The sequence below is a fragment of the Malurus melanocephalus genome, unplaced genomic scaffold (genome assembly GCF_030028575.1).
Source record: "Malurus melanocephalus ecotype Western Australia unplaced genomic scaffold, MMel_1.1 scaffold_2, whole genome shotgun sequence".
In the NCBI taxonomy this organism is placed as follows: Eukaryota; Metazoa; Chordata; class Aves; order Passeriformes; family Maluridae; genus Malurus; species Malurus melanocephalus.
Window position 1 is genome coordinate 8,167,702 of NW_026623234.1, and position 114,606 is coordinate 8,282,307.

The window sequence follows — 114,606 nt, forward strand, 5'->3', positions numbered from 1 at the left end:
AGGAAAACTGGCAAGCCTACCTCCAATCCCCTTGTCCAGATACCACTGAGCCTTCTTGCGATCACAAGTGCACAGGGGTTGTCCATCTGGTGCATGCAGGAAGCAATTGTCATACAGTGGAGATTTTCTATGAAACAAGGGCAATATTACAGCAATTACAATAGCATGCAAAAAACCCTATAATTTTCTGTAGTCCTGTGTGCCACACTGCAGYTCATGCAGCCTCCTCCAAATCACAGGAGTACCCCTAAACATRCACTTGAAGCAGCACATCTGAAAACTTATCCAGGGTTCATCAACTGACTCTAAGGTATTCTTCCYTCTCTTGCTGTCAATGGAATTGTAACTCTGAATCCAAATTTTCAAGAGATGTACTCAATTATAGTATTTTTTAAAAAAATTACATTAGAAAACAAAAGAATTGAAGTCACAAAGGACAAGGAGCTAACAGTAAGCTCAAAGAGAGTGTCATCTAACAGGCAAGACAATTTCAAGGATCATCTGTCTAAGCCCGGATTTTTATGTTTTATTACAAAAAACTTTTCTAAAACTTAGTGTGAATAGAAAATACTTTATTCATCCAAGAGAAATGGTCCAAAAATGCTCTTGCAGCACTGGGAACTCAAACACAGGAGTTTAGAAGAACAACAAAGCTGAGMTGATGCCCTCAAACACAGGCCCCAGCCTTTGGCAGTGATAAGAAGTCCTGCTTGAGGAATCTCTCTGGTGGTTTGTGGCAGTGTGTCGAAGGGCTCTGCTTTGCAGAAAACGTTTCCTTACTCTGCCAACCTCATTCAGACAAAATTGAAGCAGAGCAGGCTGGGCTCAAAGAGGATTTGGGAAGAACTAGCCAGACATACCATGATACACTGCAGAAAAGTTTCCTTTCTTCTATACAGCAAGACTGTACAAATTAATACTCATCCGATCTCTAACTTCTAAAATGGTTAATTCACAGGCTATGTAATCTGACAAAATTATTTCTTCTGAGGTCCATGACAGGAAAAAAGCCCAACAAAAGCTACAAAAGGTCTCCTTCCACTGAGCATCAACAGTTTAACACAGTCACCATGACAATTTCAGTACTTCCCAACTCTACATGAATAAACATTAAAAATAAACAGACTTAAAYAGAAAGAACGAAAAAATACTTTTGAAACCACATCTAGTGTTATTACAGACCTGAGCCACATTGCTGTAAATACTGTAAAAAATAGTGAGTCTACAGATCTCTCATGATGTCAAGCACAGTTAAAAACAAAAAAAAAATAGACGTCTCCGCATATTTGTTTATCTTGGAATGTAATTTTGTTTAAATTTTAATCCTCCCATGAGATGCAGTCCTCCTGTTTTGTATTACACAGCCTCCCAAAAAAAAAATATATATATATATATATATATATACATGAGGGACTTGCTCTGTAAAAGACAACACTATAAATGAAATCAGTACTGTTAGCTACATTAAAATTTCTCCATTGCCAATCCAGTAAACTTAGAAAGGAGAAGACAAATTCAAAAATGTCTGAATTTCTTTCCCAATGATTATTACATCTAATTTCAGTTATGTCCAGTGATTAATTTCATTAGATTGCATCCCAAGAAAACCAAACATACCAGTACCCCATACCCTCCACTGTATTAAGCTTAAAGCAACATCTCCGACTTGTTTTAAATTTTCAAACACCTGAACTCTCACTAGCAAAAGCCCATAAGAATTTAGGATCTGCTCCAAAAAAACTGCCTGCAAGGATGGTGATGCTGAATCCAGCAACATCTGCCTCTGSAAGGCCAAAGCAGCACTATTGTCTCCTCTCTCCCCCTAGCCACAYGGAAGTGCTTTGCTTCTGCCACAGACTGTTCTGTCCTGTGCCCTCTGGCAYGTCACATAGCATGTCTTACCCCGGGTAACCTTAACTTTCAGCTCTGCTTCAGTACCCTGCCGAGTCTGTAGTCACAGTGACATGAAAAAGCAAAGGACATACAACAGTGCATGAAGCAGATCCTGATGAAAGGACAAGCTCTGTGCAGTTGCCACCTTTCCCTGGAGGAGACAGGGCACAGCTGTTTGAGCAGCAGAATCATAGAATATGCTGAGTTGGAAGGGATCCACCAGGATCATCCAGTGCAACTCCTGGCCCTGCTCAGGAAACCCCGAGAATGACACCTGGACAGCCAGCTGCCTCCTGCTGGGACTCTGCTCTCTGGCTAATGCTTCCACAGGGGAAAGGAGGGCTAAAGCTGAAGACAACACCTCAACTTACTCATGATCTAAGTACAGATCTAAGTGCTGSCCCCTCTTTCAATACCACTCAGAGGAAAAGGAGGAAAACAGAACCAGCATCTGACCCCCATGACTGTTAGGTTCTGTGTTCCCTTTCCTAGCTCATATGATCCACTTTGTTTAAGGACTAGACCATGAGGAAACACCCTAAGTTTTCCTTGTGCAATGCAAAGAATAAGATGTGCTCATATACTCACCGTGCAGAATATCCCATACCCAGAGGCTTTCGCTTCTGCCTCCGTGGATCTCTCATTTGCTGATTGCCAGAGGGCTGGCCATTCACCCAAGACTTCCGATTCTTTGTTTTCTGAGGGGAACGTCCCTCTCCACTCTTCTCCTCTCCTGTGCTGCCAACACTCTTTTTTCCTCTAAATGGGATATCCACCAAGCCTTGGCATTTACCCCGTGCTTTTTCCCAAACAGTGACAGAGTTTTCACCTTCAGATGTATTAGGGAGGCTGGTAAATCCCAGGAGATGGAAGAACAGAGCCACTGAGACCTGGGCATCCCTAGCAGCATAGAGAACCTGCAGAAAAGCACAGACATCGAGATACTAACAAACAGCAAGTAATCCCAAACAGCATCAGTTTTTAGTACTCTTTAGTACTTGGTACAGTAAAGCCAGAAACTGGACTCATTTCATTTTGTATTTCTCAYGAAGTTTTGCCTGTTGAGAGGCAGTTTCATAACATCACCACACCGCATTACCCTGGGGTATTGCCCAGGAGCTGCAAGGGACTGAAAAAATTCAGGTCAGACATCCTCCTACCCCATCAATCCCTCCCTCATAGAAAATTCCCTTTTGAAATAGCGGCTACGAGTATTCAGCATGGTTTTTTGTCCTGTCGCTCCCTCTACCGGTCATTGCTACCGCAGACATGAGCAGCTTGACAGGGCAGTCAGGGAAAACACAATGCTCTAAAGAAAGTGAACGAAATTTCCAATGTCTCTCTAATGTTGCACTGACTGATAGAGACTGAAGAAAATAATAAAAAGATGAGGTTTTGGAAACACTTCTTCAAGGGATCTGGCCTTATAGATCTTTCAGGACTAAAGGAAAACAAGGGTCAAGAATCCAGGGAGAACAGCAGAAAATTAAAAGGAGGGATATGCAGTCAGTGAGTCTGAAATTAACTTAASGCCATGTCACACATAAAGTTTTGAGGTACGATTTGGATAGGCTCAGATCTCCCTGTTGTAAAGCCTCTTTTTCTACTAAGGTTACTTTTCCTCCCAAAACAGTAAGCTGAAGTGGAGGACACACCTGATCTTGTGTCAGTTCTTCTGCCTCCCAGTTGCTGCAACGCACATGAGGAGACTTGTCAAGCGGGAAGTTCAGGACTTTTTCAGCTAAAGACTTAAGGCTAAGGCAGTTGTGAAGTAGATCCTTCCTTCAGTTCAACAAAGAAAGTGAAACAAACATATTAAAAATAAAACTATACACTCATGCAAATTCAGATGGCCTTGTACAGCCTGAACCTGCCAGAACACAACGCACATGATGCATGACTCAAACAGCACACAGCTGCCTGTCAGCTTTACAGGCCCTTTTCCTCCCCTCTGCTAAAATGTCCTTTCTAGATTCAGTAATTACTTTTTKTCTGCAATATGTAAAGCAGGCAAAACTGGGAGTTAGTAACATTTAAGGCTGAAGTGTTTGGCTCTGAACTAAAGAGGTCCATCATAAAGTGATGGACCACCTGTCCCAGGGATTCATGAGAAGCCCAAGAACCACGAATGACTTGGAGGAACCCTGGCCACTAGAGACAACTCCATCCTCAGTGCTAAAAGGACACCAACAGGTCAGCAAACCCACAGCCAGATCACGAACACCACACCCAGGCACACATACAACTGTACGAGAAGAGTATCTGCAAGTAAAACATCTTGTTTTAGGAAGAGTGAAGAATAAGAAAATGGCATCATAACTAACCTTTCCATAGAAGCATTATTATTAGAAAATTCGTTTATTTAGTTTTGYTTATTTTAGAAAATTTATTTTAGAACTGGTTTATTTAGTAACTTTTCAAGAAATCTTTAAATCTCACAGTTCACTTACATGCCCTGGGCACATTTAACCCGTACTTCTAGGCAGTGCATTCTAACATCTGCTGACACAGTGATCACTCTCACTGCATTACATCACTGTGCCTGGACTCCTTAAAAGCTGAATCAGGATACACAGAAAAGTCTACAAAGGTATTAGCCTGTGAGAGAAGACTAGCAGACAATTAGCAAATTAAATCCTCATGAAGATTTCATTTCCATTAGGACCACAGAATAGGAACTTGACATGTTCTTGGGCTGCAGCTATCAATGCCCATTCTCTAAAGCCACCCTGAGAATTCCAGACATACCAGCCTGATATCATTCAGCTTATGTAAATCACCTAAGAAATATTTCCAACTCAAATGATGCCTCAAACAGCTACCTCTGTCTTCAGGCACTTACCGCTGTCTCATGGCTAAATACCGGAGATCCATGCTCCCTTTGACTGGAAGATCATAATCATGAAGTAATTTGCAAGCATCTTCCCAGCATCCTACTCCAACTTTCAACACAGCACTATCCGCCATGATGTCCAACAGGGCCTTTGGAAGAGTCTGGCCGCTGGCAACAAGCCTGGGCAACCGAACAAGAAAGCAGAGGCCACTGGAAGAAGCCATCTGTAGCAGGGATACAGGACTTGCTTTTCCATTCACACATACCTGTAATTCAGTAAAAATTGAAAGTTCAGGTTACAGAATGATTAGTAATACTGGAGCTGAAGCAAATTGCAAAAAAAAAAAAAAAAAAAACCACTGAAGGCAGGCAGTACTTAACAGTTTATAGTCTACTATTGTTACATTTCTCTAAAAATTCACTGCAAGTTATTTGGTCTTTTTCACAGCATTATTGTCCCCAGGCTACTTCTTGCCACATTCCCATATGAGAATCTTTCCCCTTTTCACCTTTCCCCTTCACATCTGAGCTGGTGAAAGAAACTGGACACATTTTTTAATCTACATCAGTACAAAGCCACCCACTATATAAATGTTTATGGCAAATATATTGTTTAGCTGTGGTTTGCACTAATGACTGCAGGGTAAATAAATTTCCAGTCAAAACAAAGACAAATCCAGGCTTGTCACACATGCAAATGTACAAGCAGAAGAGGAACTTCGTTTTCTGGTTGCCCCAGTGAGTTTTATCTATGTATCAGCTACATCACCTTTAAAGAGACACTACACAAAACTCATAAAGCTATACTTAGCCATACCACTGTCAGTATATTTAGTAAAGTCGATTTATCACAGGAACTCAGTAAACAAATATATCTGGAGAATTAAAAACTTAACACGCTTAAACATAAGCACAATCAAAATTAGCAGCTACTTCACTGCTGTCAGGACAGACAATCAGTTTCAACAGTCAGTCCTGTGGTACCTACTTAAGCAAAGGAACTACTCCACCTTCAATGATTTCCCAAAAAAATTTGCAATCCAATGGAAGGAGAGGCGATTCTTTATCACTCACCCACTCACAATCAATTCCAAGCACCGGCCACTTCTCCAGCTCCTTCTTCAGCAACGGTTCGACATGATCCCACTCCTCCTGCTCTGAAATTATCACTATGTCTGCACCAAGGGCCCTCTCTACCCAGGAAAAGCTAGAAGATCTGAAGAAGGAAAGCACCTTCTTATCTTCTGCCCTAATGAGTTTCTCATCTTCTGATTTTACAGCTGCTTCCTCTTGCTGACTGCTACAGCATGTTTTCCCTTTCCGACGCTGGCTTGCTTTCCACAAAACCAGCCCCCCCAAAGCAACACCCAGTAGGGTCGCCAAAGTAATCGTCACAGCCGTTTGCTTGGCCATTTTTATTGCCCTTTCTCCTCCTTCACCTTACCCTCTCAAAACAGCATTGTAGTATTTCAACATGGCCTGCAGAAAAAAAATGAGAGGCAGAAATTAATGACAACTAAATGAAATGTGTTTAGAGATATTAAACACACACAACGGTATCATAACAAGATTCTAGCGACAATTTGTGAATCTGATGGAAAAAAAGGACAGGACTGGGTCCCACTTTGATAGACTGGGGGCCTGGGGACAGACGGATTGGGCAAAAGAGGAGAATGAATACCGCTGTTGATCACACCACTAAAAACCTTAAAAGAAATTGTCAAGAAAATGAATCCACAAACGCCGGACGTTTMTGTCCAAAAAGAAAACAGAGGAGTCCTTTAACCTCATTCGAATGAAGGGAGAGAGTCCACTCGGGCACACGCCTGCGGGGTTTTCTCTAAAAGTTTCAGAGGGCGCAACCTCCTTTTATCCTAAACTCCCGGCTGCATGCTGTCCTCTTCCAACATTAGCTGAGGCAMAAGGAAGGTACAGCCTTTCCCAATCACCTACCATATATGCTTCCCCTGCCCCGAACCTGTCATTTTACCCCAAAGTTCTTAAGTTCAGGTTTGTGCAGACCCACTTGTCTTGTTTCAAGAGCAAGGCTGTCTCGGCTCTGTAGTGAACTTGCAACCCCAAAGCTCAGAGACATTACGACCCATTTCAAAGACTTTAACACCTATACTTAAACCCACAAAACTATCTGTAAAGAYATTAGCACACATCTTTCACATCAGAATCCATTAATTTATACAGGTGCAACTGGGTGCTTCCACAAACTCTGCTATTCCAAAAATAAACTAGTCACGGCTATTGTCAACATCTTTTAGTTCAGTTTGGAATTAAATCAACCTAAACAAGAGCAAAATGAAATTGCTGCAGAATAACCATGTCTGTTCACATATTAGTAAATAATAGCATTTGACCATTACATTAACATACATACTAGGGTCAAATGGCTCTTCAGACATTGAAAAGTCCTAAAGCACCATCATCTGTTTTYACCATAGCTGTCTCTCTACCATACAAAAGCTAATTACACCTTCAGTAAACTGCAATCAATCCTACCCCTGCGTCCCCAGTCCGCCACGTTGTTTCTAAAAGGCTGCCCTTGCGCACGCGGTCCCAGAAGCAAGCAGGGGTGTCGATGCTCCTCCAGCCCTGCACAGCCGCTGCCCGCACCCCGAGCACGGCCCGGGCACCTGCCCGAGCGCCCGCGACTCAACAGGTCCTTCACTGGCACCCCGTAAACGGAGCGCGAACACCCAATGCACCGCGGCCCGCAGCCATGGCCTCTCCCTCGGTCCAACAGCCACCACCCCGCCGGGAACTGGGGGTGGATGTGATCCCAGACAGCCCCTCGTGCGGATCCCCCGCTGGGGCAGGACAAACCCCCATGAGACACCCCGGCCCCGCTTCAGCCCCGGCGGCAGCGATCCGCCAAGGCCCGGGGGCGGGCCCTGGGCCCCAGCCGAGCGCTCCTCCGGGCCGCCGCCAGCCCCGGTGGGATGGGGGGCAGGCGGCAGCGTCCGCAGCTCTCCTCGCACCCAGGCGAAGGCGCTGCCCGCTTTAAGCTCGGCCGGGGTTATTTATCCCGGGAAGAGGCCCGGAGGCCGGGAGTGATCATACGGGAGGCCGCGGGCGCACCGGACCGCGCACCGGCGTAGCTGCAGCCGCGGCCGCCGCCTCTCCGGGATGCGCGCAGCAGCCTCTCCCCCGCGCCCGGCCCCGCCGCCCGCCCGCRGCCCCGCCGGGCACCCACCGGCCCGTTCGCTGCCTGCGTCCCGCGGAACGACTGCGTCCGGCTGCAGGAACCCCCCGCGGGGCAGTTGCCACACGCACCGGGAGCTTTAGAGTGGCGGACGCTTCCTCTGTGCCGGCTGTGCGAGTGGGCTCTGGGCGCCGCCATGTTGTACGGCAGCKGGTGGCGAGGTGGCTGTGTGCCTGGGCAGGCGTTGGCATGCCTTCAACCGGGGCATGATATACTGGCAAAAATACTGAAAAGCCAGCTCCTTTTAAAGGAGATTTTTGGACTGAAAAGTTGTCTGCGAATAGGGTGGGCTTGAGGAGTGAACTGCAGCGGGGTCGGGGAAGTCCCCCACCCGCGGAGCACCAGGGAGCCCCTGGGGCAAGAGGGACCAGAGAGAATAGGAAGTAAAGAACAAAGGCAGCCAGGAAAATAAATAGCAAATCGCAGCCACCTCCGAAGTGGCAAACGGAAAGAAAACAAAGAGGGGAAAAATCAAATTGAGACTATTAAGGAATTAACAGAGGAATAACCATGACAAGTAACTGATCCCCTTCTGTGGGGAGAAATAGGAAGGTTGCAAGTATAACACCACGAAACCTGGACAATGGGTATACAAGCAGGGTTATGATCGTCAAGGCTTGAAGCCATCGTTGTCAAAAAGCAAACAAGTTTCCAGCCCAAATTCTATTGCAAATGAAAGGATCTGATCACCCAATTTTTTTTCAAATTCATTTGCAATTCCCAATATCTCCCCGTTTTTGTGCTGTTAGAATTCCAGCTAGTTGCATCTGTTTGAAGTAGAGACTGAACCCACGGGAAATGCTGCATTAAATCGATTTAACAATTTGACAGCATCAAATTTTGTTTTGTTTTATCTTTGCCACTTGTAATCATCAGGGTAGGAGGATCTCCCTGGCAGAGACTTGGCATTTAGCAGACACATATTCCAAAGAGTACAACAAAGCAGCTAATGGCTGGCATCAGGGAAAATCTCTATAGAAGCAGTATTTTTTTCTGTCTGTAGGTGAATGCTCATCTTTATTTCCCCCCTTCTTTTTTCCTTAATTTAGGAATGGGGTACAGACCTAYTGATGGCACACAAGGAACACAGGTGATTTTCCAAACACTTTCCTGAGCAAACAAGGCCCCTTTCATATCAGAAATAAGATGACAAGGCCATTGAAGGTTAAGCTTAGCTTGTTCTAAGGACCTGATCTATGCCAGCATGGTGTGACCATATTAGGTCTCACTGCTGGTAGGGTAGTGTCAGAGAATTTTGTTTTTCATTGACTTACATCTGTATTTTAAATGTACAAAAGCTTTATACCTCACAGTTACAGCTTGTGTGTAATGTGTTTCTGCAAAGCCTCTCAATCTTACACCACACTGATTTTTATCCATTTTTATATTAATTCATTGGAGGTTATGAAGCATTGCAATCTCACTGCAGTAACTCACACATCTTGTCTCTCATTCATTCTTCTCAGAAGATCTGCATCCCCCTTTTCAGTCACAGCCTGGCCAGTTTCTCCATCCATCCCCTATGGGTGCATCTCTGATGCACCAGACACGGCCAAGCAGCTGAATTGCAGGTCACCAAGCAGGACCCAGTGCTACTATGAAGTTTCTCACATGACTTGTGCTCAGAAGAAAAGTGCATGTTCAGGAAAGAAAGCTGGASGGGTCTGGCAGTGCCTGAGTTCCCACAGTCAGATGGACATGTTCTGCCTGTTTCTCTCCCTCTCTCTTCTCTTCACACATATCCCCCAAGGTGTAGTGCTTTATTCTGTATGGTCACTGTAATTTAGCATAAACCTGGATTGCCACTTGGATGGGTGGTCCCAMATTTCCTGTTGTAGATGGGATTGACTGCTCACTCCCTGCTCCCTTGCTCCAGCACCCAAATTTCTGTAATGACAGACTCAGAGAATCACGGAAMTGGTCTATCTGTAAACTAGTTCAAGGGAAAGAGGTAACACCTGGGAACATGGCAGACTTACTTCAAGGTCCAAGTGACTGGAAAGAGAGCCAAGAAGATGATATAGCTGGCTTCCAGCATCCAGCTGCCCTGTTGTAGGGTAGTCAAGCATTCTTGACAGAACTCTGTCAGAGCTCAAGATAAGCACAGAATACTGTCCAAATCTGCAAAGATAGTTTGTAGGTGGACGCTTCGTGATGAACTGACATCCATCCAGAAATCTGAAATGGCAGATTTTATTTTAATAAATCRTTTATTTTAGTTTCTAAAGTAACAGAAGTGTAAATGTACAATGAGAAAAATGTAATAAAATACCCTAATATTTATTGCACAGTGAAAATCTCACAGAGAAGATGCTACACTTTCTCCAAGTAACAGGATTGTATCCCGGGTTGCATTTAAAGCCTTTATTTTTCATGGCATCATTGACATTACAGAGTTCTGTAACCCACAAGCCTCTTTAACAGCTTGTCTTATACCTACATAGCCATTTTATACAAGTATAAAGATTAAATTGAAAATAAATGAAAGCAACTAATGCATGAGTGCACTCTAGCAAAAACACAAACAAAAAAAACACCCCAAGTTCCCAAAGCCTGATAGGGACATTGCTGAAAATGAGAAAATAACCAAGTGAGTAAATATCAACTGCTGGCTTAGCCTTATAAGAAATCTGTTATAGGAGGTAACTGGAAACGTTTACATGGTAAACAGCAACATTTACTTTTCTGTGTCTGTAGCCTGATCTGAGGTCACTGCAGAGGTCACTGGCAAAAGACTAATTTTTAGCCTGATTTCCTAAGGAAAGAAAGCTTATGCAATTACTTTGTTAGTGTCTCTGCCTCTGGGTCCCATTACTTCCCCCATGTTTCTTGCCAAAAAAAGCATGTTTAAACCATTGCTAAATTCCATCTAAATTTGTACAAAGGTAACTTAAGTGAAATGCAARGCCAAATGGATGAAACAGGTCCTTATAAAGCTGTCACTGATAAAATGGTAAGCATGTGCAGATACTGCTTAATATACATATGAGAATCCACACAGCGGTAGCACATCAGGACAAATCCATAGGAAACCAGGCTTCACTTGTTCTGCTGATCACAGAAAAAAAGAGTTATTTTTATAATGACATTAGCTCATCCTTTAGAAGGGAGAAGACTAGGGTAAATGACTCAGTGTTCAAAGGAAAATCAATGATTGTGGAATATCAAAGGAGAGAGGCTCCAGTGAAGACTTAAATTGCTGGTAGCAGACAATGAGCAGAGAGCTGCATGTAGTCCCCACTAGCTCATTAATAACACTCTCTTTGGGGCCCCATCCCAAGCTACAGAAAAAAAGCCAAACTCGCATTTCAACTCCTAATGTGATTTATCTTCCTTCKTTCGATGAACCCCATGACTACATATGCAAACAAGCCATTTTGAGGAGGGATTGTTTTAACAAGGTTGATACCAGGAAGGCAGTAGGGTTTCTTTCTTCAAGAAGTCAGAATGAGATCAGTTTCAATCAACTGTGAAGCCACATCCTAAAGGTGGAGTTYTACACTGCAACAAGGTGAATAGAAGTTTTAGCTTCTGTTGAAAAGGCAATTCTACTTSCCCCTTCCATCTGTCGGCAGTCTTCCCCGGCCTCAATTCTGCAAACACYGGTGCCTGTTTTATTCAAGGAATTAAGAGAGCAGAAAGCTAGCACAGCAAAAAATTGGGTTTTCTTCTGGTTTAACTCCTTGTACTAACTCATCAAACAGCCAGATCTCAGTGAAACTATATCSTAAGCCAAAAGATGAGTCAGTAGTAGCTCACTGCAAGGATCTGACAGTTTGCAGGTTTTGCAAAGAATCAGAAAAAACCTCTCTCAGAGGTGTAAGATGCCAGATAATCCCATGAGGATAAGTTGTATTAACATTGATCATCGTCAATGTATTTCTTCCTTAACTGCCAACCCTTTTCATTSCTTTTGTAGAAACAGAGATGAATTTCATAATTCCATTTCTTGAAGAGCTGCTTATCTTAGCCCAGTGGTTCAGTCCAGAAGACACACTGAGTCAGCCTCACAGTTTATGGCTGCTAAGAATGTGACATCTGCCATCTCCAAAATTCATCTCCCAGCTGGGCACTCCAGATTACCTTGTGCTGATTTTGGCAGTCATTGGGACACTTCCATGAGCCAAATAAACACATGGCAGACAAACAGGTCCAATAAGTAGCAGCATCAGCACAAAGACAGAACACAGAGTCACAAAAAATTAAAGCCACCTTTCAGTGGCCACAAGTCATCAGACTGGCTTAGCTGCATGTTAAACCTACATCTTTAGCTGAACAGTGAGCCCCAAGGGGAGACATTTGAGAAACCTTGTTTTTCTTACCTTTCTGGTCCATGAAAGTAAGCAAAAGGAGTAAAGCCCAGAAGCTACCAAATTTTCACCAGAGGAAATAAATTACACAAGCARTATTATTTTGTAAAAATTACAAGGCTAAAATATTATATAGTCTTCTTCATTTGCCCTTACTTTCTTTCTGTTTCCCCTCAAAATTAAAAAATATTGGTATAAATCAACAAATGAATAAAAGCCCTGACTCAGCTCCACTTTCCTAATTATGCATTCACACTCTCTGACTCACTCCACAGACATCCAACCATCAATGTCCAAACTTCTCAGTTTCCACTCTGGATTAACCAAAAACAGATCAAAGGCTCAACAGAACCCCCCAAAAAAGTATTTAAAGCTCATCCTTTCTGACCTGACACAATCAACCATGCTTTATTTAAATCCTTTTTACCTATTTAAACCTTTCTTCCTAGTGTTTAACAGACTCTCAGAGAGCTGTATCCTTGGTCTTCTCCTGTTATCCTCCTACATTATCTCTGAGTTATCTCATCTGAAATACAAATAAATTARTATCTCTCTGCAGATGACATACGGGTCTTCTCCTTTCCCCAGAGCTATCTCCCTCTATCCAAACTCAAAACGTAGTTGTCTTCTCTCTTCTATGAATGACTAGCAGGAAATTAGCTCAGCAGAGCTAAAACTCTTCCCTGAATGCCCTCTTATCATCTTCTTTGTGAGTATCTGTGGATAGCATCACCAGTTTACCTGCCACTCAAGCTTGTTTGTCAGCTGTCAGATCTGACTGAAATTTCTTTGCAGATCTTAGCACCCAGGGTATCTATTTCTATGTGGCAGCTCCAAGACAAAGTCCTTTGATCCATGTTTGCAGCCAAGATCCTCGTTCTCTTGCTGATATACACAGACTGCCCTAATACCTCTCCCTCCAGCATTAACCAACACAGCAGCCACTGACCACTGTAAATGCCACAGTCTGACAGCAGAGTAAAGCTGACTGTAGCCTCCTATTTAGGATCAAATATACCACAGCCATCAAGTGGAAACAACTAAAGCAATTCAATTGATCCTCTCAAATCAAATTTGCTCAGAAAAAAATGAAGGGATAACTTTGTACCAATAGACAGCAAACCCAGATCAGCTATTGTCAGTCCTTCCAGAGGCAGAACAAAAACTCTATAGCCTGGACAGAAGTTAATGTGAGAGCAATGTGACACCATGGCCATACCTGATCCAGATCAATTTAGTACTGCTGAGAGGCTGTACTGTTGGAATTAGCAACTCTGAAACTGCAACCCAAGGTTGTTTACATAGATCATTACTGTAACCACATCACTTCTCTATTTGAAGGAGTCTCCCAATTCCCTCTTCTGTATTGCATCAAATATTACCTTCATTTCCAAGRGCATCTACAGCAAGTTGCCACCCTGTTCATTATCTCCCATTTCCTTTCCAGTTGACTCCTCCGCTCCATTGCCTACTTGTTGAAATTCCAATCAAAACATTTTTGTGCTTTATTCCATGCAGCTTTTGAGACATGGAGACTTTAAACATCCTACAGAATTAGGCAAGTGTACAGGCAGACTCTTGCTTCCTCTGCCCTCTGAGTCTGGCCAGGCTCAGTCCAGTGTGGTCTGTGACAATGAGTCTTGGTATAGCATTCCATGTACCAACAGGTCCAACAGAACAACAACCTGATGAAGTTTGATCTGTTTGACTAAACTACTGTCAGTACCTCAGTTCCATTCCTAGCTGCAGAATGTTCCTGTTAAAGCAGACAAAGATGCTTCACTGATGCTACTTCAGCATGATTCAGGACAAYAGTGTATGTGCTTTAGAGACATAAMAGCACTCTGGCATTATTAACACAGCAACCCATTATTTTCCAGCAAAGATATTACCAGTATAGGCTATGATAACTTCCTTAGGTGCTATATTCAAAATTAATTCAAAGAAAGGAATTAGAGAGTGAAAAGACTGCTTACCGGTACATTTTTCTAACCTAYATGGTCATGTCATTGAGCAAAACAGATTGGCAGTCTGCTATTATTTTTCTTTTAAATTCTGACAGCGTATCTTCCTTCTGACTACTTACAAATGTGATTAAAAAAAACCCAAACAAAACCAAACAAAAACAAACAAGGAAAAAAACTCAATTAAATCTTCCCTGAAAATCCTGGCACTGGGGGCTTAAGAAATAGTTTTATTTCTATGCAGGACCATATAAGTACACAGCTTTTCTAAACACTGGATCCAGAATGTAGAAAAAAAGCACTAGAGATTTTAGTATATCGCAAGTTTATTTCAGTACAGAAACCAAAGGTGCTCAAAGACATTCAACATGAACTATCTTGTGAATACTTTAAGAGAGRGGAAAAAACGGACCACATGTTGGGAATTCAGAAGTGAGCAGTAGTTTCTGACGTAATTGTAATGGTGCAGAATTACATGGCATGCAAGCAACAGAGCTATAAAATATGATTTTATAGCAGTGTCTGAAGTTTACCTGTGTCTGAAGCTAAGGTAGTAAACACAAACCATGACAGACAGGGTCTTTGCCTCCCTACATTGAGGGTGTCTAGATATGTTACATTGCAATAGTTGGYCATCAACAACTGTAACTAGAAAAGTCCCTTTTGTATAGTTCAGATGTGTAGAGATTAACTGCTCTGTTTTCACTTCAATTGTGAAGTGTTGTTAATTATTAATATGGACATTCTTAATGTTAGTAACTTCTTACATTCCTTTTTTTTATTCCCAATGAGAAGGGAAAGTTTTTTATTTAACTTTTGTTATGTGTTAAAATTAAGGCTATAGTGTTGCCAAATAAAAAGTAAGGCTTATGCAGGATTTGATGCTCTTTGTATAAACTTAACCAAGAAAAAACCCAAAACACTTAACTGACTTTATATAATGAAATAATTACAATTTCTATGGAAAAGCTGTCACTGGGATATGGTAGCAGTCATGTTGCCACATCACAGTTTATGTCAGGGAGGGTTTTTCTATTTGCTTGTTTTRAAGTTTGAAGACTCATCATTCCCAGCAGATGCAGTGCTACATAAAGATGGCCAGGATAGTCAGGCTAATTCCTCTCACCTTCTGAATACTGTATCTTTCCYATGTACTGGTGCCATGGGTAAAAACAGACGTGAAAGTTTCAAGCTGCTCACTTTGTGCACAGGCAGCATGCAGTCAGATGCTGCAAGGTGGGACTGGGAGTCTGTGCAGTGCTTCAGGGACATCACTCTTTGAATGACACTCCTGTTGTCTTCACATGGCATCAGATGTTACCTGAGAGATMCAGGGTCCTGTGAAGAGAAAAGGTATTTTCATCCCAGAAAAATGTCCTTAAACTGTGAAGGACAACACAGATCAGTTCCACTTGGTTAGCCAGCTGCCTTTTGGGGTTTAGTTGACACTGGAGCGCACTTCAGCAGTATTCTGCGGCTGCAGAAAGGTCTACTGACTCACTGTGGATGGGGCAACACTGTTTTCAGTGTTACTCGGGAAGAAGCAGGAGAGAGCAGTGAAGCCTCTGAGAGCCCCGTATCTATAGAGAAAACCACTACAACAACAATCAAACCCCCAAACAAACTAAATTCTAAAGTCGTGATGCTTTGAATTCTCGCAGAAATCACTCAGCATTTACAGAGGACAAGCCCCACGGCAAACCGCCCCTGCACTTGAGGTATTTTCCGCCTTATCTTCCCTCCGGCGGGCTGCCCGCAGGACCTCAAGGCGGGCCGGCCGTGGCTCCGGAGCGCTCTCTTCCCATTCACCGCTGCGCGGGAGCACCTGCCCGCCCGCCGTCACCTCCCTGCCGGCCGCGGGGCCGCAGGCGGCACAACTCACTCAGCCGGGCCRGCTGAGCGGCGGCGGGACGCGTCCTCCCGCGGCTCCTCCGAGTGACGGCTGTGTCCGTCCCCGGCACGTCTTCCGAGTGGCGTCCGTGTCCTTCCCCGCAAAGATCCCCGGAGCGGCGAGTGTGTCCGTCCCCCCGCAMCTCCCCGGAGCAGCGAATGTGTCCTCGCCCCGGGAGGTCCTTGGAGTGGGGCAGGTGTCCGTCCCCGGAGTAGCGAACGCTACCATCCCCGCGCAGGTCCCCGCAGGGACGCGTGTGTCTGTCCCCCAGCGCCGCTCCAGCAGCGAGTTAACCGGCGGCGGCGCCACGCTAGAGCCGGGCCGGGAGGCGCGGGCTGCAGCTGAGGATCAGCTGCTGAGGGAAGCGGGGAGGAGCCAGCGGGATCAGGAAGCGGCGGAGTGTCTAACACCTCTCTGCCATGGCTGGCTAAAGAAAAATCATCATAACCATAACAAGAGGGGGAAGCGGGGGAGGGGAGGCGGCGGCGGGGGAAGGGGCGGCGGGGGAAGGAGCGGCGGGGAGCGGCGCAGGCGGCAGCATGAGGAGGAGAGGCAGCCGGGGGGGCAGCATGCGATCGGTGGTGGGGTTCCTGTCCCAGCGGGGCTTGGAGGGGGACCCCCTGCTYACCCAAGACTTCCAGCGAAGACGCCTGCGGGGCTGCAGGAACCTCTACAAGAAGGACCTCCTGGGCCACTTCGGCTGTGTCAATGCCATTGAATTCTCCAACAATGGAGGCCAGTGGCTGGTCTCAGGTAAAGCGAACGCTCCCGTCCCTCGCCCTCTCCCGCCACCCCCTCCCCAGGAAGCATCTTCGTGCCCGGCCGCCTCCCCCGCGGCCCGGGGGAGGGGAGCCGCGGCAGCGTTGCTCAGAGCCGTTTCCCAAACCCACCGGTGCCCGGGAATGATGTTTTCTCAAGTAGGGATCTAAAATGGTTGACAGGTTTTAAATTCTACTATTATCGGGGGGGAATCCCCCTGGACAAAGTTTTTACGAGAGTGTTTCCCGGGCGCTGGGGGTGGAAGCTGGGGGTGCCCTTTTATTTGATGGCTCGCGTGTCTTTCCTCGTAAAAGCGGATTTTCTTGTTTCGGGGGGACGAYGACGGAGAAGAAGCCGCCCCGTGGCGCGCTTTATGGGCACCGGGTGACATTTGTCAGCGCCATGCCCCCATGGCCGGGGGTCAGCCATCGGTGCCGGGGGCGGGCGGCGGCCCYGAGTTTGACCGGGGGGGCTGCAGTGCCGCTCGGCATCGGCCGGGAACCGGATCGTTTTAATCGAGGGACTGGTCACTTTGGGGCCACCCCCACCCCATCTTCTTTTGGGGGAGGGGAGTCGGGTTTTGTTTTGTTCCTCCTCCCTCTCCTTGCAGGGTGCGTTTCTGAAGTGGGGGGAATATATTTGTGGTGATGGTTTTTGGCTTCAGGTCCCCTCTGTTGCCTGCCCGGGGCTGAGGGAGCCATAGAGGTGGGGGATGCTGTCAGGTAGGAGGGAGGCGAAGGCTTGACATCAGCTGCGACACCGAGGACAGGGAAAGGCTCTGCACCCCCAGCCAGGGAGGGGCTGCGGGGCTCGGCGGCCGGCCGSCCGCCTCCCCCCACCCTAGCAGCGCTTGGCGCAGGTGCCTCTTCCTGCTTCCCCGCCTCCGGGCCCGGAGGGGCGGCAGGGGAAGGAGGCAACTTGAGGCCGGGGCCTGGCCGGGCGCTGCAGGCCGCGGTCTCCTCGGGCGGCTCTTAGCGACAGGCCGGGGAATCGCGGGCCGAACCCGCCCGCGGCGCCCCGGGGGCTCGGGCGCTGAGGCGCCGCGGCGCTCTTCTCCCGCCGAGCCCAGAGACCCCGCGCTCTGCTGAGGGGGCAGAGCCCTTCGGGCGGCAGGGAAGGGGCTGCCGGTCCGGGAGGGACCGCTCGTGTTGTGACGCCCCGGGCAGGGCTGGGCCGCCGAGCACGGTGTCCATTGCAGGCCGCGGTCAGGGGGCGTCGTGTCTTGGCCGCCCCTCGCCCCCGGGGAAAGCGGGCTGGAGGGAATGGCCCCCCTTCCGTTGCTGTCCCGGGGCTGGGGCTCCGACAGCTCCCTTCCCAGGGGCCGGGCAGCAGCGAGAAAGGCCCGCTCCCCGGCGTGTAGGGCAACTGCCCTCGGGGGAATGGCAGAGGTCTTTGGCACAAGGCCTTGGCGGCTTTTTGGAGAGCGGTCTCCACTTGCCGAGAGGGTGATGGCCTTGCTTACCAACCGAAGACTTCGGTTTTGCCTGTCCACCTTGTAAATAGCGATGGGGCTACTGAGGAATGTGATGGGGGCATTGCTGAGCGGACACTTTACTGCCTAGCCATGGTGTCTGGGTAGAGATGAACTATATCACACAATGGTATCACTAATAACTTCAAAGAGTATTCAATAAAAAGTTTTTATGACTGGTTACTTTTAAGCAAGGGCGGAATAGAAACTGTATAGAGTGTAAGCTGATACACTGAAACCTTCCTAAATTTACCATTCTTACATGAAGAAACTTAAAAGCATATGTCCAGTGATATCTGAGGTGTCCGTGAAGGATGTTAGTGTTACTGTTAGGGATTCTTTTATCATTATGCACATGCAGCTTCTGAGATATGCATACATTTACCTTATGAATATATATGTGTATACATACATACATATATACATACATAAACCTGTGTATTGGAAGGGAATGCTGATTCACCTATTCTGAACTTCTCACTTTGTCAGTTGTCATGCTGGTATATACTAGTCCTTCTCCAGTAGAATTAGAGCCATGTATTTCTACTTATAAAGTGCTACAGAGAGCTCAAGTTTATTTGTTGTTTCTATTTTATTTTCCATAATAAGTGATGGAAACACCATCAGTATTTTCCGGTTTTCTTGCTCTAGAAGGCCTCAGGAGATACTCAGGTCTTGCCATATCATTGATACACTTACCTATGTTAACATCCATTCTTAAGGTAGAAGAATAAACAGTTGAGGGCTGTAATAGGCTTTCAAGATTTAAWTTTGTCCAAACAGCCTGAATCAAGGTAGATGCAGCAAGAGAATGAAGGCAGATTTCCCATCAAGTGGGTATCTAGAAAAGTGTATGTAAAAGGAAGGCTTTCAAGCAATGTCCAGTTTTCAGTTTCCTAACTTTTAAAGCTTCAGAATGTTCAAAGAGGGTAAGGTTTTCCTCCATATATAGTAGATAAATGGTTGTAGAGTTCTACCCTCCAGAAAAAAAAAAAAGTTTAAATTACGTGTCCTAGCAGTGCACATATTTGGGATAAACAAGAGCAGGTTACCTTAAGTCTGACCTTATACCGATGCCCTGAGAAAATTAAGAGCTCTGATTATGGTAGCTTTCTTTAAAAAAAGTTTTGTGTTATCCGTGACCATAATACCTAGAATGCTTTATGTGCCATAGCAACAGCAGGCAGGTGCTTTGTGCTTCATTCAAGAGTAAGAAATTAAAAGTCCAAGATTTATGGATACTCTGTTAAATTTAATGCCATTATAAGACTAAGCTTCATTAAAATTACACTCAAAGCACTCCTTTTTAAGGTTACACTCAATCTTGAAGCTCTGAGAAATAGCAACAGCAGGAAAAAAAGCAATAAGGAAAGGCTAAGGAAGGGTGTAAGMTGCCTCTGCTCTGAAGTTTTGTGGAAGTGCTACTTCAAAAGACTTCCAAATGCAGACAAAGCCTTAGAATTGGTGGCATGAGGGTCTCTCTTGCCTCAAAATAGTCAGCGTACAAAAGTAAGGATGAGATGTTGGATGCTTCCAACTGTACTTTCAGCAGCTAAGAGAGTTAGTAGGTATATTGGAGTGTGTGAAAAGGGAGAGTGCAAGCAGTCTTTTCAGTTGTTCAGTCTTAAGGTTCTCTTAACYTAGAGAAGTCTGTTTTGGCTGATTGACTTGTTAACAACTTAGACCTTTTTAGAGCTGTTGTAAGTACCGCTGATACAATGCATTTGCAGTGGCTATACCGATGGCACTGAAATGCTAGCCTGCATCCAAGTTAGTGCTGGTCTCATCACTTGGCTGGAATGCTTTCCTTGGGTATGTGTCCCACTTTTTTTTTTTTTTTTTTTTTTTTTTTTTTTTTTTTTTTTTTTTTTTTTTTTTTTTTTTTTTTTTTTTTTTTTTTTTTTTTTTTCAAATGTGTCTCACAGGAGCAAGTCTGTAAGGCTAATGATTACTGTTTCAGTAAACAGTTCAAACTGCTTAAACAGGGTTTATATTGCAGTTGCAGATAATTTTCCTGTTAGGATTTTGGAGAGAACTTTGGTGTAGGCRAGCCTCAGCAGGCCCTCTGAAAGCATGTTTGAAACTTTTTGGTATCTTAACTTCTTTAAATCTTGTACTGGAAAGTACATATTTAATAGCCTTTATTTTTGTTCCTAACCATGTTTTCAAGTAAAGAAGTTGAGGTCCATGACTTGAATTGAGGGCCAGTGTGTAGGCTTTTTCTGTACCTGTGTGAAACTCAAGTGTCCCCTTATAGAGGGGGAGAAGAAGAGAGATTAATGTTTTGTGACAGGAGTGCCAGAAGAAGGGACTGACATAAGGACAAGAATTTAAAAAAAATTGAAATAATCGAAGGAGGAGGTGGACACTCAGGAGAAGATGCCRTGTGACAGGTAGAAAAAATTACCTGTAGAATGACATAGGGGAAGACAAAAGCTTACCATATAAGAAATGAGAGAGTGGGTTGAAATTGGTTACAACTTGCTGCTGGATAGAGTTGAAAGATTTTATTGGCCAAAATGTGTCTTTGCAACACTTTATGTACTAGGTAGTGTTTTTTTCTTTTAACAGTTTGAGAAACACGTGACTGTCCATGCATGGAAATTAAATTTGCCATGCAATGGTATGCAAGTAACTTCTTCCTTCACATTTGCCAAGCATCTCCTGCACTTTGACTTTTTAAAAACCAGCTTTACTTGGTCTGTGCAATAGATTGTCTTTCTCCCATCCTTAGGTTTGGTGGATATGTTTTCCTGTTTGTTTATCTGACTATCATTTTTCATGACTGCTATCTTTTACAAACATGAGTATCTTTATCAGAACCTCCCACTTTTTTTTTGCGTACTTCAAACTGCATTTTTAAGATAACTTCTGGGAAGTACTGTAATCAGAGGCTTACTTAATCCATGCTAGTGTTCTTTTTCTCTTGGCTTTTTTTCCCCYTCCTACCAGATAATGCAAAAATTAGTATCTCCTCTATGATCCTAAATTTGTGAGGATGCAGGAAAGTTTTGGACATTCATCTGTCATTTAGTTATTATGTAAATCTGAAGGAACATGAGCCTGAAACAAGGGAAAGAGGTGACTTTAACAAAGGTTGTGGATTATTACTTCTGARTAAGGAGGTTGTATATCAAGTATGTTTTTAGGAGGGATGCTTTGATCGTAGTCTCTTTGTGTCAAGCAGAATTCTGTTTGAAGAGGGGTGTTAGGTCCAGTTACTATATCATGTTCCAGTTAATGTCTGAGAAATGATAGCATTTCTCAGGAAGGATAGCAGGATAAGGCAGCAATAATTTCAGGGTATAGGAGTTGAAGTTGAAGTTCAAGTTAGTTAAGATACATTACGTGAAAAAAGGTCATGTATTTTGATAGGGACTAGTGCAATCTATAGCACATGAATAAAAATGGTTGGCTCTGTAAATACACCATGGTCTCTAGACCACAGTCATGTAGAAAAGGATCCAAATGCGTGAATATTACAACATAAATTTTGTCATACCTGACAAAGCATGTGAAGTAAACCTGCTGTGATGCTGTTGGAGCCTCAAATGGAGTACTGTGCACAATTTTGGGCATTGTACTTTGTGAAAGATGTGCCCAAACTGAGAATATTCAGAAGAGGGTATGAAGAATGATCAGAGGCCTAGAAGAATGAGGTAGTGAAAAAAAGGTGTCCATTTAGTCTACAGAAATAACACCTGAATAGAAATGAAAGTTGTAAACTTCATAAAGCTGTTTTTAATTATTATTACGTGAAGTGGTAAACACTTTTTTGTCTGCTGAGAATAGGATGAAGAAATGGCCTTAAATTATAGGAAGAAATATTTTAGGATGCTGTTTGATCTTSCACTTTACCTTCATCCTGTAGCTCATTCACTTATTTCTCCTCTTCATTGTTTGCAATGTGGCACTTCCGTAATCTAAAGTCAGAAACTGGTAYGATGGAAGCATCTGGTCAGGGGGATGGAATAGGTGGGGAGAGGTTATTTGTCTGTCAGTTGATTTTCTGTCAGGTCAACTTCTTTAACTTACTCACCCCCTGCCTGAATGGCCACTGAATCCAATGGAATGGAAAATAGTAAGAGCACATGGCAAAGGAGAATGGGATTATATGTAATGTCAAACTGAATCCTCAGGCTTGATATTAGGGTAATTTACCTAATGGCAAGGATAATGAAAAACTGAACTAGGGCTGCCTAAGGAGGGTATGAAATCTACCTCAGCAGTGTTTTTCTAAGATCAAACTAGAGACTTATCTTCTGGGAATAATTCTAACAGAATCTGGTCTTTTGCCTTTGACCAGGGTCAACTAAGTGATCAACTTCTTGAAACACCACCCAGTCCTGCTTTCTGTGATTCATGCAACTTCTGGAGTAGATACGAACAATAAGACTAACCTTTTATGTTATGATTTRGAAGTATTACCATTTGCCATGTAGGTTCTTTAGTGAATGGACTGGAATGAATATGGGAGATAAAGGGGAGTAGTGGTCTTTAACTTTGTCCCCAATTAGCAAGGCTAATGCACTTCAAAACTGCAGTTTTCCAGTCCTGACTGGCATGATTTTGAAGTGCTTCTGTTAGTACACAGGAGCTCAAGTGTGTTTCATGAGCTGTGCAGACGCTGTTTGGACTAGATTTACTCTTGGCAAGCGTATGTTCTGTCCCCCTTCAAACTATTTTAGGCCTAAAAAGAATAAACTTCTCTTCCTGTCTCTCTTTGGTTCTGAATGTAAAAGCAGGTTTGACCCTGCTCCTGTAATGAGTACTGAAGTACTTGACTAATTAAATCTTTTAAAATGTGTTTCCTTTTTGAAAAGTAACTGTTGAATGGCACTGTATTAGTTCTTAGCTAGGTCACACAGACTTTTATTTTCAGATTGTCAGTCATACAATCATACAGTCCTAAACAGAATCTGCAAAATAAGATGAAAGCTATTTCCTCATTGTAGATGTTAAACTTACTGTTTCTGACACCGTGAACTGAAAAATTATAAATTCTCTAAACCTTCAGTTTCCAGAAAATCCACATGCCTTGTTGACTATGGTATTTTCATATGAAAAGGTTTTCTATATATCCARGTTTTCCAGATGTGTAGTAAACCTGTTGCTGTTGGTGTATGCTCTGTATTACGTTAAGAATGTGCCGTTGCCATACACAGTTATTCTTTTTTTGGGGTGGACTGTAGCATTACCACAAGTTTGTGCAGTGGGTCCAATGGTTTTTGAAAAGTGTGAATGGCTTCAGCTTCAGTTGCTGTAGAACTGAAGTACATGCACAATAAATTCACCATAAATTGAAAGCATTTTAATTAATTTTCATTTGCTGATCTRCCGCACAGAGCAAATGCTATAGACCTGAAGTTTCCTACAATTCTCAGACTTGAAATATTATATTGCATAATGTGAATGCAGTTTATGTTTGATGAATCATAGTTGCTTTCTACAGAGCATAAAAACTATGTATTTATATGTATTCACATTTTCTTTACTTTCTCACTGTTTACCTGTCCATATATGTGCACCTCCTGCCTTTTTTTCCCTCTTATTTTAAGASTCAAGTTTGAGTAATGGGGATTGTATTTGCTGGTTTGCACCTTTTCTGGTTTCAATCACTTTAGGCTTCCTTTTCTAGGGTATTATTTGCCTGTAACTTAACACYCCTTGTTCTCTTGTATGAGGATGTAGGGGCTGCTGAAGTGTCTCATTTGTCACAAATCCTCTGTGGTCCAACACMTTGGGTAACTTTTTTTTCTGGTAGAAGTGGCCTTAAGTCAGAAGTATTTCTAGAACAGCTGAACTGGAATTAGCAGGGAACATACTTCCAAYGTAATTAATGCTATTATTTTGTTAAACTTTTATGTCTCAGTGGGGTATGAGAGAAATAAAACTGAGGAGTGAACAGGTGTAGAAGTTCTCAAAGACAAAGGATGTACAAGAGAATATATAGARGAAGAGACAGCATTGCATGAGTATGGAAATCATTTAAAACCTCCTAAGYTCTGGAACGTGCCACCACCAAAGTTTCATGTAGAGCTAGAGGGAGACATTTGCATTCAAGAGCAAAAGTAGTTTCCAAGGTGGAGGCAGAGGAAACAGGCACTAAGGTATAGGAACTTAAGATAGTGGCAACTTTGCACACTATCAAACACTTCTATGCACAGTGCAATAGTTCTATTGCAATTTGTTCCACTCCTACCATACTGTATGCGTGCTGGGAGCCACAGTAATGTTTGTTTCCTGTGGATATCTTAATGGTTTTTGTTGAATCGGACAGTGGTTGGTGGAAATTATAAATTTACTGTTRAAGTAAGACACCTAGACAGCCGTGCTGTTAGGTAGGAGGATGTGTAGAACTTACTGCAGTGTTTCGCAAATTGGTTTGCTATGGTAGCAAATGACAACTSCATTCTGCAATGTTTGGCCCTGAAATGTTTTTTACTGAAGTCAATAAATGAAGTCTGATAGAAGCTATGTTGGCATTCACCTGTGTTAAATGTTGCTTAAATTGTTTTCATGTAGTGATAACATTATGACATGGCTGTTGGCAGCTTTGGGAAATAGCCATGTTTAGTGTGACAATTACTTCTTAATTTTAACTTGAATAATGTGGTCATCTTTCAACCCTCATGTATTTCTGTGTCTCCTTATTACAAACTCATCTGCAATCACTGGAGTGCAAATACAACTTTCTGTCCTATTTCTAGACAGGAATATAAACTTCCATCACTTCACTTGACCATAAATTACTGTGAGATTTTGGACCCATCAGATTTGACTCGTTCTCAGTAGTTATCAAATGCATCACAAACTTTTGTATCATGTACTCTTGTTTGATGTGTGAAGTACAAAATCAGGAGGAGGAATACTCAATTTCATGGAGCATGGGTAATCATAACATGCTGCTGTACTGTCTATCAAAGTGTCATAAAATCTGTTAGGAGACTCAAAGGCTGAGAGACTGTTTACTTGTAGGATGTTTGGCATAATTCAGTTCCATGGGAAAACTTAATAGCATCATATGATGTGAAAAGTTTTAAGAAATCTGAATAACAGTAGTAATGAAATCTGTTTATGCATTTACCTTTTCTGTAAGTAAACAGCAGGTCAAGTAATTTTGGTTTCTTTTTTTCTCTTTTTGATGCCTTTGTCCTCTGGATAGAAGTTCAAAAGGCTCTGAGTTTAAGGCTTTTGGTAGTGTAAAAAATCAGTAACATGTTTTAACTGTAATCAGCAGGTTTCTAGTATCACTTTTGACTTGTGATGCTGTTCTCTTTCATTTAAGACAGATACCAAAAATATTTTGAGTCTGACTTGTAGAAACCTTATTCAGATTTTACAGGTGTTCAGAATTCCTGTTGAGAATGCTGACCAACACAGTAGTAGCTTGATCTTTTTTTCTTTTCCTGATAAATAATAACTTAATGCAATTGAACCGCAAACAGTCTGATATTTATTTTATATATAGCTGTTTGCYAGACAGGGAAGGAGGCACTTAAATATATTTATGTACAGAGCCCTGAAGTCAAAACTGCGTGTAGGCAAGCAATTAGGAGTACAGCAAGATATGAAGCAGGAGAGTTGAACTTCCTTCTCCAGGTGCTCTCTGTCAGGGCTTCACCTCAGAAATGTCTGTCTTAGYCTTTACAGATCTAGAAGCCTGACATACTGTGCTTGCTGAAGACTGCTGAATGCTTCAGTAAAATCATTTTATGGCCACATGTCAGTCCTGAGCCAACCTATGCTATGAAGACTTTGCAAAGACTGCTGGAGGAGATATAGTTGTCAGTGAAAGGGGGAAAATGTTCGTGTTTTATGAATAACATAAGGAATGCTGGCAATGAGGAGTTGGTGTAGAAGCATTTTGCCAACATGCGTATATGAATTTGGCATGTAATTCATCTACAGCTTGCCACAGAGTTTTACATAGCAGTAAATTTCTGACTCTCCAGGTTGCTATAGGTTGTCACTATGTGTTGGCAGAATGGCAGCTATTTAATTCAAACTTTTCCTGCTGATTGCTCTGTTTTCATGAATTTTAATTGAATACCTGACTGCATGACATCTTAATGTAAATGTGGGTCTATATATCCTAAGAGGCATACATTTTTAATGCTAATTAAGGTTTTAGAAAAGCTTTTTATGAATAGCTGCAGAATTAAATAATTTGTTTGTCATCAATTTACCCATGACTCAGGCAATAATGCACATTTCCTTTATTTGTTCTAGGAGGCGATGACCGCCGGGTCTTRCTTTGGCATATGGAAGAAGCCATCCACTCAAGAGTAAAACCAGTTCAGCTGAAAGGGGAGCATCACTCTAACATCTTCTGCCTAGCTTTCAACAGTGGCAATACGAAAGTGTTCTCTGGAGGTAAGGAAGGAAGGAAGAGTACCCTGATTTCACATGAGTGTGTATTGTGAATGCCTTGGAGTAGAAGCCATATGTGAGATCCTGCCCCACGTGAGRTCTGCAGGGTGTTTTTAATCAGCGATTAAAATTTTTTTGCGAATGGGGAATCCTTTAGCTAGCACAACATTTTCAATTTTGTCAYGCCTTTTTTCCAAACCCTGGTGTAAGCACATTGTGTTTTGAACTATCATGAGAATTCTGGGTCCAGTCTGCCTCTACTTGTGCTAAACACAGTGGAAAGCATTGTCTTTATTATTCCCTCTTAGCTGTACTGAGAGCAGACTCTGCATTCTCTCTGGCACTCAAGCCTGATGCTTGAAAATCTTTGCTGCTATCTGATTTCAATGCGTCCTTCGATGGCTTATGAAGGACTATTGCCATCTATTGGTGGATGATGTTTTCTTAGACCCTCTTTCAGTTCTTGCAGGGTAARCCTCTGCCTTCTAGAACAGTTGGCACATTGGTCTCTAAAAGCCCTTGATGCTCTCATATTTTTTTAATACAAGTCTACTTTTTCATGGAAAGTTTAATTCGGTCTGAAAACTAAGGTAAGGGAAATGGACATGTACTGGATCTGGGGTAATAAATTCTGTAATTTAGGTCCATTTCACCACTTGATTTTAAAAGTGTTGCGATAGGGAGGATAATTGAATTGAGGAAAAAAGGTAAAAGTGTCAATGCAGTCAAGTGTCATTTTCTACTATACTTCATTTCCACTACCTGACTTGGTCATAGAGTGGATGAGAATTTGTATCTTTCATCAATAGGTCCATTMACATACAGGTAGACTTCCTTTAGGGTACTATGGACTACTTGGTCAAAGCCCTTCATTACCTTTTTGAAACAAGATTTRTGTACTGCAAATCAATGCTACAGATTGATTCTGAGTGCATGCAAATGGTAGAAGCTTCCTGTCCTTCACTGTTGTGTTAAAATTATAATATGCCTTAGAAAAAGAGACATGACAAGGCTTAAGATGCTGTCAAGATTTCTAGGATAAAATGATTCAGTTATACTTCTCAGGTGAAATAAACCCCAGGACTGTCAAATAGTGATGCCTATCTTCTTATTCTGGGGTCTGCTTTTTGTTTTATGAGAAAGACAGCAGTACACACTGTCTTCAAATGAATATATCTGCACAAGTGATTCCAGTGGAATTTTGGGTCAGAGTCAGTTGTTTCACTGTAGTTTGAATTCAGAAAAATGGAACCTTATATGAATGGATGAATATTCAAGGAATAAAGTGTGCCAAATCTTGCTGGACCAGCTGGAATGATATTTTTTCATGTCCAACTCAGCCCCCTGTCCATTGGGCTTTGCTGTCAGACAGAGGCTGCTGTTTTCACAGGAAAGGCAGAAAAGTGGCTTGATTGTACCTTGCTACTGAAGTTCACACCTGCAATTAAAGATTTATATAAATCTTTATGGGGGATTTTGATTATGGTGGATTTTTGCTAAGATGCCAGGTTAGAGGAGCTGTGGCAGCTGATGTACAGAGAAACTGGCCGCTCTTATCTCTTTTTCCTCCTCCAGTTTGCATAAAAACAGTGTACCTCTGCCAGAAATTATTTCCATTGGAAGAATCAGGAACTCTTTCAGCTGCTCCATCAAGATTCAGTGAGCTCATCTGCAAGGGCTGTGAATGTGACTCTTGGATCCCTTGTAAAGAGTCATTTTGCTGCATGGCCTAGATGTACCATCTGTTTTATCTCTGATGGTAAAATGGGGCTAGCTATATTTATTCACTCAATRATGTTCTGGGAGATTCTTAAAAGGTCTGAAAGAATTGTGGGTCCTAAGATCTACTGGTTGTCACACAGACATCCACACCCACCCCTGAATTTGGAGCTGTGTTTAAATCATAAAAGTTGGAATACTTAAAACAAACCCAAGACTAAAAATTAGAATATGGAAACTAGGACAAGTCACACAGAACTCAATTTATTCTGTAAATAAATGACTGCCAATGACTAATAACTTAGGATCTGATGACCTTTCCCGAAAGCAGCTCTTGATAACAGAGGAGAAGGGATTTTCCACTTCAGTACAAAYTGGATTGCATCCAAGGCATTTCAGAGCTCTTTGCTTTCAAGAAGCAAGCACCCCATGTAGCTGTTACAAAAATTGAAGGCAGGAACTGAGTGGACACTGCATGTAATCTCTGGAGGRAAAAAAACTGTCCCAAAGAAGTTCCCATCCATAAGGAATATTGTTGCCCTTCTCTGTCTACACACACTGAGAGTAGAGCAGCATTTGAAAAACAAGATCCCTTCCTAGCAAACTGCATGGACCTTTTTTTTTTCTTTGCACTTAATGTTATGTATATGGAAAGTTGTAATAAACCTACAGGAAACTGCATTTGTTTCTTTTAGGGCTTATGTGACAAATATTGGGTTTGGGCTACCTTAACTGTGCTCCTCTGTATGTGCTCTGCAGTATTTCACCCTTACAGGTATAACTGAAGGGAATGACAGATTTCTGCCGTCTTTCTGATTGTTGTAACTGCAGTTACCAAAACAAGGGAGATTATAAATGACACAGTTGTGTATACAATTACGACCCAGTTAGTCTCAATGAAGAATGAACTCTCCAGTGTTAAAGTCAGTTTGTGGTTAGATTTTTGTCACCACTTTCTCCTCCCACACACAGAAAAGAGGAAAACAATGGTTATTCCACTCTCCTTTCAATCTTTCTTTCCCATTTTGGAGCTTGTGATGAAAGGGAATTTGATCCCAYGATGACTCAATGCCTGAAACCAGGCAACTGGAATGATTCTTGTGTTCATACTGGATGGAGACTGAAGAACCAAGATTGTCTGCTGGAGGAAATTGTGTCATTGGATAAACTAGACTGTGTTTTTCACTGGTGAAGTATATAGGTGCTAGAGTAGTTTTACTAGATATAAACAGTGTGTAATAATATATAATGGGCTGTTCCAAATACAGTTAATGACCGAAGGATGCTTTCACTTAAGTGACTTGTTTATTTTACCATGGAAAAGATGAGCTACTGCAGTAAACTCAGTCTGGCACGATTTTACTAGGAGCCTGGGCAAAGAGCAAGTAGTTGTAGAAAATCTCATACCTCACTAGTCAAAGAGAAACTTTCTCAAATTTTTCTGTTGAGGCAGAATACAACTGAAATATGCGTGGGGTAAATGAAAACTGAGTCAACTGAATATTTAAGAACCCTAAATGAAATCTTGCTCCTTCTGAACCTATGTCTTTAGAGAGTGCATTAGGAAAGCTTCATAACTCTACATCACAACTACAAAGATACACAGAGCATAAAAATGACTTCGCAGGCTCTCTGGTTTTTGGTTTGTTTTTTTTTTTCTGAATTAAATATAAAAGTGTGTCCATAAATATTTCTAAAGAGGAGGTGCCAAATTTAAGTAATTAAATATTCAACACAGAGACTAAAAAAATAATCTGTTGCTATAGCTTGAAAAACGCTGCATGAGCTATTGAAATATGTGCTAGTTTGAAAGCAAACCAGCGGAGGAATTAACCCCACACAAATATGCTGTGAGAGACTTCAAGTCAGAACTACAATTTAATAGAAAAAAAAATTAAAGGCAATAATACAGAAACACCGGGTTAAACTCACAAAGTCAGAATATAGCCTGCTACCCTCTTGGTCAGGGTGGTGATAGCAGTCCAGTTAGATGGTGGCTGCAGTCCCGCTGGGGTGATGGATGTGGTCTTGTTGAAGTGGCGATCCTGAAGAAAGGTCTGGTCCATTCTGGAGGTCCCGTGGTGGTTACAAAGCTCTTCTCTGAGAATCCAGTGGAAGTAGTTACAGAGTCTCAGCTTATATGCAGGTAGGAATGTTCAATTCTTCCCCTCTGGGTGAGGCATCTCCCAATGGGCTGATGTAATTTCATGAGCCTTCTTGAGACTTTGATGGCCCATTAGCAGAGATAGCCCCCCCTGAGGGTGTTATCAGGGCTGAGTCATCCTGAAGAAAAAGAACACTRCCCCACCTGTTTTAACAGTTTATGAAGATGGTAATAGAAYACATACTTTTTGGTTTCTTCTTCCATGTCACCTAAGACAGAATTACTGTGTGGCTTTGACCCTCTTAGCCTGCATACCTGGCAGTTTCCATTGTATTCAATGTATGTAGTCAAAGAAAAGTGACATTATTGTCTGCTTACTTRATTTGGTTTTGGTAATACAGAAGAAATTACATTGGCTGTCAKGTTCATGCCTTCTCAATGCTTGCAAAACTCTGCTGACAGTGTTAGCTGGCAGCATTTGATCTGGGAGCCAAATGCATTTCATTTATGACATCTCTTTTCACCTTCCATGATGTTTTTATGGGACATCCTTTGAGCAGGAAGAAAGATGTATTTTCATGAGAAGTAAAAGTGTTCTGCTTCTTCTGTAATAGTCTTCTCTTTATTGCAAATGTCCCAAAACTCAGGTTCAAAATGGACAAAGAATGATTGGTAGCATGTTTAAATATAATTATTTGTCAAGCAGAAGCAGATGAAACCGGTTAGTGCATTTGGTCATGATTGGCAATATCAGTTGGATATCAGTTGGATCAGTTTTCATAAAACTGAGCAGAAGGTAACCATCTAGCAGTTGCACTGGTCTTCTCTGTTTCAATATTGGTTTTGAAATTGTAAATTAAAAATAAAGGTCGTTTGGGTTTTTTTTTTTCCCACTACAATGCTTTTTAACCACTGGAATATAGTGATAATTGMTTATATTTCTCTTTTTAGGCAATGATGAGCAAGTTATACTCCATGATGTCGAAAGGTAAATACACAGTTTGTCTTGCCACTGCTTCAAGACTGTTTAAAATTAAGGGTTKAAGAGAAGAACAATGTTTTAATACTGAAATTTGCTTTTTCTCTTAGTTCATAACTGGAATGAAGTATTCCCCATCACCCCATTTTCTTTTTCAGCACTTGGCTTCTGTATTATTTTGACCTCAGGAAAGAGAATGGTTATTAAATATATATGCTCTGCTGCAGACAGCATAGTAGGTTCTGAGTAGATTATTCTRACACGTATACTACTGTTAGCGTATACAGACCTCTTGTTTTCCAACAGACTCACCTGACTTGTGTTTACCATGGCTAGTGCTTGGCCTACCTGATTTGCTTTTAAAACTTGGTTTGCAGCTGCCTGATTCTCCACACTAGTGTGAAGCATATTGGTTTTGATATTTACTTGGCACTACCAAAACAGCAAAACAKTTGGGAATTAGGCTTTGTTGTGCTACATCAAGATTAGGCTGTTAGTCAAAGTATAATTAATACAGTAGTGGTAATATATTGAATTGGACTTCTCTAGACATCATGTCCATTGAACTTTCTGCTTTTGAAGTAAAAAACCTTAAAAAAATTTGGTCTGTACTTGTAACTTCTACAGATGTAAGCATTAACCATTTATTTAACATGAACTCAAGAGAATAAAGTATAAAGAAAAAACAGGAAGAGTGATAGGTAAAAAGAGAGAAATACAAAACCTTGCATTTTTTGTGTTTCCTGAATAACATAATCTGAACATATTTCTTGATGTGTTTGTCCAAAGCCTTTTGYATTGAATTGTTCAGTGTATATCTATCTTACATCAGCCCTTATGTTTGCTTCTTGCATAAAGCTTACATGCAAGCTGGGCAAAAGTGACTTTGTCTTATGTTCTGATGCTTTCTCAGGAATATCATGTTGTTTAGTGCTTAGGTTTTGAGTTTTTTTTTGTTTTGGTTTTAACATTTTAGGACTTTTGGGAGGGGTGGTTTTTGTTGTTTTTCTTTTTTTTTTTGGAAGGGGTGTTTGGTTTTGGGAAAGCTTTTTGTTCGTTGTTTTGTTATTCTTGTTTTAATTAAATGTAGAACTCAATTTTAGATGCTGGTGTTTATTGTGTTCTGACTTTTAAGCTTCTACAAGATCTTTGTAATTTTAACTTGTCTATATAAAACAGTTYTTCCTGCTGTGTCTGGTCTAGATGTTTTAACAAGTCTTTTTTTATATGTAAGTATTTTTAATGTGCTTTTGTTAGCAGGTTTTTAATTTTTTAGGTATGCTAAGTCCAGTTGTAATCCATACAGAATTCATTCCTCTAAGGCTATTTTGTGTAATCTTCTAAAAGAAATCTTAGTAGTCTGACACACTGAATTCTGATTGATTTCTATGGAAAATTAATCTCTTTTTAATGATAACACTAGGTCTGTCAACTGCGTTTTCATAACTTTAAATGSCTTTTTCTGTTACTGTTTTTCCCCCCTTTTTTATTAATGGTCCCTGAGATGGCATTAGTAGATCTTCCACTCAGACCATCAACTGCCGTGTGAGCAAAATGCTSATTTTATGTGGGATCTCTTTGGTGGAGCTTCTGCGAGATATAGGGGTTGTATACGAAGTTTATTCCCCAAAGAAATAAAGGGTCTTCTGAAAAGAAATAAAACAGTCCTAGAATCTTCTGATTTAGTATTTCAGCTTTTGGCCTCTTCATAATACTATTTCCTGTTTTTTAAATKATCTGAAATGTTGGGAAAAGAATAGAGAATGTGCTTTTTTATAGCAGTGAAATGGCTGAAGTCCAGGTACTTTTGGGGAAAATATTTTTATTCTGTTGGCTTTTTGCTGCTCTTTCTACATTGCAAGGTATAGGTCTGGTCTATCCTGAAAAACAAAGAACACTTACTGAAAAAGCCCTCTGGAAAATTACTCTTATGGGAGCTTCAATTGAAGTTTTGGACAAAACAGAAACCTGTATTAAACAATTAACTCCCGTCTTGTTTTCTTTTTACATTACATAGTAAAAATTTACTCCAGAGACCCCAAGGCTTCTTTCCCTTTTCCATTACCTCCTCCCAAACCTAATGTAATACAACATGTGTTCCAGAGCATTTTGCAGTCTCTGAAGCTTTTAAGGTTGGGATTTTAGTTTGAGAGATATTTTTCCTCATAGTATGTCACTGTACAGGGGCATTTTGGATTTTTACGCTAATTAAGGGTCTTCTTAAGAAGTTACAGAACTTTGTCACTGAGTATTACTAGGTATATAAAGCTGTAAATAGTTTGCATTTTAAAACAACAGCAAAATAAGGAAGAATGATTGCRTTGTATCTCTTTTGCAGCACTGAGACTTTGGATGTATTTGCTCATGAAGATGCAGTGTATGGCCTTTCAGTGAGTCCAGTAAATGACAACATCTTTGCTAGTTCATCAGATGATGGCCGGGTTCTTATCTGGGACATCCGAGAGTCTTCCCATGGAGGTAAGATCTGTAGAAGGAAAAGGTAATTGATTTAGGAAGAATTCATGCAAGCCAAGGAAAAGAAAAGTTATGTTTTTCTGGTTGAGACAGTGAGTCTTGGAGAAGGTTGAAAGTGAGGCATAGTTCTTTTGGCCAGTGATTGGCAAGCACTGGTCTTTACTGTTCAGTGTTACTGTCTAAAATGACTTTATAAAGTACCAGCCTATAGTGCAGACTAGCATAGAACTTGGTATGAATAGGTTTTAACTTGAGTAAAGGGGCAGTGGAGGGAATGTTTCTTCAATGACATCATCTTAGCAAACTTGCAATCAATTTGGAATGTGTTTATGTTTTTTTTTTTCTATAGCCTGGGGTGAAAAAAAGTAAGTTTGATGTTTAGAAAACGGTTATTTTGATTTGAATAGTTTCCAAAGCTATTTATATACTTCCTTCAACCCTGAGACAGTTATGCATAGTGTTTGCTGGTTGTATGGAAACTTAGGTCATAAAAGGGAGGTTGAATTATTACTTCAATCTTTGTTTTCTGGAACAGAAGTGAATACTGTTGATCTAGGTAACAAACCTGCAGCTTCTCAAAACACTGTAAGCTGTGTTTTTTCACAGCTGCAGTTTTAAGGCTGAAGAATCTCAGTTTAAAACTGTAGTTACATAAATTGGAGAGAAATACCTCAGTAACTGAATTTCAATATATGAATACTCAGGTAATAGTTAAGTAAATGAACCTTCAGGTTTACCTCATTCTAAAGAACACTGAGCAATCTGCAGGATGCAGAATATGGTTCCCTTCATCCAGAGCTAAAATAAGTGTTCATCTTTTTTTGTAAGCTGTTTAAATGCAATTATCAGTAATTTCTACTGGTCTTACAGGAAGATTGTTCATGGCACTGAAATCCAGCTTAATGTATTTTGTACACATTTGTTGTTGGATCAAAGCTGATGTTTTGACTGAATTATCTTTTTTCCATGCCTAGTGAATTTGATCACTTTTCTAGACTRTAATTCTGTCTCTTTTTTGACTTGGAAATGAAAGCTGAAGTAAGACGTACTTTATAGTTTCACAGGAATCTTTTAAGCCCTCTGGTATCCTGAGGGCTTTATTGAACATCAGTAACCAGATCTTTCTTGACAAGCCTCACCAGAATACTCATAATAGATTGCTTATAGATATCCTCCCTACCCCAGGCATATTACTTTTGTATAAGTATAAATAAAAATTAAACATACTAGCACCGCGACCAATTTTGTGCAGTTCTCTGGCACCRTTGTATTAACCCCTAACTCTTTTCCATATAGTAATTTTATAAAATATTCTGAAAAACAATGCACACACTTGATATATATATATTATAGACTTCAATAAAAATATCTATATTGTCTATTCTGCCTCTTTGACGAACTCGTCAATAACACCCCTCTCACTGATAAGTTTCTTATAGCACAGTGAACTATCGTCTTCCCTTTAGCTGATTTCTCACTCTCTGCMACTCCCTTTGCTAATCCCAACTGCCTGCAGCTAAACTTGATACTACCCAGAAGTGAATTTAGTCCTCATTACATCTACCACTTTTCTCCTGTATAAAAGGTCAGTTACTCTATTAAAGTAAGAGATTAAATTACTCTGATGTGAATATTTTACTTTTGGAAAATCCAAGGGTCACTTCATCCCTTTTTTTATGTCTTTGTAACATACAAATGGTATGACTAGGCATTGAATATGGCTTCCAAATTGAAAATCGCTAAATGTTTCTTTATTGCCATGTCCTGAAATCCCCACCATAAAGGTCTCTCTCTGTTAGGAGAATTACCTGGCGCTGACAGTGAATGTCAACAGCTGTGAGGACTAGATATTTAAAYGCATCTGTATGAAGCTGCTCAGTATCATTTGATCTGASTTTCTGAAATTATATGAAATTAACTTTGTCCTTCTTTGTTGTAGTTAAACCTTGTTGCAGCTTTTACTGTTGCTGAGATTTCGAATGAGATTGCTGCACCAGTGAAAATGGTGTGAAAACATGGTCTCTGTAGTAATTTTGGGCTTTTTGGAGTTATGTTTTAGGTTCTCTGAATTTAAAAGAAAGGGCTTATATAAGAGTCCTGAGTCAGCATTTATATGTGAGCCCTGACAACGTTTACTGCAATGTAATGCTTGTCACTCAGGTAATGCCCTTGTCACCAATGGTATTTTCATGGGAATAGGCACTGCCTGCTAGTGCGAGTATAGTTAGTCACTCTAAGTGACCAGTTTATTAAAGTTTTGCAAATAACCTCTTGGTTTAAACAGTGCATTAAAAGAAGCTGACGAACCTTCTGTTTCTTCCTGTCTTTCACTGCTGAGTGATTTATGCTGTAATTTTTATCAACCTACTTAKAATTTGTATTGAAGATGGTGTTGAGCTGCTCCCTTGAGAAACATGTTCATACTCCAGTGTATAAGAGCTACAATTGTGAATGAGCATAAAGAACAATAGAAAAATAATACCCCTACTTTTCATTAAAATTTCTTAGTGCCTCATKAGTTTAGCTACTGTAATCTCAGTTTGACAGGCTGAAAGGCAATTTTTGATATCTTAGAAGAAAACTGTTGTGCCAGTTTATTTGTAATAAAGGTGTGAAGGAAAGCACCAGTAATTAGTGGCAATGGTTTGACTAAGGAAATATACACAAAATATTTATTTTAAAACCCAGCTGCTTTATTTCGCAATCTGATCTTTGTCTCTCCGCTCAGCTAATGTAGGCCTTTGCTTCTCAGTGGGGGCTGCCATTTTAATAACACAGCCTCTTATGTCCCAGCAGGATTCTGATTTGATGATGCAAATATAGAAGGTCACTTTTGGTGTTAAACCTTATTTGGAGCTGCTGGCAGACCAACAGCAGTTTCTAAAGCCTTTGGGCAGACTGGCAGAACAAAAGTTGGCTTCTTTTCTTCTTTTTACCTCTGACTCCTATGACAATGAATAACACCATGGAGCTTCATCTGTGGTCAGAAACCTTTGTTTTCACCAGTGTTAAATAAATGCTAAAAAGGGAGGTCCCTGTATGAAAAAACCTTGTAATAGAGCCTTAGAGGAGGATGCAAATGGGTCAAGACGAGTAAAYGTTAGTTCTGTCTCAGTTGCTTGATGGGCAGTAATTTCATTAGGTACTGGGAATTTGAGAGGGTTTTCTGTTTAACCATGTTTTGTATTTGGTAATGAAGGGTATGAGGAAAGAAAATTACATATTTTTGGAGGTGCTTGTGAGGCTGTGGGTGCTTCACATGGTGGCTCACATGGGGGCAGTAACTGTCTCCCAAGGGTGTGAGCAACACAAGAGCTGCAGCAAAGCCAACAGTGAATGAGAAAGTCTGGAATAATCCCTGGCTCAAAACAGGCTTTGATTCTGATTTCTTAGTTGATTGAAAGACAGGCAGCATGCCACAAAAGAGACACACAGGGAAGAGAATTAGATTGCGCCTAAAGCTGTAAAGCTCACAGGAACAGAGGAAGGTAACAGAGTCAAGACTTTTCCCTGCTCTTCATGGAGACAGTATTTTGATGGAATGAATAAGGCAGAGTAGCAGTCCAAAAAGAGTCTTATGAAAGGGAGAGTCTGAGAATACATTCTGTAAGTGAGCATCAAGAGCTAACAGTTAGCATTTTTTTATGCAAGTGGAACACCATTCTTGTCTGCTTGTACACCACTTAAGAGGTGGTAGGCTTCTTTTCCCCAGCATTAGCAGCTTGCTCTGAGCTGAGTTTCATACAAATTTATTTCACTTCTTGTGATAGTATTCCCCCTTACAAGCAATTGCTGCTACATTTATGGTTTGGGTAATCATCAGTAGCTGTGGAAACTCTGAGGCATATATACCTAGGAAGCCTTCAGAAGCCAGTCYATGTATAGTCCTTATCAGATGAGTATTTGGTCATGAACCTTAAGAAGATTCAAGTATCTGATCTTTGAATAACTAATTATAAACTCTGATAACCTTCCATTAGCCAAATGGTGTCTTGAAATTATGCGTCCTTTTCCATTTTTAGGCAGAATTAATGTACGCGTGGGTGGATTTTAAAACTTTAGGTTTTATATTGCTTTGGATGTGTCATCTTGAGAAGTGGTTTGAACATGTCTCCATATCTTCAGATCTTGTTAATGCTGTTTCCATATTCAGCTGCCAAACTCTTTGCATTGAACAGTTGTATGCATTGTTTTTTCTTATGCCTGAAATTTAAACTTTTTTAACAGAGCCCTTCTGCTTGGCACACTACCCATCAGCCTTTCACAGTGTGATGTTTAATCCAGTAGAACCCAGATTACTGGCTACCGCCAACTCTAAGGAAGGTGTGGGTCTCTGGGATATTCGCAAACCTCAGAGGTATGATCTGGCTGTCCTTGTTTTATGCTGTACTATTTCTTTCCTGTGGGAGGTGATTGCATGCTGCTTCATTTTTTTTTTTTTTTTTATTTAAGTCAGAATTTATGATAGTAGAAAAAGATGCAGAACAAAGTTAACAGTAATGTTGCTAATCAATTATTTTTCATAATTAATATTCTTCTTCATACTTATGATCTAAATTGATTTGAAGTGGGGATAGATCTTCAGTGTTAAGGTAAGTGATTTTTTCAAAGCCTGCCTGATCTCACCACTGCAAATTAACTTGGATTGCTATGTCAAGTTCTCATATTTAGCAGTGTCTTGCTACTACTGGAAGAAGCTGTGGAGAGCATTACCTGTTTTACAGTTTGTTTTTGCTAGACTCAGTTTCTAGTGACTGACTAGAGACTGTGGTCAAAGCAGCTTTTTACTCAGTGCTTATGAGTTTTGCATGACTTCCTGAGTGTTACAGACATCAGTATAATCATTTGGCTGTGTAACATGCTTCCAGATTTGCATAGACTTAAGAACGAATGAAGAGAATTAGGTTGCAGCTTGAAGTATGGTTAAACTGGGTTCTAAAGTGGATGTGTGCAATGTCCAATACCAGATTTTGGCATGCATGACAGATTAAGCTTTTTCAGTCTTTCAGAATTTGAATGTTCTTTTGTTCATTATAATAATCTGTGGTGGGTTGAATCTGGTTGGATGCCAGGTGTAACATAAATGAATGCAAGTGTTAAACCTGCTTTCAGCTACCATTTTTCTGGGACAGCCATAGCTCTTCTCCTTTGCCTGATCAGATATGTGCCCAAAACAGGGGGAGAATGGTATGCTTGGCTTAGGAAAAGAAAATGGCTCTAAAGCACTCCACTGCAAGTTTTTTTTCCAGTGAAACTCTCAGGAAAGAAGACTCTTCAGAATGATCTGTGTCCTGCTAGTGGGCTGCCAAAGCCAGAGTCTCTCATATTTAAAAAAAYTAAGCTGGATTTTTAGTCCTTTTAAAGTAACAGAGAATTTGCCAAAACTTCTACTTGTCTCTCTAGATATAATATACTAATCTAGAAAGCTGGAACTTTTTTTTTAATGTATTTGTGGCCAGTTTACTTTGTCTTATGGGGAAAAAAATTATTAATTTTGAGATSAGTTAAGATATAATCCTCATTCCAGTGAGAAAGTGGAAGCTAGAATTTACACTTCCATCTGTTTGTTTTGGTGTGTTACACTCTCTTCTAGGGAAAATACACTTAATTATCAGGGGGAAAAACTAGTTTTTGTTAAAGTAATCCAGATAATGCTGTAAGTACTTGTGATAGACTGAATAAAACTGAAGTTAGTATGTGAGGGAGTTTATGGATATTTTCCATATTCTTCTTTATAATAAAAGTTGCTATAGTTGCAGGTAAGATGTGTGCCAAACGCATTTTGGTTGGTGTATTTTATAGGCAGACTGGGTTAAACAGCCCTGAAATTCTTCATAATCTAGGGATAAACAGGAAGCTGCCTGTGTAAGCATACCACTAGCACAGCAAAGAAGAGCTACTGCATCAGATGCTTTTCTCATCRTCAAAGAAGTCTGCTAATGGTGGAAATCCGTGCTTCCCTACTGGTTTGTAGCTCTTTTATACTGTCATTGGTATCTAAGAAAATGTAATACTGAAGTGTAGGAAAGATGAAGGAATAGTGTGTTTTTTTAGGGACATGATATAGAAGTATTTGTTTGATTGTTGAATCCTTGCTGGGATTGTTGAATAGCACAATATATAAGTAACTACAGTAAAAAATTGCTAGATCTGTCTATTCCTTCCCTAGTCTACATTTTACATTACATGCATGTGACATTCACCTGTGAGGGATTTTTATGCCTTACACTYTCAAGGGAAATTCCTCTTTTCTTTCAGTATTGATGTAGTCCATCMTAACACTGTGGCCATTGTGGGAGTTTTTCAGTCCTGTCATTCTACCTGTAGTGCTTATACAAAGTAGTAGCTCAGGTAAACTTTGTTTTGTCACAATGTGTGGTAATGGGGTTTTGATTAGCAGTTGAGTGGGTAGAAAGAAGGGGAAGAAGTGTAGATACTTTTAAATGTTTTCTGTGGATTGCCAAAATTTTAACTTCCAGTGGGTTAAGCTGGATGGCAGCACTCTTCCAATATGAGACAGCTGATGTGGTTACACGTAGCTAATAATTCACTGCTGGTATAACACTTCTTGTAAAATTCATTTCCCAACTACTGTCAGTTCTCACACAGAGGCAGAGTAACATGCAGGCACTACTTGGTTTGCTTCATAACTCGAGGCTGCTCTRGGGAATCCCACTGCTGCTCATCTGCAAAGTGTCCAGCAAATGAAATTCCAAAGACTAGCTGTTTGTGGCCAGTAGCAGTAGTTAGCAATACCTTCACATAACATGTATTGCAGCCAACAGACGTTTTACAGATATGGGTGARGTTTGATAAAACCCACAGTTTTTGGCTGGCCTTTACTCATTTTAAGGGGATCAGGCTTAATGCTGAATTTCTGGTTTTAATCAGCAGAGACTCCTTAGGTGAAGTATAGTTTTCCTTTTACTCTGTTTCAGCTTGATAATGGACTGTCAGAAAAGTGGAGGTGTGCTTTTAACTTCTGAGCTTGTATGTCAGTCAGTGGAGTATGGCTGATTGCGTAGTTTTAAACTAATATTTCTACATTTTCAAAATACTGAAGAGAGCAGTGATGTCCTTGTAGGTTAGAGAATTCAGATATAGATTCCACTACTTKTCAGGACCAAATTAACTGCATCTACTTATAAATCTGAAGATTTTTACGAGAGTATTTTTCTTCAAAATATGTGGCTCTTCTCCAGTTGGGTTCCAGGAGATTTTGTCTCACCTTGCTGTTGCGTGCCTCCAGCCAGGAAAGTCAGTTTTGTCCACTTCTTTAGTCAGGCAACATTAAACACCTCTAAAAATTTTTACTTGTCTACTTTTAGGGCTAGGAAAATAGTCCTGATTATGAGTAGATTTTATTCATATGCTGTGGAAGTGGTTAACTTTCTAATTGGAAGCTGGGAGTACTTTTTGCTTGGCTGCTACAATGAAAGAGGTAATTGAAAAGCCAGAATTTCTTGGCATCATGGTGAAATTTAGAGACAGTTGCACAGCTCTGAATTGTGGAAAGTTTAGCTCACTTCAAATAGTCATAATTTGATTAGTCTTGCTGACTTGAGTCAGGATACAGAGGCGGATTCATTTTGCTTTTTCCCAAAGTTCATTCACAGCTTGATATCTCTTCTGTCTCAGATTTAATGCAACAATTGAGATTCTCTCCTTCTATCTCAGTATATTAATGAGATCTAAATGTGGTGGGTTGGCTCCTCAAAAATAGCATATAAAGTGCTATTAATATAGAACTAATAYAATTCCCGCATGATTACCAGTTGTCTAGTGATTCTGCAACTCTTATTTTTCTATTTTTAGATATATAAGTATTTCTATACTTTCAGGTGGACTTTAAACTGAAACCGTCTGTATTGTTTATTTTTTAAAAACCGTGCATTGAAAAGCTTTAAATGTGCTTTTGATTGAGGAGGCTGCTGTAAGGCATTCACACCACTAGATGGGGTCTGAAAGCTGTGCCTTTTTTGAAGAAAATAAAAAGGCCGGTCTGTGCTTCTTAAACTATTTACAATAATATATATATTSCACATATGTATTATTACAGAATTGCTGGGGACAACTCAGCAAATTAGAGTACATATATATGTATTTCAAACAAAGACTATGTAACCTCAGCTATGATGGCAGGAATAGTGTGAGGATATTAAGGTTTTACATTGACTGTTTTGCATTTTCGCTTTTCATGTGAAGGAAAGAATTTGATTCCTGTCACTTTCAGTGTGAATGCTTTGGGATTCCCAAAGCCCCTGCAGGTGGAAGAGCTTACTACRTCACTGAATTGGCAAATACCTGTTTAAATTATTTTGGTGCAGTAGAAGTGTGCCGCATCTTTCTGTTTGGAGACCTGCTCTGAGCAGAGCACTGTATTAAAAATTGCAGGAGAAATGTGTGTATCTTGGCAACCACTTGTTTACTGTCAGGCTTACAATTCCTTTTTCTTCCCAATGGAATAATTTATTGTGAATTTTGACTGGCTTGATGCTGCTTAAAGTAATCCATTTAGCTAAGTTACAGTAGAAGAAATTTTAAGTGCTATTTTGGAACTCACCAGTATGGGTCAACCACACCACCTCAAATAGTTCAGATAACTATTTGTCTTCTCTTGCAGTTCAGGAAATAGAACTCATCCCACACATGTACCATCTTCATCTGTTACACTTCTGTGCTACTGAGGCAGCTCAACTGATCAGTTTTTCAGCTTAGAATGTGAAGATCTCCTAACCATACCTAAATTGGCATATTTGCCCCAAATTACACTGAACCTAAATGTAGATACTTCCCCCCCCGCCATTTGTCTTCCATTATTTCTCAAAAGTTTCCTTTCATGTGATAGGAAATGAACCGATTATTGCTTTAGTTCATCGGGATTGGATTATTCTGGAAATCCTTGGGTTATGTTGAAGGAACGTTTTGTATGGTAATGGCACCTACGGGAGTAATACTTTTTGGATGGTTTTTGGCTTTGATTTCCTGATTATAAACATAAATAAATCTCAGAAATATTTGCCACAAATTTAGACGAAATCAATGACTTCTTTAGGGTTARAAATATCTAAGGTAAACTCCTTTGCCTTTCCTTTTTACTTTTCACTGTAGGAAAAAMAGGGAGTACTTGTAAATGAGCTGCTTTTTTTACTTTGGGCAAAGAGAGATTAAGGCTTTAGTCATGTTGATGACTTTCCTGCATGTGGAGACTTTTTCTGTGGTCGTTCTTTATTCCTTTTCTTTTCTTTAAAGACAGAAGCCTAAAATTTTGAAATAYGTAAATCAGTGAATTTATTGTTAATTTGTTTTTGTTCTTAAGCAAGTAATCTTTTCTGTTGCTGGCATGAGCACCAGCTAATAGATAGTCTGGAAACACTTAAGTGTGCAAGTCTGCCAAATGCTGCCTGGTATTTCAGAGCGTGAAACAGGTACTGTAGTCTCTTTTTCCCACCCTTATGCCTTGTCCTTATTGCAGAATTTACTGGGACAGTACTGTAGGAAGGGCCCTCTCTCTTAGCTTCTGTTTTAGATGTACACACTCCATATTTCATTTGCAGTCCTGCTTTRTGCATGACCTTGTCAGCCCTCTTGGGATAGAGGGTTTAGCTTAGCTTTAGGTGTTTTGGCTGGTATCCTTCCTTTATGGAGTGTATTTAGAAAGATTTTTAACTTTCCTCTAGCATCCCTGGGTTTGTTGWTCAGACACACAACTGAATTTTGGAGAACTGAGGTTCAAATGGTGTAATAAATGTGTTGTTAGAAGCTCAACTTGTAATTCTTTGTTGTTCTCAGATAGGGCTGTGGTCTTTCTTCTGTTCAGCCTCTCCTGTCTTGATTGGCCTCCCTCATATGCACAGGGATTTTCTGATGTGAAAATGAAACTTTTCACACCTGTCAGCATCCTCACATTAGCCCTTGTTTGATTCTCACAGGCACTTTAAACTCGATACTGTCCCTTTGCTCTGTGGGATCCAGCTTGCTCCTAAAAGCAGAGGTGCTATTCAGGCTTTAAATTTTCAACAGTGTGTGTAACTGTAAATAAGTCAGGAAACCTGGTTTTGTTTTACAGTGTTGGTTAGGTCTGTTGTTTGACCTTTCTTGCCCTCGGTTTTTCCTCTAACAAGAAAAGGAAAACCTGCCTACTTCAAAAGCCTTATGATGCTTAATCTTTTTGTTAGCTTTGAAATACTTTAGCACMCAGGTCTTCGTAAAGCAAGAGTTTAAAGTGCAAAGTGTTGTCCTTGCAATGCAAATTARAAAAGTATCTTGTGTTCAAAAGAAGCTCAGATTTAATGGGCTTTTGTAGCCTGCTTTCTTAAGAGAATAGCTTTGTAATCATCTAAGTCTTCCCCTAATCACCTCTATACCTCCATTTAATATGGAAAGAATTAAAAGAAACTTCTTTTGTTTTTTAACAAAGAGGAAAATTTAAAAAAATACTGGTGGCTGAAATCAAAGGAGAAATCCCCTTAGTGCATTTGCTATGAGAACATCTGAAATGATAGTTTAACCCTATTGTAAGACATGGGAGTTAGTCTTTAAAACATCACTTCAGGGGAAACTGTGGTGGAACCAATGTGATGAGTCCAAAGTTATGTGTGCAGTTGCATTCACATTGCTTTACATGAAAATTTATATTTGTCTTTTACCTACTAGATGCAAAAGCTTTACTAATTTGAGACTGGACTCTTCTACTGCAGGTGCATTTTGGATCTTCCCAGCTTTCCTGACCAAAGAAAGGCCTACTTTCTTGTTGCTGTGATTTTAATTTCTGCTTGTGTAGCACTTGTAAATTAAAAATTCATGCTGCTTCTCTAGAGAAAAGAAAGGAAGTGAGTGTATATATTTTAAGGGATAAAGAAGAGGTCTGTAGCTTTCCTAATGCARGACTACAATTGAAGCACAGTGTAGGAAAAAATGTATAGTAGGATTGCAGTATTGACATGGGACTGATTTTGCATAAGACACTAAGGTATGAAAATGGATTCATTGTTCCGGAGGAATTGCCAGCTTTTACATTCATTATTTTTCTGAGGTAGCATTCTCTGATATCCATATTGTTTGTGTTGTAACCACTTTGGTGAATGCTTCACTTTGGGAACGGGTCCTGTTCCTTCATTTGGCCTAAAGGTCATCTTCCCATGCCATGTCTGGCTGTATTTGCATCTCCTCTGTCTGGTTATCTGATGGAACCTGCTCCATGTGTTTTGCTGGATTTAGCTGAGAAGTGTTCTGTGTCACAGTCTGTACTCCATCCTACAAGGTACTATTTCTGAACAGGCTGAATAATGGACTCTGATCAGAGACTTTAGGGATTAGAAAAGGATGGAAACAATCAGGTGTTTCAGCTAGTTTTCTTGTGGCTTCGGGAGGGTTGCTTTTTACATTGTATTCTCTAGTTTCTTTTTTTTTTATCTGGGTCAATTTTTTGTGGTTGATTGGGGGTTTTTTGTTGGTTGTTATTTTTCCCCTCAAAAATGAATTGCCTGCCTTCTAGATCACATTTATTACTTACATTACAGTAGCACCTACATGATTCAAGCAGAGAGTGAGAATAGGACACTTGTGCCTGATCTGTAGTGAGGGCAAGCCTAGGGCAGGAGAATGTTTGGGAACAGGTCTGTAGTAAGAACAAAACAAACCTTGGCTTGAGCTGGAGGGGGATATGAAACATTCAGACAAATGGGGTTATTTTTGCTTGTTGTCATTTGCTGCTGTTCAATCTTTGTAATGACAGAGGTAAGCCTTAAATCCTGAGAGGATAAAAGTAATACAGATGAGGGGGAGAGTTTAGTATACTTTACGCCTCTGCTCTTGCCATCTTTCTCGAAATACTTAAATTATAGAATTATTTTCCTGTGAATAAAGGCAGAATATGGGAAAACATGATGCTTTCTGGAGAACTGCCTGAGATCACTGATGGAACAACATTTTCATTCAGTGATTCAGTTAGGTAACAAGGGCCAAACCAGGCAAGCCTTTGCTGCTACCTTCTCAGGTTGCTCTGGGTACATAAATGGTGATGTTTGATGTTTTTAAGGCTCTAGTTTCTGAAGTCAGTTATCAGATAAGAATCTCACTTATTAAAAAAAATTAAATATTGCCCTCATGGTTTGGAGGGAACAGCAAAGCTTCTTTCACCTTAAAGTTTGCCATGCATGAAATTTCATTAATGATGGGGAGATTCCTTTTTGTTCTAGTTTACATGTTTCTGACCCTAACAATAAACAGCAAAAAAGTCATATTCTTGAACATGCAGAATCTTCACCCTGAATTCTGTACWTTCAACTTAATTCATAGTTGTAGATGGAATTGATTTTAGTTGTTTTTTCTTTTTGAAGGAAAACAAAGATGTTTAATTTTGCTAACAATGGGCAGCCTTTGTTTTATTTGGTTGTTGTTTAATGTCTAAGCAAATACCCTTTATTTCCTGGTAAGGATCCTTGGAGATAGTTCTTGTAAAGGTAGTGCAATAATCAGAAGTAGTGATGATAGAATTTAGAAAAATGAACTGATTTCTGAAAAATAATAAAATCTTGAATATGRCTTGTATTCCTTTTAAGACACTGATGGACTTCCTTCACATTTATAAGCACTTATAATACTTATGGTGAAATGCCATACACTGACACAATTCTTCTGCTTTTCAAAGAAACTGCCTTGAGATTTTTGGGTCTCTTAATCTACTTAAAAAAAGGTCTGCATGATTATTGATATTGTGCTGACTTTTCTGTTATTGGTTAATTTGGTTCTAATTGTTTGCTTCAGACAATATACGAATTGCTTCTTTTTAARTACACGATAATTTTCTTTCAAATAAACCCCCAAACTTTTCTGCAGTTTTCAAGGCCAAAATTCTGTTTGCCAAGTTTCATTCCAGTTCTTTTTGCACAGTTAAAAGTTTCTCAATTTTGTGGTTACAGAATTGCTGACAAACACAGTTGTGTGCAATGGTGTGTATTAGTTACGAGCATTCAGTTCATTCTTTCCTTTTAAGGTCATTCTTTCATTCAATTTGTCTCACTCACTGCTGTTTATGATACCAACATTTTTCCTTTGCTTAATTCTTTTTTTTTCCCCTATTAAATGAAACCCATTTCCCTAGGACAGTGTCTGTACTGCAATGCAGTGATACTACTTCTTTCCTTACCCCACTAACTGGCAGTAGAAACCAATTTATTTATGTTAGTGGTGCTACTTGTGGATTGAAAGCCTTCCATTGTTTGGCTGAGCTGGTATTTAGTTAGCCCTTGCCTGCTGCCTGTGTGCAGCGTATCCAGCTACGGAAATGACCAYATTGCAGATAATTGTCCATTCTCTCCCTCCTCAGCCTCCCTCCAGCTCCAGCATGTATGTTTGGATTGTGATGTTCCATCTGTGGATTAAATATTTCTCTTAATCATATAGTATGACTTTTAGAAAAACTCAGAAGTGCATGTGTCTCTCTCTGTATTGCTTCCAGAGCTGGTAGGCAACATCAGCATTCCACAGCTGTCTGGGTGAGCCAAATTTGGAAGCAGAGTAAATCCSAGTAGTCTGGCTCTGGATTCATAAAAATGATGCCTCTGGCAGAAAGGGCACTCATCTTGTTCAGAAGTATCCTTTTAGGATTGCCTTCAGATTTCTCACTAGCTCTCATGGTCTGTGTCTTCAAGATGAGAGCATTGCTTCTGGCATTCTGCACCGGTAAACTTTTTAGTAATGGCAGCAAGGTGTTGCATCTGAAATTCCTTTGTTAGTGCATGTAGCAAGGGGCAGGCAGAAGTGGCAGTTCCAACATGAGCAACATATCCAAACATGTCTACACTGCCCCACATAATCCAGTGTGAAAAAATCTAAAAGTARTACTGACTAAAGGTACACAGCAACACCTTGGTGCAATTGGGAAAGTAGAGATAGTCACTTGAACATGCTTAAACACAGCACTTTTCTTCTTCTCCCCTTTCCACCCCCCMAAAAAAAGGAAGTGTAAAAGCTCTGATTCTGATTTGTTTGAAGATCTTTAGAGCTTCTTGGTTCAGACATCCTCTTTAGTACTAATGAGTGTTAGYAGCAGTTTAATACTGTAAAAAATAACTTCTGCTGGCTTCTTTCTTGGAGAGGGCTGACTGCTTTTWTTCCTGCAATTTTTATGGAGACAGATGCTCTAGAAGGCATCTCAGGCAATTATTATTTTTCTCCTAAAATGGTTATACCATAGTCAACAAAAAATTTATGATGGATGATATCGAAGTCATGGGGTTCCTCAGTTCTCAATACTGGTATCATGTGCACTGCCGACAATATGCGGCAGAGGAAGAGACATTTCTCAAATCCTTTATATGTCCTCTATTTGTGAACTAGGTGAGCAAGTTTCTGCCACCAAGACAGAGCCATGAGCTGCTACTCTTCCATAGACATCTCCTCCTATTTGTGARCGTATCTCTCAGGTGTTCTGTTCTAGGAGGAGAGAGGACAAGCAAATATTTTTCCTCTCTTTGGATCAGGAAGTGGATGTTCAGTGGGGCTGTGTGTCAGTTTGTTCCCCTCATCCCCRCCTGACTACCTGCTGCCTCTTTTCAGAGTTTGTTAAAGGAAAACACCGTGTAGAGAAGAAGCAATCAGGACCCAGGAGGGTGGGGAAAACCAGAAAACCTCTGTCTTGTGATTAGTACAGCAAAATGCTGCACTTGGAGCTGTAGTGTCTGACTTTTGGGGCCAGAATTGAGGCATGTGGGGAAAGTTATTCTTACATTATAAATGAATTGCAAACAGCTATTTTAGTATTTCTTTTTGTATCAGCCAAACTAGCTCACTGTTTCTTTTGTTAGTAGGGAGGGTGAATTTGGTTTTTTGTTAGTTTCCTTTTTTTTTTCCCCTGAGCCAAATGTTTAAAAAACTGCAGCAGGACCTGTATTTCCATTACAGGTTGAATTGTGTGGAGTGAGGTTCTGAGGCAGGCAAAGTTTTGGATCTTTTGAGGAGCATTAATTATGCAGCTCCTTAATTGTAGACTTTTCATGTGTGTATATGATAATTTTTCTGAAGTTCTAGTCTCTCTTGCTCCCTTTAATATTCTTTTAGAGCTTTGCTGCACTAAAGTTACTACAACACGATATTGAGTTCAGCTCCRGGAGGTGTTTGCTTTGGTACCTTTGCTATAGGAGCTTAACAAAACATCTGTAAGCACAACGGAAGCTACTTCAACAGTGCATTCCTATTGCTATAAAATAGAATCTCAAATTATTTTGGGCAGAGCATAATAATAGTAACCATGGAAACTTTGCTTGAAGACTTGAAAGAGTGGGGCATCTGGTAGGCTCACTCACTTGTAGGCAGGAGAGAATTCTAATTTGAGGTTTGGATCAAGGAGGAGAACTGGTGATGAAGAGGGGAGCATAATCCTGGTGCAGCAGTGGCTGCTGCTCAACATGGTCTAGTTGGTGCATATTTGTTACAACCTTCTTATTCCTGTTGGACAATTCATGTATTTTTATTAAAAATTTACTTATCTTAGCCAGAATATCTGGATTGTTTCTTCTGTCTTTTTTCTGTTGAGGTCTTGTTTGGGTTGGGGTTTTGGGAGATTTATGCTATTTTAGTTTATTTGTTTGACGTTTTTTAAGGAAATGGAAAATTCCATAAGAAAAAAATTTGGCTCAAACCTATCAGAAGAGAGGGAGGCAAAAACATCATGTGTGTTTTGGTTTTCTTGTTTTGTTTTGATTTTTAATGCTTGACTGAGTATTTTGAGCTGTCTGAGAACTTTATTGGTCTTGAACAACAACAATTAACAAAAACTAGGGCTGATGAGAGGGATCATAAATCTTTGTCTCTAAGATTACAGTATTAAATTCTCTCATGTTTTAACTAACTACCTTGAGCACTATTAAGAAAAGGTCAGTAGCTTTGCCGTGKAGGAGAACATGAGACACTGGGACTGTTCATGCTGGTAGAAGTGCACAGATGTTTTGGGTCCATCTTGAAGAACTTATTCATTAGTTGGCTTTGAAAACATGACTTCTGATGCCTTTGTGGCACCCTGGCTTTGACTGTTCAGTTCACCAAGTGTGTGTTTGTGAGAGCAGTGTATTTTAGAACATTCATTATGTAGAGTCTTACATTTTGTATTGGTTTTGTTTAACTCTGGCTTMAGAACAATAGTGTTTTTGACTTCACAGTATCTCAGGCAATGATGCGTGCTTCGACCTGCATGGAATGTGGCTCCCCATCCATGGGAAGTGACTAATTTTTCACAATTGTTGGGGCAAAGGGCTATATCAGAAAGTATTATGCATTAAAATCTATGAATAAACTTCCCTCTAGAATTTACAAATCTGAACTGGCATGCTTTTTCTCTGGAAGGGGCATAAAAGTCACAGTACTCAACAAGATTTGATGGTTATTGCTGAAAACAGAACTGTTAACAAAAGGTTGAGCTCTAGTACTGCTTTTGGTGATCACTGAACAAAAAAAAGAATAACACGTCTTCCATCTTTGTCTGTCTTTCCATATACACAGTCATTTCAACTACACAGATTGAATGAAGTCTTTGAAAAGAACAGAAAATCTGTACAAGTTGCATTTATGGTGTGCATTAACTTAAGGCTCCTTTTTGGAACCAATTCYGTTTCTGTTACTTCCTTAAAGAGAGAGCGTGGAGACTTGCGAACCTTTGGTTTTGTCTTGTACATGTCARTAAGAACGGATAGAAATACTTCAGCTCTGAACAAACAGCCTTATGTGGGACAAGGAAAACAGCTAATTCTGCCACATGAATGTTTTAAGTAATGGTGTCATGTGATAGCATAATTGTCTTGCCTACTTGGCAGTATTTTTAGATGAAGTTAGTTTGAGATTAGCTAAGTGACTTATTTTAGCCTTTCTTGCAATAACTTGTTAGTAAGATGTCCTTTTATTTAAGGCATCTGGAACTGATTGTAGAGTTTAAACATCCTCTAATGCCCTGTAGRGATATAAATAGAAGCAGAAGTGAGAGAATATCAGCCTATCTGCATTTGGAGAAAATGCCATCCGATGCCAGAGCAGGGGTGAAAACCTCCCTGGATTGAAGAACCAGTTAACAAAGAGGGCTGARTGCTGGTAGAGTCAGTCTCAAAGGCAGACATCCTGGAAGTAAAAGGACAGCCCTTTTAAGGCTGAGTGCTCTGTCCAACTTTGCTCCCATGCAGGAAATGTATTTGTTATTAACAAAACTACTCACAGTCTTTAACTTTTCTCTTCTGMAGGCTTTACAGTCATAGTATTTTGGTAGCTTGTTATTCAGGTTTCATATTAAATTTTTTCAGGAATTGATGCTTTGAAGCAGAAACTACATAAGATTATGGTTCACTGGGCTTGTTTGTTTGAAATGCTTCAGTAAGGTTAAAGAGGCTTCTGTCTTTAGGTAGTTCAGTTCACATGGACAGCCCATCTCACTTGCTCCCTCTTGTCTTTTCCCAGTTCCCTGCTCCGCTACGGTGGAAACCTCTCCCTTCAGAGTGCCATGAGCGTCCGGTTCAACAGTAATGGCACCCAACTGCTGGCGCTGCGTCGGCGCCTTCCCCCGGTGCTCTATGACATCCACTGCCGCCTGCCTGTCTTCCAGTTTGACAACCAAGGGTATTTCAACTCCTGCACTATGAAGAGCTGCTGTTTTGCAGGTGATCGTGATCAGGTAATGAGCAAGCAATGCTGCCCTAAATCTTCACAGTTTCCATGACTTTGAGGAAACATCTCAAGGGTGGCTTTTTTCTGATTTGGGAGATAAAACAGGAAGCAGGACACATACAGGCTTATTCAGAACGGTTTTGCAATATGGACTGTGAAACAAGGAAAACATACCARAACACATGATATGTTTTACCTGTTGTTCGATGTGATCTAATACTAATGGGAAGATTATATTCAGAAGAAAATATTTGCAGAGGCTTTCTAGGTCCAATTAATACAATGTTAATACTCATCTACATATGATAAGGAAGCATCTTTCTTGCATTTCAGTATTGTTACTGAGTGGAGTAGAGGCAATCSCACAAAATGTAAATATTGTGTATTTATAGAGTTAATTGGTTCWTATTTCAAATTATAATGTTTCTCTTTTAATACTCTCCTACTGGATCAGGTAGGATAGGTCTTTGTAGGTCAGCATTCTGTAAATGGTGGTGGCAGGTGGTTAGAAAGGAATAGTCTGTTACTTCACTGAGGCAGGGCTCTGTCCCTACTACTAATCACAAAGAAATAGGTCACACATAATGTGGCCAACAGAAGTTCATATGATTCTAGAGCCAGATACGGTCTTTGGACAGCTGTATTTAATAACCACTGGCAATGTTTAAGGACAAAAGATGTATTTTCAAGCTATGATAGTATCCAACTACAGTCTGAAAATGGCTTAACTGTCATCAACAAAATTCCTGCAGTCAGAATTYCATCACTAATTCTATTGCTGCTGCTGCAGGAGGCAGAGTTGAGCTTCTTTCAGACTGCACGTAGGAAATACATTCATGTCACTGAACTTGAGCAGTGTTCCTTAGTTCTGCATAGTTTTTGACAGGAGTGTGATAATGAAACCCTTTTAAAACAATTGAGTGGCTTACTACAAAGAATGGGAAAACACATGTATTGTTTAAGAAGAAAACCACTGACAATATTTAATTGTTTAAGAAGAAAACCACTGGTCCAGTATTTAGTTGGCCTAAAGATAACACTCTTCTTTGGAACTCAGTGTAGACTTGTGTACGCTCTGACATATGATATAATTTAGCATCTCATCTGTTACTAAACATGTAGGGAGAAGTCTTAGTGTATGTTGCTTGGCTTTCTAAGCCATTTTCTTATGAGTATGTTATTATTTTAATGGGAAGAGTATGTCTGTTCTGTATCAGGCTGATGCAATACTTCAGGAGCCTGCATATTTAAAAACCTATCTTTTCCTGGCTTGACAGRCTTTGTATTCAGATAAATAGCAGCACATAATGCTGCTAATGAGTTGGAAATCAGAGCAAAAGGTGATTATATTTTCTCATAAAGCTATACAAGGCTAATAGGGAAGATGAAGTTTAGTATGGAATGTTAAAGAGATGCGGAATTTGACATTTAGACACAGGCTCGTACCCATCTTCTAACTGGAAGGGAAGAAGACAATGAATTCAGAAAATGCCAATGTGTGCTCCAACTCTGTGTCTGAAACTGACCAGYAATGTTCAAATTTAGTGACTAAGACTGTCAACATAGGGATAGCTCTTAGGGACTGTCTTTTACACAGAACTCAATTCCAATTGCAGGTGTATCTAGAAAAGAAGATTAGAGTTGGAATCTACTGTAAGATAGACAAGATGAATAAAAAATTTACAATGTCTTTTGAGTTTTGCCCTTCTATACAACTGGTATACTTTTGCATAATGTATACAAGTCTCCACTCCCACATATCAAAATTYATCAAAAGAAGAAATAATCCTATATCCAATTTAATCTGGCTCCAGTCCTGTCTCCCTTTTACTATTGCTGTTCTTCATTTGAGATCCATGCAAAGTAATACAGAATTCACAGAACACCTTGCTTGCTTGTATTTCCTCATAGAATCAAAATTTTGTGTGGGCTGAGGCTCATTTGAAGGGACTTGTGGATAAGAAAGTTGCTTTCAAGTTGTGAGTGGCACTTGCAGTAGGAAGAATTCTTCAGCAATTTTTTCACATTGCACCACTGGTTTTCTCTGTCTTCAGTTTTTCTTTTCATCTTTATTAAACTGCCAACTTGATCCTTTTTTTCTCTTTTAAGCTGTCTTAAATAGTTAGGTTTTACATTTCTTACAGAGCATAGTAAATGAAAAATCAAAAACTATTAGGTGTTGCCTGCTCAGGTAGTTCATGTCATAAAGTTGCATTTCTATTCTATGCTCTAACTCTAATAAAAAAGGATTATCCTTTACTCATCAGTGCTTAGAATGCAATTGCATTGGGAAAAAAGTTAACTGCTGAAAGGGGGAGGGTTTTCTTAACCAGCAGAGGTGATGTAAGACCTTCCACTGATACAACTTCCTAACTTGGCAGCAGCATTTATTTCTTTTCCTGGGATAATGACTTGTACTGACATCAGAGATCTCTGACAAGCATTTGGATATGATATAGATAAGGGCTCAGAGGATGGGTGAGAAATGGAGAGATGGCCTTTCAGCTCTGTGAGACTCAGCTCCTCACAGAACTATAGCCTGTGCTAATTTACTCTCAAGTTTGTACATAGAAAATGGTGTGCTCACAGGAAGTTTCCTTGTAAATTATGAMCCTGAGCATTTAAAGCCCCATGTCTGTTAGTTTTGGGTTAGCCTTTGGAAATTTGTTAATACAGTGGTGAAAATCTCCAGTAAAGGTAAATAACGCCCTGTTCCATGTGGGATGGTTGGATTCTAATACGGCAGAAATAAGCAGATCCTGAGTTGCAAGCACACAACTTTAGAGTTCTCCTGGAGATTGTCCTTTTATCTTAAGAAGTCAAAATGACCAGAAATGTTTTTACTTTGACAAGATATGTGTATTAAATTGATGATATTTCTTKGCAGAAATAAAAACACAAACTACTAGTTGGGGAACAGTTTGATTGGTTTGTCTGTTGATGGGGATTRGACTTAATACTAGTATTTTCTCAGTATGTTTTTTAATGCTCACGGATTGTGATAGGTACTCAAAAGGTCTTGGAGCCAGAACTCCTAACATGTCACTCTAGAGGGAAGCTTGCTACCAGTAGGTGTGCAGTGATCTGTATACCACCTCCTTTTATTGGGCATCTGTGATGCAAGTAGAATGAAGCCTCTTAGCAAAGAATGATATATCATTAATGCATAAAAATTAGCTTGTTAACTGCAAAGATTTTTTTATAAATTTAAAGAATGCATTCTGAAATGCTTGTATGGTTTTGAGTTGTTGCAGGTGTTTTGGATGTGTGGGCTGCAGCACAAGCTAAGTGACAGGGATCTTAGAGGATGAACAGCTTTGTTTTTCTTTGTGGCCTTGCAAACTATTGTTTTCCTTCAAAACCATTATTGTCCTAGTCCTTGTGAGCCTGATTTCAAAATCAGTGAACAATAYATGAGCATTTTTCCTAGGAATGCCACAGTCACGCTTTTCTTGTTTCTTGCAACTASCAAAGCTTGAGAGGCATTGTTTAGCTGATATTTTATTTGCACCCATCTATAACTATCTTCATTTCCTCTTCTAAGAACATTGTCTTTTGTCCATGTCATTGGTGTAATGACCTCATTCACATGACAMCAATTTTTCTATTCTTTGAAGAGAGCTCTGATGTTGGTAGATRGAYGGGTTCAAAATTGTATGGCATTTGCATTATCCTGGAGCTCACTTGAGTGAGYTCAGCTTGAGGAAGAGAGGGAAGGATAAGTTAGCCTAGATGGATCAAGCATGACTCTCAGCTTTCCATTACCTTTGTTGTCAGTAGAGATTTATGTGAGAAGGTAATTTATCTCTTCTGGGCATCCAGGTCCAGAATTTAAAAAATAGTTTATATATGCATCTAAGTCCTATTGACTTTAGTCTGCGTAAGTGTTTGATTACATACAAATATTAAATGTGTGAGAATCTTTAGTCATGTCACAGTGGGGAAGTTTCTGTACTTSTTGTCAGCATTAGAATTTGGGAAATCTTGATTAAATATTAAGGATTTTTAGTTGCTAGACTGGTATAGAAAATATCTTTTGTGTCTGAGTGTGAGGACACAGAAAGTATCRCAGGACTTCAGGTACCCAAATATATTTTTAAGTGTAGGCACCTCAGAAACCATAGTGATAGGCAACAGCAAAAAAAAGGCCCAGAAAGAAACCACAAAACACAACCACCCTCCAAACTAAAATATTCCGAAAGTTTTTCTTGCTCAAGAATTGTTGCCTGTGTCACAGTGATGAATGCTATCAGTTCATTCCTTTTTTTCCCTGTGTAGATAATGTGAGGCTTTATAAYGCTTGTGGTTGTAAAATCAACTGCGTATTGCCTGTTTAAAAAAGGCGGGGGTGGGGAGAAATAACTTGTACCCTGTGAATCAAACAAAAAGCGTCTTGACTCTGGCATGCCCTCAGACATTACATCACCACTCAGCCTTTTCTGTTGACATTACACTGGTATAGGAGAGTTTCAGGAATGCACTGCTCACGGTACTGCAAGGCTGCTTCAACTCCCTATAAAGTTACAGCCCTCATTGTGTTGAAACCCGTGTTCTAAATAGCCCTGGTTAGGGACAAGCCAGCTTTTTGCAGGACTRAATTATTGCATGAAGGTAATTCTTCCAAGAACAAGGTTAGCTGTATAGGTGCCAGGGGTCTTGTATGGGTGTATATTGCCTTTGTAAAGAAAGATAACTTTTCTTCAGTGGTGTGCTTTGTGTCATCTAATTTGAAGGTCATTTATCRTCGGAAGAAGTGCTTATCAATGTCCATGTTTGAGAACTAGCAAGAAGAAAGGAAATTATTCTTGTAAAAAATATATAGTGAGTTTTCTGTACACAGAAGACTTCTTAATGAATAGTAGCTTATTGCAGTCAGCAATTATGTTTCTTAATAACATGAAAAGCATTCAGTGTGCAAATATGTTGCTGTGCTTAGATAAAAAGATAGTCTTACTTTGTCTTGAATTTGGTTTCTTCCAAGAATTACTGATGAGACTGTATTTTGGKTTTTGTTTCATCTAAATAGCAGTTTAAATTCCAGCTATATGCATAACATTTTTATATACATGAGAGTTATCTGGCAGTGAAATGATTTAATAATCTTTTCCCCATTGTTTTGGTAATTGACACTGGGAGGGTCATATGAAAATGTCTCTTCAGAGTCAAGGTCTTGACATCTTGAGTTTTCTTTAACCCTTCTTGTCCCGCTTGCCCCTTCCCCCATTTCTGATGCATCCTGCCAGCCCCATTTCCTGTCTCCCKTCTCTTCTGCATTCCTATAAGCCCTTGGGGGAGGCTTTTAGACATATGCACAGAAGAGAATAAGCCCAAAAGGACCCATACTGAAGTTAAATTGTGCTGGAGTAGAACTCTGACTCAGGAGACTTTGAATTTTGCAGGTTTTGTGTTCCTCATAGTACATCATGGGAGATCTGAAGTTTAGTAGCACCTCTGATATGCTCAGATAAAATTGTTGATTTCTTTGTAATATATTAGGAGTATTTTTCCTGCCATAGAAATCCTCAGGAAGATTTCTAAGTTGCTTTTATTCATTAATGAAATTAATATTATGGCCTTTCTGCATTGCAAAAAGGCAGCTGTAAAAATGTTGATGAATTGTTCCCGATGATACTTCTGTAAGCATTTAAAACTGCCCCACACAGAGTTGGCTGCTTATAAGATCAGAGATTTAGGGAGTGGGAATACAAATTTTTGGCTTTGCAGTTTATGTACTAGAAGCAATTTGTATATCTTCAGTGTGCTGTGTCACAGCTTTACTTTTTCCAGTTCATGAGATAGGCATGCTTCTTACTAAGGAACAAAGCTTCTGTTGTTACAAAGCCTTTTGGAGCACACCTGTTTGATTCTCAGGCTGAGATGGAAAACTTTTAAGYTCTGTTTTTGTGCCAGTTTCAGCCTCTTGAAAAAACAGTCTTAAAGAGCACAGGCTAGTATGTAAAGAGTACAGGCTGTCTTGGCTAATATGAAAAAAGATGTCTGTTTTCAAAGAAAACTTCTTAATGTCACAGTGCTGTGAGCCCTCTTTGAATTTGTTAAATATTGGGAAAAAAACCCATAATTTATGCCCCAGAATTTATTATAAAGCAGAAGATAAAAGGTAGTGTAGATAACTTGTAGGCAAATTCTTTTCTTAGCCGTAAGTTTCCCAAACACATCTCAGAGAGAGCTTCTTCAGTTATGTCTCCTCTTCCTTTTCTTTGAAAAACAGGAATGAGAGGGTAGTAGCTTGCATGGGTGACTGCTCATTGCTTTGTCATCCTAACCTGACACCCTGGCTTAACTGCCTTGGAGAGAAGAGCCTCTCTTCTCAGTGACAGGGAGAGCTGCTACAAGGAGGCAGCCCCTCTGACTGGGGTTGCAATTCGAGGTACAAACAAGCCAAGTGTGCCCTTGAGGTGACATCCTGTACTTCTTTTGGGCTGTGCTGGCAACCGTTTGACCCCTACAGAATCTGGTTGAAATATGTCAATGACAATACTTTACTGAATGACTCATTGCAATTTTTATGGGGTTTTACTGCTGTAGCTACTGAATCAGACCACTGCTGTTAGGCGTACGGATGTTAGCACGTGGGTGGGAGCATACCTGCTGAGGAAGTCAGCAGATGGTCATTACAGCAGTTTTTCAAGCTGTACTCAGTGGGAATTCTATACTAAAAACCTAGGTTTGTCAACACCTAGATTCATCAACATAAAGGCACCAGCCTGACACATCAGGAATCACAAAGAGATGGATATACTTGACTAATTGGCTGTTGTTTATTTCTTAATTGTTTGAGGAAGGGAAAGGAAAGGAGTTCTTTGCTCTCTGGGAGATTCTGTGTTTTTCCTTTGATTCCTCTGGTACTGCCCATCTCAAACAAGCTGTATTGCCTTGTTGGTTCCTTGCTTGTTTGTTTCTTGATGCATTTTGAATAGGAAAAATTCTTTTCCATAGTTGTGTCCTTACCTTGTTTCCCATCTGCTTAGTAGGTACTCTAACAATAGAAAGATGAATTGAAAGCAATTGTGTGGGTTTTCTACCTGCAGGACATGGAGACAGCATGAAATTATGATCAAATTGTGAATTATCAGTCATTTTTAAAAATGGATAAAGTAGCAGGAGGATTTTTTTTTAATGAGGAAGATGTGTAGAGCAGTCTTGGCACCACAAAAGGTCAAGAAGCACCTATAAAAATTATTTTGGTTGTGTTCTGTCAAACACTTTGCATACAAAACATGTAATATATAACAAGGCCTATGTCATGGTTGTGGTTTTTATATACATACATMCATAYATATGTACAGTTACACACAAAYACCATGTGTGTATGAGGGGAGCTTTCTTACTTTTTGCTTCTTTTTGTTTATAGCTTGCTTATCCCYCTTGAAATAGTTCATGAGAAGCAGATTCTTTATCTGTTGTCATAGGAAAAGAACAAAATGTCTACACCCCACCCATGAATTATGTTATGTTACAGGTAATATAGAGGACATGTAAATCCCATCCCTTAAAGGAGATTTGCCAAGTACCAGCATAACTGTTTCAATTCTGAATGCCTCTGTGCTTCTTCCCCAGCATATGGATTTTGCATTACTTGAAGAAGCTAAGGGACACCTCACTAAAACCCTGAGAAGAATTCTCTCTTCTCTGATCTTTTCTGCCCCAAGAGTCATTGGCCCCTCTGAAGAAAGGGCAGACATGCACAGTTGAGTGAGAATAAGTTTAGTCTCTTTCAAAGCTGTAAATATGAAACATGAAATTCCAATCTGACAAGCATTTTCCTGCTRGTAACTTAGCAGTACTCACTTTTTAAATGGTTATCATTTCTGTGCCTTCATCTATTGCTTGTGCATCAATTTGTAATTATATGCTGATGGTGCTTTTTGATTTGTGCATTTAAGACAAAGTCTCCTACATTCTTCTTGTTCTCCCCTACATTAGTAGGGCCAYTCAAGAGACTTGCTGATACTTTTGGAAACATGATCCATGTCTGCTAGTCCCTTATCTAGGGCCAAATGCTTAAAAATCTCTCTGAAACAGGTCATAAGTAATAGGACATTTTATGGGAGCAGGAAATATTGGAAACTAAAATAAGGTGCAATTTAGATAAAATTTTACTGAAATAATRCATATTCAGTAGCACCTGGGGAAATGCAGCTTGTGGGATTTTGAAAGATTTCAAACTGGCAGTGCTAAGAACAAAAAAGAAATCCCCTAGAGTGGTAGTACTCTGCAAAATGCAATGCTAATGCTACTGTTACGAGACTATAGCAGCAGATTAGATCTTCATTTATTTATATCAACTGCTGTAATTTCCTTGGGGAGAGAAAAAACGAGAAGAGTTACAGTGGAATGAGTGGGGTGTGCTAGTCCAGTGTAATTCCCTCAGATTCCTTATGGTGATTCATTTTAAGCATTTTATGTGTACTTGAAACTCAGACTGAATTGGTGTTTTCTCCCAGGAGCAGACTCTGACCACGCCTGAGAGTTTTCTTCCTTCTAAGGCAAACTTCTGAATCAGCAGCTCATAGTCATCTGGAAGCTTTTTCCTGTCATTGTTGCTAACAGCTAGGCATAGAAGCTGACTCTGCCCTTCTAAAAAAACTCCAGTATTTACAGCAAGTGTTTTTTTCTGTCTACTTGTGTTCATTTGAATATTGTAAATGTTGATTTCTGAAGTTCTGGTCAAATGCAGCAGCAAAAAAGCAGACAATGAAACAGGTGGGTTTAATATTGGTCTGTCCTCCCCAGACACCTGAGCTCCTCATGCAGGGTCTGATCTGATTCCTCACTCAGTGCTGCAGTGGTTCTTGAGGTTATCTTCAGCTTGAGTTTGTCTTTGGCAGAGAGGATGGAAAGAGGACAGTGCTTGATGTCTTAGCTATTTAGTTGTCTCTGTGAATGCACATGTCTTTGCCTCCCCCTGGCTTGTCTCTGTGATTTGATTATCTGGGCTTTTGTTCTGAAAGTGAGTGAATAGGARGTACCCTGCTAAGAATTATGTTTCCAACATCCCCGCAGGACCAAAAATCCTTGTTCACAATTAAAGTGCAGTCTAACAATATGCAGTATGACATTCTTTCATCTACCTTTTCCCAAGCCCTTCTATTTTTTTCCTTTCTGTTCCTGCCTTTTAAAAAGTCTACTTCATTCTTACAGGATCTGAGCYTTATTAATTAGGGTTTGGTGAACTTAATGTAATTTATTTCTTTGGCTTTTCTAGTAGTAGGGACTGACTTCTTCATTTTCTTAATCCTTATTCTCCAGCTGTGAACTAGTGAGGAGAACTATTGGCTTAGTGTTATATTAGKAATGAATACATCAAAGAAAAGTTTTCACTAATGGTCATGTGAATGTCCTAGCAACATCAGTCCAGCTGTGCTCTCTAGAGGCCTTAGGTTCTGATTGTCCTGTGCAGAGAGTACTAATTGGAATTGAGAGGTTTTTTTCAAGTGTCATGGAAGTAACATTWGGTGTTCTGACTTTAGTAGCTTGGGTGTCTGCTCTTGAAGCTTCATGTGGCACATTGTTCTTGCAATGGCTGCAGTCACGAGGTTGTTCTTCTGGCAATCTCTTGGCCTTGGTCAGAAAAGCCACTTTCTACTTGTCAGACCCATATCACTTAGTTTTACAGAAAAACACAAAAGGAATCTGTTAGAGGATTCATTCTATATTGTGAGAACAGCAGGAAAACACGGACCCCAAAGATATCCTTACAGGGAAAGAGAGCCAAAAATAATGCTGTCTGCTACAYTGGTGGTAGTGTTATGGCAGAGATACAAAGTACTTGGGTATTTTGTGTAATATTATCAATCCCTGGTAATTATTGGCAGACCTAACCATGAAAATAAAATTTAAGAATTTAAGTTTATATAAAAAATTCACTGCTCACAGCCCATTGCTTACAAAATCAAACTTGTGTACATGGCTTTATCAGTTAATGCTTTTGGCATTTAGTGATGGCTGTCTTGTGTCAAAATTAAAGCCACAAGTACTTTTTCAGCCCAGATCCTGAGCTGAGCTTGTTCTGTGACTGGACATAATTGCATTGCAGATGTTTAATTYATTCCTAGTTATTTTCTCTTAATTCACTCCAGAGTATTTTAGCCAAATGTCATTTAATGCAAATGTCACTAGGCTTGAAAATGATAATGAAGTGAAGGACTTCATGGTCCTTTAAACTAAGTAGGATTGGAGTGAAAATCTCTGCCACTGCAGRTACTCTAGAGTTATCTGTACATGTTCCTGGGAAGTCAGATCCTAGGTGGCCCTGCTTGAGCAGGGGAATTGCAGGGGACCAGATGGTCCAAATGTCCCTTCCAGCCTCAGCCATTCTGTGATTCCATTAAGTATTTTAAAGTACTTTGTCAATTTCTTCGTTTAAATTCCCCAAACTGTGATTGCTTTAATTTATGGAAGTCCACATGCTGAACTGCAGATCTTATCTCTGTGGCCTAAGTTTGYCTTCCCATTAGTGTTTTCATGAAGCTGTGATGTCTGATGGAGTGTAAAGGTTTCAGGTGGGCATTTKCCTGACACTGCCCCCTTTTCCCTTYCTCCTTGCTCTCCCCTCTGTAACCCAAAGCCCAACCACAATCCACCAAGACAATTATTTCCCTTTTTATTCTGGCAATCTTTGAAGAAAAAAAAGCAGTCAGRGGAAAGCTCTGGAGATCACCTGACTTAAGTTGCTTCTCGGAGCAGACCATCTTCAAAGTCAGATCAGATTGCTCAGGGACTTGTTCAGGTAAATTTTGGATTAGCATGAGTGGGGATTGCACCATCTTTCTGGGGCTTAGTTGCAGTTTGTTATGCTCTTGAACATGCTGTTCCTTTGTGCTCTGCTGGAATTTGCCTTGCTGTGACTTGTGGCTCTTGCTTCCTGGGTATCTACTGCATGCCTCTGAGAAGAGTCTGTCCCTAGCTGCTCAGTATTCCTTTGAAGAGTGGGAAACAGTTGAGGTCCACTCTGTCCCTTCCCTTTCTCATCTTCTGGCTAAACAAAATTAGTTCTTTTAGGTTTTCCTTGCCAATCACGTGCCTTCAGCCGCTGCAGCCCTCTTGTCCCCTCRGTGATTTGTTAGTGTCACTCTTGGACTGAGGGACCCAAGCCAGACACAGTACCCAAGGTGTGGCTTTAAAAAATGCCAGGTGAGGGGAGCATCAAGTTGCTGTTACTACACATCACAGTAAGGGCACTCTAAATTTTTCTGTCTCAAAGCAAGGCAGAGTGTACTGGGTCAGTGGTCTTTGCCTGCAGTATATTCGTGCTCCATGGGCAGTGATGCATGAGATTTCCTGCACAACTGACCATCGAGTCTTACAGGATRCACAGTGTGTTCCTCTGCCAATAATTCTGGAAGGAGGTTTGAAGAGTCTCACAGACACTCCATTCCAAGCAGATATACAGCATGTTTTTTCTGTCTTGTGTGTCTCATGCAGGATATCTGAAATCTATCACTTTGGAGTCCTGTCATTGCAGGTTTATGATGTGCAGGAAAAAAAAAAAAAAAACCCATGGTCATAAATTCAAGATACTGAGCTTTCTAGGTGTTTTAGTTTCAAGTCTSTTTTTAGTCAGGTGTCCTTGACAAACTAGTTGTTGCTTCAACACAATTTGGTAATAAGTAGTAACAGTTGGCAACATCGCTATATAAATGAGACMTTTTTTTTCATGTAGCATTTCTTTAACAAAACATGTTTAGGTGTTTTTCTTTCTGATTGGTGGGATGTTTCCTATATGAGTCCAAATCTGTGGAGYTCTGGCACAGTGGATCAGCCTGCTATGGGCTAACATTTATGTGCAGTCAAATGAAAGGGGAAGCACATATTCCTGGCRCTGTCAGGTCAGTTTGGAAGGTAAATTGCCTAAATGCTTGAACATGTTGGCTTGTAGAAATAATTTTCTGGCTTGGAAATTATGGGTTTATGAGTGATGCTGAACTAGTATGCACAAGCTTTTAAAGGAGCTCTTGTTTGATCAGTGCTTCTTACCTGTCAGAAAATGAGCAGAATTGCATTCATAAGTGTTGACTCACATCCTGCATTCTTAAAAATGAGAGAAAAGAATGGTTGGATTATGGTAGTAGGAAACCAGAGAAGGGATTTTAGTGGTTAGTTATTGCATTTTTGTGACAGGAAACCTCCAAACACTGTGCTAGTGTTATTAGCATGGCAAGCAGTATATATGCAAATTTATAGCCATTTTTTTCTGTGATAGTGTATATTTTTTGTTTATTTGCTTCTCAGTCCTGTGTTATTCCAGGACGTGTCTCCTCACTGCTTGATGTTACTTTGCCTGTTGATTTTATGTATCCCTGGAGAATGAAAGGCAGAAATCAGTTATATTTGAGCCAAGCAAAACAGAATTTGTATCTATCAAAGGGTAGAAAAGGGACAAACTGGCTCAATTCCTTTCTTTTTTTTTCCTTTCCTCTAACCTAATAATGATAATAAAACAAAACACCCAGCCYCTTGTTTGTATTGATTAAACTGCAGGGTAATGTCAGTTGAGGGATAGAGACTTACACTTACTATACCAGTATAACTGGTATTCCAAGAATTGGAATCTACCATTGGCTCCACTAYGTGTCATTTAATCTCTAATTTAGGAGAGAAATAAACTGTACTCTCTGTCATTTATTGGATAATAAGTGTTTGGAGGGAAKGCAGTTTGTGGCCTCTCGGAACTGAGAGGCATAAGCTTTTTGCCACGTCAAATGTCGCCTGTCATTCCAGTGCCTGGTTGTGGTATATTAAGCTACTTTAAATTGCATATTGCCTGAAGTTCTGCACAATAAAGAGATTGTTTATTATTTGGGCACTGTTGAAAAAGGGCAGCCTTCCATCTCTTCAGAATAGCAATGACCAGGAAAAACATGAATACTGTGATAAATGTGAGGGSGGGTTTTATACCACTTGAGACTTGCTGATAGTGAACGCTTAGCTCTGGCTTTATTTGGTGTTCAGTGACTGACTTTTGATGGTCTTGGATACATCTGGTTTGATGAGTAATGGACATGCTTGTTTGTAATGGACACGGTAGCTCTCTTCTTTAGGTATGTGTTTGATGGAGTTTCCCTTGGTAGTTCAGGAGATGAGAAAAAATGATGAAAGACTTCAACATCAATAAAGATCAGAGTTGCAGGCTGCAAAATAGAGACTGTGATCTAGATCKAGACATGCTTGTATTAAAGCCAACCAAAATTAATAGCGTTACTTAGCAAAGCAGATATGCGCTTTGGGCAGTAGGCATTAGATACATGAAGTATGCTTTTGAATTTTGGCCCATTTATATGCATGCAACATTTTTGTGCCGGTATCTCATCCCCATTTAAATGTAAATTCATCAGTGAGGTGCGAGGAATGATCCAAATTATCCCTTTTTYCTCATTTTTGATTTGGAGGAACCAATGGTAGAATAGCATAGCTCAGGTGATACTTTTTGGTAAACTGCTTTTATTTTTATTCCTAACAGTACATCCTTTCGGGCTCTGATGACTTCAATTTGTATATGTGGAGGATTCCTCCAGATCCCGAAGCAGGTAAGCATTGTTGTTGTTTTAGATGGGGAAGGAGGAGTGGGTGGCAAATGACAAATACTAGATTGGTATTTCAAACAAGTTGCTGTTCTCACTCACACTGTGAATCTAGAGCAATTCTAAGGAAAAGCTGCATAGGGAGAGTTTACAAATGCCTGATCCAATCTCTGGATAACAGTGGTCAATGCCATTTGAATGTTTTATTGTAATGATTTTCTATTTTTTTCCCTTCTCATACAATGACCATTCATTCCATAATAAAGTTTGAAGCATAAAATGGTGCTGGGTTCATAGGGTGCCCCTTACAGCTTCAGCACATTCACATCTTCTCCCCTCTCATTCCTCTTAGACCAAAATCCTCCCACTAATTTCCAGTGCAGAGGAGTTACGCTTTTTTCCTTTCTGGGTGGAGGAGCACTACCAGCTGAGGGAAATGGCCACCTTTGACTCATTTGTGACACATTCCCATGCTGGGGCAGACAAGTAACACCAGCACAGCTCTGTGTGAATGTACAGGAAAAGGATGTTAAAGAAAAGCAGCAGTGGGTGGGGGATGTAGCAGTAGTGTTGTGAATGCCACTGCTGGTCAGTGTCTAATTTGATGTAGGGTTTGGCAATATGACACTCTAAGACATACAACATCAGCATCTCTTCTGTTCAAACAAATCACTGCACTTTTATGCAGGTAAACGTTGTTTTGTGTAGAAGTATGTTAAATCTCATTTTSAAAGAGTCAAGACTTTGAAAAAGGTACTAGCATTTTCATTTTTAGCAGCTCTGGCTCTTTAAACAGTACATTTTAGTAGTATTAGAGTAAAACTGAGGATTATCCTGTGGTCTCAGGTGCTTTAGCAATAGAGAAAATTACAAGCTGTGTAGGAGGTAAAACGAAAATATTTTGTTTCATTTTCAAAGTTTGTTAATCACAGCTATATAATCCACAGCTGAGAGGATGAAAAGCCTTTGGTTAATGTCAGGATTTTGAGGAAAATGACATTCTAATTTTGGGGCTTTTGCTTAATTAACCAGCATTTCACRTTAGAGTCTATGTGTTCTGAAGATGGTCCTGGTAAATACCAGTAGCTTGGCCTTCTATCTTTGTATAGGGTTTATAGAGATATTGCCCTGCTTTTCTTTTTATTTGTGTGGTTTTCTTTTGCATATGACACTGGTTTACTACTACTTACAGATTTTTTCTCTTAGTTGAAACTAAGATTAGATACACTTAAATTAGTTTTTATTCATTTGTTTTATTGTGCGGACTGTAGAATTACATTTTCTGACTTCCTTTGTAAATTCTGGATCTGAGATTTTGCGTTTTTATGGCTGTGATGCTCTTGAAAATTTTTTCCCAGACAGCTGGAGGTGACAAACCTTTTATCTGGGACTTTTGCACAGGGAGTGATTGCTAGTACTTGTTGCACCTGTAAGAAAAATAATTAAGCAAAATAATCTGCTTCAGAGTAGTTGCTAAGGTTGCACCTCTGTAAAAAAAGATATATGCTTGCAAAAAAAAAAAAAAAAGCTATTTACAAATAGGTGATACATTTAAATCAAAAAAAAATTTACACTTTAATTGTGATTTACCTCAAAACAATGCCATATCTGTTTTGGTTAGCTTTCTTGTCTTTGGTTCTTGTAACTTCAGGAAGGGTGTCAGTACACTTGCAACATTTTAGTTACAAGAGTAATTACTTAATATCAATTGCCCTCAGTGGTTGCTTAACGAATCAGAAGATCCAGGAGTAGGAACCTGTRTGTCCTAATGACTTGTAACTTGAGCAGTTCTCTTTTTGAAATATTTTAGCAAAACTCACAAGCCTTGTTTTGTTAGACCTAAAGATCCCCTTCTGTGTCAAGTATCTAATTGGCCATCCAGATCACCTGTGATAGGCTTATTGAAGCTTTTCTTCATTCAGCTCTTCTTGAAGGGTTGTGCTTGTTTTGAATGTGATGAAATGTCCTTTCTTAAATCTCATCCTGTTGTTGAGAGTAATTGTCATAGAGAGATAGTGCTGTGCTTCCTTCTTGGAGAAATAGTTTTGCCATAGGGATATAGAGACTTTGGAAAACGTTTGCTTCAGTGGAAAACTGCTTGTTCTTATGTTCTAGCTAAAATTGGAGTGTCTTTGGATTTGTGATCTGAGAGTGGAATGTGGTCTTTCACTTAAAATAGTGTACAAACTAGACAGGATGATGTAATGTCCTGTACTATTGGTTGGTATTTTAAATAAAAATATCTCTCTAACTGATTTCTGCCTTCCAGTTGAACTCAGACATTGTGTTACCATAAATATTTATTATACAACCACCTTAAATTGTAYCAGTTATTTGAAAATAAGGATTTTTTTTGCAAGCTGATATCTTTTTGATCAGCTGCATCCTTAACAACTCTGAAATTATTTTAAGTACAGGTGCACCAAGTTCTGGTTATCCAATGGTTAGCAACATTAGTAAGCAAAAGATGAAGAAGCGTGTGAAGGAACACACAAGTCAGACAATTGCAAATATATTTCAGCTTAGAGAAGCATGGTTGCCTGTGGGATTTTGCCAAGAGAATAGAAGGAATTCTGCTGGGTTTTTCTTTTTTTTTCCAAATAGTCATAGTTTAGAAGTGTCCCTYCAGTAGGTTGCACTAAATCATTCCCATAATTCGCTGGAAACTACCAGTGGTCCAATAATTTGGTCCAATAATTAGGCAGGATTTTTGTCCTCTTTAGGGCAGGGAGGTATGTGAAAAAAAAGGTATTTCCTAAATTGCTTAGGAAGCTATTCTGTTGAAGAATTTTACTGACTGTCTCCCTCTATAGTTTTACATTATTCTKAATAGGCCAGGATTTACTTTGCCAGAAAATGGGTTGCTTTTTTACCACCTTTTGTGGTTTCTTAAAGATGGAATAGTTTGCACATTTTTGCACTTTCGTCTCCATCCAAGTACTATCCAGCTTTCCACTGTGCTTTAGAAGTAATTGCCAAACATTTYGTATTTGTTAGCCAGTTTTTTCTTTTAAAGTAATCCGTGAAAATATCTCAGTTTTCTTCAGAGGCAGCTTCTAGCAAAGTTAATACATGTCTGGCAGAAGAAAAGCAGTCCTGAGTTTCCACAGCTTTTACTCGACTCCAAGGCAAGCTGGAAGTGAGAATAGACATCAGTCCTACATGACTTGCCCAGCAAGCCTGTTAACATAAAAGCACTTACCACTTTATTAAACCTAACACCTATAAACATGGTCTCTGAGCTGGTGTAGAACCCCTGTTCAAGACAGTACCTGACATGTCTTACGGTGTAATAGAGGGTTTAGTAGACCAAAAGTTTTCAAAATGGAATTTACATTCCTCCCTCACTCTGAATTATCTATTCAACTCTTGCTTTTGAAACATTGCTCAGAGTTGCTATGTGAGGGATATGGTATTTATTTGTGATTGAGAAAAGAGTTGGGGGTCCTTCAYTTCATGTGAGCAGGCTGTCACCAGGCTTCTGGAAAACTTCACTAAATCAGAACAGCAAACTGGATTTCAAAACTTTTTTTTAGTTCTGTCTTTGACTGTAACTGCAAGCAAGAAAGGGCTCATCATTGTGGTCCAGTTACTAAACTAAYTGCAAAATTTTCAGCAGAACTGATGCAATTTTTCTTCCTTTTTTCCCTCCTCCATGGTCTTTCTAAATGCCGACACTTCTTCAGGCTTGAAGAATTTAGCAACAGATCTTTTCACAATATTTAAACAGGGTTATCTCATTGGAGATAGTTTGTGGTTTAAGTTCTCAAAGTTCTAGGCTGATAAAAGGAGACAAAGAATTATTTAGTGTTTCTCAATGTCTTTAGTTATTTTTGAGATATTTTATAATTGGGTATATGTGCATATATACATACCAGTTGGGATCTAAACTGCATTACTTTTGGGACTACAGTTTGTCTCTTTCTTCAGAACMCTCAGTGTTGACCATAGTGTGCTATGGAACAGTTGTTTGATTAACACAGCAAGTAAGTGCTGGGGCAGTGTACTGGTGGAACTGAGACTGGTTTCCATTCATGTGGATTGCARTAATACCACAGACCTGTGGAACGTRCTGTSCGGATCRCATCTGTCAGAAAACAAGGCAGTGTTGGGTGCTTTGGAGTGCTGTAGACAAATTAAAGGAGATTCATCATCCACAAGTCTTTCTCTCATCAGTCTTAGTATGTTTAATATCTAATTCAGGAATAGAAAGCTGAAGATAGCACTGAGCATTGGGAGAGGCTGGAGAAGTTTTAGTCTCCAGCAACTGGCCACGTGATTGTACCAAAGCTCCTTTCTCTTTATTGTATTGGACATGTTTGCCGCCACCAGTGCAAATCAAATGCATAGGCAAGCAATTTTCACACCTCCATGAAAGAAACCAAACTCAACCACAAAAAAGCAAACAAAAAAACCCCAAGAGAACAGCTATTGATTGTGAGATGATTTTACTTATTCTATATCTGTTACGTTCAAAAAGCATAGTTGTTGGAGGTAATTTGCATGGTTCCAATAACATTGTGAAACCCATTGCAACATATGCAGTTAAACACACCAAAAAAGCAGTGTTTCTCAGACCAGGAGGGGGAACAGAGTGCAGAGGGTGTGCCAAACTTTATTTCTATGGTAATTTTGTCTCAGCTTTCATATTGTTGTTCAGCTWTACTGGTGATAACAACAGTGAGAGCGTTGGTATAGATAAGGTGTATGGTAGATACTTAGAAGCAACAAAAGGAGAAAATATACATCCAAAATAGCCACTACCACTACAGCTTTCTGCATAGTCTTTGAATGTTTAAATGTTACTTTTCTCTTTGGCTTTTGCAACCTCCACAGAGGTACAAGACCCATGATGGTGCTGGTTCTAGACATTGGCCAGGCAAAGGAGGTGATTCCCTGGAAGAGCATGTTGTCTGAGGCAGAGGCTGCTGCCAGCTGACTGCTCCCTGTGCTTTYACTCAAGCTCTGCAAGGCCATGCTGACCCTTTCACCTCACCTGGAAGGTGGAGAGGGTACTCAGAGGTGTCAGAGGAAGCAGTCTGCAAATGGAGTTGGAGCTGCTTTCTTACGGGGGGACTCTTGGTACTTCCAGTGTCTCCTTTTACCATGCTAGGAGAAAAAGGGATCTTGGCCATCCCTTCCTGCTCTCACCCCATATTTGATGTGACCAAAGTCAGTTTTGCTTGTKCTGCTGAGAAACCTTTAGTAAGTGTTGCTGCTGCCAGAGCTGGAGTCTGATCCCAGAAGAAGGTGTGCTGCAGGACCCTGTGCTCTCAGGGCAGAAGTGCTTGTGCTTCAATCATCTAGCTTCTCTGCAGATRGGTCTCTGAGGAGTAAGACCATCTACTGGCATCCACTTTATGACACAAATACAGGTGTGTGAGTGACCAGGGAGAAACTTTCATGGTGTCTAAACATAATCTGCTGCACTGAAGGCAGAGGCCCCACATGCTTTGCAGTATTTGCTTGCATTGTGATGTGCATGTGCTTTCCAAACTGTGGTATCTCTCTTTGTTAGCACATCATGATCTCACAGGATTCAAATGCAAAGTAGTGGCCTAYGGTCTAAATGTGCCCTGGATTATTATTATTAATGAAAACTAAATTAATTTTAAATGAGCCACTACTGTAATGCCAAGTACTACAGTGGAATGGTATGCGATGGTGCACTGGCAGCAGCTGCAAATATCTGGTTCTTCTCAGGAGTTTTCAGCACTTTGAGTAATTCACAAGGCTTGTATGCAGTTAAGCTTTAGTCTGTGGAACGTCTTTCTACCTTATATGAACAAACAGTGGGCTTTCTTTTTCAGTGTCCTAGATAGAAAAAACTTCTTAATGAGGTCATTTGATTCCTCTGTTACAGAGCCARTGGAGGATAGTTCCTTACCCCAACAAATTCTCTGGCATTTTGACAGGTTTTTTAATGTTTGGAACAATGCAGCTTCCATAGTTTGGAGTCTGTTCTACATTCTTACAGGATTTCTGTGCTAGAGCACTTTTCCTAGTAATCTATCACTTTYACTTTTTCCTTATCCTTCAAGTAATTTATTCTGGGTTTTTCTAAGCACTGCTTCTTGTTGTRGAACTCATGCAGGGGAAGTCAGATGATAAATCTCTCACTCTTGTTTATACAATTTACTAGAGTTTTTTTAATGTGTTGGGATGTACCATTCAGTATGTTTGCAAGATGCAAAACTCATTTACATAAGTATTTTCAGAACCACATAATTAAGAGGTAGTTTATTAGCCTAACATTTAAAACATAAATTAATAAAGCAAACAAAGAAGAAATCATTTTGACAACTTAGTAGACATAGACTACTTCAAAACATTTTATTATTCCTTCCTCTGTACAGGAGCCTCTAGAGAGACTTTGTGTTGCCAAGGTATTCTTGTCAAATGTGTACAGGAAATCTGTTTTAAAATGTGCACRTTAGATTTAGCCTTTTATAAGTTGTTTCTTTCAGCTGATCAGGTATCATAGTAGGATATGAAAAGATTTTTTGAGGTTTTGTATTGCTCTTCTTTGGAACACTTATTTGCAGGGTATAAATTAAGAGTGTTTTTCTTGACATTTCACTTTGTGTATCAAATAAAAGCAGACCAAAAAACCCATTGACCAGTACAGCTAGAACACTAAACTACTACTCAGGACTGTCTTTAAGCATGGTAATTTTGGGATAGTATTGCAAAGCCAGCTAGAACACATCCACCTCTTCCCTCCAGTAGTTAGAGGTCATAAAATTATAAACCATCTAAAATCAGCATAGTCACCCTCTGAAGACTTTATCATTTATTTTTTTATATACWATTAATAACATATATGTAAGCTAATGGCTTCTGAATGAACATTGATTATACATGTAGGAGTTAGCTAAAAATRTAAAAGCTGCTGTGCTAAAAGAGTTGCAGGATCTATGTGTGTCCCTAAATTTAAAAGCAAACAAATAACACCTCCTGCCCCAAACCTCAAAAGCAAAATTAGAGTGGTTTTAGTATAGCAGAAGTCGATTTTGCTGAAACAATACAAGATAACAGAAAGRAATTGAATTTATTACATACAAAAAAGGGAATATAGCATGAGGAATTTTAGCAGTCTATGGCTAGCCTTCACTTAATGTACCTTTTTTTTTTGCCAGCAGACTTGAGCAAATTTAACTCGCACTCTGAGATGGCAGAAGGTGTATGGCTGCAGCAAAGCCTCTGATGAGAGACCAGGGGGATTCCAGACAAGTCTGAACACAGGCAGATTTCTGCCATGCACATACTAATGTAATGACAGCTGTGGTGGGCTACTATAAAATAAAGAGACTGCTTTCAAGATAAGGATGTAGACGGCTTTGAATTAAGAGCTTACTTAGAGGTGTTGCTAAAACACATAGGAGCTGGTAGACTAAAATTGCATCAAGCAAGGAGTTTTCAAAAAATGAGGTTCTGGGGCAATCTATTATATTTGATACAGAGATTATCAGAGTATTGCTCGAGTCAATGCTTTTGGTTTTAAATTATTAAAACCTCCCATACCAYTGGTAAAAGCTGACTGTTAAGATTTGTACTTCTCCTGTGGCAATTTCATGTAATTGGGTAGTTARTTCTTTTAAGGAGCCTTGTAGGGATGTTCATCTTATTTTTAAGAGGAGCAAAGTATGTTCTATTACTATGCTTTCTCTGGATTTACTGTTAGCTTCTCAAAAGGAGTTCTGCAARCTTCAGCATTAAATCAGAAAGCTTTGGAGTTCTTTCATAGAACCATAAAATAATGGGTTGGGTTGGAAGGGACCTTTAAATACAGTTCCAATCCYTCTGACAAAGACACGGACACCTTCCATGAGACCAGCTTACTGAAAGCCCCATCCRGTCTTAGCCTTGAACACTTCCAGATATGGGGGAACCACAACTTCTCTGGGTGACCTGTTYCAGCGTCTCATCAACCTCATCTGAAAAAAATCCTTCCTTATGTCCAGTATAACCCTTACTTCTTTCAGCTTGAAACTGTTGCCCTTTCTTCTGTCACTACAGGTCTTGGTWAAAAAAAGTGTGTCTTTCTTGTAAGTCCCCCTTAAATGAAAGGCTGCAATAAGTTCTCCTTGAAGCCTTCTTTTGTCCCAGCTGAACAACCCCAAGTCTCTCAGCTGTTCTTGTGGGAAAGGTGTTCCTTCACTCTGATMATTTTTGTGGCCCTCCTCTGGACCCACTTCAACACCTCTAGGTGTTTCTCATGCAGGAGGCCCCAGAACTGGATGCAGTAGTCCRGGTGGACTCTCACAAGGATTGAGGTGAATCACCTCCCTTGGCTTGCTGGTCGCACTGCTTTTGATTCAGCTCAGGATATKGCTTGCTTTTCTGGGCTTCAGATACCGGATGAATTTGTCTACAGCCTGGACATGGCATGCTGAGCATTTTTCATSCATTGCTCTTTGTGTATTGATAAATGTTCAAAAGTAATGCCAGAAGATCCTTCTGAMATTAAATGRCTCTTCTCACTGTTCTGCTAGGAAAATAACCATGCATTAATTCACACTGCTGACAGTACCACAAAAGGCCAATAACTAACTTAGAAATGCATCCCAAGATGCTGGTATATGGTATTTGTATTTCATCTCCATTATAATTTTTCTTTGCTCATTGTCCCTCTAATTTCTGACTCTTTTGTTAGTGACTTGTAAAGCACTAACATATCTCCCCTTTTCTAGGTAGATGTCTGTTTTGTAGAGAATTCAGGCAGCTTCAGTCCATGGATTATTAGAACTTTTGTTAAGGTATCACTTACAGGCTTGGAGGCATCTCCTTAGTGAGCTAACTCTTCATTCCCAAGGCCCTCTTTCATGGAATATTTGTCTGCTAGGTCAAGATGTGTTGAGAACTGATCTTGATGTAACCATCTACTGTTGGCTTGATAGATATAATTGTATTAACAGCTCTGATTTGGCTGGAAGGAATGCTGTGGGCGTAGGGCAGTTTGTGAGGAGCCACAAGTGTCTAGCAGGATGAGCAGAAGGAAAGGACATGAGGAATCTCATAAAATGAAAAAGAAAATCAAAAGAGCTTAATTTGGCATTTAATGAACTTGCTCTCCAATCAGTTACTTCTCAGTCAAATTTGCTGACAGTGGTGCAATCTTGCTTCAGTTGCTGAAGGCAGAATGTGTCTCTGAATCTTTACAGAAAATACAAATGTACCCAAGAGAACTGCCCCAGGTAGCTCAGTCTCAGTGCCATCTCAATGCAGTGAATACATGTAGAAGTTAACTAGCCAGTGATAGTCTCCCTGTCAAGTTTTCTTAGTTTTAAATTAGACTTGATTCTCTAAACGGTCTTTAAAAGGGCCATGCATTTTGGTCCTTGGAGTTACTTGCCATCACTTTTCCCTTTTCCAGGAACTTTATTTTTCTATCCCAAAGTGCCATGAGACAGCAGTTTGGTGTGCAAAAATTGTGCAAAGCAGTACACTTTCCAGGAGCAGTATAAGATCCGTCTCTGGATTTTTAGTATTTGGATGACAKCTTGTTTCTAAATCCTTATCATGGTTTTTACTCCCTGTTAAACATCAGTCTTTAGAGTGCAGTTATAATGAGTGAAAGGGGTAGAATACTTTCTAAGAGGAGAGTGGCTGTACACAAGGTCAATACCTGCAGTTGTTTTCATCATTTATGTACCTAACAAATAGAAGTTGATATGAAAATATTTTTTTTCTTTTTCATTTTTTTCTTTAGCTGTTCTATCTTGGTATTCTTCAGTGTTAATGCAAATTTTTCTTTAGGAAATGTGCATTACAGGACAATTCTGACTGTTTTAGAAGACAAGATGTTCAACACGGGGCTTAAACCAGCAACTGTTTGAGCTGAAATAGGTTATGATGAGGTCAAAGAAAGATAGCAAACATTTTCAATTAGGAGGAACATAAAGTTTGTTTAGTGTAAAGATGACTGTAAGTAGCACAGAAGCTAACRAAATTATTTTAACTTTCTGTAAGGTGTACAACCTGTGAAGTTGTAAATGGCAAGGTGATTTTCATCTGAAGTGGTTCTCAGTTTTTTACTTTCCAGCTTTTAGAAGTTTTGTTTTCTTTCTCTGAAAATGTTTAGTCATAGCAYGTTGGTGGACACTTGTTTATTCAGATACACACGTGTGCTTTCTTACAAATTTTTAGTTTTAATTGTGTGATTCTRTGAATATTAAAAAAATACTATGTGACACATTCTTGCTTTGGTGTATAGACCTAGTAGGAGTCAATGACCAAGCAGAAAARTTAATTGGCTTCTGTTTTGAGTTTTACCACTAGCACAAAAGCATTCCACTTTGGCTAATTCACTGCCTTATGACAAAGAATGATATAACTCACTGTTCAGATGTGTTATTTCAGGTCTTTCCTATTCATCAGACTAGAGCCAACTGTGACASTAATAAATTGCTGATTAAAAAAAATAATTTGAAAAATAGTATAGCTGTTAAAAGTCAACCTCATTGTTTATCTCTGCTTCACATTTACAAACTGTTTGAGTCATGCCTTAGGTACTGTGTTTCACTGGTGATTTCATTATGTATGTTTTTCTCATTCACTTATTTGTCATATTAGGTAAAAAAACTTCATTGTTTGTTTAGATGAATCAAAGAAGCCTCTAAGTCCTGATTTGCAGGAAGGATGCTTTTCATCAAACTTGCAGCTTCTCACAGGGGCACTGCTCATAAAATTTGAGTTCTGCAGCCGACACAGACCTTAAAATTTTGCCAAATAAAGCTGAAGTGCATTGTCAGACATAATAGGACTTTAAATGACTATGACCAAAAGTAATATGAAGATTTAATTACTCATGTGCATGTGTGCTTGTTTTCCCTTAGGTGGCATTGGCAGGGTCGTCAATGGTGCTTTTATGGTATTGAAAGGTCATCGCTCAATTGTAAACCAAGTGCGGTTTAATCCTCACACTTACATGATCTGTTCTTCWGGCGTTGAAAAGATTATAAAGGTAAGATTAGTTATCAGAAAATGTGTTCTTTCAATGTTTCAGGAAGAAATGCTTTGTTTTGCTCAGTATCCTTCTTTTCCACACCCATCCTGTCTTCTCTTATTGTTTCAAAAAAYGTTATGTCTCATTTGCTGGCTAAACTGATCCAAACTGATCCTTTTATGATTGGGCATTTCAACTTTAAACTTCATTTCAATTTTAAAGGTTTCAGAGATAAGGAATAAGATCAGAATTTTCTAGATTTGTACCTTGAAAAAGGAATTTTTCTCCAGTTTAATTCCATGCATAACAGAAGTATCATGCAAACARTCCCTCTCAGGAGAGTTTGGTCAGAGTTGTAATGTGATGTCCTACAACTTCTGATACTGTGGTCTGAAATTTAATAAAAGTATCTCCAAAGAGTATTGTTGAACCTTGGCCTAGACTGACCTGGCTGCCTTTGGCCCAAATAAAGCCTTGGAAGCCCTTCTATAATTTTTGTACTTATTTGTGCGTTGAATCAAATCAACATACCTTTTCTGTGGCTTTCAGAACAAACAGGACTCTTAATATCTTGCCCAATATGTCTTCTCTGAATCCTTTAACAATGTATGGGAGTTTTAGGAAGTTTTTTRTCTTTTCCCATGGAACTGAAAGAAGTAAGAAACTTTCTTAGGTTTTGAATCTTTCTTTCCTTAAGGAAAGACAGTCAGTATTGTGAGAGCAAGGCAAAAACAATTTTGTTATTTGTGGGTTGGAAAGACAAAGGATTATGTTACACTAATGTGATTTGCATTCTGCTGCCACAGATATTTTGCTATAATTTAGGTCTATCAACAGGAAAAAAGCTRTAACCATTTAAATTTGAAATAGGATAATAAGAACTGCTGCTGATTCTAACTAATAATTGAATGATTTCATTAAAGCCTTACCTATGTGTGACTATAAATAATGTTAAAATGTTAGTAAATGCTACAAGTTGACAGCATTAACTTGTCTGCAAAGGAATGGTTTAGTAATGTTTTAGTAACTTATGGARCAGAACTGACTCAAAATCCTGGAACCATGGCCCAATGCCCTGCAGCATCACTTGCATTACAGCTGATGTCAGCATTTGGGTTCTCACGGTAGTTCAGCTTTCTTTCCCTTCTGTCTTCCTCTGGTACTTAAATTTGCTTTACTTTTTTCTTCATCTGTGTTTGCTGACAGGTTTGATCACAAATATATTAAATACAGGCTTTGAACARAAGTGCATTGAGCAGTCTTAGCAGCTCACTGATTTTTCAATTTCCAAGCAGTCAAACTGCCACTGTTTAACAGCAGTTTTGCCAGAGGCATATTTTTTTTTTGCTTTGGGAACTTGATTCATGCAGCCTGAATTTTCCCTTTTGGATTCTAGATCTGCTGACCCTTCACCCTATGAATCCTTCCTGCATGAGTGTGCATAGACTGTTGGATTAGCATTGGTATAAACATCCCCTGTGTTGCTTTTGTGTACTTCTGCTAGGGCTTTGGCAGGGCATTTTTTTGCCTAGTGATTAAAAGGTTAGTTTGATTAAAGCTGCAGTCACAGGTTGTGTAACTCTTTCAAGACACCTCTGCTTGAGCACTTCCTTAGAAGAGAAYGCCTGTTGTGTCACAGTGTGTGCAGTGGAGTTATGCAGCTGCTTTGAAGGAACTGAATTCCCCAAACATTGCAAGCTAGAAACAAATTAAGGCAAAGTTGTTYAATGTATTAAGTTTATTAGTGAGCCAGAACTTACCCTTTTGTTGTATGTCCTTTTGTCTCAGCTCACAGTGATCCTTTGGGGATCAGGTTGTTTCAGTGCACACGTCTTGTCTGAGCTGCCTGACTGCACTCTCTAAAGGTGCCGCTGTAGTGAGCAGTGTCTTGGGGTGATTGTAGGATGGTGGCTTCTTCTTCATTCCAGCTACTTCTGTGTATAGGTTGGAGACTAGTAACWGCCATTAGTAGAAGGGAAAACAGGAAAAACAGCACCAGCAGTTCTGAGGGGCCATTTACTGCATTGACAACAACTGGGAACACAAGTCTTTCTCTTGCATGSCTGTCTTTCTTTCCCCCATATAAATGCTGCATGTGCTTGCTCAGGGAAATTAAAATGACAGGAAGAGGAGCCATAAATAAAAATTATAGTTAAGTTTTGTATGTTTTCTTATTTTGTTCCTTTTTATTTGTTTTCATTACTTTCTTTAGACATGTCCTTCCTTTTATTATCCTTCAAGTGTCTTCTAAAACCCTTTCTGGAATTAAATCACAGAAGAAAACTTTACTGTAGTTGGTTGCAATTGTAGAAGGAATTGTAGAGATTTTGTGATGAATTAAAAACATGGATGCAAATAGCTGTTTGTCTGAGCTCTTAATTTTTAGACTATCTGGCCTAAATTTAGTGCTTCGAGAAAGGAGGAACTGATAGCACCAGCATCAAGCCATAATATAGACAAGCCATTAAATAATTCCATGTGCTTCTGCCAACACACTTGCTATTTTAATGCTGATTGCAAGTGAGATACAAATTCATCTCAGGCCTAGCCCCACAGAAAAGAGTAGTAGTCACAAGAAGGGTTTTGATATTTGTGGTTATGTTTTTTTTGCTTTAGTTTTATTTTGCTGTAAAGCATCCACAAGAATATATTCAGTAATYCATTATACCAATGAATAGTTTGATTTCTGCTAAAAAGAAGATCCAACAATCTCATTAATAAAAGACATTAAAGCCTTTACTCCAGACAGTGTGTGGTGAGCATGTCAACCCAAATGAATTGCCCATTGCCCTTCATTTACTGAACCTCAGTAAAATTGTRTGCAAAAGCGCAGCTGCAAACTAAAATAGGTGTTTGCATCAAGCATTCACCACAAGGGCTAAAGGAATATAAAACAGAAAAGTACCATTTTCGCTCAGTTTAGTGTGCAAGACATTGGGATGTGCTGGCGTTGGAGAAAAAATAAATGAGGCTTTCCCTCTGATGTGTTGGGTTTAGAGGAGGGCCATGGAGAATAATGCAGTTAGGAGACCATTCCAGGAAAGATAAAATAGATGAAGTACATAACAATTTTCTGAAAGAAATACTGCTTTGTATTGAAAATGGAATATTGTGTAACAGACCGCAACTGTTGTAGGTTCCATTTGTTTAAAAATCATCAGTGTGTCAGAGATAACAAAGTCTATTTGCACATGTTACTATGGTGACAGATGAATGTCATTGTGACTAGCTGCCTCTGCCTAATCAGATAATCTAATATAGCTGGGTTTAATTATTCTCACGCTACAGGCATAACTACTTTTTTGTTTTAAAATTTGGGGATTTGCCACCATGGAATACTAGCAATTCAAAGATGCTGTCAGTAGATACCTACTGAAGTACAGAACTAATTTTGTATTCCCGTTTTCCATTACTGTTCTTAGTTTTATATCTGTACTTGGGTCATCAGTGAGTAATTTATATCTCCTTAATGTTCTGACAGAAAAGGAACTTCTTGATAAATTGTTGCTTCAGTGGGTTGACTTCCTAACTTATTTTCTTCAGTTTGATCATATTCTGCCTCAACCTGGCATTTATCAGAGGATGAGAGAAAGGCAAAGGCATTCCATTTGCAAAGAAGCCCATTTCAGATGCCACAGAGAGCACTGGATCAGTTGATGCCAGTTTAAAGACTTCCCAGTTCTGCCAAGAAYAGATTCTTAGTCTGATTTCTCTCTGTGACTCTGGCAGCCCTTCACACTCCCTCATAGCAAAATATCTAAAATGGAGGGATATCAATCTCCAGAGCTAACTGATCCTGTACAAATAGGTATTCATCCTGAATTCCCTTGACTTCTCTTTATTACTTACTTCTTTGTGAACAGATCTCTTTTGGAAGGAAAAAGCCTCATTATGGACTCTTTGTAGCTATTTTTTTCAGTATTTTACACTGCTGTGTTTTTGCTGATGCTTGCTGAGTGAGCAGAAAGATGTGATAGTGCTAGCAAGGATGYAGAATGTCTCTGTGCACACTTTATGTACCTTTTTAGATTAATTTCATTGCGAAACAGACCTTTCTCAGAGAGACTTCAGAGCAGACTAACTATTCTGTTTATGTTAGTTCATACAGGATCTAAGAATTTGCTAATTCTTTTGCTTAAAAAATAAAAGAATTTAAAATCGAATAATTAAGCTAACACTGCTACAACTGTTTGAGGAAGGGGCATGCCAGCCTGTCTGTCCAAGCACAGAATATGAAGCATTTACAAGAAATTATTTTCTTCTTTAAAAGATTTGATCTGCTTGCTGAAGCGCTCAGAAGTGGGATAAAGGGGGAAAGATCTGACAGGCTGTGAGAGAAGGTACTGAACATATGCTACATAAGTCATCTAGAAGGCAGCAACTCAAGAACAGTCCTTTCAGCAAGTAGAGTTCTGTTTTTCTATTAAAAAAACTTGGTGTGTCCACAAGTYGACATTCTCTCTCATGGATTCAATGAGAGAAAGCTCTTTCCTGCGTTGTCTTAGGAAGTGGAGCCTGGGAAATTGAGGATGAAGAGTAATTCTTTCTGTTCTCTTGAATAGTTCAAAAGGTTGAGTATGGTTGCTGAAATTCTGTATGTAGTAGGCTTAGATTGGGTTTTGTTATCTTCATCCAAACCTGATGCTTGTCCTTTGGGGCTATGTGTCTGGTAAGTGCAGTGCTTGAACCAAGCAACAGAAAACTGTCTTCATTCTAGTTTCAAGTGTCATTTTGAGAAACTGCACTGAGAGAGAATTTGCTGAAGTACTGCAAATAATAAAAATAGCAATTGAGTACCAATAGCAAATACATCTTGATGTTGAGACATTCATAGAAACAGCCTAATTTAATGCAATGTAAAGTTCTTTTCCCTTTGCTCTGAAAGGCAGCTTGATGATTGTCTGCAGAAGAAAGTATATCTGCAGCCCACTTTCATTTTGGAATAGTGTCTCTTTTATCTGTCTAGCCAGATCATWTGTGGAAGCTCTGTTAACCATAAATTACAAAGGATGCAAAGTAAAAGCTTTCAAACTCGGTAGTTTTCCAGGATAAAGTTTACTTGTTCATCTTGAATTCAGCTGTTCTGGACAAATAGTTGCAAGATTATTTATTTAATTTTGCTTCCATAAAGATGTAAAGTTTTTCTGTACACTGTTGAAAATCTCAGTGAATACAGAGTAATTGGCATTCCTGTGGGCTTTTCTTATATTGCTTGTCATGGGAGTATCAGGTTATGTTGCATGTGTTAACTAGGCATCTGTAAGATGCGTGCTGATTATCCTATTTATACATGCAAAACACACTTTTTGTTAGCAGTTTTCTCTATTTGGAACAAAACATAATTAATTTCTGTTGAGAAAATAGTTAGATTTTTTTTTTTACAAAGACCTATCCCAAAAGTCCAACCTGATAGAGAGAGCTGCATGGAATTTTTTTCCCTGACCTTGTTAGCATGGCAAAACCAAAGTGTGGCTGAGATCAGATCTTTCATAAGCAGAAAATTAAGGCATTGTTGTAGATAAGCTGCATACTGACTCTGCTTACAGTAAGGTATCATTCATCCCACTAACCATTGATCCAAAGTGATAGTGGCTGTCCACAGAATGTCATAATCACATTGCCCCCAAATCTATGATAAAAACTGAGGAGGGTGAGGACATCCTACTATTATGTTTGCTATGGATAACTAGTTTCTTAGGGGTATTGGCAGATCTTCTTTGGAGTTTTCTTTTTCCTTTTTCCACCTCATACCAGGAAAATAGAGGGAAGGATAGATGGACAGAATAGTCAAGACTGTTGCTGTTGGTGTAATCATTACACTTCAAAAGTAGCTTTCAGTAAAACTCTTCACCTTTCTACATTAAAACTGCTGGTGTGTCTTCAGAGCATGTTGGAAGATTTCTTTTCTTTGTAACTGTTCCCTGAAGGGAGTAGTGCAGCTCTACTTTTCACCTCCATGCATTCAACTCCCTGCCTGCTGATCAGGTGTGATTGACTACACAGACTTCATAGCTGGATGAAATGTTACTCTACACCACTGGCACAAGCAAATCTAGTTTCCTGGGAAACGAGTGCCTTCATTAGTGCTAAGACTGTATTGTAGGCAACAAATTATTCTTACTGTTAGTGAGTAAGCATCCCTTATTACATAAAAATAGAGCCCTGCAATTTGGGAGAAATTATCACACAATGAATTACCAAAATGATGGATAATTTGCAGTGTGAGAGCTTTTATGTTCTGGATGGGTGAAGTAAATGCAGGAAAAACACATTTGTAAAGGGGAAGAAAAAATCCACAGCTCTGTAATACTTGTAAGAATGGTACTGAGGGGTGAAAGTTAAAAAAAAAAACCAACAATCTGCAACCTGCACTTGTTCTGGGTATTTGAGCTACTGTTCATTTCAAATGCTTATAATAGTTTATGAATCAAAAGACATATTTTTTTTTTATTTTCTGTTACAGATCTGGAGTCCCTACAAGCAGCCTGACTGCACAGGGGATCTGGATGGTAGAATTGAGGATGATTCACGTTGCCTCTACACTCATGAGGAGTACATTAGTCTTGTGTTGAACAGTGGTAGTGGTTTGTCCCACGACTATGCCAACCAATCAGTCCAGGAAGATCCACGGATGATGGCCTTTTTTGACTCTCTCGTGCGCCGGGAGATCGAGGGCTGGAGTTCTGATTCAGACAGCGACCTCAGTGAGAGCACAATCCTGCAGCTCCACGCAGGAGTGAGTGAACGCTCTGCGTACAGCGAGTCTGAGTCCTCCACCTCTTTGCATCACTCCCCACCACATGTGGCTGAAGAGTCGGATGAAACTGCCTATAACTTAAGGTCCCTAAGATCAACTGCGTCTCCCTCAGCCAGAGAAGATGTGGCTTCCCGTCAGCAGAGGCTCTCTGCACTGAGGAAATATCAGGATAGACGTCTCCTGGCTCTTTCCAATGAGTCTGACTCTGATGACAATACCTGTGAAGCAGAACTAGATACAGACCTTTTCCCACGGCCACCATCCCCGAGTCCTGAGGAAAACGAATCCAGCAGTTCCAGCAGCAGCAGCAGTACAGAAGATGAAGAGGAACTGAATGAAAGACGCACATCGATGAGGCAACGCAATGCAATGAGGCGCCGACAGAAGGTGCAAAAGGAGGAAAGGACTAGCACTAACACGGAGAATGTAACCCCTTACATAGGTGAGGACATATATGATTACCCCCAGATCAAAGTAGATGATCTTTCTTCTTCTCCAGCTTCTTCACCAGAAAGGAGTTCGGCCAACAAAGAAGTTCTTAAAGAAAGGACGTCCCCTTGTTCAGACAGTGAATCAGTGGAGAGAAAGATTTATAAAGCGTACAAATGGCTTCATTATTCTTACATATCATATTCARCTAGTAAAGATGGTGAATCCTCTAGAGGAGATGGAGAGAATGATGAAGGGAAACCAGGAACCAGTGGAAGGCACAGTGCAGCACGCTCGCTAACTAAGGAAGATGCTAAGAACTTAAGTTCAGTAGTTCCTCAGGGTTCCTCCGCTCTTTCTGCTGAAAGCCACAGCAGAGAAACTTTAAAAGAATGTGGTGTGATAGAAAATTCTAGTAATGGTCAAACTCATGAATATGACAATCAGCGGCAGATGGAGGGTCAAGAAAACACTTCTGAAGACACAAGCGGTGGAGGTATAGAGCATTCTTTTGAGACTAAAAAGCTCAATGGAAAAGCTAACTGCAAAGGGCTAAATAGCTGTAGTGAAGAATCTTGCATTCAGAACACAGGACTTGTGGAACAGAAAAATAGTCAGAACTGTCAACCAGCACCAAGCCATCACTCACTGGTCCCTCCATTCTCTGCTGTCGCCATCTGTAGCATGTCAGGTCACTGCTCCAGAAACCAGACTGGTGACAGTGAGGAGAGGAGCCTCGACCCCTCCTGCATTAACCACAATAATGGCCACTTGCATCTTCACCCTTCATGCTTCAACAATGGACAGAGTTTTGGAGAGCAGGAGACTGTGACGCAAGGACTACAGATGCACTCAAATGCTGATAATGGTAACCTTGTGCAGGTGGGTGTGACCTTGCACAAAGACTGCTGCCTGTCTGAAATGGACTCCAACAGCTACAATGTGAGCACAAGAGAGGATACTGCTGACCTACATCCTGCAGGCAGTGAGAGCACTCAATCGCTTGGAGGACTGAAAAGACATAGAGGGGAGTTGGAAGATGCAGATTCAGAGAGTTCCTTAGAAAAGAAGTTAAAAACATGATAAAGGCAGATGTCTGTCGTAGTGTGCACTCTCTCAAAAAGAAAAGGAAAAAGAAAGTATTAAAGGCACATAGAGCTTGGGTCTGAAACATTGCGTTTGATTCTCCATTCCGTTCTTCRGTGGGTCTGTTTTAGATTGCCAGTGGTTCATGCTGTATAAAAATCCAACTTGCTCCTTAATGAGACTGAGTCTAGTGTACCCATACAAGGTTCTGTTTAAAGTAAATCCTTATTAAGATGGTTGACTGAATAATTCTTGTGTGAACATGTGTCATTTGTTCAGCCAGCCAACCAAGATGACTGCTTTAAGGTTTAGTTGTTCTTTTAAGGAGGAAGTTTTCCATACTGATGCTACATATTGCAGGCTGAAGAATGGTGGAATTAGATCACACTGGTGGTAGCTTGGGGTGTGTTTCTTGTTGAGGAAAACAGGGAAAGAAGTCTTTCTGAGTCCTTTAGTCTGCTTCAGAAAGTAAAGAAATTCAACCATTAGGGAGGATATTTCAGAACTGGCTGGTATCTTTAGAGATGATACTTCATAAAGCACTTACTTCTGATACAGTTCAGTGACATTATTTTTATGCCAACAGAAAAGCTATAGGAAATGAGCCGCTTTCCAAAATCAACTTTCAACTGTTCCCATGGTGACATTTAATTTTGTGGGCTTTTTTAAAGAAAAGAGCTGAATAACACAGTGTCATCACTATATAGAAGTATGATTGTTGGCAAGAGGCAAGTGTGGTGCTGTAGACCTCATTCTAACCAAGGGCTTTTAAAAATCAGGCATTGAAGCACGCCTTTCTGTGATCTTAACACATAGACATCCTTCATCATTATTATTGTTGTTATTATTGGTTTTGTTATTAAGAATATGGTTCTGAGTGTTGGGATATGTCTTGATTGTGCCCACCCTTCCTCCATGTTCTTACTTTTGGGAAGCAGTAGGCCAAACAGAAAATATGGATAATGGTGCAGCTGAAATATAGATAATGTAACTGATTCATTTTAACAGCAACAAAATAACAGATTTTACCAAATTTTTTATTTGGTAAAATCTGAAAACTGCTTTTTTGGCAGTTTTCACAGTCCAAAGCTCAAAACAGACTGGCATTGGAGATATCAGGGTTGGTTTTCCACCACTGTGCTGCTAATATTTGAAATTGCAGATAGGTATATATATTCAGCAGAGTTCTGCATGTAAGGAAGAGCTTCAGAGAACTGTCCCACATGTGGGGAGAGTGGGTCTTCAAGTTTGGCAATCAGAACCTGGGCAAGAGCACACCTCTTGCTGCCAGGAGCTGTAATCCTTCATGGTGGACCGAGTCCTTTCTTGCTGGGCATTGTTTGGAGTGGAGTATCTAGTGAGTCATCTCAGTTCTGGCATGCTGGAATTGGTGGAATTGCACTTGCTTCCCTGGCAACAAGGTAAGAGGAGTCAGTGGGTGAAGGTAAAATAAACCATGTATGCAGGACACAAAAACTAAATGTATGGGCCACAGGAAAAGAAGCTTCTTTTGACCCCAGTAATTTTTAAAGGCTTTCAAACCCAATACTGAGGAAGGGTTAGTTTATTTTAGGGAATTGGAACATTTTGCTTTCAGTACAACTCTAGCAGTACACTGCTGTAGAGCACTGGCCTCAGAATAATTATTTCTTATCCACAAGTGAAGGAGCACTTCAGAAGGGATGCTGTGAGGGAAAGGTAACGGGAGGGAGAGTGAAGAACATGACTTGAAACATTGTCTTACAGCTACTGTAAGTAGTCTGCCATAGGCTGTCTGCTTTTCTAGGTGAGAGCTTGGAAGAAGGATATGGTATTGTATTTAAGAACTTGGATCTATTTAATAACATCTAAGATGGCTGAAAGGCAAAAGGAAGTTTGCAAACACAAGCAAAAGTGGCAAAAAGAGCAAACTCTGATATATTGTTACCTTATTGAAAAAATAGTTCCCTAAGTATTATATTGTACACCACTGCAGTCAAGATCACTTATAGGAGTGTTTTCCTCAGTTGTGTAAACAAATTACTGTAAATTCTGGATTTTGGTCAAAATCTTGAGGTTGCTGAGTCAAAACTTTTTTATTGGAAAACACTGGAAAATTTCCTCATCTTTCACTTCTTCTGGTGAATGAACATCTCTGCTCTTCTTTGACATAGTCATCTTTTCCCAGTTTTTTCCCAAATGCYTTGTGGTCTCATTTTTTGGTTCTTTTGTTGGTTTTCAGAAGCAGAATAAAAGCTCCCAGACTCGGTGTTACAGAATCACAGAATGGGTAAGGTTGGAAGAGACCACTGGAGGTCATCTAATCCAACCTCTCTGCTCCTGTACATGCTCTGGGCATAAAGGATTGCTGTGGTTTCCCCAAAGACAGTCACCCATGCTATCTGCATTCTTGTTATTTCTGGTTTCTATCAGGCAGGAGGAGGAAGGCAAGATTCAATCTTAACCTTTTGCTCACAGGAAATTTCAGTGCATGCAAGAACTGCAGCTTCTGAAGCAGTGCATTCACCTCCTCACATATAAATATTACCAGCAGTAGGCAGCTCCATTATGTAGTAAAGACCCCAAAAAATGCAAACCAGAAACAGCAGCACATCCCCTTCAGGTAGCCAACCCCGAGAAGAGCTGCTCTGTGCAAGTTCCTGTGCATTTGCTCCCCCCCTCACTGGGTTGCTTGTCCTGCTGTGTGCCAGCAGTTTCCATGTGAGTTTTGCTGTGTGCATGGGACTGTCACTCCCTACTTCTGGGAAAAGTGTGAACTCTTCTGTGGAAAGTCTTACTAATTTATCTGAAGAGATTTTACCTTTCCTAATAATCTGCCGTGTACTTAAACCGAAAAGGTTGTGTAAATATTGAACTACCCTGTTASTCACTATTTACTTACTATGCTGCTTGTAATGGCAGGAAATTTGCTAGGCCACCTTGTACAGTTCATCTCCAGAAAACCTTGTCAGCGCAAAAGCAAAGYCCTCCCTTACGTCTCCCCAGAACATGTTAGACAGAGAAATATTGATCTTKAAAGAAGTTATTTTTTATCCTCCTACAAGGTCACAGAGTTTATTTGCTTATTTCAGCTTTCTCTATTTGAAGAGACACCCAAAGCTGACTTCCTCTGAAGCAGCAAGCATGAGGCTTGTCTGGGCCAGGTTATTAACTGCTTGCAGAGATGCAGAAGGATTTCAGATCTATCAGCCAAGTTCATCTGAGGTTTTTCCAGCTCTCCAGTGAACATTTTACCAAAGCTGGTGAGTCTTCTCCAAGGCGAGCGGCTCAATGGAGATGACACTTTGCTGTTTAGAAGCAGCTCTCACAGACKAAGCATGAGCAGAATGATACAGCTGCCTTGAGAAGGAAAGAATGMAGGTGTTGACCACTTGCTAGCAGAAAATTCTGAAATCCAGCCTGTCTCAGCTAGAGYAATAAATGCGAAGGATGACTTCAGAACCATTTCTTCTCCAAAATTTGCAGTAGATTTTTTCCTGCTACATTTCATAATAGAATAAGTGATTGAAATATCATCCTAATTTCTTTACAACCTATGTCATTAGGTAGCTGGGAAATCCCTATTCCTCAAACATGTAAAGAAGGTAAATGTGGTTTGGTTCACTTGCTTGCATTGTCACATCCTTGTGAACACATGGAATTCTCTTRCTCACAAGCTGAAGTGCCCTGATATTACTAAAGTCTTGGGCTGCATTCATTTGCAGTTAATTTATTTTGCTGTTTATGGAAGAGAGCAAGACAAGATTATTATTGTTACCCCACTGAGTTAAAATGCTCTGTGTTAGTGAATTTTCATCTCCTTTTACAGGCGCTGCTACTGGCARAAGTACCCTTTACACCTGATACTTCCTGTCATTTTCACACCCTCGGATTCTGTGCTGGTCTTTGTCAGACTGGGGAAGCTCAGTKCTGTGCTCAGGGTGTTCAGAGTACAGGAGAAATGCAAATGGCTGCAACAGCTGAATTACTATGTGCACATGCACGTGGTTCTTCAGGAATTCTTTAATAAGCTAATCCTAGCACATACATAATTTATAAAACATATCAGCACACTCCTGCAGCTCTGTCAGGATGCACAAATTAGCCCAGCTAATTAGTCCACTGCTGTTRTGAACAAGAACTGTTTTAAACATCTGAGAAAATGGCAGTTCTCTGGGGAAAAAAGAGGAAAAACCAAAACCACCACCACCYCCCTCTCAATAAAAAAAAACCAAATCAACACCCCACTGGTTATGGGAGGCTCCAAGTTTGCCAAAGTTTTCTTCAATAGTTGTGCAGGTCAAAAGCAGAGAAATCCCAGATAKCAGTATGTTCTGTGATCAGGGGAAAGAAGCATCTGAATTTGATGTTTGTACTTTGCCTGATTGAAGTCTACGACTTGAACTTGGCCTCCTGCCTTTTGCTTGAGCATCCTAAGTATCAGCCTATTGCATTATTCAGGGTGGGTTTGTTCATCTTTKGTCTGAAATGCAAAGGGAAAAGGAAATGGAAACAGTTCCTTCCATAAATACCTGGGGCAGAACCTTGATCCCAGCCCAAGCTTTGTATGCATGCCATTTGTCTTGAGTGTGGGAGAATGGTCTTTTCCAAACTGGGTGGTGTGRGTATGATCTTTTAAAATATTWTTATTTTGTTGTGTACACATATAATACCTGTCTCCTGAGCTGACTGGCCAAGCCACTGAGCAGTTTGTTGTGGGATATGGCTGGCAGGCTCAGCTTCTCTTGTCTCGTGGATATCTCCCTGTTCAGTTCTAGCCTTGCACAGTCCCACCAGCAGCTCTGGCATTGCTGTGCAGGTGTAGCTTGGCACTGTTGCTGCTTTCRGAGCTGATCAGCATTGTGCCTTTGCTGAAGCTGCCAATTGCACTCTGGCTGCTTGGAACTGTGTGGTATAAATGGGTAAAAACACTTAGTATGTTCAAGCAAAAAATGCCTGAATTTGAACTTTGGCAGATCCCTCACAGCCTGACGGTGCCTCTGGCTATGTCTGGCACTTTTGCGATCAGATGCTCCAGGAGTTGCAGGTTTCTAGGTGTAATGTGGTCCCAGGATGGCATTTTAYTTCACAAACCACATCTTCTTATTGGCAGCATTAACAGCTGAAAGCACCAGCTCCTGGGTACTTCCRGGGCTCACCCTCTGGCTATTTCTAAATAGTCAAACCCTATGATCTTTGGGAAAGTCTTAAGTGTCAGTGTCCTGCTTCCAGAACAAAGACTGAAACAAAAGTTGCTTCAAGGAAAGCCTAATCTATTTTCAAAGAGCTTTGGCTTTAGTTCAGCATTTAAGGCTAGGTATTAATGAGATAAATTTTGAACTCTTTAAAATGTGGATATATGGCAGAAAAGCAAATAGCATGAGCTTCAGAACTGAATTCTGTCAGGAAATAGGAAAGTAACTGAAATGCACTGAAAAACAAATAAGCCCCTCAGATGCAGTTAGGTTCTGAATAGAAGTTCATTGCCTGCTTCAAAGGATGACTTCTAAAAGCCTCAGCAGTAAGTTAACAGAATTGACTTCTCACTCTTGAGCTTGGACRGATCAAAATCACTGATGTGGAGAAGCTGAGAAGCCTCAGCCAGGCCTCACATTGCCCTCTTAGCAGGCTTGCCACACGTTGTTACCCAGTCAGGTCCCTCTTCCATGTGCAGCCAGCGTGGCTGTCAGCAGCAAGGCTGCCCCTGGCTCTGTCCAGCTTGTGTTTTTACAGCTGGCTGGTTTAGCTTCCTATTGCCTGCRATGTGCCGAAGAAAACCCAAAGTGCTTTCCTCTAATCTTAGTTCATGTCTGCCTTTGGATCKTGGAAGGAAGGTCTGGGGCTACATTTCAGAGTGATCTTTATGCAGCCTATTAAAATGAGGATAATAAATGCATCCTTGCAGGAGGAACAGAGGATTCATAGACATGAACCTCCGGTGACTTACTCTTTCCCTTCCTGAGGTTTCTATGTCTCCTCGAGGAGTCTTGTACATTTTTGTTCTCTCTAGGACCTAAAGAGACTTCCAGTTTTGGGTGGCTAGAAAGCAAAAATCAAAGTTCGTAGCTCTGTCTCAGTGACAGTTSCAGTATATTGTGGCCAGACCTGGCATTTCCTGGCTTGGAATTGTATTCTCAAATACTATTTTCTCCAAAGCATGAATAAACTCTGCTTCCCACCTATCTAAGCTTTGGAGGGAGAGAAAGGAAAGATGGTCAAAGGTTCAACAATCTTGGAATGAAAGGATGTACATGTTTCAAGCTGATTCTAAGCCCTCTATTCCCAAAGCTTGTCTTTCACACATGCGGACTCTGCAGTGCAGTGCACTTATCTGCATGCAGGGATGACAACAGCAGAAGTCCTGCATTTCCTTTAATTCAGGGCCTGAGAGTGATTCAGTATGTCCGACGCGGCAGATCTCCAGTCTTTCCATAAAGAGGCTTTTTTTAGCTCCTGCATGTTTCTGATGATGTGGAAGATTTATTTTTAATCTGGGAAAGTCTGTAACAATGTTTTGAATTCCTAAATAGCTGACTGACTGATAATCTATCTGAGGAACACTGGATGCAATTTACAGCCTTAGATGGAGATTTTTATTTACTTACACATACTTCTGAAGTCAAAACTTTACAGTTTGTCATCTAGCATGAGGGGTCTTTACCTTTCATTTCCCCTTTTCTTTCCAAGGAAGGGTGACCTTTCTCCTTCCCTCCACTAATGATGTCCACTAATGATATAGATGCAAAAGGTACAGATCATTTGTGGCCCATCTTCCCAGCAGTTAATGAACATGCTGGGACATTAGATCATCTTGCTAGAGACACACAAATTGCAGCAGACAGCAGGAGCAATGGTTTATTAATCTATGCTCTGAAATTGCAAACCTGCAAAAACATTGGAAGGTTTCAGTTGGAGTGACACATCTTGAGGTTTCCTACTGCTGGGCCTGAAATACCTTTGATGTTTCTCCAATTTTATGCTATAGTCTCCAAAGCCAGTTTTATTTCCAGCCCAAGGGTAAGCCTACTCTAATCTTACTCCTGCCAGATGAAAAGTATTTCGGAACTTGAAGCCAGKGAATTGCTTAGCTGATTACATTTCTGAAGTTTAAACCAAATTAAATACTCAGCTGATCATACTATACAATTTTACTGCCTAAAGGGAAGGACTTAATTTGTCTTCATCTGGGAAAGGAGAAAACCAAACCAACCGACCAACCAACCAACCAACCAACCAACCAACCAACCAAAAAATCCCCAAACACTTTAAACTACAAACTTTGAGTAAAAAGGAAGCTGATAGTTGCATGAGCAGCTGAGATCTGCTATCATGAAACTGCTGTGGTGGGAGAACCTATTCCCTAGGATGGAAACAAGCAGTCCTGAGCTGCTGGGCTTTCTGTGGGAACCAGTTCCACTTCCAAAGCCCATGGAAAGCTGACAGGTTTTTCCTGGATTAGTGTGCTAGGTGACTCACAAGGAAAACCCCAGAAGGAGCAGCAGGAGTGTTTGGTGGTAGCAGCCTCAAAGAGGGSTGCTCTGACTCCCATCATGCATGGTCAGTGAGGAAGCTCTTACAGTATGGTTTGGGTCAGGAGGGACCTTAAAGATCCTCTCATTCCAACCCCCTGGACACCTTCCAYCAGACGAGGCTGCTCAAAGCCCCATCCAACCTGGCCTTGAACACCTCCTGGGATGGGGCATCCACAGCTTCTCTGGGCAACCTGTTCCAGTAYCTCACCTTCCTCACAGTAAAGAATTTCTTCCTGATACCCAATCAAAATCTGCCCTCTGTCAGTTGAAAGCCATTACCCTTTGCCCTATCACTACATGTAAAAAGTCCTTTCCACATTTCCTGTAGCCCCCGGTAGTCTATGGAAGGCTGCAATAAGGTCTTCCCAGAAACTTCTCCAGACTGAACAACCCCAACTCTGAGAGTTGCAGCCTTTCCTCACAGGAGAGGGTCTCCATCCCTCTGATCATCTTTGTGGTCACCCCAGCAGGTCCATGTGCTCCTTATGCTCCGAATCCCAGAGCTGGATGCAGGATTCCAGGTGGGGTCTCACCAGAGCAGAGCAGAGCAGAGCAGAGCAGAGCAGAGCAGAGCAGAGCAGAGCAGAGCAGAGCAGAGGGGGAGAATCCCCTCCCTCACCCTGCTGGCCACACTATTTGGTTACTCTTCCACGAAAGTGTTACCTTGTGGAGGAGTGATTCACTGGGGGAGGAGGGACAGGGAGTTATCAGACTTCAGTTCCCTTCCTCACAAATTCCACTTGTTTATGGCATCTTTGCTTTTGCTATCAGGATGTGACAACCCCATTTCACTATTACTGGTAGCAGCATATGATGGAGCTGCCTGGGTAGCTGCAGCTTCCTTCCCTCCAGCCCTGACTTGAACTTAAATGGTTTTAGGATGTTACCCTAGAAGGTCCAAATACCACACTGAGACAGATGGGTACTGGTGATTTGCAAATGAACTTGGTTCAGAGGCAGTAAATGCACTAATAAAATATATATATTTATAGTTAGCAAACAGTGAAAACGGGAAGTTGACTGCAATAAATATGAATTAGAAATGAGGACACGTGGACAAGCAGTGAAAGAAGCAAAGGTCCTAAGGAGAAAAAAGAAGAATGCAGGGCTATTAAGAGTATTTGGTCAAACTCAGATCAGAAAGAACCTGCTATTTTGCCAGAAGCTGAAAGTGCAGTTTGTCTGCAGTAGCACAGGGTAGGGGGGGGCCCCAAGGTGAGCTGCCCCTACCCCAGGAAAGTCAGCAAGCAGCTGCGGCTCCTATTCCTTCAAACCCCAGGAATGGATAATTTRCACTTGGGAGTTTTCAGCTAACCACACAGAGAGATCTCTGAACTGCCAATATCGTGTGGAAAGCTCTGGGGGTCTGGGAAGCAGCCGTGGAAACAGGATGACCTAATTCCAGTCCCACTGGCTTGCTTTCAGTGCCAGCAGAATGAAGGAAGATTTGATATGAGGCAAGAGCTAAAAAAGAAGSAAGAAAATATCATCATGGCTAATTAAATAGTGCAAACTGATAGGGAATGGYWTAGAAAATGGATTGTGTTGAGMTAAGSRTATTTCCAAGCTCAGCTGATAAATRTAGAAGTTGCAATAATACTTGGGTTACTGGAGAGGTGTTTTCAGTGTCCTAGGGCCTGGCATTGTCTATTAAACCAGAGCAATCCACATTCAGTGCATTCCTCACTAATCAACATTAACCTCAAGCAGCAAATCATTAGTGACACTTTTAGTGGAGAGCAGAACCTGAAATGGGTGCTGATATATTTATTAGTATCTTTAGTAATGCCTGGGCAGCATGCACAAGGGTACCAACGTCCTTTGCAACCTGTATTACAAGCAGGAAAGACAGCGAGGACAACACAGCTCTGCAGGCCGTGGTGCCAAGCATCCTGCCCCAGGTACCTGGGGCATTTGGGTATGGGAAGAACACAGCCAGAAAAGCAGGGGTTTGTATGGCTGAGGGATATAAAACAGACAAGTTGATGTTACTTCTTTTAGGATAATGAGATGAAACCGGACTCCAAGCAGTTTGCACCCTGTGTTTCACTGCTATCTGTTGATCAGCCCCTTTTGTTGCTAAAGCAGGTTGAGATGCTTTGCGGTTTCTCTCCACTGTTCCCCCACCCCTTGTGCTGCTCAGCCCATGCTCTGCCGAGCAGGCAGCTGGAGCCGTCCATGCCAGCAGCAYCCCTGAGGCAAAGCCTCACTGGAGCTAAGTGATGACCAGACAAGGAGATGGGAAAGAGCCCAGTATCAGTGTAAATGGGATCATAACATCATTGCATCTTGTCTCTGAGGAGCTGCTCGGAGCACTGTGCTGAGACCATTTCTTGTTAGTCTGATCTTTAAGGTTTTCAAATTTACGAACACAAACAGCTCTTTGGAAAATAGTCATGGGAGCATCAGGTTCTGGTAAGGGTGTGGAAGGACGGGATATAGATATTTTGACTTCAGAATCTGTTCCCATAGACTTCCATGGTAGCACTTGAACTCTGAGAATTAATAAACTAGTTCACTTAAACAGTGGTGCTGTTGTTCACTAAGTTTSTTATCAGCTCATCTATGAAAAGTAGCAGCTTGAGGATTTTGCTTCAAACACTTGGATTTTGCTTAAGGTGGTACTTGATTACTTTCAACAAACTGAACTGATTTAAGTTCTCTTCTCATGAAAAGTATGATGGGGGAGCTGATTTATTCAGTCAGAGAATTCATCATTGCATAAACAGAGGAAGAGGCTGAATTAGCATTAATGAAAGATCTATGAATGTTCCTGGAGAAATTTTATTACTTTAACTCAGAGAGTTGGCTCTGGGGCTTGGCTTTTTCTCCTTTGCTCTGTAAGAGTTTCCAGTGTACTGCTCTGTAACGAATAATATCTCAGTTGTTCTTTTTTTTTCTTAAATAAATCTAATTATGCTTTTTCCATGCAGGAAATGGAATCAAATTATAGGTATCACTCATTCATCCTTTTATAAGTCCTGTAATATTAGCAAGACAATGTCCTGCTGGTGAAGAAAGCAATGTTCTTGGCCCTGGGCAGATGGTAGAAGATGGGAGCATCTGATCAAATTACTCAGCTTCTCAAATACATAATTTTTAGAGGATGTAGATGATTATCCTCTCCTTACCTTGTTCTGTCCGGGTTGTTCCTAGCCATGGAAAATCACCATGGCAGAGGGGAGATGCTGGGCAGGGGATGTGGGTAGTGCTGAGCCTGAGAATGCCACTGAGGCAGCTGGCTGGGATAGCCCATCAAAGCAAGTGCTTGGTAGTCTCATACATATTTTGGATTCTTCTACAGGACTTAAAGCATGTCATCACATACGTCTTGAATTATATATGAGCAGCTGATTGGATGTAGCATATCTGTGTAACCACAGTGTTATCCACCCGCCTACGGGCTGCCGGCTCCGCCAGATGGGAAATGTCTGCTCCTGCACAGCCCAGCTGCACTCTGTCTTCCTCCCGTGTCAGAGATCCCAGCTGCTGCCACACTGGGGTGGCCTCCATCCCAGCAGAGGTGCTATAGAAGGGGCAAGAGCACCCCACAGGGATAAAATAGTTTCCATCTCTCCATTCTGCCCTGGCCAGCTTCGCCTGGTGTTTAGTACCACATGGGCCCTGAGGGACAGGTGGCATCCCCAGAGCATSAGGGAGCTGCAGCGTGCTGGGCCTTGGGCCACAGTGGTCACAGGCAGCCGGTGAGGAGGTTCCCAATTCCCCCATTGAGGGTGAGGCCTGCTGAGAAGCTGCTGTTTGTGTTTTTGTGCTGCTGTGGAAGCAGAAGGGGGAGAGGGCTGCACCACCAGCATGGTGAATTGGTGGCAGGGTGGGTGCAACCACACCTGTGCACAGTGCTGAATGAGCAGCGATGGTCCCCTTGTCCCTTGGGTGGGCAGGATCAGGGCTCCTGCATTGTCATTTGGGCAGGTGTGACCCTTTGACCACGGGCAATCTGCAGCCCGTGTGCCACAGAGCTTCTGCCACAGCCAGCTGGGAGCAGGGGCTCTGCACTCAGGCTGCAGCACGCAGACTCCCGGGAAATAAAGCATSGCTGGCGAGGGTTGAACCTGGTGTCTTTAGAAGTGGGTTTGTGCAGCAGCAAGGCACGGCTGGGCTCAAGTGGACTCAGGGCAACAAATGTGGTCACAGTCAAAGCCCCTCTCCTCACCTGTCTGCAACTGACACAGTGAAAAAACAGCAAATCTCCTAGATCTCCTAGAGATCTCCTCTACCTTTATTCCTTGTGAAAAGCTGCTCACAGATCTGTAAAGGATTGAGGATGCCCATCCTMCCTGCAGGGCTGGTGCCCTCAGCTGTGTAGACTCCATCTCCGTGTGTGCTCAGACAGAGCAGTTGCCAGCAGACAGGCTCAGCACCCCCTTCCCAAGCAAGGGGTTCTTCCTTACTACTCCCCAGCCCTGGGGAACTGAGCCAGTCTGACCCCAGCTCTCTGTTTATTTCAAGTTTTATAGCTTTAGAAGAATTCCCTTTTGATGATCTAGATCTTCTTACACTCCACTGCTGTGTGGTAACATTCCACTAGTGCTAAGCAATATTTCATTCAGGGACTAAATTTGCTGTCTGAGTTCAAAAACTCTTCACCATTGTGGGAGCAGCTCTCTCAAATATTTRTCTATTGCATTATGTCCAGAAAATTATAATCTGGACCTTTTTTGGACTAGAGAATTGTGAAAACCACTGCCTGTTTCCCTGGGCCTCTTCTCCACATGGGGCTAAACTCTATCCATATTGCTGGGAGCTGTGGAAAGTCTGGATAATAGTGGTGATGACGGCAAAGAGTTCATTTACTTTGTAAATAGTACCATGTGTTTAGTAACCAATAGTACTGGTTCCCATGAAGGGAAACCAGATAAAGGTAGTTCTATAGATCTGCTAATAAAAGGAAGGGATTGGGGTCCTTGGGCATTCCAGAGCCAGCTGCTGTGGTTGTTCCCATCTCTGACTGGTTTTGCAGGTAATTTGGTGTCTAACCTCAGTCTCTTATGGACAAGTGTCTACAGTGCTGGGTTAAGAAGGATCTTGCCTTCAGTAGGAGGTGAAAGAATGAAAAGTCTGGGACTGGTAACTTTGGCAAGAACATTAAATACAACACAGGTCATGGCAGCTGGAGCTTCAGAGTTTGTGAGATCCAGGAAATCTCACAAAAGACCAAGACTAACTTACGGTATGTGACGGTCTCACATCTGCCTGACTACATGGTTTTCAACTTCCCTCTGAACTGCCTGGCTGGGGGTGCTGCCAGACAAGGTAGACCTCAGGCTTCAATCAACATAGCAATTCCCTTGTCCCTTYTGCTAATTGTTTTCCACAGCCCTTCTACCTTGCTGGCTATCAGCCTTGTCAAGGAAGACAGGCTGGATAATCTGCAAGGACCAAGCACCCATTCCCTGGCTGCTGGTCCTTCCCCACCTCTGCCATCCTGGCTTCTCAGTGAGCTGGTATCAATGAAGTCCAAACTTGAAAAAGAAATATGTTTCTTCACAACCAGCTCTGACACCTCTGGTCAGCAGTAATTTCAAACTCACGAGGTAACACCAAAAACGAAAGCCCACACGTGTACTGCAKCCCTGTTTCACATGGTGTGGTGCAGGGACAGTCCCTGGGATGGYGCTGTGGCTGGAGGAGGGCAGTGTGTGCCCCTGCGGGGTGCCTGCATGGCCGCTGCTCCCACAGCTTCCCTGCAGGAATGCAGGCAGGCACATTCCCCTGTGCTGCCTGGACTCCGGCYGGGGCGAGCTGCCAGCTGGTTCCGCAGTCTCCCTCAGCTGAGAGGGCATGAGGAAACCACAGAGGATCTCTATGGCCTGTGCCTGAAAACTTTTTCTCTATCTGACRTTGCCTCCTAATAGAATTTGACTGGTTGATACTGGCTAGTGTGCATGGGRTGAGAGCATTTTTACATGGGTGTTGAAAACTCTTTTGTGGAGAATTTCCAGCCTACTTATTGCTCCAGGTGGGAGAAGCCTGGAGGAAAGCCACATGCATGCAACAGTCTAGACATGTTTGATTTCTTTTTGGGATTAAAGAACAGAAGTCCCATAATACTCTCTCTTTTTTTTAGCATTCATACAAGTAGCCAATATAAACAATTCTCTCACTGCCCTGAAATCTGGAGTTGCTCACAGGATGAAGCAGTGACCTACTGAACCTCTGGGAAGAGTAATATTAGCCTCCGTCTGGTCTGCTGCTTATTGGCCTGGAGCACAGCCCCGCTGCCCAGCCCAGGCGCTCCGGGGCCGTGTGTCTCCAGGCTGCCTCTGGGGTGCTGCTCCCATCCAAGGAGAGCAAATGTGCAACCAGGGCATGAACTAAAGGATCCCCCTGCACTCAGGCACTTAACAAACCCTCTGCTTCTCACAAACAGCAGATTCTCCAGCTTGGATTCGATCCACCTGGAGAGCTAAGCTACTGAGGACTTGTCCTGGGATCTGGAACTGGCATTAGATCCCATAGGTTGAACACAGAGAACATTTYTCCATCACACCCGAGAGCTGCTGCTCACAGTGGATTTTGAAGTGCCTACAGACACATGTTCATGGCAGCAAGCCTCCAGGCAGGCTCACAGGCAGATTTAAACCACAGTCACTTTCTGAGGTTGCTAGCGCCCTTGCTGCAGATGGCTTTCATGCACGAGTGATGGAGTTTGTTATCACAACATGAAATATTAGGATAAGTCTCAAGAGAGACATAACTATTGTACTTGCAATCAAGTGAGGATTAGGTTGAGGGCTGCTCATTCTTCTTGAGCTGCTGGTGGTGCTGCTGCTTTGGGCTTCCCTAAGCCTTCTGGCTGCAATAGTGTTGCCTAAAGTTCTGATGCTCTTACTTCTCCAGCTTGGTTTATACAAAAGCATTTTTCTTTTCTGTGGTTTCTGTGTCTTTAACTTTGGTTCTGCCTACACAGTCATGGTTGGAATTGCATTGATGAGGCACACAACAAAGATCAACTGAAGCAGCTGTCCATATAATATCCTGCTCAGTTTCAAATGCAGAGGAGGAGATGACAGCTGCCCAGGTTGGACTCCTGAGCATGGAAATGATTCAAAAATTGACAAAATCATATTGAGTACAAAGGTCTACTCAGGAATCAGCCTCTCTGATGGCACAAACGGCCAAGAATGGGGTGTACATATTTTCTCTGTAGTGGTAGGATGAGTGTGAAAGATGTAAGAAATTCTTAAATGTGATGAAGGSGTTGTTGCCTTTCAGCTAAGCTCTTGTCCTTGCCTTTTAGGACCTCAAGATAAAGAACTAGCATTTGGATCTAATCAGGACTTAAAGAAGCAGACAAGCTGATAACATGTTTCAAAGCTTCAAGCCCTCTGGATGCGTTTTGGTTTAATCCCTGTGTAGTTAATATTACTTCCCAAAGYGGTTCTGCAGGCTCTTGTTGCAGCCTTTGTTCTTCTTCGCATCCCACTTCAGGCACACGTGGTGCTGGTGCTGGTGGGTAGCTTTACAGAGGTGCTGCATCCCACCACAACATTCTGGGTTGATTGCTCTGTGCCCCATGAGCTTAGGAAGGCAATTTGGGGTCCCCTAGACCAAAGGTGCAACCCCACAAAGAGCAGTTGCTGAGTTATCATGGCTGAAAATTCCTCGGGTATCTCCCTCTGTGCTTTGTTTCCTGCCTTGCTCTGGCAAAGCTTCCCGTTTCCATGGTGATGATTTATTCCTCTAAATAGTTCCTATTCAAGAACAATATCATGGGTCCTTCTCTGTTGTTGGTTTAATTAAAAATAACCTATTCTTCTCCTGGCATGAGTCTTGGCTGAAGCAGTTGGATTTGGACACTGACCTCCAACTTCTCTGATCTGCCCTTGCTCCCACCCAGGGATGACCTTTCTGCCTCCCTGCCACTCAGAGTGACCCTCAAGGACTGTCCTACTGCTCTTGACCTCCTGTTCTACTGAGAAACCTCACATGAGTTGAACTAGAAGGAAAATGCAGAAAGAAGGAAAGGAGAAAACAGTTGAACTCTTGCAGGACAGCACCACAGCACCACAGAGTCCAATGTCYGTCCAGGAGTGAAGAGCAGCACGACACCCAGTGCAGCTCTGCTCTTGAGCTTTCCTTCCATGAGCAAGGAGGCTTGTGATAAATAGGAAGCCTTGTGAGAACAGCATGGCCCGTGATGAAATGTCCTGTAGCGTATCACTCATCATCACAGCCTGGATTTTAAATGRGCTGCCAAAGAGGGAGCCTTTCACCTCCTCCCCAGTCCTTGGCTTCCAAAACAGATATTTTTTTACTATGAGTAAAACAAGGACTTGTAGCCTGAAAACTAGAAACAAAAATGAAAGAAAATTAAAAGGCTGAATTGCATATCTGGTAAATCTGAAAGTGTCCATTTCATTGCATAAAAGTCTGAATAGGCAGCCTGGTCTCCATCCAACAGGTGTCATTTGGTGTTTCTTGGGACACTTCCTTCTTGCTTTGCATAATGAAAGAGACAGAGCATCTGGTTTCTCTGCTTCATTTTAAATACCAGTGCTTATTTTGTTAATAGATTTACATTCCAATTTTCTTCACATGTAGTAAAAAAAATGCTTTGAAGTTCTTCTACATAGAAGCAGATTAATGTGCTTTATTTTTAGGCACCAGTAGCAGACATACTCAGAGCCTGGAGTTCAACTATGGAGTGAGGAGAATGAACTTTGGGGAATTGAATTTCCGTCTATGAAAGCAGTTCCTGAATCAATGAAAAWTTTTTCTGACTTGTTCCATTAAATACAGGCTTATACTGGGAGATGGACGAAAATCTTGTCCACAAAAAGTGAAAGAATGTAATACAGCCTTCCAAATGGCTTTTGCTCTGGTGCACAAAACAGCATCCCAGGAATTCCAGGTGGCTGGCTAATCCAGAAAGGMAGGTATTAGGTACATTTCCTTCTGCAATACTCAGGCTGAGAAATCTTTTCAAGCGTTGCAGCACCTTTTGAACATGCAGTGGAACTCATCCTTATAAGGTGAGAAAGCTCAGTGTTCTGCTGTTAGAAGATAGGAATGTGAGCTCAGCAAGGATTGCTCCACATGAGCCCTTTATCTGAGAAATTGGTGATAAAACTGAAGAAGTTCACGTGACATGAGAAGCATTTCTCCCTTATCCAAAGGAAGCCACAGGTACAAGCCAGAGGTACAATACACAGGATGAGTTATGAGGAGGAAATTATGTAAAGGAGCCAGACAGTTTGGAAATTTGCCTGCTTTCTTGTGTCCTGTTATGAGCTTTGGAGAATTATACTGACATCAATAAAATAGCAATTTTAAAAATCACTGACTGGAAGCCTAAATATGTCATCTATATAACAAAATGACAAAATCTAAAGTCCTTAGGACTCTCAAGTGTGCCATCTCTATTTTTGACCTCTTTTTACTTTTTCCCAGGACAATGGCCATTGTTCTGGTAGAGCTGAGGACAGTTTGGGCTTTTACCAATTGCCATTTTCATATAAACCAGGGCAAAAAGCAAAACAGAATCTGACTCCTCAGATGGGCAGACCTACAGTAGTTTCTCTATTGCTAGTGTGACTCAAACACAGTCCAATCTCTCAAGCCAGCAGATAGGATGAAAAAGAGAGTGTTAGTGGAACCCTTCTTTTTTTGGCCTGAGTAGCCTGATGAAAACAGGCCCTGCTCTGAGCCAGTGGTTAGACCAGCTGTCCTCCTGGGGCCCCTTCCAACCTGGATTTCCGCATGGTCCTCAAGAATGACTTGTACTGCCTGCACAAAAATTTGACTTGAACTTCCAGAGACAGTGGAAGTTCACTCCRGAGTGAGATTCAAGATCCTAATTTCATTTTGAATTACTGGTCCAGGACTCAATGTGGTTTTCTGGTTTTGTTTTTCAGCAAGCCCAGGGTATCCCCTGGTGTGGAACTCCCCAGCAGCCAGCCCCCTGTCCTGGTGGCTCMGCCAGTGCCTCCCACCTGGCAGTCCATGCATGTGCATGTCCTCCCTGAGGGCTACACCCTGCAGCAGTAGCTCTTTCCAAGACTCCATTGGAGCTGGAAGAAGTGAGAGGTGTGCCTGTAGTTATACATTAAAATGCAAGACCTGAATTTTTCTCAGTGGAACTACATGTAGAGTGAATGCTGCTTCTGCTCTTCCAGGCATGCTGGAAGGCAGATACTGCCCCTGTTCTTCCTTCAGAGCATCCATCCCAGGCTTACCTGAAAATACAGACCTACACTGGTACCAGGCTGGTCTGAATGTGCCTGATAAAAGGGGGTGGCACCAGTGTAAAAGGGTGCTCACACATGCAGCTCAGGGCTGTGCTCAGGGAGCACCTCAGCCCCTGCTGCGAAACAGYGGCATCAGTAGTGACCATGGAGGGCTGGAGGTCTCTGGCTTGTGCAGGCAGAGACCAGGAGGAAACAGACCTGCTGTCAGCAGGGAAGAGATGGGTTCAAGGAGATTGGTACTTCTGCTGAATCAGACTGGAGAACAGGGGCAGGAATTTTTCACTCATTTGCACCCATCTCTAATTTATCCCACCAACGCTCTGGCAGATCTGAAGTCTATTGATGTTTAAAAAGCTCTTGGAGCTGTTTTTTCTCTCAGGGAGTTTTAGATGTATGTAATACACTGTGATTATGCTCCCAGAAACCTGTTGGATGGGCTGGATTTTGTAAATATGAATGTTAAGTCATAAATTAACAAGGATAAATTAACAAAACAGATAAGCAGGTACAAGAGAAAATATTGCTGTTAATCCAAGGTATACCTCTTCTGTAGCTTTATTTGGGAATCAGGAAGAAAGAAGCACTCAGTCCTGTTCAGGGTAATGGTAGTTTTGGTATTGGGCATACACAACTTGGATTGKGCCCAGACCCTCTTTCTCCATCCTTTTTTAATTGGTATTGCCATAATTGTTGTATGTAGTTCGTTTTTTTCCCCTTGAGAAAGCTTTCATTACTTGTGATGCAAATGGGAGTCACTCCCAGAGAGTGCCCAAGGGCTGGGATGTAACTGTCCTGAGACRGGTCATGCTGCAAAATAATGAGGGTCGGGGGACTCCCTCCAGACCAGAYGGCACTGGTGAACATGCTGTGCCATCACTGCACCAAAGTGAAGTGCCAGAGCTGGCACTTGGTGAGCCTCGGTCACGCCCCAGAAAAATCTGCACAGCTGGGCTGGGACTCACCTCTCCTCTGTGGTGGTCGTACAGGAGGGGTTGGACTTCTTCTCCCCAAAGCTATTTGAAAGTCCTGGGCAAACAAGGAWACTGGCCATGGACAAGAAACTCAACAATTGCACAGTGCTGACAAATGTCCAGAGACTATAAACCACAAAARCATGGAGAAAATGGGGAGCCTTGTGCTCTCCACTTCATTCTTCATGTGTAGGGATCYCGGGGACCAGTCATAAAGAGACCAGACATCTGCAGACAACCCCATGATATTTACRTTTATTTTTAGCTAAGGCAATGTAATTTGTGGCTAATATGATGGTTTAAAAAAAATGAAGCAGAAAGGAGTAAAGTTATTTATTCTTCCAGCAAGACCTACAGAGCCGGTTCCAGCAGCTCTACAGCCCCAGGCTAAGCCCCAGGGCAGAGGGGATGTACATGGAGATGACACAGTGCTGTGAGCTCTGCTCAGCTTTACTATTAGCAGATGCTATTGAACATGTTATAAAGTGGAATTCCAGTAACCTTAGGCTCATACAATTTCTGCTTTCCTCTCACTCAAATCAAGCTAATGGTGTGAAACTGAACTCAGCACAAGGGCGATCTGGGTACTTTCAAAGTCCAAAATGGAGCCTTACTTCAGTCAAGTGATGAAGGAGTACTTATATTTATTTTCTACAATGTCCATTGTGTACCTTTTGCATTGTGTGTCCTTCAATGAACGACAAAATTTAGGGATTTAGGGGGATGAAGGGGGATGTTCAGTTACTCTTTTTTGCCTTTGAAGAAAATAATCCTTGAATAAAGAGCCTGGAAACATTATTAACCCCAAAACAGTATGTTCCAGAAATTATGAGTATGTGGAACAGAGTCTATGCACACATATGATGAAATTTATTTCCTAATTTTGTCTTCTGTCCTGTCACAGGACACCTCAACAAGGACTGTCAGGAGAGGACTTAACCATCCCTTCCCAACAAACCCCCTTAATCAACCAAGTCCATGTTTGTCTAGTGCTAGGGCTCAATTTGGCACTGCCTTTGCAAAGGTTTGCAGAAGGGCAATTTGCATGTATTCCCTTGTGTTCTTAGTCAAATATTCACACCTTTTTGGTTTTGATTTCCATTATTCTTCAGGGTACCATATATTTGAGGTATCTGAGGTGCACTTTGGTATGTCTGGATCTGAAAGAAAGAGGGACTAAAATATGCTTCACTAGCTGTGGGTGGAGGCCTATCAGCAGGGAACTAGAAATGTTTCTCTTAGAGCATGTATTTCTGGCTCTATACTTGAGATGGCTGTGACCATTAGTACTGTGCATATCAGTAGTTGTAATGATTTGTAGTAAAAAAACATATATTTCACTGTATTTCCCATAGTAATRTTGCCAGTTCGTTTCACACAATTGGCAGGTCTCTTAATTTTTTTTTACATTTTCCCTTTCAGGCAATACTTACCATTCAAAAAGGAACAAACCACCTTTATACACAGACAGGTAGACTGCCACAAGGGTTTTTCTTTTATGTGGGTGTTGCTATAAAGAAAGATTATAAGCTAGGGCTCTTGCCTGTGGGGTATCTAGAGAATTATCTAAATTCATCTATAAAAGTGAAGGGTATGGAATGGGACTTCATAAGAAATAACCAGGATATTCCACAAAATTTCAGTATCTTGGCATTTCCAATTCCTATTCTGCTAGACTGCAGTGCAGTGAATGGTGTGGCCCAGACACATCAGGTGTCAGGGGGTAATGCAGGAGAACAGGATCTTGCCAAAAGCTCAACCCCAGAGCTGCCAAGTCTTATGGTAAGACCAGGTCACTTTCGTCTTCTTCCCAAGCTTTTGCTCTTATCACTGCTTTTCAAAGTCCTGGCTGATGCAGTACCTGAAAGATGTTTTTTTTTCAGCTCAGCCTTCCAAGAGAGWGTAAAGGCACCTGTGGCTCATTACCACAACAGTAACAAAAAGCTTTCTGAGGCTCATACTTCATTAGCTCAGCTTCTCCAGCCTTATCCATTTGGGTACAATGTGCATAACCTGCACAATGACTACAGCAAGAGAAATATGCTCGATGATTTTTTCTGCCCCATGATCTGTGCGCTGTCACCAACCATGGGAGAGCTTCTGCTGTCCCTGACTATAACTCTATTTCCCAATTGGATATCACAGGAGTTACTACAGTACAAAATACTCTGAAAGATGAAKTAATTTTTTAAGAAGTCATAGATTAAGTAATCAAGAGAAAGTCCATTGCACTGACCTTGTGGCTCATTCTCATCATCTCTCTTTTCCCCAGAAGGGGATATCCTTACTTTTTGTCCAATGACTTTGAGGCAGTGGTGACTRCTTGGGATCAACTTCTCAGAGCTGTGGGCATAAGTAAGGTATACCAGACTACATCTCACCAAAATGCTAAGATGGAGAAGGAGACCATGGTAACAATCATTTCACCTGGAGAAATGGCCTTCACTGAGGGGAAAAATGCTGGATGCACAACAGCCAGGTGAGACTGGCTCTGTTCTGCAGGTGAGACTGGCTCTGTTCTTCCAAATGACAGCCAGCTGCCACCTGTCTTTGTAAGGTTCATTCCTCTAGAAGATGTGATAGCCATGAGGTAACATATTGCTGCTTGGAGATGGGGAGATAACACTTCAGCCTTTAGCTTTTCTCTGGCAATTTTCACAAAAATGTATTCCAGCTCTTCTCTGCAGACTGAAGAGAAGCAGATGTTTGCCGTCTAGTGTGTTGTAGCTAAGGCCTGTGTAGGATAGGTGAGACAGGGCCAGAGATCCGGTGTCAGAGATGTCCTAGGCCCATGCCAGGGCTGCAACAGTCTCTTCCCAAGTGGATCCAAGTGGGAGTAGATCCCACTGTGTCAGCCCCAAGGCCAGAACTCTTCTGCCTATGATGAGGCTCCTACTTCACCCCCAAAGCTGCCAAGCTCTCCTACAGCACTGCTTTCAGTAAATATATAGGGTCAGAGGCCAGGCTCCTGTTGCCATGCAGGATGCCTCCCAGCCAGTTGAGAGTGCTGAAACTCCTGTGAAGAGGATGGGGTGGGGATGTTTGGGGTACGTTTGGCCAGGAACAGTGATGGTCAGTTTGCCTTTGGCCAGAACACAAGAAAAAACTGCATCGTCCTTTATGTTATGCTCCCCTTTTTCAGCAAGGGAAGAGCCAGGGGAGCTGTAAGGGCAGCTTTCGCTTTGCAGAGAGGAGACCACCACTGCTCTGTGCCTGTGTCCTGCAGGGCAATATACAGCAGCACATCTTCACCGAGGCAGTTATTTACACAGCACGCATGTCTGGAGCAATGAGCCCAGTCCCAAATTCCCCAAATTGTTTCTTCCTCTTGCACCCGGTTGGGATTTGGCCCTCCGTTTCACAGCCTATGTCCCGCAGTTTATATCCGCTGTGGATCGGGAGAGATCCCGCTGCAGGGCACTGAGAGGAGCTGCCTCGGGAGCCGCCGGGCCCGCACCGCCCCCGCTGCCGCTCCATACAAGGCTGGAAGGGTTCCACCTTTCCTGCGGGGGGGCGAGCCGGCCCGAGGGAACCAGCCTGACCGTAGATGGCTCTGGAAACCTGCGAGCTCCCGGCCAGGCGCCGTGCGGCCAGGCACAGCCCAGGGTGGGGAAACCCTGCAGGGGAAGGGTGGCATGGCCCACYAGGGACTCTTGGCTTCTGTCCCTACACCGAGCACCAGCCACCGCTGCGGTGATGCAGCATCACWGATCGAGGGGACCCAGCCAGGGTCACTGACTGCTGGGCTGGACAGCAACAGCACTAAATTATGCCTAAAGCTGTCATGTAAAAACCCTACAGTTTGATTYCCAGGAAACCCACATAGAAGTGCATCTTCCTGGGACACGAGCACAAYGACAGGGAAGGCCTCTGCTTGATGCCTGCCCTGCAAAAAAAATAATTACTTAAATAAATAATTTTTTAAAAGTCAGGAAAGAAACATACCAATCCACTGGGGTTGATTGGCTGGTCCAACAAAAGACATGAGGAACTGATGTCTTGACATGTGGACTTCAGGCTTAATGTGAGGTCTGCTCCACCACTTCATGTTATTTATCACTCCTCAGCCACTTCATCTCCCTCTCTGTTAGTGAARAAATAGCTTAGGCTTTCTCACGGGAAAAAAAAGAGTAATTACAAAGCAGACTATATAAATGGAGAGCAGGATGCCCTGGGAAGAGCTCCTAGGGATGGGAGAAGACCTGTTTATGGGACAAACTAAATGGTAAAGATGACTTCAGGCCCTGACTGCAGGTCTACAGCCACAGAGAGCACAAGTGGAACATGCACACAGTCAGCAGCCCAGCCTGAATGAGGTGGTGGCTAGGCTGCCCCGAGAGCCTCTTTCCCTTGGTCTGAAAGTGCCACTGTCTGCAGTTYCCACACCCCTCTTTACTTGCTGTGTATCAAAGCTAATTTTATGGGAGGCTTGGAGGGAAGGCACAAGGTAGTTATGGCTCAGAGAATCAAAGCACCATAGGGGAGCTCAGGGCTTGCACAGCTGGTTTGAAGCTTCCTCTTAGAGAAGAGATGAAAGGAAGTTGGAGAGAGCAGCTTACCTAGTTTGCCTGCTGAGTGGCTGCCTGGCTGTATGCTGTTRGTGCTGCCCAGTGGCATCATCCTCACTTGTCTTACATGAATGGACATACTGCTCCACAAGTGTCACCTTCCTCCAAGTGGAGCAACTGCACATTTAAAGGTATGAGGTTCTCTGCTGCTTTCCAAATGAGAGCCTTTCTGATACAAGAGGTAACTCTGCACCTTGCGCAGTCTGATTTCCGGTAGCTGTGCGGAGTTGCTCCCCCTGTAGAAAGAAACAGCCAGGAAAATGAGCTAGTTAGGAGACAAGAATAATGAACACAAGATGATTTTCTGTACAAAGGCATGCATAACCCATAGCTGCTTCTATGCAGCAGYTCTTGCTTGTGGAGCACAGAAACTTAACCTATTTTGCAGAGACAGGCAGGCTGCCAACCAGCCAGGTGCTCCCTGAACCGTCCAGAGAAGTGGGGTGAAGGGACTTCTTCAAGCAAAGCCCACAGCCCTATTACCTCCTTGTACAATGGAAAGCTTTAGGCCATTCTTTCCTATACAGGAAGTGTATTTTGGGAAGGCAAGCTAATGGAGCAGTGCCTTTAGGCTCAGCATGTGGGTCTTGCTCCAATTTTGAGAAAAGTCTGAATTTGGATCCCAGCCTCACTGACTCAGTATCATGTTCCCCACTCACTGCTGGACCACTGTGTGCTGAGAACAAGCTGACATGCCTGGAAGGCTGTTGGTATGTTTTTCAGCTGTACCAACTACTTTTCAAAAAGGAGTGAGCATTTCCTCCTCACCACATTGTGCTAAGCTGTGCCACCTGTGCTGCTGGTGGGGACAGGTGGCTTGACATCGTAYAGAAGAAACTGAAAATTTCAGGTGTTTCTCCCAGATCTCCCAGGACAGCCTCAGGAGCACTGTAGATGATTAGAGTAGATGATACTACTGTCTAGGTGAGGTTCCATATGTCTGATTTTACATTTTTATATCCCTACAGTTGTAAATACTTTTCTTCAATTGTTAGTTGCTTTACAATCATGTTATGTTGTGTCATACTGTCTTACCCTCTGAAGATGACTATATTGCACGGTACGAAGCTCAGATGGAGGGGATCGCAAAAGGTGACATAGGGTTCATCTTCCAAGCTCATGGTGGGGTTGATTGCCCCTAAAATTTGYCCCTTCTTATAACTTCCTACCTATTCTTTAAAATGTGCAGCAGTGTAAATTCAGCAGCTTCCTTTAGTGGCCTTCTCAAGTGCTTTGCTATCCCAACCATTTGCAGATTCCCCAGTGGCCACAGCAAATGGTGTAATGCATTACTCCTTGCAGTAAACTTTTATGTGTTTGAGGACTGGTACTGTGTCTCACTTAAATTTTTTCTTCCCTAGACTAAACAAAGCCTGCTTCTTCCAGTCTCCTCTCAAAGGTCAGTTTCTCTAGACCTCTGAGCCTTCTTGTAACTTCTCCTTTGGACTCTCTCCAGCTGATGTGTATCTGTCTTAAAAACCGGTACCCAGACCCAGACACAGAACTCTATTCACAACCTTACAAATAGGTTTGTAAGGGAGGGGGACAGGTTTGCTTCTCATGTTTTTTCAAACTACACTGCTCTGTGCACGCACTTCTGGACATGGATTTCCTGGGAAAGGCCYGAGAGAGCTGCAGCTCTGGCATTACCATCTGGCTGCATAGCATTCATACCTTGCCATGCCGCTGCAATTGCGCAGCATTCCCTGGCTGCTGACAGTGCAGTCTGCTCCAGATCTGTTCATGTGCACTCTTCTGTTTGCTCCGCGTATGTAACTCACATAGCCTCAACTCTCACACCATGCACTTCTCCACAAAGAATTAAAGACTGTAGTACATGCCTGATCTTYTTGTATTACACTTTGCATTGAATCAAATTTTTACTATCCATCACCCTTCATGGTTTCCCCTACAGGATTATCCCAGGTCTGCAGCATTCATGGAGCAAAAATTATGAGCAAGTGAACTTCATGCATGATCAGGTCTTTCACCAGCTCTCTGCAACCTGTCAGGGATGGAGGGGCTGTGTGACTGAGCACTGAGCTYTCTGGCAGCATCCTGCAGATCTTCCCCTAGGAATGCTCCTTTAGTGCAAAACTGTCCYATGGATGGATAAGATGGAGCCTGGGGTCTGCAGACAGCTACAGACCACTGGAAGAACATGGAAAATCTTAAGCAAGCACCCTCAAAGTGCTTTGCTCTGAACATCTCTGAGTGCAGTCATGAGTTTTTTTCAGGGTTTGCTGATCCACTATTGCAACAATTGTGACCTACAGCTGCATGCCCTACCCATCCTGGCTGTGACTGTAAGGGACCCAGAGCATCCTAGAGCAGTGATGGATGGCATAGCAATGATTGTTCCTGCTCTGGTCAGTGTTAGACTCACAGGTTAGTGGCAGAGCCATGTGGGAAAGAAGCCAGTGCAGTGTGTCGTTGCTGAAGTATGACAAGGCAGCTGCCTTGCTTAGCAGAAATGTTTGTTGGCTTTCTCTCTCTGGAAAGTATTCCTCCAGAAAGAGGTTCTGCTTGAAAACAGCCTGAGGATACCACTGTACAAGTGATATACTTGAAGATGGGGGAGGGATGTTTTTTTTTTTTTTTTCAAGCATTGTACTACAGAATAGCAGACTTGCAATTATGGAAAACATCAAAGTGAATGTATCTTAAGCAAAATTTTTTTTAGCTGGAGCTAAATAATGATAGGTCTGGGAGCTCAGTGGCTCTCGCATAAAAAAAAGATTTTTCTCTGAAGGCAAGACTGGAGCCAGAAAGAGAATAATCCCTGTGCTTGCCTTTCTCCTACTGTGTTGCAGCTGTTCCCTAASCAGAAAAACTTCCCAACATTTACCTCCAAAGCTTGTCACACTTGCTCGATGGTCAGTTTTGGTGCCTGACAAGTGCCTGGGAGAGAAGCAACAAATTCTGCTTCTGCTCTTTAAGCCACGGGCACATCAGCAGGCTCAATCTAGGACTAGAGGTGTAATTCCTGATTCTATTGTTCAAGTGACACTACAAAAGTAAAGGGAACTATACAGGATATAGTCTTCTAGAAGAGTAAAATCAAGGTTTTTACAGGGAAAAAAATTTCACAAAATTACACACATCAAACAATATTAGCAAATATGTATGAAGACAGCTGTATAAATCACTTTGGCCTCAAATCTCATGCTCTGAACAAGCATGCCTGACCTTCAGTCAGCAGAAGGAGGAGATAAACATCCTCTTCAGATACTTTTGCAATCACACAGTTTGGGAGCCAGTATTGGAAGATCAGGTAATTGGGAAGGGAAGTAAAGGGAAAGAGGACTTAGAATAGTGGGGTCCTACTAGAAGAAGAAAAGCAACTTGGGTAAAAAGGCACTGAAGGAAAGAAGATGTTTTGTATTGGGAGCTTCATTTGGGCCTCTTTTTTTCTTTTGTCCAAACAGCATTTCTACCTTTGTTCTCACTATTTTTTTTTGCCTTACTTCCAGCTATCCCTGGATGACCATGCTAATTATTCCATGGCACTTCTTAAAAGCACAAGTTCTATCCAATCTCTGGGCACAAGCCCCTTCCTCCCTAGACCCCATGAAGCATAGTATACACCACTGAGCTCTACCAAATTAATGTCTGCATTTCACAGGGTCTGAATTCTTGCTGGTAGTGTGTCTTGGATTGGCGACATAGAAACTGTGAGACACAATTTAACTTGTTGAATTGTTTACTGTGATGGCCCAACGCACAATTCAAATTTAAGTGCCAAATTCCTGAGTAACCAAGTTTTTGTGCATCTGCAGAATATAAGCGCTGAAACTTGGCTGTGAGACTTCCCAAAACAAGGCTGCAACACAGCCTTGTTCATTGTTGTACAATGACTGAGCTCACCTGCCGGGCCTCATTACAGAAGCTTATGGATGTTCTTGGCAAGAAAACAGATATGTCCCCAGGGAAGCTCGTGACCTGTAGCTAATACGCAAAGCACAAAGAGAATGAGCAGCAAACAGTAACAGAAATGCCCCAATGCCTTCGGGCTTCTTCCTCTTTTCATCTGTTGCAGGCTGAAGAAGTAGGATGTACATCCATCCATTCCCACGGTGACCCTGCCGAAAGCCCACTCTCCCTTCATTGGATCAGAAAGACTTTACTGGAGACCCACTTGGTCCAGCAGGGTTGGAATAATGCCCATGGAAATCAGCAGCAATCTTGTACAGAGAAAACTCCAGGAGTAATGAAAGGAGGTAAGGAAAACCAGAGTACTGCTGTGGTAACAGACACCTCTCCCATCAGCAGCACCGGTCTCTGTAGCTCCTGTTGCTGCTGTGCTTCCCTCTCCCTTTGTGAGCTCCTCTCTTCCCCTTCGTGGTAYGGGTACAACTCTTTGCAAGGTCAAAGGTCAAGTGGATCCGGGAACTATCCCAAGTTTAGAAATGGTCTTTTTTTCCTCCCCTCACTATTGCTCGTAAGTTCACAAAACTCCAGCCAAGAACACTCACTTCTTTTTGTTAAGGGGTTTGTAAAAAGCTAATAGCTGGGATGGGCTTAGGAGTGAAAAATTAAGATATTTCCCAGAAATCCAGGCGAGAATTTTGAGAAGCTAGGATGATGAAGTTGGAAATACAAGTGTCAGGGACAAGTAGGAGAGAGGTTCTAATTCACTACATACCTCTCAATAGTTCTTGGTTTTATAACAGTTTATTGCACTTATGTTGTATATTAAATTGTCTAATCCATCCTCTGCACTGTGCAAGAAGAAATAAGTACATGAACTGGATATTGGCAACTAAAAACATTTTCCTATTTATAGTATCACCAGTCTCTGTAAGAGATCACTGGGTGTATTTTACACAGGTAAGAACAAAAACATTATGAGTATGGGGATAGTTGCTTTGTGAKTCAACTCCAAGTAACCAAAGAGGCAGCATCTAGAATATTCGGCCTCACAGAAACCSAATGCATGTCCCAGGGCTTTTATGTCCATGTTACTGAGCATTTCCTGGAAAATCCCCATTCAATGGCAGCTGAGATTTTTAACCACATTTGTGAAGGTCTGAAATGGGGCTTTCAATAATGGGCTCTTAAAATATAAGAGTGGGGAAGCAACTAGGACCCCCTGCCTTAAAGTACAAAGCCTAGAACTTCTCTCAAGGAATGTGTTTGTTTTCCTCCTCCTTTTTCAACCCCACATCTCTACCAATTCCCACATTCTTCCAGACTCCTCAGGTGGAAAGTGTTTTCATAAATAATAAAAACTAGAAAGTACAAGACTTTTAGACATCATTGTTGTCTCTATCATGTGATCAGGCTGTAGCTGTTGATTCACAATTTCTGTTACTGGGTGTTCATTGAATGGTTGTAAGAAACAAAAATTGGCCCTTCCTCTACAAAATCATGAATGTTACTGTACTTACTTATTTAAGTAATCTTTCTTCATCTTCAGTGATGCATGGCAGAGTGAATACAAGTCTCTGAATAGTGCAGAACTGTTATAATTCCGATAATTATATTTGTTTTTGATGTCTGCAAGTGTACATCATATAACATATGAATACAGAGTACCATTATACCATACATCTGTTCATTATAGTCTGCACAATTATTTATGCCAAGAAATGAAACAATATATCCAATTTCACCTCTAATGTTTGTTAAGAAGCGGGAAAAAAATTCCCCCTTTTTGCAAGTAGAGCTCATTGGTGTAGTCCAGTGCTAAATTCAGCTYGTTGTGGAACATTTCAGCTCAATCCAACCTGGTGCTTTGCAGCATCTTTCCAGTCCATTCTCAGCACCCCATCTCTCACATTCCTGGGCCCCATACTCTCTCCTTCCTCTGCATTGGATGAATTGGGACACAAACTCACCCTGCCCTGCACCGTGCTGTGGAACAGCTTTTCCTTGGGCTTGCTCTCACTTCTGTGAGAGATGCCATAGTGCTTCTCAGTCCAACTACCAGGAAGAGCAATCAGTGCTGCTGTCCTCTTCCCCCCTCTACTCGTTTAAATGATGGAAGCCCATGTAAAGGATCTGCATGTTGGTGCACTCCTTAACGTGTTGCATTTCCCTTCTAGGAAGCTGCTAGCTGAGCCAAACGCACTTTAATTTAGTGCTTTCGTGTCAAACAGGATATTTGTGGGCAGACAGTAGCAGGTGTGTCTGAGAGGCCCTGGTGCAGCAGTAGATGTCCCTCAGCTCCAGCTTCTGACTCTGGGTGAGGACTCTGGCTGCCAATGCTGGCAATCCCAACCTTGACCAGCAGTTACCAGTCAGGAACAGGATAACACAGCCTCTTTTTTTTTTTCTTTTTTTTTGCATGCTAGGTGTGGGCACATCTGCATGACCCCACAAGGAAGCTGTGTTTTGAGTAGGGCAGCATGTCTGGGGGGCTGTGACTGAGCGCCCTTCGGGACCCTCAGGACGGGCCACCAGCAGAGCCACCAAAAACATCCTCACAGTGACAGGATTTGATGCACCTGAAGCTGTGTCAGGGAAAGTTTAGGTTGGCTATTAGGAAAAGGCTCTTCACCCAGCGGGTGTTTGGGCACTGGAACAGCTCCCCAGGGCAGTGGTCACAGCACCAAGCCTGACGGAACTCAAGAAGTGTTTGCTCAATGCTCTCAGGTAGGCACATGGTGTGACTCTGGGGCTGTCCTGTGCAGGGTCAGGAGTTGGACTCGATGATCCTTGTGGGTCTCTTCCAACTCASAACAGTGCGTGATTCTGTGAGAAAATGCCGCCCAGAGGCGCCCGTGAGCACGCGTCCAGCACCGGCTCCCGGGCCCCATCCGGACGAGGAGCCCTTGAAAGGCAAATGTCCCGAAAGCGGTGCTGGGCTTACTCGCATCGTGCGGCATCTCCCAGCACGGTACGACACCGACGCGGCCCGGCCCGGCCCGGCCCAGCACACCCACCCGCGACCTCCACCCCGCGCCGGGAGGTGACGGGCGGGGCCGCAGCGGGGCGGGGCTTCCTTC

The 114,606-nt window shown here is 41.3% G+C and overlaps 2 protein-coding genes across 12 annotated transcripts in view; one reads left to right on the forward strand and one right to left on the reverse strand.

The window, feature by feature from the left end:
* The window catches only part of EXD2 (exonuclease 3'-5' domain containing 2), a 15,711-nt gene extending 7,605 nt beyond the window's left edge, over nucleotides 1–8,106 (reverse strand). For 2 of the 11 annotated variants that reach the window (XM_057367208.1, XM_057367162.1), the window contains exons 1-6: nucleotides 7,932–8,004; nucleotides 5,801–6,205; nucleotides 4,736–4,992; nucleotides 3,549–3,675; nucleotides 2,482–2,810; nucleotides 21–127 (exon numbers count right to left, since the gene is read on the reverse strand). In XM_057367208.1, coding sequence (XP_057223191.1) covers nucleotides 21–127; nucleotides 2,482–2,810; nucleotides 3,549–3,675; nucleotides 4,736–4,992; nucleotides 5,801–6,139 — 1,159 coding nt within the window. In that variant the 5' untranslated portion in view covers nucleotides 6,140–6,205; nucleotides 7,932–8,004. The other 9 variants (XM_057367246.1, XM_057367226.1, XM_057367237.1 and 6 more) reach the window with 9 other exon arrangements.
* Nucleotides 8,107–16,621: 8,515 nt separating this feature from the next.
* DCAF5 (DDB1 and CUL4 associated factor 5) lies at nucleotides 16,622–84,644 on the forward strand. Its single transcript, XM_057367259.1, has 9 exons — nucleotides 16,622–16,858; nucleotides 26,568–26,711; nucleotides 31,483–31,519; nucleotides 33,849–33,988; nucleotides 38,213–38,342; nucleotides 51,428–51,641; nucleotides 65,115–65,181; nucleotides 76,014–76,141; nucleotides 82,587–84,644. Exons 1-9 carry the CDS (start codon nucleotides 16,645–16,647, stop codon nucleotides 84,390–84,392), a joined length of 2,880 nt encoding a protein of 959 aa, XP_057223242.1. The 5' UTR covers nucleotides 16,622–16,644; the 3' UTR covers nucleotides 84,393–84,644.
* Nucleotides 84,645–114,606: the final 29,962 nt, after the last annotated feature.